The sequence below is a fragment of the Ostrea edulis genome, chromosome 10 (assembly GCF_947568905.1).
Source record: "Ostrea edulis chromosome 10, xbOstEdul1.1, whole genome shotgun sequence".
Classification (NCBI taxonomy): domain Eukaryota; kingdom Metazoa; phylum Mollusca; class Bivalvia; order Ostreida; family Ostreidae; genus Ostrea; species Ostrea edulis.
The window spans coordinates 48,377,889-48,502,181 of NC_079173.1; the positions used below are offsets into that span (position 1 = coordinate 48,377,889).

General features: G+C 35.0%; 6 protein-coding genes across 8 annotated transcripts in view; 4 read left to right on the forward strand and 2 right to left on the reverse strand.

The window, feature by feature from the left end:
• The first annotated feature begins 221 nt into the window (after positions 1-221).
• Positions 222-28,444, forward strand: LOC125666227 (probable serine/threonine-protein kinase roco6). The gene is made up of 13 exons (XM_056150972.1): positions 222-363; positions 1,812-2,010; positions 2,171-2,275; positions 4,754-4,944; positions 6,364-6,405; positions 17,457-17,510; positions 19,495-19,737; positions 19,822-19,878; positions 23,287-23,349; positions 23,799-23,927; positions 24,112-24,186; positions 27,754-27,888; positions 28,074-28,444. The coding sequence occupies exons 5-13, from the start codon at positions 6,366-6,368 to the stop codon at positions 28,442-28,444; spliced, it is 1,167 nt and encodes a 388-aa protein (XP_056006947.1). The 5' UTR covers positions 222-363; positions 1,812-2,010; positions 2,171-2,275; positions 4,754-4,944; positions 6,364-6,365.
• A 4,134-nt stretch (positions 28,445-32,578) lies between these two features.
• Positions 32,579-38,492, forward strand: LOC130050722 (uncharacterized). The gene is made up of 2 exons (XM_056150973.1): positions 32,579-33,016; positions 37,193-38,492. The coding sequence occupies exon 2, from the start codon at positions 37,392-37,394 to the stop codon at positions 38,490-38,492; it is 1,101 nt and encodes a 366-aa protein (XP_056006948.1). The 5' UTR covers positions 32,579-33,016; positions 37,193-37,391.
• Positions 38,493-39,098: 606 nt separating this feature from the next.
• Positions 39,099-59,386, forward strand: LOC130050830 (ankyrin-1-like). The gene is made up of 5 exons (XM_056151606.1): positions 39,099-39,222; positions 39,358-39,578; positions 40,353-40,452; positions 41,873-42,154; positions 57,056-59,386. The coding sequence occupies exons 1-5, from the start codon at positions 39,219-39,221 to the stop codon at positions 58,315-58,317; spliced, it is 1,869 nt and encodes a 622-aa protein (XP_056007581.1). The 5' UTR covers positions 39,099-39,218; the 3' UTR covers positions 58,318-59,386.
• Positions 59,387-63,621: 4,235 nt separating this feature from the next.
• Positions 63,622-78,680, reverse strand: LOC125666253 (secernin-1-like). 2 transcript variants are annotated; one of them, XM_056151608.1, is made up of 6 exons: positions 78,463-78,680; positions 74,512-74,655; positions 71,100-71,281; positions 67,531-67,727; positions 66,525-66,752; positions 63,622-64,584 (listed from the first exon to the last, which is right to left on the reverse strand). In XM_056151608.1, exons 2-6 carry the CDS (start codon positions 74,599-74,601, stop codon positions 64,136-64,138), a joined length of 1,146 nt encoding a protein of 381 aa, XP_056007583.1. In that variant the 5' UTR covers positions 74,602-74,655; positions 78,463-78,680; the 3' UTR covers positions 63,622-64,135. The 2 variants fall into 2 exon arrangements, with proteins under 2 accessions (XP_056007583.1, XP_056007582.1); XM_056151607.1 differs by having other exon boundaries at positions 74,501-74,655; positions 78,463-78,676.
• Positions 78,681-88,363: 9,683 nt separating this feature from the next.
• Positions 88,364-104,294, forward strand: LOC125666250 (citrate synthase, mitochondrial-like). 2 transcript variants are annotated; one of them, XM_056152496.1, is made up of 10 exons: positions 88,364-88,486; positions 88,853-88,903; positions 90,549-90,656; positions 94,037-94,252; positions 95,928-96,098; positions 97,396-97,595; positions 97,997-98,126; positions 100,423-100,524; positions 100,968-101,177; positions 101,558-101,656. In XM_056152496.1, the coding sequence occupies exons 1-10, from the start codon at positions 88,439-88,441 to the stop codon at positions 101,639-101,641; spliced, it is 1,320 nt and encodes a 439-aa protein (XP_056008471.1). In that variant the 5' UTR covers positions 88,364-88,438; the 3' UTR covers positions 101,642-101,656. The 2 variants fall into 2 exon arrangements, with proteins under 2 accessions (XP_056008471.1, XP_056008470.1); XM_056152495.1 differs by lacking the exon at positions 101,558-101,656 and adding an exon at positions 103,469-104,294 and having other exon boundaries at positions 88,365-88,486.
• A 12,365-nt stretch (positions 104,295-116,659) lies between these two features.
• The window catches only part of LOC125666260 (kinetochore protein Spc25-like), a 25,860-nt gene continuing 18,226 nt past the window's right edge, over positions 116,660-124,293 (reverse strand). Inside the window, exons 4-6 of the mRNA XM_048899465.2 lie at positions 123,724-123,828; positions 123,338-123,436; positions 116,660-116,803 (exon numbers count right to left, since the gene is read on the reverse strand). Of these exons, the coding sequence (XP_048755422.1) occupies positions 116,673-116,803; positions 123,338-123,436; positions 123,724-123,828 (335 nt within the window). The 3' untranslated portion in view covers positions 116,660-116,672. The remainder of the gene's footprint in view (positions 116,804-123,337; positions 123,437-123,723; positions 123,829-124,293) is intronic.

Genomic DNA, 124,293 nt, shown 5'->3' on the forward strand with positions numbered 1-124,293 from the left:
TAAAACTCGGTTATTCCACTTGCTGTATGACAACTCTCTACAATAATGTGACCACGATATTCTAGAAGTTACTCATTATATATATTCATAAATGATAACACATTGACACCTTTTAGGGTATAACACCTTTTCAAACTTCTAATTTTGTTGAATCATAGAGTATATCTAATCAATGGAGTGTAAATCACACACCGCTATCAATAGAATGACATTATGTGCACAAACATAACCGTTTAGAACACCGAGGGGAGTTGCTCATACACTGTACTTATCCGCAATGAAGACATGAAGCACCTGATAGATCGACTGTGCATTGTATTCATTTTTAAATTAGTCTCATTATGGATTCTTCTCCTCCACTGCGTAAGTTTGTATACTGTATTTTTTTCATTAATTAATTGTTTAACCACCACCATGCTTGAATTTATCTCCACAATATCACCATGAAGCATTGCATACATGCCCCTGTCATCAATAGCACGTGAGGGGGTAAACATGCACTGAATGGAGTGTTTTATGTTTCATTTACAAATATTGAAAATAGGGACGAGGTAAACATGAAATAGGGCTGACATGTCGGCATAACGGGGTTGAACAACACAAAATCAAATCAGCAAATGAACTATGAAATAGTTAACGTGTATTGGTTTGAACTTGATGTGTAAGTCATATATGCTGAATCTCCACATATCCCATTGCAAGGATATGCCTTATTCCTAACCAAGATAATCCTGTTGAAAATCGAAACTTCTAATTTCTGTGTTAATCGAAGTGACACTTTTTCACAGGAGACACACACATTTCTCGGAACTTCTAATTTCTGTGTTAATCGAAGTCACACTTTTTCACAGGAGACACAAACATTTCTCGGAACTTCTAATTTCTGTGTTAATCGAAGTCACACTTTTTCACAGGAGACACAAACATTTCTCGGAACTTCTAATTTCTGTGTTAATCGAAGTCACACTTTTTCACAGGAGACACAAACATTTCTCGGAACTTCTAATTTCTGTGTTAATCGAAGTCACACTTTTTCACAGGAGACACACATATTTCTCGGAACATCTGATATCTGTGTTAATCGAAGTGACACTTTTTCACAGGAGACACACATTTCTCGGAACTTCTAATTTCTGTGTTAATCGAAGTCACATTTTTTCACAGGAGACACACACATTTCTCGGAAATTCACTCTCTAAGGTGCATCGATTGACCCAAGTTAATGGTTCAAGGACCACTGTCCATAAGATATGATTTGCAATTTAAGTGTATGTAGGCAAAGATAGGGTGCCACAGTGACCTATTTTTGGGTACTAATACACTATTCCCCAAGTATGCAATATCTGACCAGATTTCATAGACCCAAGAATATAATTGTGAAAGATATGACAGACAAATAACTGCATGAACAAACTAACTCGGATAACATCGTGAAGCGAGCATATCCTAAGATCAATTCAATAGTGAAAACCCCACGATTCGCTTATGTGTATATTGATTAATCATGCATATACATTATGATTTGAGGATCAGAAACTTTCTCTCTTTGAGAAATGCAAGTTTAGCATTCTATATATGATAAATGCTGATAAACTGAGAAGGCCCATAACATTTTCATTCCGTTATCATTCTTAACATTAATATAGGAAATCCACAGAGTAAGAATCCTGCGGACATAACCAGGGTTAGGTCTAATGCTGATATATTTGGTGTTAGATAATTGACTTTCGCTTTACAAATGACATCACAACTTTCGAAAATGTTTCCATTTACACATAACCTAATCAATTGCTGTTTTATTTCTTATGCAGACATTGAGCTCCACTTTCCGAATTGTCCCCGTGGAGGTTTGCCCAGGAAACGAGACTGAAGTCATTGAAGCCTCTGAGAAACTTAATTGTTCGTTTGGTTTCCACGAGACTAAGAATGAGTATCACTGTGTCCCCTTCTCAAACTTCACACAACTTGTCGAGTTTTGTTATCCGAAAACAAGTGGATTAATAGAAAAAGGTGTGTACACTAGCAGCCGTTTCATTTTATACCTTTCAGCTGCATTTTTATCATCATTTTCTCTTGCAAATGTATATGGTAGAGAACATGGTAGAAAATATCTATATTAGCTAAAATGTTTAATTGAATATTAGTTTTAAGGATTATATCACTGTTTAAGGACGTTGTATGATCCTTGAGGGAGACACTTTGGATGATCGGGAGTGTAACCTTTTTAAGAATGGCTGTCCTGACACACATTATACTTCTGAGACAATGTACAAATGTGAGTAGGGGTCAAGTAACTGAACAATCTTATACCTGTAGATTATTTGGATCTTCTTGTTTCATTATGTTTTAAATATATATTATATAATTTGGTTCTATTTGCCACACAATGATGGAGAACGTTAACGTTATCTAACTATAACTTGTGTTTTAGTCTAATTTGATGTGTTCCCCAAGGGAAAAAGTTCAATGTGTGACCTTACTGCTAATGTTTTCTATTTCCTTTGTGTTTTTGCATCGATAAAATATGTTATTTGGTTGAATACTTTTAGTTCCTATGTGTTCGCGAATCAGTAAATAATTCAGATGCTATCTGGCTGAACCCACCTGTCCTCCTGTCAGGTAAGCTGTGTTTGTAAGTTACGTACACTCCATTCTAGGATGTTTCTCTCATGTAGGGACGTCACCAGCCTTAGGTGAAATGCCACACATGTGACGTAATGGATTTCAGAAGTGAGGTTTACAGTTTGTCAGTTTTAAAAGCGTATTCTAAAATTTTCAATTGTAATACCGAGTGTGTGATGGGAAATATACATAATTATAGAATTCAGTATGTATTATGGTGTTGATAAATTCAAGCACAGAATAACATTGTCTTCTGCGCAAAAAGTATTCAAACTAACAATAGAACAGATTAAAGGTGTGTGCTAGTATGATGTGAATCTAATTGTCTATTTACGTAAGATAAACTGAAATCAAGTGTAGCATCGTGTATATTTGGGTTTTGGTATGAACGGTGTCCATGACTGTGTTTTCATTTTTGATTGTTTAGGAAAATTCGCATAACATTTACGGTATTTCCTAATGGACTAATAAGATTCCTTATATTGTATATGTAGTCGTTGCACCCATATGGAAATGCAGTGTTCAGAGTTTTGACCCAGTGATCTTATCTTTGTCTACGAAAAATGAAGTTTAGTATGATGAAAATATATTTTTCTAGAATTCTTACTATCATGGAAAAGTTCACAGATCTCAAATATCTATCAATTCTGTTTTATCTTCGAAATTTGTGCGGTCTTCTTAAATATTCTTTTAAATCCCCCAACTTCCTCGTTTCATTGTGACAAGAACGGTATTTTCCGTGATGCCTTATTCAGTTTCTGTTCAGGAAAAGTTCGATTTCTTCCCAAATGATTTGTCTTCCTGACAATTTCCTCTGGCGGACAGTATGATTTCATTATCGTTACGTCTCGGTATCTGGAGAAACAACTTGCCAATATCAATACTTGTTTCCTGTTGTAAATGATCCTCATAAATTCATTCCAATTTCTTCCCAAGATTCGTGTAGCGGTTTTGCCATTTTTACAGTTCGATCCAGATTTTGTTTGCATACTATCTGGAGTGAGTGCCATATTTGCCCAAATCTTTATAGGATATCTATTGTTATGGGATTGATCACTGTTCATAATCTTTACCTCTACCTCTTGGTGTCTGGTGCACAATGCAACGGTTTGCTAGCCGAATTAACAGATCTATACAAGAACTTGTAAATGATTGATGAGGATAAAAAAAAACCTAGGTAGTATGTCTGTAATATATTCTTGTGAGTGAAGGAGTATTACCAGGGTCTGTTTCGGTGACAAGGATATTTAGAAAGTGGACGTTTTCGGGCAACATTGATAATGTGAACCCCCTTATTAGTGTTGCCCTCAATTTCAGTCAAGATTTGTATAATGAAAGGTGTATGGATGCCTCTTCTAATCTTTCTCACTAAAATTTAAATATTGCATCTCTTTCCATATGTTAACTTTATAATGCCTCTGATGCTGTGAATGCACCCCTCTCCTTAAAAAATGTTATACTTGACTTCTTAATAGAGATATTACAGAGGACATAACAAGTACAATACTTTTATATCCTTTTAAATACGAGGCACGAAACATAAAGTGTGGGGTTAGCTATTATATATTTTCAACTTCCAGTAAGGCAAGCACAGATACATCATTGCTTTATGTACATTTTACTACTTTAGTGACATTTCCGATTTCTTACAAAAAAGAAAAAAAATATATGCTTATTTTTACTAATGAACTGAAATTCAAGTTGTAACAAACTCCATACATCACTTGTCAACTTACTAGTTTCAGCGATTTCTACAGCGCTTGGCAGTAACATAACCTAGCGTTATATTCTGGTCGGAGAGGCTGCAATATCTATGTTTAATATCACAAAAAGATATAAAAGAGAGTAGATAGATAGATTGGTATGAAAATGAGATTGTTAAGCCGTTCTTGGCACACTGATTTTGACTGCGGATAACTCCGTTTACCTGATCAGGATATGGGGCTCACGGCGGGTGTGACCGGTCAACAGGGGATGCTTACTCCTCCTAGGCACCTGATACCACCTCTGGTGTGTCCAGGGGTCCGTGTTTGCCCAACTATCTATTTTGTATTGCTTGTAGGAGTTATGAGATTGATCACTGTTCGTTATCTTCACCTTGCATTCATTTTTTTATTCACTTCTATTACAGACAAGTTTCATCCAACAGCACTCAGAACACCACAACAGAGGAAACGATCACCGTGAATGTGAATACAGCAGCATGGGTTATAGCTATAGGAATATTAATTCCCGTCTTGGTTCTTCTGTCTCTAACAGCACTGGTTTATTACAAATTCCAAACAACACAAAAAAGAACCAAACAGAGAAGTGATGTTGAAGGTGAGATATCAATGCTAACATGCACCTGTACTTTCAAATGCGTTGCATGTAATAGGTTATTGTGTTTAACGCATTGTATATATTTTCCATTTCGAAAATACAAACAGAAGGGATGAAGGATAAAGGGGTTTAAGAGAAATAGTGCAGTTCGTAATTTTTTATATTAATGACAAAGTTACAATCCCATGTTCATAAACACTGGGGATAATTAACATGAAATCTTTATTCACATGCCCCATAGTTGACCAAGTTAACTAACATGACTAGTTACACCGATAAAAAGAAAGATAAATGTTGCAAAGGATTCAAACATCTCGTTCAGCGTTTCAAATATTATATCAGAGTTTGTCATTAGGTCAAATGCTGTTTGACGTCTCTTATACCGTTCTTTAAATTTGTATACTAATTTTGACTACGTATTATCGACTCGTTTTTATATAAAGTATATTAGAATCCATCAATTTCTCTCTATCTATCTATTCATGAAAAAGGCAAATATAGCGAACAATAAGCAATGTGATAACAAACAATGATCAGTCATAATTCCTATATAGAATACAAAATTATATACTCGTAATAAAATATTTCACAGAGTCGTCCACTAACATTTCCACGTCATACTTAGATCAATGCAGATATTAACGGCAAGCTAACAACTTTATGACAAACAGGATGATTTCAGCTTCTCCATCGTCAACTTTCCATTTTTATGCAGCAATATTTCATAATCACCTGTAAATGGTATTTACGTCTCGCAACTGATTGGGTACGCAAAAGCCTGTTCTGCGCAGTTTTTAAATCGAAGCCGGCCACTAACAAACAAATTGATGATGAAGGGGTTCCAACAGTCTCGTCTAAAGTCAACATTGCGCAAATCATATGGCTGTTATAACGATTTACTTTGACACTACAAGCTATAATTGGGTTAAATGCTGTGTGACGTGTTTCATATCGATTGATAGACCGTTATTGTCACATTGATTTTGACTACAGATAACTGCGTTTACCTCATCAACATATAGGGCCCACGGCGGGTGTGATAGGTCGACAGGGGATGCCTACTTCTCCTTGGCACCTGATCCCACCTCTGTTGTCTCTAGGGGTCCGTGTTTGCCCAACTTTCTATTTTGTATTGCTTAGGAGTTATGACATTGATCACTGTTCGTTATCTTCACCTTTCATATAGGGCAAACGGGCGCATATATATATATATATATATATATATATATATATATATATCAGAAGTGGGATCAAATGCTTCGTCGGAGTAAACATCCCCTGTCGATCGATCACATCCACTGAAAGTCAGGGAAATGGAGTAATCCGTAGTCAAAATCAGTGTACAAAGGGTCTAACAATTTGAATGATTTCGTTCTCTTGGAGACATTTAAATTAGTGTTTCTATTGTTCAATTGATAGAAATGGACAACCTTTTGGAAGGCCAATCTTTCCGGGAAATTGGTGAGTTGTGCAATATTATGGAAGACATACACTTACAGGTAACACAAAACTAAAAGTGAAAAAAAGATTAACACTTGCAAGATAGTTTCAGTTGGTTGGTAAATAATTTTACTCACCATTTGAATTTTTTCACATTCGGAGCTTTACGTTAAGTACCATACATTTTTACATGTGTGACATTTCAGGCCATAGCAGTGAAAGATACGCGGGTAGGTTAAGGATTCCCTCATGGAAAATCACAGTGCACTTTATGCCTTTACTTCTCTGAACTACCAATATATGACGTCATAATGGAAAATGACGTCAAGTCACTGCAAACTTGAGCTGTTATGACGGGGAGAGTGTCAAGAACTTTAGACCTTATTTCAAACTGCCTATAAGATGTCAGAACGCTATTGCAAAATTCACGTGTCTGAATTGTATTTTAATATCTTATATGTCCGAATATTTTAAAATAGTTTGTTTAATTACCTTTGATTCAAATTCAGCGTGTCTACACTGTTTTCCAAAAATATACTTTTGAAATGTACTGTGTTTTATACCAGTGATAAGAGGTAGAATTTATGATGTGTTTATAAAATAGTCTAGCGCAGGTAATTTATGAGGATTCATTTGAGATCTATTACGGAAATCGTAAGAGGAGTTTGTTCTCTACCCGAATCTTGCTTGGTTAAAGTGTGATGGCTTTGTTTGAATACAGATTGCCCTCAAATATGTAGGTAAGTGTGTCGGTAAGTTGAACTCTTCATGAAATACGTGTATTTTGTACGCGAGTAATACTACCATTTTTCCCAAGCACATTTCGGGTACACAAGGATGCGGTGAGTTCATTTATCAAACAAAAAGCTAAAGATAATTGTTAAATGCTCTGCGCTGAAGAGATTTATGTGAAACACTTCAAACAATTATAAATGACCGTCACGTGATCAACGAAGTCATGTGATATCATAACAGATATGCTAATATATAGCCGAGAAATCTTCTATATAAATTGTCTGTACTTAAAGTATATAAATTACAAGTGAAAACCAAAAAACGACCTCGCAATCCAATGTATGTTTTGAACGCATTTCAAACTCCGGGAAGCCTTAAGATAGCTGCGTATCCATTATGTTTTATTGTAACACAGGGCCGTCATTGTTAAGGTCATATTTAAGACAGCAGTGACTAACTGTTTTATTATATAAGACAGCAGTGACTAATTGTTTTATTATCTAAGACAGCAGTGACTAATTGTTTTATTATATAAGACAGCAGTTACTGATTGTTTTATTATATAAGACAGCAGTGACTAATTGTTTTATTATATAAGACAGCAGTTACTGATTGTTTTATTATATAAGACAGCAGTGACTAATTGTTTTATTATTTAAGACAGCAGTGACTAATTGTTTTATTATATAAGACAGCAGTTACTGATTGTTTTATTATATAAGACAGCAGTGACTAATTGTTTTATTATATAAGACAGCAGTGACTAATTGTTTTATTATATAAGACAGCAGTGACTAATTGTTTTATTATATAAGACAGCAATGACTAATTGTTTTATTATATAAGACAGCAGTGACTAATTGTTTTATTATATAAGACAGCAGTGACTAATTGTTTTATTATATAAGACAGCAATGACTAATTGTTTTATTATATAAGACAGCAGTGACTAATTGTTTTATTATATAAGACAGCAGTGACTAATTGTTTTAGTATATAAGACAGGAGTTACTGATTGTTTTATTATATAAGACAGCAGTGACTGATTGTTTTATTATATAAAACAGCAGTGACTAATTGTTTTAGTATATAAGACAGGAGTTACTGATTGTTTTATTATATAAGACAGCAGTGACTGATTGTTTTATTATATAAAACAGCAGTGACTGATTGTTTTATTATATAAGACAGCAGTGACTAATTGTTTTAGTACATAAGACAGCAGTGACTAATTGTTTTATTATATAAGACAGCAGTTACTGATTGTTTTATTATATAAGACAGCAGTGACTAATTGTTTTATTATATAAGACAGCAGTTACTGATTGTTTTATTATCTAAGACAGCAGTTACTGATTGTTTTATTATATAAGACAGCAGTGACTAATTGTTTTATTATATAAGACAGCAATGACTAATTGTTTTATTATATAAGACAGCAGTGACTGATTGTTTTATTATATAAGACAGCAGTGACTAATTCTTTTATTATATAAGACAGCAGTGACTAATTGTTTTATTATCTAAGACAGCAGTGACTTATTGTTTTATTATCTAAGACAGCAGTGACTAATTGTTTTATTATCTAAGACAGCAGTGACTAATTGTTTTATTATCTAAGACAGCAGTGACTAATTGTTTTATTATATAAGACAGCAGTTACTGATTGTTTTATTATATAAGACAGCAGTGACTAATTGTTTTATTATATAAGACAGCAGTGACTGATTGTTTTATTATATAAGACAGCAGTGACTGATTGTTTTATTATATAAGACAGCAGTGACTAATTGTTTTAGTACATAAGACAGCAGTGACTAATTGTTTTATTATATAAGACAGCAGTTACTGATTGTTTTATTATATAAGACAGCAGTGACTAATTGTTTTATTATATAAGACAGCAGTTACTGATTGTTTTATTATATAAGACAGCAGTGATTAATTGTTTTATTATATAAGACAGCAGTGACTAATTGTTTTATTATATAAGACAGCAGTGACTAATTGTTTTATTATATAAGACAGCAGTGACTGATTGTTCTATTATATAAGACAGCAGTGACTAATTGTTTTATTATATAAGACAGCAGTGACTAATTGTTTTATTATCTAAGACAGTAGTGACTAATTGTTTTATTATATAAGACAGCAGTGATTAATTGTTTTATTATATAAGACAGCAGTGACTAATTGTTTTATTATATAAGACAGCAGTGACTAATTGTTTTATTATATAAGACAGCAGTGACTGATTGTTTTATTATATAAGACAGCAGTGACTAATTCTTTTATTATATAAGACAGCAGTGACTAATTGTTTTATTATGTAAGACAGCAGTGACTAATTGTTTTATTATATAAGACAGCAGTGACTAATTGTTTTATTATATAAGACAGCAGTGATTAATTGTTTTATTATATAAGACAGCAGTGACTAATTGTTTTATTATGTAAGACAGCAGTGACTAATTGTTTTATTATATAAGACAGCAGTGATTAATTGTTTTATTATATAAGACAGCAGTGACTAATTGTTTTATTATATAAGACAGCAGTGACTAATTGTTTTATTATATAAGACAGCAGTGACTGATTGTTCTATTATATAAGACAGCAGTGACTAATTGTTTTATTATATAAGACAGCAGTGACTAATTGTTTTATTATCTAAGACAGTAGTGACTAATTGTTTTATTATATAAGACAGCAGTGATTAATTGTTTTATTATATAAGACAGCAGTGACTAATTGTTTTATTATATAAGACAGCAGTGACTAATTGTTTTATTATATAAGACAGCAGTGACTAATTGTTTTATTACATAAGACAGCAGTGACTAATTGTTTTATTATATAAGACAGCAGTTACTGATTGTTTTATTATATAAGACAGCAGTGATTAATTGTTTTATTATATAAGACAGCAGTGAGTAATTGTTTTATTATATAAGACAGCAGTGACTAATTCTTTTATTATATAAGACAACAGTGAGTAATTGTTTTAGTATATAAGACAGCAGTGACTGATTGTTTTATTATATAAGACAGCAGTGACTGATTGTTTTATTATATAAGACAGCAGTGACTAATTGTTTTATTATATAAGACAGCAGTGACTAATTGTTTTATTATATAAGACAGCAGTGACTGATTGTTTTATTACATAAGACAGCAGTGACTGATTGTTCTATTACATAAGACAGCAGTGACTAATTGTTCTATTACATTAAACAGCAGTGACTAATTCTTTTATTACATAAGACAGCAGTGACTAATTGTTTTATTATATAAGACAGCAGTGACTAATTGTTTTATTATCTAAGACAGCAGTGACTAATTGTTTTATTATCTAAGACAGCAGTGACTAATTGTTTTATTATCTAAGACAGCAGTGACTAATTGTTTTATTATATAAGACAGCAGTGACTAATTGTTCTATTACATAAGACAGCAGTGACTGATTGTTTTAGTACATAAGACAGCAGTGACTGATTGTTTTATTACATAAGACAGCAGTGATTGATTGTTCTATTACATAAGACAGCAGTGACTTATTGTTTTATTATATAAGACAGCAGTGACTAATTCTTTTATTATATAAGACAGCAGTGACTAATTGTTTTATTATCTAAGACAGCAGTGACTAATTGTTTTATTATCTAAGACAGCAGTGACTAATTGTTTTATTATCTAAGACAGCAGTGACTAATTGTTTTATTATCTAAGACAGCAGTGACTAATTGTTTTATTATATAAGACAGCAGTGACTGATTGTTTTATTATATAAGACAGCAGTGACTAATTGTTTTATTATATAAGATAGCAGTTACTGATTGTTTTATTATATAAGACAGCAGTTACTGATTGTTTTATTATATAAGACAGCAGTGACTAATTGTTTTATTATATAAGACAGCAGTGACTAATTGTTTTATTATATAAGACAGCAGTGACTGATTGTTTTATTATATAAGACAGCAGTGACTAATTCTTTTATTATATAAGACAGCAGTGACTAATTGTTTTATTATGTAAGACAGCAGTGACTAATTGTTTTATTATATAAGACAGCAGTGATTAATTGTTTTATTATATAAGACAGCAGTGACTAATTGTTTTATTATATAAGACAGCAGTGACTAATTGTTTTATTATATAAGACAGCAGTGACTGATTGTTCTATTATATAAGACAGCAGTGACTAATTGTTTTATTATATAAGACAGCAGTGACTAATTGTTTTATTATCTAAGACAGTAGTGACTAATTGTTTTATTATATAAGACAGCAGTGATTAATTGTTTTATTATATAAGACAGCAGTGACTAATTGTTTTATTATATAAGACAGCAGTGACTAATTGTTTTATTATATAAGACAGCAGTGACTAATTGTTTTATTATATAAGACAGCAGTGACTAATTGTTTTATTACATAAGACAGCAGTGACTAATTGTTTTATTATATAAGACAGCAGTTACTGATTGTTTTATTATATAAGACAGCAGTGACTAATTGTTTTATTATATAAGACAGCAGTGAGTAATTGTTTTATTATATAAGACAGCAGTGACTAATTCTTTTATTATATAAGACAACAGTGAGTAATTGTTTTAGTATATCAGACAGCAGTTACTGATTGTTTTATTATATAAGACAGCAGTGACTGATTGTTTTATTATATAAGACAGCAGTGACTAATTGTTTTATTATATAAGACAGCAGTGACTAATTGTTTTATTACATAAGACAGCAGTGACTGATTGTTCTATTACATAAGACAGCAGTGACTAATTGTTCTATTACATAAGACAGCAGTGACTAATTGTTTTATTACATAAGACAGCAGTGACTAATTGTTTTATTACATAAGACAGCAGTGACTAATTGTTTTATTACATAAGACAGCAGTGACTAATTGTTTTATTATATAAGACAGCAGTGATAAATTGTTTTATTATATAAAACAGCAGTGACTAATTGTTTTATTATATAAGACAGCAGTGACTAATTGTTTTATTATATAAGACAGCAGTGACTAATTGTTTTATTATATAAGACAGCAGTGACTAATTGTTTTATTATATAAGACAACAGTGACTAATTGTTTTATTATATAAGACAGCAGTGACTAATTGTTTTATTATATAAGACAGCAGTGACTTATTGTTTTATTATATAAGACAGCAGTGACTGATTGTTTTAGTACATAAGACAGCAGTGACTGATTGTTTTATTACATAAGACAGCAGTGATTGATTGTTCTATTACATAAGACAGCAGTGACTAATTGTTTTATTATATAAGACAGCAGTGACTGATTGTTTTAGTACATAAGACAGCAGTGACTGATTGTTTTATTACATAAGACAGCAGTGACTGATTGTTCTATTACATAAGACAGCAGTGACTAATTGTTTTATTACATAAGACAGCAGTGACTAATTGTTTTATTACATAAGACAGCAGTGACTAATTGTTTTATTATATAAGACAGCAGTGACTAATTGTTTTATTATATAAGACAGCAGTGACTAATTGTTTTATTATATAAGACAGCAGTGACTAATTGTTTTATTATATAAGACAGCAGTGATTAATTGTTTTATTATATAAGACAGCAGTGACTAATTGTTTTATTATATAAGACAGCAGTGACTAATTGTTTTATTATATAAGACAACAGTGACTAATTCTTTTATTATATAAGACAGCAGTGACTAATTGTTTTATTATATAAGACAGCCGTGACTAATTCTTTTATTATATAAGACAGCAGTGACTAATTGTTTTATTATATAAGACAGCAGTGACTGATTGTTTTATTATATAAGACAGCAGTGACTTATTGTTTTATTATATAAGACAGCAGTGACTGATTGTTTTAGTACATAAGACAGCAGTGACTGATTGTTTTATTACATAAGACAGCAGTGATTGATTGTTCTATTACATAAGACAGCAGTGACTAATTGTTTTATTATATAAGACAGCAGTGACTGATTGTTTTAGTACATAAGACAGCAGTGACTGATTGTTTTATTACATAAGACAGCAGTGACTGATTGTTCTATTACATAAGACAGCAGTGACTAATTGTTTTATTACATAAGACAGCAGTGACTAATTGTTTTATTACATAAGACAGCAGTGACTAATTGTTTTATTATATAAGACAGCAGTGACTAATTGTTTTGTTATATAAGACAGCAGTGACTAATTGTTTTATTATATAAGACAGCAGTGACTAATTGTTTTATTATATAAGACAGCAGTGATTAATTGTTTTATTATATAAGACAGCAGTGACTAATTGTTTTATTATATAAGACAGCAGTGACTAATTGTTTTATTATATAAGACAACAGTGACTAATTCTTTTATTATATAAGACAGCAGTGACTAATTGTTTTATTATATAAGACAGCCGTGACTAATTCTTTTATTATATAAGACAGCAGTGACTAATTGTTTTATTATGTAAGACAGCAGTGACTGATTGTTTTATTATATAAGACGTGATTAATTAATTTCGGGCGTTTGGTGATCAAACAACCACTACCTATGTCAAACTCTTACCTTCCACGCGTCGCCAGAGTCAAATTATTTCCTCCTGACTGCAAAAAATGTTCTTACCACTCGACTAAAACAACTGTTAACTGCAAATAATACCGATTTTCGGAAATACATTACAACAAACCATGGATGATATTAAAGAGCAATTTCCCAGATATATTATAAAGATATTTTTTGTAGAGATAGATGCATTTAATATTTCTTCCAAAGAACGTCAAAGTACATATTTGCTTACTCTCACCTCCCCTTGGTGGACTTAGTCGCATTTCTAAGCCTTCAAAATATCGTATTTTGGCTTTCCAAGACATCCAATCTAATCGCGCCATGCATACAGTTTGGTTTGAGTAATTGGGTCCACATGGCTAGCCCGTGTTGTCGCCTTAGCCATTACATTTTGTCTATAAAAAAAAAAAACAAAGATGTGCGGCTTTCGGAGAACGTTTTGAGGTTTACGATCAACTTCTAGAGATAATCATGTATGCACCTTTCCAAAGTGAAACAAAGGACAGTATGTTGTAAATTGAACAAACTTAGCAAAATTGAGTATCATCTCAACACGAAAGTGAAAACACTGCAATCGAAATGAATTGTTTTGATATGTGATTTACACCTTCAGCACAAAGGCGACATAGGCGTCCAGCAGGTATGCACACCTAAATAAAAAATCAATTTTATTGCTTTCATCTGTCAACTCCATTTTGTAAATATACACTGGTAACAAAAATTAAAATGCGTTATTTGATTAATTAGATTTTGTTTTCGTCAAGAACAATAACTCGCTTGATCAGTTAGATGACAGTTTAGTCGCAACTAAATCCGCAAAGGGGGGATGACAGTAAGCGAATCGGACACTAGGCTTGCAAAGAATGTCACAGTACTACCTACGATTATCATATATTCATTTCGTGTTTTTGACAATGTTCTCTGCAGTGGTATTTATGTGCAATTCATTCCCCACAGTTGTCTGCAACCACAACGCTGGTTGTTTAGCTCCATGTTTCAAGATAGATAGGAAGTAAATCTAGTAAAGAGATCCATGTGTTTAAAGTTTCTCTAGTTTTAATGTTTTGTTTTTCACTGAAATTGTTCATTTTATTCTCTTATCTTTTTCAAATGTCTTTCGCGCAATATCAACTTTGACGTTACTTTTTAATTGTATAATTGTATAACACTTATTGTGACGTCACAGTATTTTTGTATATATAGTTCTGCGTTGTGTTGCTATGGCAGAAAAACACGACTGAAAAAGATTGACAAAAGACTTTATATATATATATATATATATATATATATATATATATATATATATATTTATATTTATATATATATATATATAGTGTTTTGTCAATATTATATATATATATATATATATATAGAGAGAGAGAGAGAGAGAGAGAGAGAGAGAGAGAGAGGATTATCTAATCTAAACATATCCTTGTTTTTCCACATTTTACTTACTGCTGTACTGTCTGGTGTAACGTACAAAATCAACTATGTTTAGAAAAAAATTTCAAGCTGCAAAAGAGGGCAGCAACAATACTTTTAAATATTCGAGATATCCCGACCTCTTCTGGCTTTTTATTTTCTTGTTTGAACTGGATGCCAATTAAGGATTATTTTATGTTTAGCTTGTCTTTCTGTTCAAAGTTTTAAATAATCAAATGCCAAATTACCTAAACGTGTTTAAATATACAAGAAATGTGAGTTGCCGCCAAACCAGGTCGAATGCTTATATGTATAATTTATTATATTTACCAAGAGCTAAAACTGAAAATTTTAAACGTTCATACAGCTACTCTTTTGCATTCCTTTGGAACAAACTGTCTCAATGTTCGAAGCTCTCGTTCGGTTGTCATTTTTAAAGCTATGTATTTGATGGAATATTTTCATAGAAGTAGCACTTAAACATCGTGCTTTCCTCTTTTTGTTCAGGTGTGCCAAATGTAGTTGTCATATGGGACTGTGTGTGCGTGTGTCTTATGCTATTTTTTCTTCTTTCCTTTTATGTCATGTATTCATATTTAGGAAATAATTTTATCACTAATTAGGTGTGTCTTATGCTATATTTCTTCCCCTTTTCCTTTTATATCATATTCATGTTTAGATACTAATTTTAGATGTTAATTTTATGTTTGTGTATATGTTTTAATGCAGGACCACAATGGAAACTAGCTATATGCTAATTTGTGTTATCCTGGATAAATAAAGGCTATTACCATTATCCTCTTGATCGAAAATAAGTCGTTACAATTAAGAATAAAAGGCAAAAAGTTAAGCTTTAAACGTTTCATCTCTTTTTCGGAAACTTTACAAAATAATGTTACAACCTGGGCAAGCGTTAGTAAAACGGATCCAAATGAATGAAACAAAGGCTAGAAGAAAAACACCTTTTAGATACTTAACTTGTGTGGTTGTTCAGGAAGTTATAAAACTGTCTTTTGAAAACGAGCCATTTATTGTTAATCAAGTGCTTTTGAAAAGGGGAAAAGGGTATATAAAGATTAATGGGATTCCATTAATATGTCAAATCTGAATTGCTGTGTGGCATAAACAATTTAGAAATGGAATGGATACCTGTAAACAATTAAATAAACTTGAAAGGAAAATAAAAAAAGAAAGAACCTGCACTTTGGGCTGAAATCAAACTTCGATGATACATGCGTGCACACTCCTTCATTGCTCTCTTTCCCGTTTGGTTTTTTCTTAGGGGTTTAGTTTCCTCTGATTTCGTTACAAGGTTTTTATCATCTTTAACTAATTCAATTAAAACGAAAATAGTTTATAGTAACTACAGGCTTCATGAAAAAAGTATTTTCATTCAATGCAAGGTGAAGATAACGAACAGTGATCAATCGCATAACTCCTACAAGCAATACAAAATAGATAGTCGGGCAAACACGGACCCCTGGACACACCAGAGGTGGGATCAGGTGCCTAGGAGGAGTAAGCATCCCCTGTTGACCGGTCACACCCGCCATGAGCCCCATATCCTGATCAGGTAAACGGAGTTATCCGCAGTCAAAATCAGTGTGCCAAGAACGGCTTAACAATCGGTATGAAACACGCCAGACAGCATTTGACCCAATGCGAGGTTGTATTGACGAACTAGATCGTTATAACGACCATAGAATTTGCGAAATGCTGACTTCAATCGAGACTGTTGAAATCCCTGTACCATCAACTTGTTTGTCAGTAGCTTACCTCGATTTAAAAACTTACTATACCCAGAACAAGCTCTTGCATATCGAATCAGTTGAGATATATAAACACCATATGCAGGTGATAATGGAATATTCAATTTCATTAATAACCATTTACTCAAGCTTATTCCGTTAATTGGTCTATAACCTCACGACAAATCAGACTGAATCAAGTATTTTGTTTGTGTCACCTTTAGTTTTATCCATTTATATTTTATGACTAATGTTCTTTCCTGTTTTCGACATATTATTAATTTTTGACAATTGTTCAGTTAGTTGAAGATCATCGGAACTAATATAGAAATGGAGGTCATACAATAGATTTAGCTCATTTAGATACATGACTAATGACCCGCTATTGTATTGCCTATAAAACTGTGACAACTAACTGTTGAGAGGTATTCAATAGTGCGGAGTAATTGTCGTACACTGATTGTGGTTTTTATAATGTATAAATTAGCAAACGGTTACACTCTAGAACACAATCGTGTGTACATGATTTTAGGTTCCTATTGGTATTGGAATAGCAACATTTTCATCTTTCTATTCCCCATCTAGATCTTCCAATAGAAAATTCCCCATCCTTGATCACGGAAGATGAAAAAACTGAAAGTAAGATACTTTTACACACTTTTTGAAATTATTGGTAAGAGTATTCTAACTTTAGTAGTATGTTGTTAGTATCTTTTTAAGGCCAAGATTGGTTAGCTACACAGTGTACTGATTTTTTATTTCATTAACATGCTGGAAAAAGTATCTAGGTGCATTGTATATTCGGTGATTTATCTTGATATTGTGTTGAAATTGTTTGGTGTTAATTTGTGTGATTTGTTGTTTGTTTTTTTTTTCATTTGTTTTTTTTTATTATTTTTCTTTAAAGCTGTATGACCCGATGTTCAGGTATTATTTTTATACATAATTACTTTAATGCAGATTAATTACTTTATAAAGTTATTAACATTCCCTTAATTACATGCTTGAAAACATCTGCATGTAAAAGAAAACAGTGCGAATATTATTTAGAAAGTAAATATAGCGGGTACATATATAAATCATCCCATAATAGACGTCTATAAATAGACCCACGCGCGTCAGGGGAATCCCAACATGATGTATTAACTCATACGCAACTGTCCAGCTTTAAAGCTGAAAGAGCGTAAAAGAACGAAGTACTAAGAGGTATTTCATATGTTTATTTCTATTAAACTTATAGTACGGTACTGTTATAACAAAATACACAGCTTTACACAGATAAGACCACCGATGATCTGAAATTTTGAACTGGTCACGTGACTATCACTTGAAATGGCAGTGACGCGGTTATTTGTAAACATCGATTTAAAATCAAATGATTTGGGTTAAAACAGGTGAAATAATGTATGATATGTCGTACAGCCTCATAACTACATACGTGCGATGATTTAATAGAGTGTTTACGAGATGGAAAAAAAATTTGTAATTCGGATCATACAGCTTTAAGTGAAAGAATGATGTCACTTTTGACCCTAATTTGAAAACATATTATCGGTTGGTCACCTGAAGGACTGACCCTTTCAGGGAACGGGTTTGATGCAAACTTATAAAGACGCAGAGTAAATATAGTACAATTAACAAAAGGCAGGCATTATCTCCTCCTTAACTATCTTTAACAATGATATAAAGAGACGTTGTGGTCTACTGAAAAGGCGAAGATAGCGAACAGTCATCGGTCTCATAACTCCTATAACGAGGTGGGACCAGGTGCCTGTGAGTAGTAAGTAATCTCTGCCGACCGGTCACAACCGCCGTCAGACATGGACTCCCGGACACATCACAGGTGTTATCAAATACCAATGAGTAATACACGCATGTGACCGGTCAAAAGGGGACGTTTATATTATTATTGTTACATGAGTATACATTTTGTATTCCGTATAGGGTATAAGATATATAAGATTGATCACTGCTCGTTTGATTCACCTTTTTCCTCCATCTGATTTCATCTTTGGTATGTTCAGAGATCCATGAATATCCTTCTTTCAATACAATATTAACTATGGAATTGATGAGATTGATTACTGTTTGTTATTTTCACTTTCTCATTATAAAAACAAAACTTTGGATATACGATGTGGCTGAATGATAGGGATTTTAGAGAATTCATATCATAAGTCAATTTTGAAATACCTATAGTATCGTTTTATATTCACAGAGCCAATGTTTTTTTCTTTTCTTTTTAAATAAGTCTGATTGTTGGGTCATTGGCTACTGATTAATCCGTTTACTTTTTGATACATCGGGCTCACAGTGGCTGTGACCGCTTATGTTTACTCCTATGTACATATCCCCATCATTGTTGAGCCAAGGTTTCGTATTATCCTTGCTCTTCATCAAGTGTTCTTTGTTGGAATCATCATTTCTTTCGAGATTCTATTCAAGAGAAAATTCTGGTGGTAAATCTAAAGAAAAAAAAACAACAACAAAATCGATAATTAATATCCCTAACTTACGCAGAGGTTTCCTTAGAACGATGAAAGAATAGAATTTACACATTTTATTCCAAGTTTTAAAAACATTATGAAGAATTAATGATGCATTACTTGTTTGGTATTTTAAGTTGAAGACTATGCCACAGACGACGAGTTTCGAAAGCGTTTCCAGCAATACCTAGAAGAGGGATCGGTGGATGTTTGTCCAATATCACAAATTATTATTGTTGGGGAGAATGGAGTAGGGAAAACAACTCTTCTCTATCGACTTCAAGGAAGAAGTCAGGAGGAAATAGATGAAATAAAAACAACGATAGGCGTAGACTGTCACACACAAAAATTCGGATTCATCGTGACAAATGACCAACTTAGTAATGATTTTTTCTAGTATTTGTACCAATAGACAAACATTTTTTAACAGCAATAAAGATATAATTGTATTTGTTCCTTTTCAGAAATAAACCAAGAAGGGAAGAGTCATTTGGCAGTGTCACCGGAAAACGTTCTAGCAGGTATTTGCAAATTGAAAAGCATGTCACATAAAACGTGTACAAGTCGGTGCATACGCTGTTACAATAATGCGTCTAGGAATCCTGCATTTAATGCAAGGATTGTAGCGAATCTATTTGACGTGCAATGTGAATTATACTCTAAAATGAATATCATCAACTTGGATCATTGTAAAAACGTTATATAATGTTAGATAAAATGAAGATAACAAACACTGATCAATCTCATATCTCATAAATCATATTTCGCAAAAAATTATGATCGTTATAACGATCTAGTTTGTCAATACAATTTGTCATTGGGTCAAATACTGTCTGACGTGTTTCATACCGATTGATCTTTTATTGCCATATTTTCTATTTTTGCTACTGGTTACTCCGTTTACGTGATCACGATATAGGACCCACGGCGGGTATGATCGGTCGACAGGGAATATATACTCCTCCTAGGCACCGTATTCCACCTCTTGCGTATCCAGGAATCCGTGTTTTCCTAACTCGAGTTTTGCTGTCTCCTACAAAATACCGCCCGAGTGATGGTACGGGGGATTCAACAGTCTCGATTAAAGTCGGCATTTCCCAAATTCTATGGTCGTTTTAACGATCTAGTTCGTCAATACAACCTACCACTGGGTCAAATAAGTCTGATGTGTTTCATACCGATTGTTAAACCGTTCTGGGCACACTGATTTTGACTGCGGGTAACTCCGTTTACCCACGGCGGGTGTGACCGGTCAACAGGGGGATGTTTACTCCTCCTAGGCAACTGATACCACCTCTGGTGTGTCCAGGAGTTCGTGTTTGCCCAACTATATATTTTGTATTGCTTATAGGAGTTATGAGATTGATCACTGTTCGTTATCTTCACCTTTCATTTCTTACGACAAACAAGGGGTACAGAAGACCTATTCTAACGCGGATCCCAACGGGATATGGGAATTATGAGATTGATCGCTGTTTATTATCTTCATCTTTCTTGTAATTGTAGTTGTTACATAATTGAATGATCAATTTGAAAGTTAACCTTATTAAAGTCACGTGACGAATCTGACTGGAAATTATATAATAGTGACAAAAATTAAATATGCTAAACGCGAATTTGAGGAAAATGCAATAAATTAAGCCAATACAAAACCAAAAGACGTGTTGAAAACATTAAAACAATTCTTACCAGCGAAATCGGCAACAGCTACGCCAACATATTTAGAAATGGACGAAGAACCCGTTACAGATACAAAAGACATGACCAATACTTTTAACGACTTCTTTTGCGGCAATGGACACAAATATGCAGAGAAATTTGACAGTTTCTTGCCCGAAATTGAACAATTAATGCCTTGGGGGGGGGGGGTCTTTTAGCATTCCAAATATTTCTATTAATTTTGTCAGAAATGAAATAAATGCGATGTCAAATTCGAAGGTTAGTGGGTTAGATGCTATTTCTGTAAATTGTTGAAAATTAGCTCAGGTGTGATTGGTGAAATTTTAACATATCTGTTAAACATGTCTATAAAAAGTGGTGTGAATGCATCCGAATGAAAGAAAACTAGCGTTACCCCTCTTTTTAAATCTGGTGACAATTTTATGGTGAACAATTATCGACCCGCGTCAGTTTTAGCAATCGTGAGCAAGGTTATAGAAAGGCATGTTTAACTCATTTTACGAGTATTGGATAAATACAATCTTTTAACTGAAGATCAATCCGATTTTATATCAAAGCATTCTTGTGAAATAACACTTCATAACATTATTAATAAATGGTTAAGTAAAATAGATAGTTAACAGGTGTTCTTTTATTGATCTTAGTAAAGCCTTTGACACTGTAAACCACCAGGTATTGTTACACAAGCTTTTATCATTTGGTATTTGTCAAAATTCTTTTAAATGGTTTCAGTCTTATCTTAGCGGAAGATCATGATGTGTTAGATGGAAAGGTGTTTTCTCAGATGAAAAAGATGTTACAATAGGAGTGCCTCAGGGGTCCATATTGGGTCTCTTATTCTTCATTTTATTTGTTAATGATTATCCTACATACCTAAAGCACTAAAATGTCTCTATTTGTGCAGATGATACATCTCAGAATGCTTCGCACCAATCTATTGATGTTATTGAAGAAAAGTTACTTGGTGATCTCTTAAACTCTATGAAATGGATGGAAGTAATAAACTTACGATGAACTTAGCGAAAACACAATGTATGTTGATTGGCACTACACAAAAACTCTCAAATTGTAGAAAAATGTGTATCAAAGTAGGAGATATTGTTTTAGATACTGTTAAAACGACCATACTTCTTGGTGTACAAACAGATGAATGTCTAACCTGGTTTGTACACATTGATTCTTTATGCGAGAAACTTTCACAGAAAATAGGCATTTTACGTCGTCTGCAAACTTTTATGTCAACTGCAGCATTATTGAAAATAAATAACACTGTTATATTTCCTCATTTTAATTATTGTTGCACAGTTTGGTGATAAGCCAAAACAGGGTTTTTATCGACAGACTTTTTAAATTACAGAAAAGGGCTGCCATAATTGTATTGAAGGTGAAAGTAACTCATATTTTTACAGCTGATATTTTAGTGTTCTTAAATGGATGCCTGTTCATGATTATTTTGTATATAGAAAACGTGTGCTTGCTTTCAAGGTTCTTACTAACGTGACACCAGAATATATGAACGTTTTTAGTTTTGTCAGCCAAGTTAGTTCCAGAACAACACGATATAGCGATAGCGGCATTTTATATTTACCAAAAGTTCGAACTAAATAGTATAAACGGTCTTTTAAGGTATCCTCCACAATTTTATGGAATCAGTTGCCCAAGTCTGTCAGAAGCTGTGGTTCTATTACATCTTTTAAATCAGCATATTATCAAATAGGTGATGTAGATATGATGTATATGTTTATTTTCCCCAGTGATATCGTGTGTATATTTCATGTATATATCTTATATTATCTATTTTTCTATTCTCTCATTTATCTGTCTGTGAATACGTTTTATATAGGACCACAATGCTATCCTGTCTAAATAAAGAATTTATCATTAATAGATTGTTGATGTTCAGTGCAATCATTCATTCTTTCATATTTTTCTGTTTTAAAAATTACAACATTCTCAAAATTGTCCCTAATAAACTTTATTTTAAACCACGAAACACGCTGACAACATCGTTCTTGACCAGTCTATGCATTTCGCTACATTCATGAAAGGAGAACTTCTGATTCGTTGATGATTCTGAAAGTAATACTACTGAAATTATAATTCTTATTAAATTATTAGTTAGGATATTCGAATTAAAAGAAACTAAGGACCATCTTTTATGAGATTGATCAATGTTCACTAATTATGTCTTTTATTTTATCAATGATCAATGCCATTCTTTAATAACGATTATTTTCCTTTATCTGAAGAAGGAAATTCAGCACAGAATTCGAAGGAGGAGCCTATCATCAAGGAAGACGACGCGAATGATGGTAGAACTTATTTCATCTAGGAATGTATAGGTCTAGTTACAAGGATACGTTATAAAAAGCCACTGTTCGTTACTTTATGTTTGATAAGGATAAGTTAATAATGACAGTTTGCAATGTCAGGGTTTATATCGTGGGGTACTGACGTGTATCCGATTTATCATTTTTTTTTTTTGGAAGCAAATACCGTTGCTATATTTCAATAGTGTATCTAAATATAGTAGTATCATCTGTGGTTTGTCAGTTAGTATACAAATAAATGAACACGTGAATAACTAAAGAAAAATCAATAGTTTTATGTAATACACTTAGGGAAAACCTGATCTCATTTCTATTGTGTTTAGGGGTACATCTTTATCTTATTCTTGATTTTGTATGCATTATAGGATGGATGAAATTGATAACTGACCGTTATCTTCACTTTTCTCTTCTGAAAGTATAATTCATTGTAGTGAAGGAAATTGGAGATGGTGGAAATACTTCTTCGTTCAAGTCACATTATAGACATCTAATGAGTAAAGAAGATGAAGTTCCACCTGACGAGAGGAAATCCGCAAGGGAAGGACTTAACGCTTTACAAGGTACATTGTAACTCTGTCAAACAGTTGAAGTCTGTTTCAAATTGCAACTACTAAAATCAAACGGTGAAAAAATCCGCAAGAAGACATGTTTTGAGAGAAGTGATGTAAATCTAATGTGGGTTATCAAAAATTCTGAAGAACTTAATGAAAATTGGAAATCACAAAACGGTTTTTAACTCAACAGCATCACAAAAGACAGAAGAAGAAACTATCATTGATGAGGGGACGAACACAACAGAGGGAGCTAAAACTTTCAAAGGTATTACACTATAACTCTGTTGAATGCTTCAAAAATATTTAAAATCTGCATTTGGAAACCAATAAATGCAAGGTGAAGATAACGAACAGTGATCAATCTCATAACTCCTACAAGCAATACATAATAGATAGTTGGGCAAACACGGACCCCTGGACACACCAGAGGTGGGATCAGGTGCCTAGGAGGAGTAAGCATCCCCTGTTGACCGGTCACACCCGCCGTGAGCCCCAGATCCTCATCAGAAATGTAAAATGTTTCTTTATATATCTACAGATCTACTGTGCGACTAAATATGCCAAAGATGGTTTTAATCAAAATTGGATTCTAAACAATTTTAAAGAACTTTCAGTAAACTCGAAATCGTAAAACTTTTCTCAAATCAACAACATCAAAATGTATGCCTTTTCAACATTTGACACGACCATTCCTCACGATAAATTAAAGACTAGACTTGTTGGCAGCATAGATAGTTGCTCTTCAACATGGTGCGCTTGAAGCAAATCTCCACCAATTAGTACCTGATTTTCAAGTTTGGATCAAACTTAGGAATCTTGGTTGCTCTAAGAGTGGATACGATTTCGCTATTTCTGGTGTAGGATTCTCTGATACATCGTTAGGTATGTCTTCACATTCAAGTAAAGGTGGAAGGTTAAAGGTCACTATATTGTCAATAAAACGCACTTTTAGTCCTTGGACCATACATAGTTGTTTTCCCAGATCATGTGGTTAGGATAAACTTTGAAGATGCACTAGCTATATTTAAAGAGGCTAGTAATTCGGGTGACGCAAGCGTTTGATTACACTAATCATCGACTATAGCATAAGTGCGGAGCAAATTCATTGGATAGTTTTCATAGAAAATGTCCACAAAAGACGTTTTACTGCAGGATCTTCCTTGGAATGTATCACCACAGAAAGTTGCACACTTCGATATCACCGGGTTACTTGAGTACGCAATGGAATTGGAAATTCCTCCCCCGCCATGAGCGTTCGCACTTGTATGAAACGTTATTCCATTGAATCTCTGTGACGTGGTTATTACTTCCACATGTTTTGCACCAAACTTTCACTTGACAATCCTTTGCATTGTGTTTGGTAGAAACACAACATCTGGTAAATATGTGTTTACTTAAAAAAAAGTTATTTCTCTCGGTGAAAGGCATCCTACTGAAAGCCTTGCTGTCATGAATACCATGTTTTGCTTTGTGGTAAGGACAGCGAAATTTAGAAGTGTTGTTGGAATTAGTGATGTCCGATTTCTTTGCATGAACTTGTCCTTTCTTTGTCGGTTGACGATCAACAGGAAAAGAAAATTTAGGATCGTTTCTGATTTCACAGATCTCTCTCACGAAGGGAGTCGGACAACAAGTTGACTTCACAATTGTCTGAAAATACTTGACAAGCCAAAACAAAATGATATATACACACACCAATGCTATGAGTTGTTCTGTCTGGGCTGAACCTCAACTCCTAAGTTGAGTGAAGGGAGCATTCTCTATCAATACAATATACGGTTTTATTTAATCAGTTCAAGCTTACATTTCAACTACCAATCACTGGTGTATGATATGCAAAAGCGGGGGAGGGGGTGTCAGACTTTGCATGTAAAAATAACAGTAAACGTATGTTGTCAGAAAAGGGGGTGGATTGGGGTGTTACATATCTTGCAAGTTCATATATGAAATATAGAATGGTTTTCTATGTTGTTTAATTCATAATTAGATACATTTTATTGAAGGGGTTTAACGATGATGCTAGCTCATAAAAATATGCAAGTTTCTAAATATATCTAACTTTCTTTTTTATACACTTAGTCTTTTTCAACCAAAACAGTTAGAAATATTCATGAAGAACATGATAAATTAATTTCATTTCTGATCGTCTGTTCATATACACATCTATATCATTTTAGATCTATGTTCTTTTAGATGTACTTATTTATATTATTATTCGTTTTGTTTTAAACAAAACTTGATCCACCATTCTTTCAACTAAGGGAGGTAAATCTGGAATATCAACAATGAAAATACACCTTCTCAAGTTTGTGTTAACAACTATTCTGCATTAGCCTTAATTGAATACTGTTCATATTAGATAACCTTCAAAAAAGAAAATATGCAAGTTTCATGCATGCAAATCTTTATTTGAATCAGTTTTAAATCAAACAAGGGATTTTCAAAAGGTCAAGGCCAGTACAGACGATGATGTTTTTTTAAAGTTGGTGTTTCAATATGGAGATAATCATCATGACCTAAGGGCCTGAATGTACTTTGGCATTTTGAAGCCAAAAAATGAGTAAAACTACATCTTAAGCATGGGTTCTCTTGCATGATTTCATATAAGCGAATATAAGACGAGTTTATTCACCCCCCCCCCTGAAAGTTTATGCCGAAAGTATCTATAAATACGTGCAAGATATTGCCAATGAAGGAAAAGTGTAACACGGTTATCCAACTGTGCTGGTTTTTCCATTAGCTCTTCTCTTTAGGTAAATTTAATGAGATTTGGTAAATATATCAATTTATGACAACATAAACAAAACATCGTCATAGTTCAGTATCATTACACACCTCAAAATGTATGAGCCTTTGAAATTTTTGTGATTTTTGGTCTGAGGCGGACCGAAAATGAAGTCGGTTTTCATTTTAACCACCGTAGTAAGACTTAGCGCAGATACTGAAGGTGGATGAAAATTAACACAACGTTAACGCAAACTCACTTTTGGAAATCAGTTAATGGCATTATTAACTTTAACACAGAAGTTTAACACCGAGTTAACACTGTTTAAGTTAACGACCTCTCAAAAACTGGGCCCTGATGTTCAATGAAAGACGCAATTAGGTGAAAACTTGCAGTTTTCTACAAAAATTACTGATATGCAAATTTAAGAGTCTCTGACAGGTCTATACATTGGCCATGGTACTTAAGTGACCGCTAGTTCAGTTGGGGTATTGTAGTTTTCAGGCTTGCCATATTTTACCTATCCACTCATCCTAAAAAAAAAACAAGTTTATATCTTTAAATTGTCCGCAAGTGGGTCTAACTCAACCACACGTTTGCAAACATGTTCCAAATTCACTCACTGCTACCATTACAGGTAATGATAGGAACTACCTATATAGAGTATTTTCACATAACAGGGGTATATAACCATTACGTGAGTCTTCATTTCTTGCACCTGGCAATAAAGCTTCATACGATCCCGATAAAGTGATCGGTCTAAATATGCACGACAGCACTGTTTGATGGTACAGGGAACAGGAACACTCATAAGATGGCCTTAGTGAACTTGTAGTTCATTGTATGGACTCCAACTCACTTTAAGTATTCCCAACTTCTCCATTTTCCCCATTGGGCTTACTTTTACGTATATAATTTATTTAAATCCACTATAACATATCGACTTTCAAAACGCTATATGCGATCAGAATGTAAAATTCAAACCGAACGCGTAAAAAGATTATCCCACTTACAACAGACAGAGATGCAAGCTTTGTTGATAATAATGACTGAAATGTGAATTGTACGCAATGAAGATAGCATAACAATTACATCAATATGTTCTAGATAAATCAGCTGGAAATATAGAAGAAAGTTATCCCTCCGCATCAGAGAAAAATACAAATTATGAACAAACGGACGAGAATACAAATATGAACACACGAGTCAAAACTACCAAAAGTGTTTCAAGAGTTCCAGGAAGTAAGTAGATTTTAAGGCAGTGAATCATAGTGACACGACAAAATATCTTGCAAGCAATTTTATTTTCGATAAACACATCATGTAGACCTTAAGTAAACAGTATACATTATATGAATTTAGTCATTGCATTGTTTTAATGATAACACAATTTACTTTCGCACATAACTGACACCTTCCTTCCATAGAAAATTTGAAAAAGAATCTGATGTCAATCGTACAACAAAAGTTAGCAGAAAATCTGGATATCGGGATGCAACTAAGGAAGAAGAATGATGTTGTGTTGAATGTTTTAGATTTCGCCGGTCAGGGGGCATATTACGCGTCACATCAGACATACATTCGCAAAAACGCAATTTATGTAATTGTTTTCGACGTTTCAAGAGATTTAGACGAGAGAAAAGTAGTTCCTTTTGGCAGACCATGCTCGTTATTTTCATGCTGGACTCAAAAAGGCAAGTATCACATTACCTTGGAACATTTATGCACACGTTTATGCATATATAACACGGTTAAGTTAAAGACCCATCTAAAGACCGCACGGTCAGTGAAAATGTAGGCGGAGCCTAATCTAAACATATGTTATTTACCTGGACAGGCCTGTGTCTACCAATGTGTTAATTGCTATATACCTTGGCACATTGCTATATCCCATGGTACTCACAGAAACAGAATATGGTAGAAATCTATCTGTCCCTGCTTTTTTATAGTTTTGATATACACAGGACCTGTCTCAGGGACCTCTGCAGAGTATCAGTGGTCATTGTGTTTGAATAATGAGGTTGTTTTCCTAAGGATAACTGACACACATTCTACACCCACCCCCTCTTTCTCTCTCTCTCTCTCTCCATCAGCCATTGACTCAATGAACAATTTCTGCTATAAATATAGAGGTATCATAAATTTATGACATAAATTATTTCAATAAGTTACAAGTTTTAGAAACCATTGTTCTAATTATTGTTTGATTTCTCAATGTGTAATCTATAATACATGTACATATATATATATATATATATATATATAGAGGAGGATTACAGCTATATATATATTGGAATTGCATTGTTCAGGGGTCTTTTTAAAAACAATTGAATTACAAGAAAATAGCAGTTGTGGACAGGTCAATGCTATCAAAACTCAGGTATACTGGGCTTCCTCAAGATCTAAAGAATGTCTGTAGATAATGGCTGTTATTGTTATCAAAACACTTCTCTGGTATAGCTCCAGACCACAGTGTCTGTAAATGTCACTCCACCTGAGATATATTGTTAAATTACAATTTGGGAGTGTTAACTTAAAATTGGAGTCTTTAACGAAAGTTTATCAATCTCATAACATCTAACGCAATATCATTAAAGAATGCTTACTTTTCATATTTTTTTTCACCAAACGGTTTCCATACAGCATAGTTTGTTCAATCGGTAAAATTGCAACAGAAGTTTATCATAGAAGCGCAAAATGGTAATATTGGAACCCACACAAAATACATTTAGCAGTGTTCAATCTCATAAATCCTAAAAAGAATACAAAATCAGGGAAAGGGCAAGCACGGACCACTGAGCACATCAGAGATGGGACCAGGCGCCTAAGAGAAGGAAGAATCCCCTGCTGACGAGTCACATCCACTGTGAGCTCTAGATCTTGGTGTGGGGAATAGTCAAAATTAGTATGTAACGAGCGACATAACAATTGGTTTGAATTACGTCTGATAGTATTCAACCTGTTAAGAGCACAGGTATGTTAAGGCAGGTCATATTCCGTTTATGGACATATGGAAAAGTAACACACGGTCCCAGGATTTAAACATTGATCTAACTGGCGATAATGACGGTAAAACATCCATATATTATCAAACATTTTATAACAGACGATTCTATCAGTAATTGTCGTGTATATTAGTTTATGACCTTCCACATCATGTTTAAAAACTCTCTAAAAGTAGGCAGCGTAGTGTGCTACTTTTGCAGTTTTATTTCAGTGTGTGACAGAGGAAAATCGGATCGACATGCTAAATGCAATGTTTTGTCCGTTAAACTAAATTGTCAATAAATGAATTCAACGTACCTTCATAATATCAATAAATTATCAGCGTTTTACGTATACATTCCATGCATCCCTTGTCATTGATTTCTAATACACCACATTTTGTTCGATATTTGCATGACACACTTTAACAAAGTTTTATATACACATGTCAACGTCACTCGATGTATAGTCCTGACATCATCAGATTACTTTCATATTGGTCAGACACAAATTACACAACTGCATTATAACATTTAGTGCTGTTCTGGGTCTTACTAGCTGCATTGTTTATTTTATGCATAAATAAAATTTACATCAACATAAGATCGGAAGTTAATATATACTTAGTGATATAGTTATTTCAAGTATGACGTCACATTTTTTCGCGGATTTTATCCAAGTTAAGGTTTCCATAATCTGCCTTAAAAACCAGATAGGTAGTATTTGTATATACAATCTTTAAAACACATTAGACAATCATAATAACCAAATCAGTATCCCATCCCGAATAGGAATGAGGTGTTCGTTTGAAAGATCAAACAACACATGCAAATGAAAAAGAATACAAAATCAGAGAAAGGGCAAACACGGACCACTGAACACATCAGAGGTGGGACCAGGAAATAAGCACCGCCTGTTCACAAGCCACAGCGAATGTGAACTCTAGATCTTGGTGTGGTAAATGAAGTAATTCATAGTCAAAATTAGTATGTAAAGAATGACACAATGATTGGTATGAAATACGGCAAGCAGTGTTCAGATAGTATGTGACCTAATGAGAGGTTGTATTTGTACATTAAATCTTTAAAACACATTAGCTAACTATAATAATCACATAATCAGCGAAATGCTGATTTTCAACGATAGCTTTAGAATCCCTGTAATTTCAACTTCAATAGCATGTCCTGATTTAGAACGAGTCTTTCGTTTAAAAAACCAAATATACACGATGTCACGCGTGGTTCACTTTTCCATTATGACACTATATATTTAGGTCCACGTCACAAAATCAAAGCTAGTTCAAAATTGGATTTTCAACACCAGCTTATCATTTATTATCATGGCTATTGCCAATCACAGATTGTTTAAACCACCGCGGGGTATGAATGATACCCATCCGAATCATACTGCCAGTTACCTAAACCTATATTTACCAGATTCCGTCAATATAAACATATTCTTCGTTCAGTCTGGCTTTTCAGCATATTTCAAATTCAAATTTAAAACTGTATTTCTTATAAATACATTTCTGCTATTGCATCAAAACTTTTGAATTATAAACAACCTTTACAGTGCCTACATATAGGTCTTCTCATGAAAGGTAAAGATTACGAAGAGTGATCAATGTCATAAATTCCATAAGCAATATAAAATAGATTGGCAAACACGGACTCCTGGACACAACATAAATGGAATCAGATGCTTGGGAGGAGTAAGCATCCCCTGTCGACTGGTCACACCGGCCGTGAGTCCTATATCTTAATCAGGTAAATGTAGTTATCCGTAGTCAAAATCAATGTCTCAAGAACGGCATAACAATCGGTATCAAATACGTAAGACAGCATTTGACCCAGTGATAGATCATAATGGCAAACTAGATCGTTAGAACGATTATATAATTTCGAAATGATGCCTTTAAATGAGACTGTTGAAATCCTGTACCATTATCTTGTTTGTCAGTAGCCTGCCTCGATTCAAAACCTGACCATAACCTTGCGTATTGAATCAGTTGAGAGATAAAAACTCCATCTGCGGTGAAACTAGTGGAATAGTGCTACATAAATATGGGAAGTTGACAACCTGTCATTGAGTTATATACCCATAGTTAGACCATTTTGTATGCACTGATTTTGGTTATGGAGTACTCCCTTTATCTCACCAGGATATACGATTCATGGTGCATGTGGCCGCCTGGCAGGGGGTGCCTGCTTCCCCTGAGCACCTCATCGCTGGTATATTCAGGGGTCCGTGTCTGCCCAACTTTTACTTCTGTAATTCTAAAGGCGTTGTTAAATTGTTCAATGCTCGTTATCTTAACCTTTTCATGTAAAGCAAATGGCTTAGCATGGTGTGTAACACATAAAAACAGTATTCAACAAGATGTAAATCAGATCTTTATAACAAAATGGATAGTAATATCAACAATATAATAAGTGAATTGTTGATCTTAAGAAAGGCATTTCAAATCCATGTAACTTCAACTTATGTGTCAGTAGCCTGCCCCGATTTAAAATGGATCATCTGTAGTATCTGTCATTTTGTCTAATGCTGTCCAACAAGTTGCATGCCAATTGTTAGACCGTTCTTTACATGCTGATTTCGATTAATGATTGATTACGGATTACTCCGTTTACGTAATTAAGGCAGAGCGGTCATGGGAAATTTTGTTGGTCAAAAGGTGATGCTTACTCCTCCTAGTTATTTGACCAAACTTCTAATGTGTCCATGGATCCTGTTTTCCATGCTCTAAAATTTAGTTTCCTATTGGACTTATAAGCATTTCTCAAATTATATGGTTGTTATAGCGAACTGTTTACCAATACAACTTGTCGTTGGGTGAAATCCTGTCTGACATGTTTCATACCGATGGTAAGGACGTTCTTTGCACAATGATTTTGACTACGGATAACGCCGTTTACCTGATCAAAATATAAAGTTCCCAACGGGTGTGACCGGTCAATAATTGATGCTTACTCCCAGTAGGCACCTGGTTCCACCTCTGATATTTCCATGGGTCCGGTTTTGCTCATGAAGCTATGAGATTCAACACTGTTATATTTACCTTTCATAAATTATATCATTGTTTGTTATCATCACTATTCCTTTTCACAAATAAAAAAACAAATTTCATCAAATATGCATCTTGATTAATCAGTTCGTATCTGAAAGTTGTTGAATCTAAGTGATAATCACTTTCAAGGCTTTGCTACTTGTTGTATGAGACGTATTATGCTATTCACCTTATCCTAATTAAATGTTAATAACCAAATATTATATGGATTTATCTTACTTCAGATTTCATACATTACTGGTTGAATACGATTAGAGTTCACGCAGGGAAGTGTGAAAACATCTTTCTTGTAGGCACCCATGGGAACGAGAAAAGGTAATATTATCAAATATGCTATCTGTAAAAGTAAAAACCTAATTTTGATATATACCTTAGTGCTTATGATATGAGCATGGGCTCGCTCGAAATGTTGCAGTATTCTTTATCAAAAAAAAGTTTTATTCCTATCCTCCAAATTGACTGGGATGGAGTACAAGGTATTGTGTAGAAGTGATAAAAAAATCAACTCGATATTTAAATATATCGACATCGTATTGAACTCGGAATTAAAAAACAGCACCACTGAGTCTCCCCCTCTGCTTCATAGATGTTTAGAGCAAATTAAATAACTCACCTGGATATGGTATGTGTGTCTCTCAACTCATTGATAAGCAAGAGCTTATTCTGCGTGTGACCAGTTTGTTCATAATCAAAACAGGCTATTAACAGGCTTCTGACAAATACTGTAAACTAACGTTTATTCACGGCGATTTGTTTTGCGATTTCCTCGTGATGAACGTGTTCAAGACGACTGATATTTGCTACTACGATAATCTTAAACTTAAAAGAAACATTATGCGGATTTAAGTTGGTTTACAGTAAGCTGATGTTACAGAGGTTCCAACAGTCTCATTTAAAGTCAGCAGTTAGCAAATTATACGGTCGTTAACACAGATAATGAAAAGTGAAGATGACGAACAGTGATTAATCTCATAACTCCTATAAACAATACAAAATAGAGATTGGGCAAACACGGACCCCTGTATATACCATGCCTAGGACACTCTATTATCAAAATTTTCTTTGGCAACCCTACCCTAATTCTTTTCTGTATATATTTTAGTTATTTAACATGTATATACATACCTACATCCATATTACTATCACCTGTTACTACTATTACTAATTATGTAATAGTTATGATATATTTATTTCGGTATATCTTGATTTATTTGGACGAAGGACGGAGACTCGTGCGATTACTAATTATTACCTTCTATTAGAATCCAAATAAATAACAAATATTTTAAATATTTAATTTTATATTTACTTATTACATTTTTTTAAATTTTAATATACTTATTGAATAAATTAAATAAAAATTATTATCAAAATTATTATATAAATACATAGAAAAAAATATAATTTATTATAAATAAAAAAAATTTTTAATTATTTAATTTTAATTTACTTATTGCATGTATAATTTTTTTTTAATTTTAAATAAAAAAATATTTTAAATATTTAATTTTAATTTACTTAATATATTTTTTTTTAATTTGAATTCATTGAATAAATTAAATAAAAATTATTATCAAAATTCTTATATAAATAAAAAAAATATAATTTGTTTTATTAATTTTTTACTTTTTAATTAGTTTTAATAAATATAAGTTACTACTTTATTTCATTATGATTTATGACATACGACCACCACATGCATGTGTCCAGCCATCAAAAGACAGTGCCGCAGTCATCAGACGTGTTGGTACACGATGGTCCTTATTTATTTATATTTATTTATTTTTAAACCATGGGACAACCCATACGTCCCATACGAGCATATGTATGTTACTACAACACACTTCAACTTCACTATGTTGGCGCATTTGGGAGGTGTTGGAGGGTGAGGCTGGATCGCAATGAGATGGATAGTTTTATAGCAGATAATACAGTCACCAATCGGTTAACGATATATAGTTAACCAATCCTAGGAATATCAAACAAACAGGAACAGACCCATGGATATACCAGAGATGCCTAGGAGGAGTAAGCATCCCCTGTTGACTGGTCACTCCCGCTTTGAGCCCTATATCTTGATCAGGCAAAGGGAGTTATCCGTAGTCAAGAACGGCCTAACAATTGGCATGAAACACGTCAGACAGCATTTGACACAATGATAGGTTCTATTGATAAACTAGATCGTTATAACTACCATAGAATTTGCGAATTCCTGATTTTAAATGAGACTGTTGAAACCCCTGCATCATCAACTTTTTCGCTAGTAGCCTGCTTCTGCATTAATATATCAATACATCCCGGTAAATTGCTATCTGGCGTATTTCACACGAACTGAGGCCGTTCTTTCTACATTGATTTTGACTAGAGATCACTGCGGTTACACGATTAACAAATAGTACTCACAGTGAGTGTGACTGGTCGACAGAAATGCTTACTGCTCCTAGGCCCTTAATTCTATCTCCGGTATGTCCAGGGATCTGCATCATTTGTGAAGGTGAAGATAACGAACATTACACAACTTTGCAAAATCCTCTATCTTGTTCCTCTAACAACGCCATTAATTGCATTTTTGTTTGTAAAAGTGTGTGCCTTATAAATTTTGATAATAATGAATACATGATAAATTATATATGCAATAACAAATTAAGCGTTGAGCAAACATGGGTTATCTCCCTTATGCATAGCACTTATCCTTACACGAATTTCAATCCACTTTTTGGCACTCTGTTTCCCCTAAAATAGCTCTAGCAAGTTTATTGTTATTTCGGATTTTAAACATTTCGGTTATTTGTCGAAATGCGCATATAGTGCATAAAAATTGGTACCGTATAAGTTTTACATTATGATCCCTGGGTCGAGGCCTCTACTCGTGGACTATTAGTCCCCGAGGATCTCTACAGCCCAGTAGCTAAGTACTTCATTACTAGCTTGAAAATACGGATGTATATTTAATTGCTGTTATAAAATTTAGAAATTCATTTCGAAATCAAGGATTATACCCATCATGCATAGGTCTTATCCTTAGATGATATTGACTCCACTTCTTGGCACTCTGTTTGTTTTTTGTTTTGTTTTTTTGTTTTTTTTTTAGCGGATCAAGGGATCTAACTTTGATTATATTCGGAAAACTAACACTTTACATACCTTACCTGCTTATAATGTGTTTAACTATATATGTTTCATTGAAAAGTGTATTTTTGATAAAATAAACTTATATTGAACAACGTCATGTGTACACCTTTTTACTTCTAGATGCAATATCATTAAATGTAAATTAGACCTATTAGTACATGTAGTCTCTTCACAGCACCCGTCAAATGCGAAATTGAAATATTACGGCGCAAAGTTAAAGAATTGTAGCATTTTGAGGTTCGAAATTTTGCCTTAATGATTCATAATATGATATTTAAAGTAGCACTTAAAAGGATTATAGAAAAAGAAAATTTGAACTAGTTTGTATTATCAAATTGAGAAAAACTTTGGAAAATGCACTGTGTTTGCCCAACTATCTATTTTCTATTGCTTATAAGAGTTATGAGATTGATCACTGTTCGTTTTCTTCACCTTGCATTAACTTTGCAATAAACTAATTTTTATAGAAATGGATTTGTAGAATATGATTCATTTCCTTGTTCATTATTTTTGTTTCCATTTAATAAAAGAAATAAAATGAATTCGAATAAGGTAATGAGTGATATTAACTTTTATGTCAAAATACAAGACAATATGCAATATCAAACCCATGGCATGAAACCATTCAGTGGTGGATGTACAGAGAGGTGGATTACATCCCCCATTTGAATTGACCTTTTTCAAATTAAAATACACTTATCCTCTTATATTTTGTCTTGAATCAAACAGCGGAAGCTGCATCACAATTGATGGAGAACTGGTCCTTGTTATTAAAATGCCGCTCACAGATTGCTTGACACAAGTGTATTTCTTTTCAGTTTCAACGTCCAAATGTTCATAATTTAGGGTCATCTGGGAGGAGAAACATACTATGACATTGATTACTGTTCGTTATTTTCACCTTTCACTTAATCCCTATCCCGATTTCACATTGTAGTTAAAAAGGCAGCGCATTGTGCCATAAATGCAGGGCTTTTCGATATAAACGCTTTAAAAGCCTACCAGTGCAATCAAAAATTGTCTCATATTACGTCATAAATTACGGGCGATAACTCACGTCACAACACAATTATCGATCGTTCAGGTAAAATCTTGAAAGCGCCGTGTCAATCACGCTAACTGATTTTCGTTAAAGTTCCCCTGGAAATCAATCCGTAGGTTTACGACAGAGATTTTTCTGAATAAAACTCAAGTTTTGGGAATATCACCGTATTAGATATTAACATGTCAGAAGGCAATGGTACATGCTCTTCAACTAGGTCATAGAACTTGATGATGATTCTATTTTGTTTAATCCAGTTTGTTAACATTCAATCTTCAAGAAAATGGATAATATAAATTTTCTTATGCACATTTTAGGGATGACTTAAATTTGAAACAATTCTGCAAAAACTTTTATGGACTCCTGCCGGAAAACTTAGCTGAAATTACGACCGATATCTCCAGAAGTACCGAACAGGAGGAAAACGAAAAGGAAGATGAGGGACTAAAGAAATTGAAGGATTGTATTTGCAAAGCAGTTTTAAACTCAAAAAGAAAAGTCCATCCGACAAAGTGGATGAAGTATGAAAGGGCATTCGAGATTATAAAATCGGAAGAGAAAACACCTGTGATTAAAATAGATGAGCTTCTGGAAATCATTGATAACATGGAGATCGAAATGGGGGATGTAGAAATTCATGACATGCTGCGTTATTTTCACAACAATGGCAGTATTCTTTTCTTCAATATGGACAGATTGCGAGAAATTATCATTTTAGATATTCAGTGGTTTGTTGACTGTTTTAAGGACATAATTACAGATCAGGGACACGCCAAGCAAAGAAATGGGGAAATACACAAAAAATGTTTGGCACAATCGAATCTTTTTTTTGAAACAGGTTTGTTAGATTCGAGCCTTTATGAAAACCTGTTAACGGCCAATTCTGTCACTTTACCAGAGGAACATCGAGAAATATTAGGGAAATATCTAGAGAAATTAGGAATGATGATCTACTTGGGAAAGTTTAACACGAGGGGATTTCATATTCCGTACGCCAATGAGATAGATGCTTGGTACGTTCCTTGTGTAAACACCAAAGAATTTAAACCAGAGAAAGAGAAATACGAGAACACGGAGGCTTCACCTATCTTATGTTTCCGTTTCAACGAGTGTCTGCCCATGGACTTATTTGGAAGAATGATTGTTCTATGCTTGAGTTCAGGAAAATGGCAAATTGTTGGAGAACAACTTTGCAGGGAAGGTGCACACATGCGTTTTTGCGACACAGAGGAAAAAAATCTTAATCAAGTAGATGTTTACCTGTTTACAACAAGGGAACTTGTAACCGTTCAAATTATAAACAGAGCAAAACCAAAACTACACGGGAAGGGAGTCAAAGCGGAAATACAAAATATCATTGAGGAACTTCAAACAAAGTTTTATGCATGTTTACAGAATTGCGAAATTGGATTTTTGTGCAGTAAAGAGAAAGGTTACGATGAATCGTCCGTGAAACATTTCATACCAATGACTTCTGGACGTGAATATTGTGACAACTGTTCAATTGAAGCCTTGCATGTTGATGTAGAACAAGCTTGCGATTTCTGGGGTGTTTCATCTGAGGAAGTAAGTAAATCAAAAAACGACATCCAATTAAAAATCTATATCTCCAATTAGGGGCAAAATGGTGAATAATATATTCAAACGTAGAGATAAGATACTAAAAATGATAAACATGATCGGGATATAGGGCTCACGGCGGGTGTGACCGGTCAACAGGGGATGCTTACTCCTCCTAGGCACCTGATCCCACCTCTGGTGTGTCCAGGGGTCCGTGTTTGCCCATCTATCTATTTTGTATTGCTTATAGGAGTTATGAGATTGATCACTGTTCGTTATCTTCACCTTGGATGTCCCATAACGTAGTATATGCGGAATCTACTTTTTTTCCAGTCAGATGCAGTGCATTAATGAGTTTGAATTTGAGCACATCTGCTCTAAATTTTATATTTTAACAGATGGAATACTTTGAATAGTTACTTTAGCAAGCTTTCAATGTTGAGCTCTGAGTCGATATTATAATTTTAGTACCTTTCTCTAGAAATAAAACAAACGGAAATAAACAGTGGACTAATGTAATGTTTCAGGGAACTCGGGGTCATTTCTAGAATATGCAAAGAAAAGAGAAATCAAAGTTGGCAGAATATCTAAAACGTAAGAGCCATAGTTCCTTTCATAGATCAACGTGCAAAACATAAATACTTAATTTCATTTCAGGACTGTATTTCAAAACCAATAACTCGGGGAAAAGGCAAAGGTGAAAGACAATGGACTGCTGTTTCTTACCATGCCTATCTGAAAGTTCGCGAACAAATACTCCTTGACTACAATGCAGAAAAAGACATGGGTATAATATCTCCATCTACCACCCTCTTTCTGTCTCTATCTATCTATCCTTCAGTTGAACTATCTATCTCATTTCATTTCCTTTCGTTGATATTGATTAATATATTTTTTCTTAATTGTTTATATATTCTAATAGGATTTGGGCCATTCTACACTTCTATGCTAGAGAAAAGGTACTCAATGACAGCAAACGATTCGCATTCAGCTAAAGATCAAGAGGCAAAAATGGAAAAGCTTGATAGTTTTGTCGACATTGGGCAGAAGTTAAAACATATTAAGGAAAATTCCGATAAAAGTGATGGAGATGAAAAAGAAAACATTGCAGAAATCAAGGACATTTTGCACTCTTTCAAAAAGGTGACTATGACAAACGGAATAAGTTAAGTTTCTCTATCGTCAACTTCAAAAGGGCAAAACAAGAGGTTTTGTAAGCGATATGTCGAAACATGGAAAGATGGAGAAACACATACTATCAACATAACGCTATTGAGCATTATTACTAAAACTATATTAATTTTAAAGAATTGCTAATATAAGTATATTACATCGTTGTAATCAGAGAGAGAGAGAGAGAGAGAGAGAGAGAGAGAAAGAGGGTCATGTGCATTTGATATCACTGCTTGGTTGGAAGTATTGTTTTAAACGAATGTCTGATCTGGATATATAGCTTGCCGAACCTAGGAGCCTAACTTTGGCAGTAAACAACGTCATAATTGTCTTAATTATGCAAAAGAAAAAACATTTAAAGAAGAAAAATGTTCCCACATTTATGTATCAAATTTTCATTTTCGTCAAAACATAATGTTTATCTCTCAACTGACGCGATACAAGAAACCATGTTCTGCGTATAAATTTTCAAACCGAGGTAGACTACATGTACTAACAAACACATAGGTGTTACGGAATCTCGCAAGTTTTATTGATATTATATCCAAAAAGAAATTTGTCATTAGGTGGAATGCTGGTTTATTTGCGCTAAATTTTACATTACACTAATAATCTGATTCCCAAATTAAATTTATAGCAAATTATGGCTTAAAATTCTTTTTTTTTTTAAATCTAATTAAAGAAAAATGCTTTATATTAAATACCTTGTTTGCCACATCTACATGTACGGGATACTTTTTATAGATATCGTTTGCGTTTGATGACGGGGACAGAAGTTTGAGACGAAAACTGTTTTTCTTATGGACAGACATTGTAGAGGATATTCAACTTGAAGATATCCGCAGTAGGTGTTGATTTTCAAACGTTATTAAAACTGAAGAAAAACTCAGTAATCTGAGTATTTGATACACAAATGCATATTTACCTCAACTATCCATCGTCAAAGTAGAACGGAAAACAGGGATTACCTTTTCGTTTTACCAAACTTCAAAGAAAGAAAGTTTCGTTTAGAAAGTGCTAATGAGGAGCAGTTATCAATCTCATAACTTCTTTAAGGAATGCAAAATTATGAATTTGGCAAACACAGACCCATGGCCATACAAGAGGTGGGATCAGGTTCCTAAGTGGACTAGTCATCCCGTCACACCCACCGAAAGACCCATATCTTGAACAGAACGAAAACAACTTTAATGTCTACAGATCGTTAGGCTGCTCTTGGCACACTGATTTTGACTACGGTTAACTCCGTTTGCTTGATCAAGATATGCAAGGAGACGTCACCAATACCGGTGAAGGGCTATAAAATTTGGACCATGCTCAGCGCTTACGACCTTTGAGCAGGGAGGGATCGTTATCGTGCCACACCTGCTTTGAAACGGGGCCTCGGTTTTGTGATCTCATCCGAAGGATCACCCCCATTTAGTCGTCTCTTACGACAAGCAAGGGGGTACTGAGGACCTATTCTAACCCCGATCCCCACAGGACGCTCTTCATTAGGACGGTACTGCAGATTTCATATACGATCAAAATGTATTCAATTAATTGTTCCTCACTTACCTCGGGAAGGAATGCAATAGATAGGGCCTTCGATGGGTTTGACCGGTTGACGAGGGCTGATTATTCCTCCTAGATGCCCATCTCTCGTATATCTAGGGGTCTGTGTTTGCCCAACGCTCTAGTTATGAGATTGATCACTATTTGCCATCTTCATCTTTCATCATATCTCAAACAGCAATAGCGAAAATAATTTTTATGTAAGGTCCAATGACTAATATGCGTACTTTCAACAAACGTAACTCATATTGATTTCTTCTTTCTGGGTGAAAAAAAAATGATTTTATGTTGCATCCTCAATGAATATATCAAAATTTGTAGCGTTGATATGCCCACACTTTAACAATGTTAGTTAGCCCTGAGTTTAACGGTTCCCATAACACAATCGTCCCTTCGTAACCCGAAATCAAAAGAATTATAAACAAGACATTACAATTAAGTCTCCATCACTCTTGTTTTGCTGTTTGTCATTGCTTATTGGTGATCTAATTTCTTATTTTCCACCATACTGAACAGAGCTAACCAAATGTTGTTTCAACTAATTTAGACTTGAGCAGAACGTCTCAGAAAACTGCAGATTATGAGCAATGTCAGTGTAATTGAGATAAGGAAAAAGCTCCGATTATTCTTCAGAAAAGAAATACCATCGATAACAGTTTTAGAACGAGCCTAATGGAAATATATATACAGAAATATTCATTTTCATACAGAGATACCTAAGATAACTTTAACTGTTCCTAAGTTTGAGTTCAGTGATGATGTGAAGCTGGAGGCCAATGTTGATGTTGATGTCTCTCTTTTCATCTGGCTCAAGAAAAATGACGGAAAAGATAGATTCGAAATATTACGAAAATTCAGAGAGTCCAATTCGGGTCAAATGCGAAGCGATTCGTATGAGTTGAAAAAGTTCTCGAAAGATGATGAGGGTCAATACCAGCTTATAGTCGCAAGCAAGGAAACAGTTGGAAGGAAGATATTTCAGCTACATTCAGGTAAACGTTATCATTTCTTTAGGCTACCTTTCTGATATATAGAATGGAAAATGACTTGTCGATATATCAATTCAATGTAGATTCTATGTATAGTTTATGGTTTTTATAATTTTGAAAAAGAAGAGAAGGGACTCAAAAATGAATATAAATGCATTTTCTAAAAATCTCTTCGTTTACCAATTGCATGTATACTCATTTACGCTTCTTCAAGAGTATTACTTTTCACTGTATAGAAGATTTCCAAAGCAAAGATCTAATTCAGTGATTCCAGTGAGTCTTTACATTTAGACTTTATATATCAATAGACGACATGGTAAAACAAGAAGCAATGGATATGTTTTTGTTTATATACACAGCAAAACAAATTTCTCATAGGAACGTTTCATTCATCTTTTACAGAATTACATTTCCAGATCAATATACACATGTACCTATAAGCATTGAAAGTATTAAATAAACCGTATGATAAACAATTTATCTCTATATACTCTTTTTGAATTTTACACAATCTTAAGTTAGCTGATTAAGCTTTCAACGTAAAATTCAATGACCACATTTCCATCTCTTCTTTAATATTTAATGTATGGAAGACCATCAATGTATATAACCAACAAAAAGAAAGTACAGGGCTATTCTTAACTATTGAGATTCGGATATATTACATACAATGAGCTAATTGATCAATTGTGTATTTTAATGAATTAAAATATATTTTTGTAAAATAGATAAATATACTACCATATGTGCAATTTATAGATTCACTTCCGGTCGGCAAATACGGCTTATTAGCTGTTTTCGTTGTCTAGCGTTTTTCTCAGAAACAGTAAAAGATAGAGTCACCAAATTTTCAGAGTGAATAGATCTCACTTTGTAGGCGTGCAGGAGGGGGTTAAGAATGTCGGCCGTCACTTCCGGTCGTCACCGGAAGTGATTAATGAATCATAAATTTCAAACTTTTTTCTTTCAAATTGAAACCTATATCGGTTTTCTAGGTCTCGTTCTAATTCTCAAAAAATGTTGACCCCACCGGAAGTTGAATTTCCAACTTCCGGTTATATCAAAGAAAGACTATTCATTCTCTCATTTTTCAGTGCCATAAATCTCGGTCATGAAACAAGTTAATGATTTGAATTTTATATATGTTATAGATACTATAAATGTCTAGAGTATATTTAAATATTTTTGTAAAATTCATTTCCGGTCGTGAGATATGGGGTGGACATATTCAAACCTTGTCTTTTCACTTTCTCAATAATGAATATAGATAGACGCTTGAAACTTCTAGAGTTGATCAACTAACATTAGTCCAATGTACACATACATTCAATTTTTTCATCCGTCACTTCCGGTCTCTACCGGAAGTATTTGAAAAAATGTCGATTTTCCAATTTCTTCGAGTCTGGATATATTTTCTTGATATTTTCAGGAATAATGTCTGATGAAATGACCTTGCTATAATTATTTTTGTTTTTACAAAATTCACTTCCGGTCGGAAAATATGGCCGATTTTCTGTTTCTCAAAAGGAATTTTGTCCAGCATTTTACTTCGAAAAGGTAAAATATAGGTTCATCAAATATTCAGGGATGATCAATCTCCATTTGTAAGCGTGCAGTAGGGGGTTGAACATGTCAACGCTCACTTCCTGTCGTCACCGGAAGTGAGGGAAAGAATCGCAAATTTCAAACTTTTTCTTTTAAATTGAAACCTATACTAGTTTATTAACTCCCCTTCAAAGTGTCAAAAGAATATTGACTCTGTCGGTAGTCAAAACGACTACTTCCGGTTTCTTGATAAAATACCTTTTTACTTTTCGTCTCTTTGTCCCCATAAATCTCCCTTATAGTTGAAGTCTTTCATATGATTTTCATATGTCTTAATAAAAGTATCAACTTCTAAAGTTTTGATAATTTTGTTTTTCAAAATTGACTTCCGGTCGGTAGTAACCTACTACTTTTTCTTTCTTTAGTCTACTTCTTTTTGTTGAGAACTCTTTCAGTTAGAGACGTGAAATTCTCAGGGAATGTAGACAGTAAAGAGTCGCTGTCATTTATAGGAAAACGCATCTGAATAGTACTTCCGGTCGTCACCGGAAGTTACGAGAAATCAGTAAAAAATTCGATAATACATTTCTCATTCATTGTTAAGGCACATTTTCTGATATATTTAAATGGTTTTCGTAGGAACAGAAAGCTCTTTACCGGAAGTGATCTAACGGAAGACCTACTCATTACTAGTAATGAGTGTCTAGTTATTATTCTTTTTCTCCGGTACTTTTTTGTCCGGTAGTGTTCTCAGAAACTACAAAAGGGATCGATATGAAACTTTCCAGGATGATAGTATAGCGTTTGTAGATGTGCATAGTGATAGTCATTTTGTCTTCACGTGCATGCACGCGGGCGCACGTGCACTGCAATTTTGGTACAAAAAATGGAAAATCAGAATATTGAAGGAATCGATATAAAACCTAAATAGGATGATAGTATATCATTTGTACATATGAAAAATAATAGTTATTTTGTCAGCACGCGCACGCATGCGCGTGCACGCGCATTACGAAATTTGTACACTAACTTTGGAATCAGTCTAACTTTTTTGTTGTTCATTGAAATGGCTTGAAATTTATATCGTAGGTAGATATTGAGACCCTTAACTGATTTGCATGGTCAAAATTACCAATTTGCACGCGCATGCACGTGCGCTTCATTTTGATTGGATAATACTCAAACGTTTGTAACTATCTTATTTATGAAGCGAATGAGATGATATTCACAGCATACGTAGACAATATGTGTATCGACATATTGGTGTAACAAAAAAATGCCAACGCACACGCGCATGCGCGTGCAACGTTTTTTAAATGTTCAATTTTTAAAGGACGACAACGTTTTTGTTTTTCTTCAAATTCTATTGATATTAGGGGTTTTTATGTGTCTTGGTACTCCTTACAAATTGCTGTGGTTAGAATTACTGCTCATCACGTGCATGCACGTGTGCTGATTTCTGATTGGACGATTTTAAAATCACTATAACTTCCTTATATTTGTTGGAAACGTTATGAAATTCATACTGTGGGTATATGATACAAATGCCTGTTGAACGACATCAACAAAAATTCGGAATCATACACGCGTGCGCGTGTATGCACGTGCAACGCATTCTTTCATTTCTTAGTACTGAAATGACCATATTGAACGTACTACATGTAATTAAAGGCTAAAATAAAATGATTTTTTCCTATAGATTCACAAGGACATCACTTTTTAATTGGGGGAGGTTTGGGGAACATCTGTAACGGTCCCCGTTACAATTAGAACTAGTTTGAAATATGAATTGCATTATAATAGAAATTGCATTGACCATTTGATAGAAGATAAATTATTTCAGTGAGAATGAAATACTTTGAATACACAAAAAGTGCGTCACAATGCATGTTGAGTATGACGCAATATGAGGTGAAAGTGTGACATCAGCATTGATACTGATTGAGTGTAGAACATGATTTAGATATTCTTTGGGTTTTTTTTAATGAGAAACAAGTGTTCTACACTAGAGATACTTGGAATCTTATTTACCGGTGTTAACTATTAATTTACTAGATCTATCTGTCATTGGGACAGTTTGTATGAATTTGGAATGATTAAATGGACTCTAACTCTACTATTAACTAACATATCAAATTTAATTTACAGAAAAATAGGCTAATCTCTACACCACCTTTCAAGTTTCCTGTTAAATGAATTCCTTACTGACCATCCAGAATTTGTTATGTTGTCTGCAAAGTGATATTCATTCATTTCTTCCTTTAATTCTAGAGAGTTCACATCAAGGGGGGTAATAATTGTGTAAAATAGTAGGCCCTAGTGTAGAGTTTTGAGGGGTTTTACAAAAAAGGGTAAATTGTTTAACTGTTTTTATTTACTATATTGGTAGTATAAATAACTGTCTTAAAAACGGCATGTAGAATTAATGTCAGCCCTGCTGCGTTTCAGAGAAAATAGTGTCTGAAAAGAAGTCATAAATGCTCTTTTTTACCTTAATTTATGACTTATTCTTAAGAATAAGCAAGAAAATACACATTTTTTCAATCAAAAGTACAATAATCAAAGTGCTTTCTTAAATTTCCATTCACTGTACATTGCTGGGAAATTGTTTTATTAGAAATATTTGTGAAAAGATTAAAAACTCAACATCTCATGATTTAACTGTGGGTACGGTCCGTTGCCATGGAAACACGATGCATGGTTCCAGTAATTTTCACTTTTTTAACATTGATTATCACCATACACAAAAGTGTGAGAGTTTCATTCAGATTTGTGATTTTTGCACTTTCCACTTTTTTAAAGAAAATTCTCAATGGTTACTGACAGCTTCTCTTAATATGTACACGATAATTGGTGTCTTGTATATGCGAGGTAACATAGTTTTCAAAAATGAAAATTGAATTCAAAAGTAAAACCAAGAATGACCACAGTTGGAGCATTATCCGAATTTCCAAGGACAAAGCATGGAAACAGAAATACGACGAAGAACATGAATAAACTGAAAGAAAGAAAAGCCAAACAAAAAAGAAATGAGTTACTGGATTCCACCAAAACAATAGTATTGATAATATGCACTGATAGGGTAAAAGCATCGTTTACGTTTCTAGAAGTTCCTGCCGAGTTGCCATATAGGTGCATGAACTCGATTAAAGATGAACTCTGAAGATTTAAGTGAAAAAAGTGAATTGAAGAATAAAAGTAATTTTACATATAAAGTTAATTTTCATTTAAGTTTACAGTTCAATTTGAATACTTTTCAAACACATTCTTTTAATTGTTGCTAGATAAATACATATTCTCTTTTTGGCGCCATCTTGAATGTGAACAAGCACGAGCGAATTCGTGTACGGATTGGTTATCTGATTCTGCTCGTGCGCACTCCACAGTGATTCGTACTATCCCGTATCAGACTGTTCTTATTCGTTCTAACCCCCAGTTATGTCGTGATAAACCATAGTTCACCCGTAGTTTACACACCCTGATATGTGGCGTTCTGTATAAAACCGTGATATTTCCGTATTAAATCAAACCGTAACAAACCGTATCACTCATGTCTCCAGTTGACCCTCTTTCTACATTTTCCTTGGTAGATACGTCACAAACCGCAGTTTGACCGTTTCGTATCCGTATCAGGTCATCCGTAAGATTTAAAACGGCAAGGTAAACCGTGAATGTGTGACCCAGGCGGTACTAGTCTATACGAATTTCCGACTCGTAGTCAATCGCAATAATTCGTAAATTATCCATGCCTAAATCGTAACAATCCGTGTACCTTTACAGATTTGTGGAATACGTAAGGATTCCTAAGAAAAAATCCCTGAATGTGAAGGTACCATATTACGTGCATTTTGTGTTATCATTCCGGGTATAACAAGTTATAGCACATATATACACCTTTTAAGATTTTAAATTCAAGGACATTTTTATAACCCATGCAAAATGAATCCGTGATTTGTGTCATTTATTGATTTCCGTGTATCACGGAAATTACATACAAATCACGGGTGTTTCTATTTGCTAAGACGCGGAACAGAAAACGAATCAGAAGACGGAACGGAACGGAAAACGTAAAATATTGTATGCAATAATGTTATGAAGAGGTCAGCATTTTGCAAAATAAAAGGTTTATCATGAACAAGGAAAGCAGAAATTACGGAGAGAGCGGGAAGTCATTCAAAGAATCCATTGTTTCATATACTTCATACCAATGCATATGTATTCTAAAATATTTAACTTACCATGAAACATATTAACAAATCAAAATGAAAAATGAAAAAAAAGCCCCCCCCCCCCCCCTCAGGAAACAATATTGTAAATGATAAAAATAAAATCAACAATTTCCCCCAAACACAGCCTTCTTAATTATCGAACTTGCTTTTATTCATAATTTAGTTTTACACCTGGTATAATATATGGATAATATGTATCATATCAAATTCTAAAGCGAACGAGTCTGGTGTGTAAAAGGTTTGCCTCATTTGGAATGAATTTATGTGAATGTTCATACATTTACAGACATCCTGCTCTTCTGGCTCAGGAGTTCTTGAGAAGATTTTTAAAGATTGTTCCTATATATTTGTATGTGAAATTTTGATCCCCTATAGTGGCCCAATCCAAACCCCGCAGGTCATGATTTTAACAAACTTGAATCTGCACTTTGTAAGGAAGCTGTCATGTAAATTTCTCGCCCTTCTGGTCCAGTGGTGCTTGAGAAGAAGATTCTTAAATGACCCCACTCTATATTTTGCATTTTATGATTATATCCCCTTTGAAGAGGGCATGCCCCTTCATGTGAATAAATTTGAAATCCTTTTACCCAAGGGTGCTTTTGGCCAAGTTTGGTTATAATTGGCTCAGTGGTTTTGGAGAAGAAGTCGAAACTGGTAAAAGTGTACAGACGATGGACAACAGGCGATCAGAAAAGCTCACTTGAGCTTTCAGCTCAAGTGAGCTATAAATAATATATCAAACACAAGATGTTAACTTCCTGACTTAATACATGTAAGATCATGGATTGTCATTGTTATATATATAAATACCACACTCCCTGTGATAAGTATACACATACATGGTTTTATGTGTAAATTTACATGTAAATGTGTGATAATGACGTTTGCCACGGGGCATCACTGGCGGAATTAGAGGGGCGTGGGGGTGCACCCCCTCTAAAGTTTTCAAAGTTTAGGCTACAAATCATTGTGTACTATATATAGATGTAAAATCAAATCATATCTATAATAATTGATTCGAAAAGGTGAATGTCAAAATACATAAAGTCCCTAACTCCGTCACTTTCGGGAAACCCTGCGTTGTTTGTAAACGAATGTGATTGTGTCTTCATTTTTTTCCATACTGAAAATCTACAATGAAATGCCGATAAGTTATAAAGAATGTGTCGATAACAAATAACAATAAAGTTATATGAAATATACTATATCTATCATTTTTATGTGAAATTAGTAAGCACTTTCCCTTTCATGTGCTATCACATCGATTCCTGCGTCGCAACAACATTCCTATTTTTAAATCCAAGAAATACAAATAGATGGACTCAAATCACAGCTCAATGGCGAGCAGATAAGTTTGACTAGAAAGAACTTTACTGATGATAAATTTTGCCTCATTTGAGTAGTGTTGATAAAGGTGTGTTTCTGATTGTAAGAGGGGATGTAACTTCACCTATGAAGGCTAATTGTATGGTTAAATTTTACTCTTAAAATCACTAAAATTCCGGAGCTTCTGGGGGCTTCGCCCCCTGGAACCCCACCAGGTCTTTGCCCCAGACCCCCTGCCTCTGGAAAAAATGCCACGCCTCCCTCTTAACCAGAATTCTTGGATCCATCCCTGGTTATAAAGTACGTGTGTTCCTTCCATTCCCTAGCCATAGGTGTCGCTGTTCGCGAACACATCTGTTAATGCCGATATTTCAAAAATCTTGTAAAATGCTTGGTAACTTCTTATACATACTTTTGACTTCGCCTAATCAATTCATGATGCAGAATTTTAAGATAAAATTGTTTTACCGCTTGCAAACAAATTCCCAAAATTTTGATTTTAATCATAAAGTAAGAACTAAGTTCGTTTGGTATCGTATTTGGCCCCCTGAATTATCAAAAAATGAAGTACATGTTGAATCAAACTTCTACATTGCAAAATACTGACGGAGATACATTTGTCTCAAAAATGAAACGAAACTTTAAAAATGTGTCACATTTCTACTACATTGACGTAGCCAAAATACGTACGGAACACAAATTTCCGGAAAATTTCATAAAATTTAACCACTTTTAAAGATATTTGAATAGGTCCGCATAATATCACCACTTTAAAATTTTCACACATAAAACATTTATGTGTAAGCATTTCACATACAAAAAATTACGATGGTGATATTGTGCGGACCATACTAATTTCTTATTTTACGTTCATATTTTTAGCGTTTTTACAGCATTGAAATACACGTCATGTTTATGGATGTTGTTATATAGGTGTTGTTACATAAGTTTAAATGATAAAATTCCTAACATCAATCTAAAGGGGCAATGTCACGATACGATATTTACATGTCTTCCCTTGTGTTGTGTATTATATTAATCATGCCATCTTACTTCCGTCCCTGTAACTAAGCGACATGTACACTGGTTTGGAATACTTTGATATCAATTACTTTTAATCAATGGAAATTGCATTATATGAAACATTTTGCCGAATACAAAATGCTACTATTTCTTATTAATCTATATAGCTAAATGCATGGCAGAGCACGAGGCCGATTTATACATGTATTTCGGTTTATTATATACTTTCAATTTCATCTCTTCTTTTTTCTTTAAAAGTTTGCGGGCATATATCACACGATATTTGCCCGGAAACATTCCGGCCCGCAAACATTACGTCACAATCAAATTTCTACGCCGTTAAAATTCAAATTTTTCGTGTTTTTCATCTTTTACTCAGTTAAACCGATAAAGTTATTGTTAAAAATAAAATTATTGTTAGTTTCTAAATGAAATTGAAAGTATATAATAAAAAGGTTATAGACTTTGTATGGAAAATATGACGACCTCGTTTTTTGTCGCGAACGGACCTCGCAAGCTCGGTCCGTCTACGCGCCAAAAAACTCGGTCGTCATATTTTCCCATACAAAGTCTATAACCTATAAATATAGACGTCACTTCTCAAAAGTGACAGACGTCACTTAATTCTCAAAAGTGACGTCACAATGGGTTGATAGATCATTTAGACAACTTACATACTATGTTACCTCAGCCGGTAGTGTAATGGAAACGACCAATATTAAGATATTAAGTAAACAAAGATAAAAAAAAAATTTAATTTAAAGTAGAGATATTTCAATAGCATTGAACATTACAGTGCATATGCCGTCGTGCGATACGACTATATGTAGGCCTAAGTCTATATCTTCAGCATTTGTATTGTTATAATTTTCCAATTACCCCAGTATTCGTAACGTGTTACCCTTTCGTGAATGTAAGCATATTAGCTATTTTATTATAGACACGTAGGATTGTTTTTTCAAGGGGGAGCCGGAGAAGTTGACTTCACTTTGTCTAAAAATAATACTTGTAAAATTGAAACAAAAAGCCAACATGGTCTTCAAAATCCTAATTTGTGTGTGGGGGGGGGGGGGTGGATTTGGGTTGGCATACATCATATGTATTTTCATTAAATATAATATTGATTAAACTTTACGTTTTCCCTAACTTCTAGTTCTTCATTCCGGGGGGTAAGTGGGGTTGCTCCCTTCTATACATGAATTCAATTCATAATTTCTATTAGTACTACTTCGAAACTGCATTCTTACCATTCAATATTACTTTTTAAAAAGTGGCCTGGGGAAGTCACCAAATATATCTTTACTAAAAAATATATATTGTTAAGAAAGCACCCCCACCCTATTCTATATGCCTGTCATACACCGCTTTGTGTTATTCACGGATAAATATTATAAAGTTATTTTCTGTCATATACGTACATTCGTGACAAATTAATTTTGTATAAACGCACATGATTACTAATGAAATATTTTTCAAACAGCACATTCAAGTAGGCAGCATAAATGTTTACGTTTGTGAAACGGTTGATTCATCAAGACATGGATTTCAACATCGTCGGAAACCCACGGTGGAGAGAGGAACGATGCGTAATCAACCGTGGGTTTCCGACGATGGGATTTCAAGGTTTTATTTCATTCCCACAAGCATTCACTACTACCATAAAGGGGAGGGAGGGTGCAGGGTAAATCAAAATTCATGTTACAATTATGGAAACACTACCTTGTCAAAATAAAGTGGGGGCAAGTTGTGTTGCTAAATTCCTGTAATATTTTTTTGTGGAATCTAATGTGGCAATATACTGGGCACTGGGATATGTGTTCTATGTCATGGTCCTTTTGAAAGATACATAATACCACTGGTTATTTACATCATCAAAACGTGGAACAGTTGTTCAAGTAGTACGTAGAGCAAGATTTTCACGCACATGTAGACCTTTACAGTCTGCCATCCATCCACCGTTGACATGACATTTATATTGGCGTGTGCAAAAGACATCGCATATCTAAATCATGCGCGGATCTAAAGTGGGTCACCGGAACACCACCCCTGGAATATGAAGTTATTACATCCATGCGCTAAGTAATGAGGACAGAACCAGATCACAATATCATCATGAAATCATCTGTACAAAACTGGAACATTGTTTAATATCCTTCCATTTTCAATTTACGTAATTACCGGTGATTGATTTTCTTTATAGTCATTTTTTATTATATATATACTGCGTCAGTACGATGTAAAACATTAAAACAATTTATACTCTACATGTAGGATTCAAAGCATAGATTATAATTTAAACCTTTCACTTAAGTTAATGACAACAAATTGCTGGATAATACAAACCTTTGACTGACGGTATTATATATGGTAGTGAACTGTCATAAAAGAATTTACTTTTGTACAATTTAAACTGTCACTACTTCATTCATCATTAGAAACTGACCGAACAGGACTAAATCAGGCATGTAGCAAGAAGGGGGGGGGGGGGGGGCTGCCTTAAGGTACGATCCTCTACCATGCGGACTTCGGACGCGATATGAGACGATAATACTGATTTATAATTCAAACTGTTTCAATTGCGTAAATACCAATGCATTGAAAGATGTGTTGTATATAAAGAAGTATTTATGATATATATTTTTTAAATAGATACACGTGCATATGCTAAAATCTTGAATCTTAAAATCCCGCAAGATTATTTTTAGTTATATTCTTTTCATTGTGATAGTGTTGAATACGTGTGCTATACATTCTCAATCCCAATGTCATGTGTGTTTTTGTTTTTTTTAATTCCAAAACATTTTAATATTTCTTCTCACATTACTTTGAATGAATTTCATGTTCTTTTCACTGTATCCAATGTGGCATCGTTTAGTGTCTTCGCTGAGCTGAACACACCTTTAGTGTTCTTGGGGGGATTGAACATGGTGTGTGTATATACATAAGTATAGTTTCATGTACCCAATCACCATAGATACAACTGATATTCATTTAATTCATATTTAAACAATGCAATTTAATCCAAATGTAAAGACACAAACATGTGCTGAATGATAAAATTAATTGAATATGGGTTACTCTACAATTACTAAATACCGTTACACAAATCGTCATTCAAATCGTAGCACCCGTCACATTGAATCATTTACAATTCATGAAAACTTTCGGAGTGAGTCAATTAAACTTTTCAAATAATAATCACAGTACACTGATACGGTACGCTATGTAATAACGAGACGGTCCCGGAATCGGCCTAAAAAGGTACAGTCACCGCAATCGGTTGCAAAGCGTTGCACGAATGACGAGCTATGTACCAAATATTATTGTTACACTGTGCATACCTTCGCCATTTATGCCACTGTATGTAACATACCCTCTCGTTATTACATACCGTGCCGTACCAGTGCACTTTTATTTTTGCCAAAATAATAAGACATTTAGCCTTCTTGTTCATGACGTCGCATAACGTAACGTCAAAATGGCAATACGTTATCGTAAACTATACTGTATTAACGTATGTATTATATGAAAATAAAGCTTCTTAAGGACATATGATAGTCATTTTATAAAAACATATACCTTATTAAAGAACTTTGAGGGATATCTTTTAATTTGAACACGGGGCCGAATTTGGCCCCCAAACGTACCGTGTCCTTTCATCCGAATTTTGGTGTTATCTTTGCAACATCAATCATTCTAATTCTTTTAGAATTCTATTCCGGTTTGCATTCCGTTCCGTTCCGTTTTCCGTTCCGCGTTTTAGCAACACCCTACATATCACGGAGATATTTATTTTCAGTCACGGATTCACAGATACCAAAAGTTAACGGAAATTCTGTAAATTGAAGAATTTATATAAAATAAAGATAAAATACCTGTATTATGAAAGAAACATAGCCTTCCGTCTGTAAATATCGCAATGTGATCAAGCCAATATTGCATACACATTACATGTACGTACAGATTTTTGTGATGAAACAATTACAGTGACGTCACAATGCACGGAAATTTTCTGTGAGTGATAGATTCTACCATCATCTTTCCTAGGGTGTACACAAAAAATTCAAATTATATTCGAAGTCACACATCAATGAATTTTATAAAAATAAAATGCACGGAAACCTTTATCATCCGTGCAAAATAAATCCGTGTTTCGTACTTTTTTTCAATTTCCATAGTTGTCCGTGTTTTGTAAATGGCGAATTATATCTGTAATGTTTAAACCTTTCCACAACCGGCTTGGTGAATTTTAATGAAATTACGACCGCTTTGGTCAGGTTCAACATCTTTACTTGGCCTTCGTTCTTGCATCTTTATAATTCTATTAGTTTGTGTGTAGGTACTGGTATCTGTTAAATTGATGACTTTGTAATAAATCTAGACTTTTAGCAAATGATGCATGCAGTTATAAAATTTTAACATGTCAAACAGCATAATGATCAGACTATCTAGAAATGCTTCTCTTTTATTGAGTAATTTTGACTAGAATATCATGAGTTCAACTTTGTGTACAAATAATGAAGTTCTAAGACTAAGCGAATCGACTGATAAGTGCCTATAGAATACGAGTGGTGTGATAACTCTACACAATGAACGCCGTAAAGTCTTATTTACATGTCTAACTGAAGGTCAATTCATCAGGCACTGTGAAAAGTTATTTCACCATGTTATAAATGGAATTCTGTGAAAAGGCAATACAATCGTTTAAACATTTTATTTAGCAAAGGGTAACTGAAATATGTAAAATCACGCATGTGTATAGTATCAAATGCACCAACATTCACAAATGAATGGATAGTGGTTATAAAACATGTTTGACGTGAAGCTCATGCGTTTTAGAAACTGCTTTATTGATACTCTCAATTAAACAAATAAATACACGAACAAATTATTACAAGGGCTAAACAGCAATAATGTCAATACGACCCACTACACATATCATGAATGGTTGGAAAATTAACAAAATCAATAGCTGAAAACACGATATCACTTCATCGACTTGAGATGATTTCTTCTCCACGGCACATGATCCCACCTCTAGTGTGTTCAGTGCTCCGTGTTTGTCCAACTATCTATTTTGTATTGCTAAGAGTTATGAGATTGATCATTGTTCGTTACCTTTCATTCAATCAATTACTCACGGATTATTGATCTTTATAGTTTATATACTCAATATCTTAATAATATTATGCAAGACAATTGTACTACATAAATTATATTCACAAGATACCAGTACTCCGTGTAACGCCTTCCTACTCGGTAAACACACAGTGATACAGAGGGGGGCTGTAACTTAAGAAGCACCGACTTTTTCTAGGCCCATACTAAAACGTGGAATTTTTGTCCACGGGGGCCCATGTCTTTGACCTATACTGTATTATGATCGATGGTATGACATTTTCTTAAATGGTTTCTATGTGACATTTGAGTCTTTCATGGAGTTAAAAACACAGGGGATGCTTACTCCTCCTAGGCACCTGATCCCACCTCTGGTATGTCCAGGGGTCCGTGTTTGCCCAACTATCTATTCTGTATTACTTGTAGGAGTTATGAGATCGATCACTGTTCGTTATCTTCACCTTGCATCAAAACTGCACCTGAAATATTCAAGTGATTAAACATTCAAAAACACAAGGAGGACTGTGTAAAGAATGATCTGAGAGTTGGTTTGAAATACGTTAGACAGGTTGTGTTTTACAAAGTGGATCGTTAGTTTTTCTTCTTTTTTTTCCCCCTTATTTTAATTTTTTTTTTTTTTTTTTTTTTTTTTTTTTTGGTTGCTTTTTGTGGTTGTTTTCCCCTATAGGAATTCACCGTCGCTGTGGCCTAGAGGTTAGAACGTTCGCCTTACATGCGAAAGTAGTGACGGTTTTAAGGGGGCGCACCCCCCTAGCCCATAAATTTTCAATTTTAAGGTAAATCGTGGTATCTTGTTTAGAAAAATGTACTAAACGATAAAATAAGCAACAATTCCTTCCACGCCAGGATAAATAAATGACAAAATCTTTTGATTTCTTGAATTACTTTACTTGGATATTTTTTTCCCGACAAAACCCTTAAAATCCGCGTCATTTGACTAATTTCAATTCATCAAAAATGATAGAAAATAGTACAAATCACTGAATAGGAAACATATTTGAAGCCCTATAAAATTGTAAAATCCAGGCGCCTCAAGGCGGCCCCCAAACCCATGCCTCATAAATTAGCCCCCACCCCCACCCCCCCCCCCCACCCCACCCCCACCCCCCGTAACCGCAATTCCTGGATCCGTACCTGTAAAGGCCCGGGGTTCGTATTCCGGCTGCGACAGACTAAAATCGTTAAAACAGATAGTGACAGATGACCTCAAAAAAAGATGTCGCGTGTCACAGTAGGTGTGGTATGCTAAAGAATCCTCATTGCTAAATGGCCTAAATTTGAAGCCCTTCACCGGTCTTGGTGACGTCTCCGTATGAGTGAAAAAATCTCGAGAGAAACGTTAAGCATGATACAATCAATCAATCTTATAGGAATTATGAGATTGATTACTGTTCGTTATCTTCCCCTTTTAATCGTTATAACGACCAACGAATTTCCAAAATGCTGACTTTAAACGAGAAAATTTGAGAAAATGAGAAAACGATTCACAAATGGTTAGTGGTTATCTAAAATTTAAGAATTATTCAAATGCACTTTAAGTTTGTATCAAGGGGAGGTAATCCTGTCTGCGTGTGTACTTTTTAATAGAATTCTGTGAAATATCACTGTTATCCTTTGATTGTATTTTTAATAAATTCATTAGGAACGAATGCCTACACTCCACTTCATGAAGCTTGTCAAGTTGGCGATGACACCACTGTACAACAACTACTGCAAAATGGCGCCAACATCAATGTATATGACAACGAAGGATTCAATCCTCTTCTCATTGCCTGTAAAGAAGGACACGACACCACGGTACAACTTTTACTGAACAATGGAGCCGACATTAATTTATGTACAAATACAGGATCCAGTCCTCTATTTATAGCTTGTTTTTATGGACATGAGAGCACGGTACAACTTTTACTGAACAATGGCGCCGACATTAATCTATGTAAGAATCAGGGAACCAGTCCTCTATTTATAGCATGTGAACAAGGACATGACAGCGCGGTACAACTTTTACTGAACAATGGAGTCGACATTAATTTATGTACGAATGATGGAACCAGTCCTCTATATATAGCTTGTCAAAATGGACATGACAGCACGGTACAACTTTTACTGAACAATGGCGTCGATATCAATTTATGTACGAATGATGGAACCAGTCCTCTATATATAGCTTGTCAAAATGGACATGACAGCACGGTACCGCTTTTACTGAACAATGGAGCCGACATTAATTTATGTAAGAATGAGGGAGCCAGTCCTCTATTTATAGCTTGTCAACAAGGACATAACAGCGCGGTACAACTTTTACTGAACAATGGCGCCGATATCAATTTATGTAAGAATGATGGAGCCAGTCCTCTATTTATAGCTTGTCAAAATGGACATGACAGCACGGTACCGCTTTTACTGAACAATGGAGCCGACATTAATTTATGTAAGAATGAGGGAGCCAGTCCTCTATTTATAGCTTGTCAACAAGGACATGACAGCGCGGTACAACTTTTACTGAACAATGGCGCCGATATCAATTTATGTATGAATGATGGAGCCAGTCCTCTATGTATAGCATGTCAACAAGGACATGACAGCGCGGTACAACTTTTACTGAACAATGGCGCCGATATCAATTTATGTAGAAATACAGGATCCAGTCCTCTATTTATAGCTTGTTACCATGGACATGACAGCACGGTACAACTTTTACTGAACAATGGCGCCGATATCAATTTATGTATGAATGATGGAGCCAGTCCTCTATATATAGCATGTCAAAATGGACATGACAGCGCGGTACAACTTTTACTGAACAATGGCGCTGATATCAATATATGTAATAATGATGGAACCAGTCCTCTTGATATTGCGCGTCAAAATGAGCGTCACGATGTAGTAGAAATGTTGCTTTGAAAACTGCGGTGATATCTAACTTCATAGATGACTGTTCAATGATTTTTTTAGTCAATTAACTCGTTCATTCACAAAAAGGACAGGTACCTTAATAAACGAGTAAGGAATACATAATATCTATACACCGCAAGGACAGATACTTATATAATGTTAACAGGAAGTTGTGGAAAAAATAGATATAAACACAAGCTTCTGAATTGTTAAAGAAAATGAGTTAATTCATATTGTTGGTATATAGCGTGCAGTACATATATGCTTCTTGTTATACACCTGTCCTCATGCAGACGGGACATACTATATTCTGGCGTTGTCCGTGCGTCCGCCCGTGTGTCCGTCCGAGGTCTTGTTCTTCGGACTTTTTCCGTTACGTATGTACAGCATTCAAATTTAGTCAAAATTTCACACTCAAGAAACGTAAAAGTGAGAATACATTTCAAATAGATCGATGGATCGTAACCACAACAGCAGTACAACAAGTTCCCACGCTCCTTTTGTTACGGGTAAAGGCATTGCCCTGACATTCTGTTACAATCTCCCTCTCAGAGAAATACATGATTAATTCACATGTCAGCTGAATTGGTGCACCATGACCTTCCTTAATGCTTTTCTATTTATATATCTATACCCATTCAGAGTGCATATTGTGCTTAAAGGTTGAATATCACTGTCCTACGGACGTATGATGTGCCGTTTGGGGTATACTTGATACAATATTATCTAAATGTGAAATATAATTCAAATTCAAATCATAGATTCACATGTAATTTGAATGCAGAATATAGCTCAAAAGCATTCGTGAATTAAATGTACAATTAAATCAAAATATACAATGAGCTATAATGTAATTATGACATAAATTGTATGTACATGTATAATCAGGGATTTTACAACGAGATAATCAAATACAATGAATATATATATATATATAATACAATCTCCATATAATCAACGTATTTGAGATGTACAATGTGATATGAAAGTGCAATGTGATCTAGATGTACACCGTTTTCGAAAGTGATGTATATGAACTGAAATTTATTTGTTTAATAAAAGTTTATGTGCAATGAAATCCATATCTATGTCATCATGGAACCCAAACCTCTGGTCAGTGGTATCATTTCACCAGTCATCAGTGTTATTATTCATGATAAACAAGTCACACGGGGATTAAAAACATTAAATTATGCTACTTTGCATTGGTTGGTTGGTTGGTTGTATATGCATATTACAAATTGTTCACGTATATGAAGACGTTATCAATGTCAGTGAAGGGCTGTAAAATTTAGGCCTATGCTCAGTGCTTACGACTTTTAAGCAGGGGAATCTTTATCGTGCCACACCTGTTGTGATACAGGGTCTCGACTTGATCGGTCTCTTTTGAAGTGCTGCCCCATTTAGTCGCCTTTTACGACTCTTACGACAAGCAACGCTTACTTGGGAACTCATCTAACCCACATTCCTACGAGATTCATACATTCTATCAACAAGAGATGTCTACTGCTCCTAGACACCAAAATCTACCTCTGATGTTTCCAAGGTCAGTGTTTGTCTTGTTTTCCTTTAGAGGATTCACGATATCGGTCACTGTTTATTATTTTCTCTTTCCATTGTTCTATCGTAATAACCACCCCTTTTGTAATTTAAGGTCTTCTTGAATTACTTATACGTAAATGCGAATTGTTGTCTTTAAGAGTAAATCTTTTTTATCATCTACATGACATTGAGTGATTCCCGGAATACTTTTATTTTGAATAACGAATTATAAGCATTCTATTCGCTTATGTACTGAATGTCAAAATGTGTAACTAGCCGTTCTCTGATGAAGAAAAGGTAATGCTAGGAAGCAGTAATGAATCTCAGGAAAATGTGATTTTTTTTCATGAAAGGTGAAAATAACAAACAATGATCAATCTCATAACTCCTATAAGCAATATAAAATAGATAGTTGGGCAAACACGAACCCCTGGGCACACCAGATGTGGGATCAGGTGCCTAGGGGGAGTAAGCATCGCCTGTCGACCCGTCACACCCGCCGTGAGCCCTCTATCTTGATCAGGTAAACGGAGTAATCCTTAGTCAAATTCAGTGTGCCAAGAAAGGCCTAACAATCGGTATGAGACAAGTCAGACAGCATTTGACCCATTGATAGGTTGTATAAACAAGTGCTGAATCGAAAACAGGAAACACGGACCCCTGGACACATCAGAGTTGTAATCAGGTTTCTAGAAGGAGTTAGCGTCTCCTGTTGACTTGTCACACTCTCCGTGATCCATCTTTTATGATCAGTTAAATGAAGTATCCCGTAGTCCGTAGTGAAAAATTTGTAAAAGAACGGCCTAAATATTAGTATGAAACATGTCAGACAATATTCGACCTAACTACGGCTAACTATTACGTACTCATCAAATAATTCAGGTTTGCTGCGACAAGTTTATGGAACACCCTTCCTATGCAAATTGGAGATATGCGTGTTAGCACAGGTAAATCGAACACACTAATGTGAAGTGAAGCGTAGCAAAACTCGTCCCTTTCTATACAATGCGAAACCTTAAATGAAGTATTCTGTAGTCTGTAGTGAAAATCTGTGAAAGAACGGTCTATATATTAGTATGAACATGTCACACGATATTCGACCTAACTAATGCGTACTCATCACTAGACGGAATTGCTCCTGTTCATCTTCAGGACCTTATAACCGTACAGGAACAACCCTCCGCTCGGAAGGAAACGTGTGACTTTCACTACCCCGAATGTGTACTAATACCTATGGTGAAAGATTTCAGTTTTGCTGCGAGAAGTTTATGGAACGGCCTTCCTGTGCACATTGGACTTACCAGGTAAATCGAACACACTAATGTGAAATGAAGCGTAGCAAAACTCGTCCACTTATATACAATGCGAAGCCTGATACAAGCGGGGAAATATGACGGACACAGAGAATTTTATTGTATTTATTAATTCATGTCAACTTTAAGAACTATGGTGAGAGAAAAATCAGTTTTGTTGTGGCAGGTTTATGGAACGGCCTTCCTGAGTATATTCAACTCTCCAAATCCATCTCCTGTTTAAAAAAGCATTTGAACACGCTAATATAGGCTAGCTTACCTGTGATTCTGAATACAATGTTTTCGTATTTTCATTTTAATACACTTGCTAAGAAGTGCTGGCATATATTCTATAAACATCATTATGACTACATTAGTGATTTTAACACATTCCAAGTTTAAGGACAACTATAATTTTTTTTTTTTTTTTTTTTTTTGTCGATGAATAATGCATATCATGTACAGTTTCTTTTCTAAATGTTTCTGTGTGTTTAGAAAGCGCTATTTGATCATACTGTAAATAGCTATATTTATCTTTTTTGTTTCTGATTTTCTTTATGAATAATGCATATCATGTAAAGTTTCTTTTTTAAATATGTCTGTGTGTCTGTAAAGCACCTAGAGTAATATTTGATCATACTGTATAAGTGGATATTTACGCGTGAGAAAATTTACACTAATTACGTGGTCACGTGATATATATTTACCGTGATGAATTTTACACTAATTACGCGGTCACGTGTGTAGCTATTTGACATTTACACTAATTACGCGGTCACGCGTATAGCTATTTAATATATATTTTATTCAGTTAACGCGTTTTTCCCCACGAATAACGTTGGACGTAAAAAAAAAACAAAAAAAAACCGCGTACTTAACCTCCAGCGTAATAACGACATTTACTGTTGACTGCGTTATCTAAATGTTTCATTATTACATTATTATAAATAAAATCATTATAACTTTATAATAACGACATTTACTGTTGACGGCGTTATCTAAATGTTTCATTATTACATTATTATAAATAAAATCATTATAACTTCATAATAACGACATTTACTGTTGACTGTGTTATCTAAATGTTTCATTATTACATTATTATAAATAAAATCATTATAACTTCATAATAACGACATTTACTGTTGACTGCGTTATCTAAATGTTTCATTATTACATTATTATAAATAAAATCATTATAACTTCATAATAACGACATTTACTGTTGACTGCGTTATCTAAATGTTTCATTATTACATTATTATAAATAAAATCATTATAACTTCTCTAAAATTTGCGACCTCCAGACTTCAAGCAAGACTGTTGAAGCCCCTTAATTGAAAATCTCAGAAGACTGCACACGAAGAAAAACAAAACAAGTTCAGTCAAAACAATACACTTCATTCTTATGTTCAAGCGACCTACACACACTGGAGAATTAACTTACTAAATATTGGAAACTTTTTGAATGGCACACAAAAAATTCATTTTAATGAAAAATCAGGCACTTAGAAATTAGGGGGGGGGGGGGGGGGTCCCTTCACCATTTTGGCCAAGTCCAATTTCCGTTAAATCTACAAGGAAACTTACATGTAGTTATTTTCAGATGCAAAGTAAAGTATGTTGGCTGATTGGTTCATCTCACATTTTATAGCAGTATTGAATGGTAAGAATGTAAGCTTGAACGGATGAATTGAACCTATGTAGAGTAGATTGAACTTCCCCCTCCCTCCACTGCTTACGATTTAGGGCTTTGAATCAATAATTCTAGGCAATTAAGAAATCATGAAGTCAACTTCATCTCCGATGCTTATATTCCCTTGAAAAAACCACAAGGCAAATAACAATGATTTGTTTTGGCTTTTAAAAAAATATTCGCTTGGTTGAGTTTGTCATATAAATAAATTTACTACTACACTTTTTACCTTACAATTTCATAATTTTTGCAAACGCAAGTATGCTGAATAGCTCCTTATCCAGGTTATGACACTGGGGTTAAAATATTACTTTTGAAATTTAGGCGCAAAATATATACTATGTACTATCTACTAATGCATACGTAGAACAAGTTTAGGCAGTGAACATTTCATTAATATACGTGTTGTTAATTGTGTAGAAGTCACGATTAGTGACAGTGTTATTTATTGTGTAGAAGTCACGATTAGTGACAGTGTTATTTATTGTGTAGAAGTGACGATTAGTGACAGTGTTATTTATTGTGTAGAAGTGACGATTAGTGACAGTGTTATTTATTGTGTAGAAGTCACGATTAGTGACAGTGTTATTTATTGTGTAGAAGTCACGATTTCTGACAGTGTTATTGTGTAGAAGTCTCGATTAGTGACAGTGTTATTGTGTAGAAGTCACGATTAGTGACAGTGTTATTTGTTGTGTAGAAATCACGACTAGGAAAGTAGTTGAGACATTACACGTTACAGTGGTTATGAAGATTTTGACTTGATTCAACATGTGTAGCTTATAACAGTTAACAAAGCTCTTTATTCCAAAGCTTCATATAAACACACAGCAATCTCCACAATTAGTTACATGTGTATTTTGATACAGTAATGGTAAACTTTGCTATGTTAGTGGCTTTTACTTGATAGTTGATTAATTCCATTAAAAACTTGATATATTTTCCACTGAGCTAGAAGATAGCAGTTTTAAGGCATTGCTTTTCTAATTCAAGTTCGTAATTCACCTTCATCGTGTTCCTGATTTCCTGTAAACACGTAAACATCAATATCTCATCGAAGCACTCTAAGTACGTTTTTGTTTTAATCGTTTAAAACAAATAATTACATGATCGAAGCCAACGAACACAATTCATGTTGATAAACGTAAAATCAAGCATTGTTTTCAAGCTCACGACGAAAGTTTTACACTGGCTTATTCTGAGAACTTCATTTCAAATTCATAAAATTAAATAGCCAATGGACACAGCGCGAATTGAGACGTACACACTGTTATTCCATTTCTATAAAGGCCAAAGGTCAGAGGTAAAATTTGACCTCTGATTCACAGATATCCTTAAAGAGTTCTTCTACATCTGACATATTTTCTGGAGAAAATTTCTGACAAAATTCTTCCATTTCTGAGACGCATGTCCCCTCCAAGTTCCTCATCAACTGAAGTAACGCTGCGCCACTCTGAGATCCGCCCGACATCAAATCTCGTGCTTTTTCGTGATATTTGAACAGAACATGGCGTTTGTTGTCACTGGAAAGAGAGTATGTAATATCACCTATGTCAGCATTATCAGAAAATATGAAAGGTTTGAAGACGGATAAACGTGGGTCTGGTGTGCCTGTCATCCAATGGCAGTCCGGAAGTCCGACAGACGACAATACCGACACTTGACTTCCGGTTGTGATCAACTGACTATTCATGTTGATTCCTTTATTTCTCAGAATCTCAAACATGTTCATGACAGAAAACGAATCTGGAAAAGAAAGTAAGTCCTCACAATTCAATCATGTATACTGATCAAAATCATAGTGAATATATGTCACCAAACATCAACTTGTATTTAGATATTGAAAATATTTGATAGGCCAGCACGGTGCATTTTACAATTGTACTTTTGAAATGCTACACGTGAAACCGTTCACGGTAGCTCAGTGATAGAACGGTCGTTTCGCAATCAGGAGGTCGTTAGTTCGAGACCCGCTCGTGCCATGGCCACGTCAAACCTAGACGTTAAAATGGGCAGTGATTGCTCCTTCGCCAAACGCACGTCATTTAAAAGTGAAAGTCACGATTCTTTTGGATATGACCTTAAAAACGAAGGTCCCATGTTGTGACAGGCGTTGGCACGATAACGAACCCTCACTGTTACAGCCCTAAGCGCTAAGCATGCATGGCACGATAACGAACCCTCACTGTTACAGCCCTAAGCACTAAGCATGCATGACAGGATAACAAACCCTCACTGTTACAGCCCTAAGCGCTAAGCATGCATGGCACGATAACGAACCCTCACTCTTACAGCCCTAAGCACTAAGCATGCATGGCACGATAACAAACCCTCACTGTTACAGCCCTAAGCGCTAAGCATGCATGGCACGATAACGAACCCTCACTGTTACAGCCCTAAGCGCTAAGCATGCATGGCACGATAACGAACCCTCACTGTTACAGCCCTAAGCGCTAAGCATGCATGGCACGATAACGAACCCTCACTGTTACAGCCCTAAGCACTAAGAATACATGGCACGATAACGAACCCTCACTGTTACAGCCTTAAGCTCTGAGCATGCATGGCACGATAACGAACCCTCACTGTTACAGCCCTAAGCGCTAAGCATGCATGGCACGGTAACGAACCCTCACTGTTACAGCCCTGAGCACTAAGCATACATGGCACGATAACGAACCCTCACTGTTACAGCCCTGAGCACTAAGCATGCATGGCACGATAACGAACCCTCACTGTTACAGCCCTAAGCACTAAGCATGCATGGCACGATAACGAACCCTCACTGTTACAGCCCTAAGCGCTAAGCATGCATGACACGGTAACGAACCCTCACTGTTACAGTCCTAAGCGCTAAGCATGCATGGCACGGTAACGAACCCTCACTGTTACAGCCTTAAGCACTAAGCATCTATGACACGATAACGAACCCTCACTGTTACAGCCCTACGTACTAAGCATGCATGACACGATAACGAACCCTCACTGTTACAGTCCTAAGCACTAAGCATGCATTGCACGATAACGAACCCTCACTGTTACAGCCCTAAGCACTAAGCATGCATGGCACGATAACGAACCCTCACTGTTACATCCCTAAGCACTAAGCATGCATGGCACGATAACGAACCCTCACTGTTACAGCCCTAAGCACTAAGCATGCATGACAGGATAACGAACCCTCACTGTTACAGTCCTAAGCACTAAGCATGCATGGCACGATAACAAACCCTCACTGTTACAGCCCTAAGCGCTAAGCATGCATGGTACGATAACGAACCCTCACTGTTACAGCCCTAAGCACTAAGAATACATGACACGATAACGAACCCTCACTGTTACAGCCCTAAGCATGCATGGTACGATAACGAACCCTCACTGTTACAGCCCTAAGCGCTAAGCATGCATGACACGACAACGAACCCTCACTCTTACAGCCCTAACCGCTAAGTATGGGTTTAAATTTGTGGTACCTCACCTACAGTCTCAATATGAGTGAAAAATTCTCGACGGGACGTAAAAACAAACATATAATGTAAATTTAATTGAAAGAAAAGCGTTGTATATCACAACATTTACAGAATTCTATACTAGTATAATGATGACGTTGATTTGTCAGTGCACCGTTACATGTTATTGGAACAAAAGATTTTAAATCCAATCACATGATAGTGCCCTATGAAAACCTTGATCAGCGCTGTTATTCAGAAGATCACACCCGGTCCTGCGTCTTACAATGGGATCTGGAGCACTAAGACTTGACGGAAATTCGACCCCAAAAGCCACCATGAAATTTACGGGTCCCTTGTCAGCTGACCAATGTCCTGACGTCACACTGTTATCTTGTAGATCTGATGACGCCATGTCGTAATCCGTCGATATGGACAGACAACTTGAGATATTGTAGGTACCATCTGAAGAAAAAGAAAGAATTTGATTTCGCTAAATGCCATATCAATAACAAGAAGAAGGAATGTCAACTCATTAGTTAGCATGGGGTTTGCAATCTTTTCTGCTTTTGAATACATATTATAGTAAAAAAAAATATGACCGCATCAAAAAAATCTAAACTTTATCATCCGTATGATGTTCTTGGCATTAACTGATGACGTTATCATTGTTATTGGCATTAACTGATGGCGTTATCATTGTTCTTGGTATTAATTGAAGACGTAATCATTGTTCTTGGCATTAACTGATGACGTTATCATTGTTCTTGGCATTAACTGATGACGTTATCATTGTTCTTGGTATTAATTGAAGACGTAATCATTGTTCTTGGCATTAACTGATGACGTTATCATTGTTATTGGCATTAACTGATGACGTTATAATTGTTCCTAACATCAACTGATTACGTTATCATTGTTCTTGGTATTAACTGATGACGTTATCTTTGTTCTTGGCATTAACTGATTACGTTATCATTGTTCTTGGCATTAACTGATGATGTTATCATTGTTGTCGTGGCTAGCGTTTGCATTAATGTTTGGTAAACCATGAAATCAAATGTCCAAGTGCTTTAAGGGGAAAGACAATGGAAATTCAACGTGGATTACGCACGAAATTGAAAGTGTTGGTGAAACCACAACATTTGACGAAAATCATGAAGACTCCGGTGGAATGTAGTTTTTCACGTAAAGAAGGGAACAACTTTATCCTCTCTTTGTGTGAAATTTGCTGATTCATTACCTTTTATTTGTTTTGCGACCCAGAACATTCCTGCACATTCCACTACCCACGCCTCAAATTTATCTGCGATCAGGAAAGACCCACAGTGATTCACTGACACGTCTGTTTCAAATTTTCCTCCCTGGCCATACTGGTCAATCAATGACGTCGTGATCTCTACACCGTTCTTTGCCGATTCTGATCTCTCTAAAATCAGTCTGCAATACATGATTTATATGTTTATTCTTTTCTATAAAACATAGATCACCAATATAACCCGCATAATGACAAAAAGACGCACATGTTACACCCCAAATCGTCGCCCCATCCCAAATCGTCATTTCACCCCAAATCACCGCACTGCATCCCAAATCGTCGCCACGGCGACGATTTGGGACAAGATTTCACTATCTAAGGGGTAAGGATTTGGGATGTACTTTAGTACACACCAATTCGTCGCCCGACCTAAATCGTCGCCCGCCAATATTCTATTGACGTTTATAGGATAGATTACACAGAAGTTATTCCATTGCACCCCCTTTATATGGGGGTACATAGGTTTCACGTGATCTGTTTGTCTGTCTGCCACTCATATCTCTGGTGTTTTTCGATCTATTGGGTTGGAATTTTGTATGTAGATTACAAGTGACCCTCTGATTTGTCTTCTCAAAAATGAGAATTCTGGCATGAGAGCTTTAAGCGCCGCGTATCATGTACAATTTTCAGCAGCTCTGTAATATTACTGGTGTATGTGAACCTTATATGTGGGTTACATGTGTTCCTGGCATGCGCTTCCCGTAACATGAAATCTCTTGATCACGAGCTCAAAGCGCCGCGAGCTGTAATCATAGCGAACGTTGGTGTTTGTGAACCGACGGAGCTGAAATTTTATATGTAGGTTATATGGGACTCAGCACACATATTTCATTTATTTGTTTGTTTGTTTGTTCATTTACTTATTTAAAAAGAGTGAGAGAGAAAGAGAGCAACGACTTAAACAAACAAAAATATTGAAAAATAAAGAGGACGGGTGGGTGTTTCTCGAGGCTTTCAAGAGCATCCAAACGATGGCTAACAATCGTAATCTAGTATAATCTGTGGTCACAAGACGTAACAACCCAATGATCAGCAGAACGGCCCTACAACAAAAGGCAAAATGATTTATTTTCGGACACCTTTACAAACTACGCTACTTTCGATTCCAATTTAAATGGCTACCGGAAGACAAACATTTATATTTAGATCCCGATTTGTAAAACAACCAAATAAATAAAGTAATAATTAATAAGATTAAATAGCTGCCAGTGGTAAAACGTTCTTCATTTTCCATGTTATTTAATTATCTTTTGAATATTATATTCTAATTCGCACCTAATTGACCGACGCTAAACAAACAAGTCGCATTGGGACACTGTGAACTCTGTGCTATTATTTCGGTTCACTAGAGCGTAACATTTTACCTATATTTTTTCCTACTACGAGTTTTAATTGATACACAATATCAGGACTTCTATAAAAATTATGATTTTTACTCGGAGTCCGTGACTATCACTGATGCGTCAGCGGGACTCGCCATATCAGACAAACTTCACAAATGAATTTTCTGCATCTAGGACGCAGATTCTTGGGTTAGTGACAACCCTGACCTGTAACGAACACTACTACCAACCAAAACAACAATAACAAATACAGCTCTTTCAATAGTAATAATACCACTACCAACCAAAACAACAAAAACAAGGACTGTGATCATAATAAATCTTTTTTTTTAAAAATGTACAACAGAACAAGTAAAAGACGAAGTAGAAGATTAAAATGTCTTGCTTAGTTGGTCCAAAAAAACCTTTATCAAACAGGACCGGTTTGTATGCAAAGGATGTTTCCAAATAGTTGCATCAAGGGGGAAGACAATTTAGGGTGTGAGGTTATGCCCAAATCGTCGCCGGCAATTTGGGGTGTTACATAAGAAACCCCATATCGTCGTCCATCCCAAATCGTCGCCGGTGACGTTTTGGGGTGTAACACGCACAGGCCTTATCGGTCACCTTAGATTTAGTTAAAAACACCAATAACTGCAAAGGCCATGAAATCTATAATAATTTTCCTGTTCAGCATATCTAAGGTAAATTTCTAATATTTAACAGCAATATACACAAGATTTGTTCGTAAAACAAATTCCTCTGAATGTTTTCCTTATCATACCAGACTTTACATGATACAGAATGTGTTCATTATCATACCAGACTTTACATGATACAGAATGTGCTCATTATCATACCAGATTTTACATGATACAGAATGTGCTCATTATCATACCAGATTTTACATGATACAGAATGTGTTATATCAACACTATTTGACCAATTTGGAACCGCCCTAAAGACATTGTTCTGGGCTAACGAAATTTATAAATTTGGTTTATCCCTTTCTGCTTTTCATAGAGTATCACCAAAATAAAAGTAGTCTTTCAAATCGTAAAGACAAGAATCACTATGATAATTTTGACCTAACCCTGGAACCAAAACCCCTACCCCCTGGGATCCTGATATTTACAATTTTAGTAAAATGCTATCCTTGCTCCTTCTAACTGTCTATTTGGTTGCAATTTAGTATCAGTAGCATTCAAGCATATATTATTCAAATGTTTTACACATAAACATTATATACAAACGTACCAAGTTTACCCTGTACTCAGAACCTTTACTCCATGGATCATAAACTTTACAACTGCGGTCTTGCTAGACATCACCAGCAATAAGTTTATCAGCTTCGGGGGTTCTAGCAATTAATGTGCACTTAGGTGACGCTGCTGTTCGTTTCAAATAAGTTAGTTGACTGTTAAACCAACTTAGGCATCAGTCCAATTATTCAGCCAAGCCGAATCTCGGTCGAGATTACGTTTACGTCTTTGTGTATTTGGAAAAAGTCCCATCACATTCATGTTATTTCCTTGTTGACGAGTCAAATTTCCTACATTGTAACTATACATTATCGTTGCATCCATATGGAAATGCAGTACATAGAGTATTTGTCCAGTGATCTTCTTGTCTACGAAAAGGGGTACTTAATGGTGGATTGTTTGTATGATGGTATTTTGTTCTAGAATCCTGATGCTCATGAACAAGATGAGGTGGTCAGGGGAATTAAGATGTTCCTAAAGAAGGTGGTTACCACAAATACTAGTATTCATTTAAGATATGTATCCTGATATTCTTTTATTGAGTGAACTCATAGTTTCTCCGACATATATTAAACTACAGAGGTTACACTCAATAGCGTAGACAACGGTAGAAGACTTACAGGTCAAATTCTCAAAGGTTGCGGAACACAGAAACTACGTCCAAAGAGATTACTAGTATATGAACGAATGATAAGTATATCACAAGTTTTACACTCTTTTTACAGATCTCTTAATGGTACATGGTAATCTTTAATATAGGTATACGAATTTCCAATCCGACTGTACATACAACAAATGCTTGATATATCGAAGGATAATCCGTGGGACGCCAACCATTCTGTTAGAGTCTGTGCCTCATATAGACTCCACAGAGTGAAACCTTTTTATGCTACTCACACATCCGGTTTACCTGGTAAGGTCGGCCGGGGTTGGCGCATTGTTTCCTGTGGCTGAAACTTTTGTACAGACGGTTGTGTAGCCTGCGCAGACTCCCTGGTCATTTGCGCCCATCTCCGCGCCCCAAGATCCGCCCGACTGACTTAGAATGACGGCATGGGTGTGTGGAGCCTGGTCTATCTCTACGTTGGTTGTCTGAAAAACGAAAAGATTCGTATTACAGTACTTTTATGCCATTTCAGGGCTTCCGTATAAAATGCAATGTCCACACTTCACTAGATTTTGTGCCTGTATGTATGAATTTATATAGAAAAATAAACTACATTATAGCGCACCATGTTGACGCCAGGTTTATTTTTCCAATATGAAATGCAAATAAAGCAACATTAATGTTAACATTGCGTATTTATGACAATAGATGATATAAGCCTCATCCGCAGCCCAGGAAAAAACCATAAATACAGAACAAAATTTTGTAAATCCTATGGAAATCTGTGTATCCGCGGCAATATTTGTTTTCAATCTCAAAATGTTGTTTCATCCAAATCAGTTTCCTCTGTTGTGTTGTTTATACACCGTGTAGCTGGTGGTCTTAGTAACAAGCGGTTACCATGGCATGCAATCTTACACATTCTCAGTCTACTCTTCTAGTATGTGCTGTGTCAAACTTTTTTCAAAATGATGAAAATGAAAACTGAATTTATGTTTTAAAATGAATATAATTTTCCGTATGGAATGTACTTTTATTTTCATGATTTACCAATAAAGTCCGAAGCAGGGGGAATTATAGAGTGTGGTAATATATTTCAACTTTTGAACATCATAGAAAAATTACAAGTCCCTTATTGTTTAGGAATTTTATATTTGTAGTTATTGTAATTACACGAAGCCAACAAATAGTTATCAAGTGTCTATCAACTCATTCATCCAATTATTGTTTGTATCAATTGCCTTTAAATCCGACATATCTCGTAAAATTATTGTTTGTAAAAATGATCAATAAATCCGACATCTGTCATAAAATAAATGAACGTTTGTCCTGCGTTTTGCATGGAATCTAGTTGGAAATATCATTGGACAAAGCGATATATAATTTCTCTCTTCACATTTTACGTTGTTCCTAAATCAAACCCCGATCTCATTTCCTAGATCTAAGCTTTATTTCTGTTAAATCCTAAAATATTTTGGACTTTGGTAACTTTTGCATAATATTTTAACTTTTAGATTCCATGATACTTTTACATATATGTTTTATTTTTGTATATATTTTGTTAGATACTTACATGTATCTGTTTTACATAGTAGTTGATGTTTTTACTTAATTCGTTATTTATTTAACAATAAATGACCATTCAATCCCAACCTTGTGTTTTTCTTGGTGTTGGTGTCAAACAGAGCACTGCTTCATCGGGTACCCATAAAGGAACTTTTGATCTCAGTCTCACCTTTATATATTGAGATCAAGAGTGAGCTCCTATAAGTTTATACAAGTAAGAGATAGTGAGAGGGAGATATTGAGATCAACAGTGAGCTCCTATAAGTTTATACAAGTAACAGATAATGAGAGGGTGATATTGAGATCAACAGTGAGCTCCTATAAGTTTATACAAGTAACAGATAATGAGAGGGAGATATTGAGATCAACAGTGAGCTCCTATAAGTTTATACAAGTAAGAGATAGTGAGAGGGTGTTATTGAGATCAACAGTGAGATCCTATAAGTTTATACAAGTAACAGATAATGAGAGGGTGATATTGAGATCAACAGTGAGCTCCTATAAGTTTATACAAGTAAGAGATAGTGAGAGGGTGTTATTGAGATCAACAGTGAGATCCTATAAGTTTATACAAGTAACAGATAGTGAGAGGGTGATATTGAGATCAACAGTGAGCTCCTATAAGTTGTGTGCCCCCGGAATCTGGTTGTACCGCTAACAACCAAGCTATATTTTTATCAAATACCAGAGAAAATCGAAATCCGTGGCCTACCCCCCCCCCCCAGAATCTAATATTTGTTTTGGTCAAATCCTAGAGGACAGTTTTCCACCCCTGGTTCCATCCAGGTTTCTAGGTCACGCTAATATGCTATTTGTTATGCTGATGTGTTATTTGTAGTTATATGTCATTGTCCGTCGTCAGCCGCCTGCATAGTGTGTGCAGTGAACATAGTCAACTTCTGAGATGGAGGGTTCCAAACTTTAATTAAAACTTCTCAGCTGGAGGGTTCAAAACTTTAAGACTATGCAGTTGTTAGCTTTCTTTACTCGGGAGTTTAAAGAAGTCAATAAATAAAAACGAGTAATATTATTCCGTGAGTAATGCGTCTCACTAAATAACGCAATGATAAATCAGTTTTTTATGCATAAAAACTTTCAACAGATTTTAATCTCGAAAGTCAAATACATCTACGTTAGAAATTTATACATGCATAAGGCTTCAATATAATATTATAGCTTTATATTGCTGGTCCCATTTTGATATAATTGCAGGTGTGGACCTTCTCTCAGAAAATATCCAGATCCGCATTAATCTTAACATATAGAACCATGTTCAGCAAAACACAAGAGTATGTTGTGAGATTCCACAGAGAGAATCCACAGAAAGAATCCACAGAGATAATCCACTAGGAATTTGGGGAAATGAAATCTCTTACAAAATGAAAAGGTGTTCCTAGATATCATGTAACACTTTTGAAATAACCCCACTGGTGTTTTTTCAACTGAATTGGTCAGTTTAAATATAAAAGTAGAAATTTAAAATGATTATAAATCCTCATTAAGAGTGTAGAAATTCAAACCTAATGCATATCAAAAGTATAAACTGTATGAAGATGATGTAATATAATGAAACCTATCTTATTCAACATGCGCCAGAAGACAGTCAGAATAAATAGTGTAAAAACAACTAAAATATCAAATTGAGGATAAGAATAAAGTTTGAAATGTCCAGTGCAAAGGATTGCACGACTGTCGTATTAGGCAGTTTTCACTGTATATACATTTCAAAGAAATTTCTTTCGGTTTTCCTGCTCGTAAAATATTGGAATTTCGAAATATGTTCATGTGGAGATAATGCTGATAATTGTGGTAAGAGTGGTATTGGTTTCGATGATGATGATGATGACGATGATAATGATAAAATATGTGGAAATAGCGAACTATCAGCAATCTCAAAAATCCTAAAGAGAATAAAATCTGAGAGCAGGGCAGGAATGGTGACCCGTCACACCCGATGATGATGATGATGACGGCGATGATGATGATGATGATGGTGGTGATGATGATGATGATGATGGTGGTGATGATGATGATGATGATGGAGGTGGTAGTGATGGTGTTGTTGATTTTGATGGAGGTAACAATGATGGTGACGATGATTTAGGTGATGAAAAACACTTATAATTCTAAAATAAAACCTTGACTTTACTTCCGGGTGTATGGTCGGCAGCTGCGCAGTAGATGACTTGTTGTACATGATCTGGCGGCAGGTTGGCGTTTTTACCGAAAATGACCGCATTCTTGGTGGCGGGAGGTAAGGCAACAAACAAATCAGACATCTTAATCTGTAATACTATAACATCAAATATATTCATAACAGATCAGACATCTTAATCTGTAATACTATAACATCAAATATATTCATAACAAATCAGACATCTTAATCTGTAATACTATAACATCAAATATATTCATAACAGATCACACATCTTAATCTGTAATACTATAACATCAAATATATTCATAACAAATCAGACATCTTAATCTGTAATACTATAACATCAAATATATTCATAACAGATCAGACATCTTAATCTGTAATTCTATAACATCAAATATATTCATAAAGGGTAGGAGAAAAACTACGGAAGCCCATTTAGGACCTATAAGAATATTTTTGAATTTGAAATAACGAATTCCAGAATTCGTTATTACAGATTTAAAATTTGTTATTTCAAACTTTTGAATCTGTTATAACAGATTAGAATTTGTTATAACGAATTTTTTTGAATTTGTTATGTCAAATTTCAAAATTTGTTTTAACGATCTGAATTTGAAAACACGAATTTTAGAAATGGCTGTATCAATTGTCAAATTCGATATACATCTGTAACGATTTGAGTTATGAAACCATTGATATCAAATTAATATATAATTCGTGAAAACGATTTGCAGAATTAGTTAGAATAAATCAAATGATTTGAATTATGAATTTTCAATAATTAACTTGGATTTGATTTGTTAAAAGGAATTCTAATACAATTTGTTAAAACGAGTAATTAATAAAATGTAGTTGAAGGAAGATGTCACAAGAACAGGCACCTGATCTTACCTCTGCTATATTCAGGGGTTTGTGTTTGCCCAACTCTTAATTTTGTATTCCTTATATTAGTTATGAGATCGATCACTGTTCGTTGTTTTCATTTTTTCATCAGTACATTTGTTTTAAATTGTTGTAAAGAATTAGGCAAATTTGATATCACGAATTTCAGAATTTATCATTTTAAATTTGATTCGTTCTTTCAAATTTTAAAACCTATTATTACGAAGTTTATCAAATTTTTATAACGAATTTAATCCTTTATAACAAATTTTAAATTTTGAAATAACGAATTAAAATCGAAATAACGAAATCTGAAATTCGTTATTTCAAATTAAAATATTTTTGATATGTCCTAAATGGGCTTCCGTAAAAAACAAACAGCCCGTAGTTCTAAATCTGACGATGAATTTGGGGTGACAGTCTTACCCCCACCTCCTTATGACCTGAACTTGTCGTAATCTAACAGTATCAAATCTAGCTAAATGTTGCAGTATTAAAGGTAGAGAAATCTCACAGTATTAAATCTAGCAATATCTAACAATATTAAATGTAGAGAAATCTCACAGTATTAAATCTAACCAAATAGAACAGCATTAAATGCTGTCTGACGTGTTTCATACCGATTGTTAAGCCGTTCTTGGCACACTGATTTTGACTGCGGATAACTCCGTTTACCTGATCAGGATATGGGGCTCACAGCAGGTGTGACCGGTCAACAGGGGATGCTTACTCCTCCTAGGCACCTGATCCCACCTCTGGTGTGTCCAGGGGTCCGTGTTTGCCCAACTATCTATTTTGTATTGCTTGTAGGAATTATGAGATTGATCACTGTTCGTTATCTTCACCTTGCATGTAGAGAAATCTCACAGTATTAAATCTAGCGAAATTCTTTTGATTCGAGCTCCCTGCTCATAGTATAATAATTCAAAACTCTATTCCACTCATTTTTTTATTTTCTAATAATGTAATCGTTTTCATTTTGTTTTATTATTGTTTTTTCTTTATTTTTCTTTATCAAATTATTTTATTCCATTCATTTCCAACAATTTCTACATGTTTAGGTTAATGTTAATTGTTTTGTTGTTTTTTTTTCTTCTTTATATAATTTTATATCCCTAATTTATCCATTTTTTTTCCCTGTAATTTTTCTATTTTATGTAAACTATTCATTTATTTTGCTCTTTAAATTTTGCTTGGTATATTTAAGTGTGAGGGAGTAAAAACGTTTTATATGACCGTATATATGAGAGTGATGGAGTAGAAACCTTCTGCATGACGGTATATATGAGAGTGAGGGAGTAAAAACGTTCTGTATTATTCCTCTCCTTCGTAAATCCCTTGATCCGTCACTGGTAAGATCTCTCTCTCTCTCTCTCTCTCTCTCTCTCTCTTTCTCTGTCTCTCGCTCATTATTAGAAAGTGTATACATGTACTAGTATTTGTTTTATCTGTATACATATCTGTGTTCAACTAAAGATTCAGAAAATATTTAAAAAGGTTAATGTTGTTTTTCAATGATAGTTTTCTTCATTCTACATATATCCTATATTGAAGGGTTGACCTCCTAGTTGGCACAAAATTTGCCTATATAATTGCAAAAAATGTTCCCCACCAGAGCAGACGAAGACCTGTAATCCCCAACATCTGTCGCTGAAATTTATCTGAGTGGTGATCACACCGAGAATTAAATAAGATCCGCCACACATGTTAATCTGAGTGGTGATCACACCGAGAATTAAATAAGATCCGCCACACATGTTAATCTGAGTGGTGATCACACCGAGAATTAAATAAGATCCGCCACACATGTTTATCTGAGTGGTGATCACACCGAGAATTAATAAGATCCGCCACACATGTTTATCTGAGTGGTGATCACACCGAGAATTAAATAAGATCCGCCACACATGTTTATCTGAGTGGTGATCACACCGAGAATTAAATAAGATCCGCCACACATGTTTATCTGAGTGGTGATCACATCGAGAATTAAATAAGATCCGCCACACATGTTTATCTGAGTGGTGATCACACCGAGAATTAATAAGATCCGCCACACATGTTTATCTGAGTGGTGATCACACCGAGAATTAATAAGATCCGCCACACATGTTAATCTGAGTGGTGATCACACCGAGGATTAATAAGATCCGCCACACATGTTTATCTGAGTGGTGATCACACCGAGAATTAATAAGATCCGCCACACATGTTTATCTGAGTGGTGATCACACCGAGAATTAAATAAGATCCGCCACACATGTTTATCTGAGTGGTGATCACACCGAGAATTAATAAGATCCGCCACACATGTTTATCTGAGTGGTGATCACACCGAGAATTAATAAGATCCGCCACACATGAAAACATGATAGGTGCGACCCTAACCTGGTGTTAAATAGATTACAGAGAGAGAGAGAGAGAGAGAGAGAGAGAGAGAGAGAGAGAGAGAGAGAGAGAGAGAGTCTCAGAGAGAGAGAGAGAGAGAGAGAGAGAGAGAGAGAGAGAGAGAGAGAGAGAGAGATCCTCCTGAGTATCGATCAGGTCTGATTACGTGGTTGAGGTGTGAGATTCATGCGGCAATCAATATGTTTCCTGATTTCCATTAGGTGAATGTGTAGAATTTTAACACACACACACCCCCCCCCCCCCCTAGTCTCTCCAATGCTTTAGCGGGATGGGGGATAAAGGGTTGGGGCTGACCTATTGATTTTGGTTATGTAATCCTAAATAAATTTGTGGGTTTTTTTTATCTATTTTGTTGTTGTTTTTGGTTTTTTTGTTCAATGACTCACTGTCAGAAAATGACAAATATCACCACTTTATTCCTTTTTTCCCGTGACCAGATAGTAAAATCGATGTCTGCTGGTTTATGTTAATGGTGAATCATTACATATGTAATGCAGCTTATCGTCTGAAGCAGACTGTACTCACCTGTTGTCAGGTTTACACGTGACATACAGAACATGAACGATGAACATACGAATGATATGCACGGTTTATGATTTTTAAAATGACATGTATATTTATGTAGGTATAAAATAGATCTATACTCACGTTATGTAATCTTCACGACCGAAGGAATGTTAATGTCTCGAGCTGCCGCAGACTTCACAGAACGCATGCGCTCGCTGTTTATCGATCGGACGTGCATGTCTGCCTTCACGTGGTGCATGTTTTTGTTTCATATACACCAGTTCGCTAATAAAATGGAACTTCAGTTTTCTTTATCAGCTAACACTGAACAACGTCCACACTTCGTCATTTGTTTTAAAATCGGACAATGACGACAAATTCTTCTGCCTCTAATTAGGGTGTATTGGAACTGCACGGGGTAGAATATGGTCTTATTCAAAACTTGTTAAACTATGATTTTTCGTTCATCCTTTTTTTTTTTTATTTGATAAGATGAACGCTATGCGACCTGCATGTTTTGTTTCATATACTGCAGTTCGCTCATATCCATTCCTGATAAAAATGGAACTTCAGATGTGTGTTGTTATTTTGTTTTGCTTTTTAATTTCTTTATTAGCTAAATAACTGCTAAAAATATATATTAAACAATTTTCATAGTTAGTTTAATGGTTTTAAAAAGGTGGGCAACATTTACACCTGTACCCGAAGTACGTGTTGACACTGCGCGGGGTAGTAGGGTCTTTCAATTCAAAACTCGTTAAACTATCATTTTTCGTTCATACATTTATTTATTTGTTAAGATGAAAGTTATACGAGCTGCTCATAATTTTATTACTTCAGAATTATTTCTTGTTGAAGACGTATTTTTATAACTCCGTGAAAAACCTGACGATTTCAATGTGTATATTATTAATATAACTCCGTGAAAAACCTGACGATTTCAATGTGTATATTATTAATACAACTCCGTGAAAAACCTGACGATTTCAATGTGTATATTATTAATACAACTCCGTGAAAAACCTGACGATTTCAATGTGTATATTATTAATATAACTCCGTGAAAAACCTGACGATTTCAATGTGTATATTATTAATACAACTCCGTGAAAAACCTGACGATTTCAATGTGTATATTATTAAGGTAGGTAAATACTATTAGAAATTTCTGTCAATCAATTTTTTTTTCCATTTAAATAACTTTAACAATTCATAAACTAACTAAAAAAACCATATTAGACATACCTTTGCGGGTTTATTTTTATACTATGTGCTACAGAGCACATATACCCCCAAATGCAAAAGCCAAATTTTAACATAAGAATGCATGATCTCTTGTTTTATTAAAAATATGCACCAAAGCACATTATATTAAGCTATAATATATAAAGACCAATAGCTATTCATTTACTGACAGAATTTTTAAAGATATTCAATTGAAAACATACACAATTGCTGTTTAATCTGCGCACATCCTTCAGAAAAAAATCACAGAATATCGCAATTTTGAAAACTTCTCAAAATCTAAATTGTTTACATGCCAGTTTTTCTTTAAAAATATTTAGAATTATATCTAAGGTTAACAATAAAACATATTTTACCATAGTTGACCAGAGATATTTTGCAAAATGGTTTCTTGAATACGTAAACCCCCATTTTTAAATTTAAGTTTTACAATTATTCTTTGCACATTTTGAAAATAGTAAATTGTAACAGCAAATACAGTCTTAAAATCAAGATTAACAGAATATGACAATATATATATATGTGTGTAAAACATACTGAAAATTTTGTCCTACCAGACAATTAGAACACAAGGAGTGGGGGACCCCACCCTTTCCTTTTTCTCACAATTTTTTTGGTGTGTGTGTTATTCTTTTTTTGTTTGGCTATCAATCATATCATACATAAAAATACCTACATGCTATCTCATACTTATAGAAAAAATAAATATAGTGTAACATATATGTAGATTCTAGCAACTACAGCTCATGTACAAATAATTTTGTTTCTTGAAAATACTTGTGAAGAAGAGTTCCAATATTCAACAACTTTACTGATAATGTTCTGAGGATTTATAATTCTTGGTTTCTTTGAACCAAACACAAACTCACTAAAAACAGTTTGAATTCCACTGTGAGGGTCACGCCTATGTATGCTTTTTAACTTGTTCAGGCTAAGATTGCAAGCTATGAGCCTTTTAGAGATCAGTGTAGATATTACTTTGCTTTGTACCATTGGAGCTAGTGAGGACTTGACACTATAATAAATCATGGTAAATATATTTAAGATTCACATTTGAATGCTAAATTTGACTCGTACAGTTCTCGTAAACTACAAACATCAGACAAAGAAGTTATAACTGGAACTTTCTAGTCAGTGTTTAAAATTTAAAACCGGATACATGTACGTAAAAGCACGGACTTTCCTTAATATAACTCCGTGAAAAACCTGACGATTTCAATGTGTATATTATTAATACAACTCCGTGAAAAACCTGACGATTTCAATACATATATTGTTTATTGACCAAACATAGGTACATATTGTACATTACAGACAAATGGCAGACAATTTAGAAATATTACAATACGTAACTACTATATAATCATCGGGGGGGGGGGGGGGGGGGCAGAAATAAATCTAAAATAACAAAAAATGAAAAATCATTAATGACAGTTAACAAATAATGCTTCTCTTTGTTTTGTAGCTTTCACTAAATACTGACAAATCTATATGGATATGAATAGTTCTAAAGTTACATACACTAGAAGGTTCTACAAGTTTGAAAAAGGAAGAGTTTTTATAGTAATAAGATTTGATATATTTTTCATGTAGATCAAAAAATGCTGGACATATCAAAACAAAATGAAACTCGCATTTTACAAAATGAGCATTTGTATAGACGCCCTATTTGTTCTTAACTTTTGTAGTTTAGTTTTAGAGCTAAGTCAGTTTTAGTGTTAGTTTAGTTTTAGTGCTAATTTAGTTTTAGTGTTAGTTTAGTTTTAGTGCTAATTTAGTTTTAGTGTTAGTTTAGTTTTAGTGTTAGTTTAGTTTTAGTGCTAATCTAGTTTTAGTGTTAGTTTAGTTTTAGTGTTAATTTAGTTTTAGTGCTAATCTAGTTTTAGTGTTAGTTTAGTTTTAGTGTTAGTTTAGTTTTAGTGCTAGTTTAGTTTTAGTGTTAGTTTAGTTTTAGTGCTAGTTTAGTTTTAGTGTTAGTTTAGTTTTAGGGTTAGTTTAGTTTTAGTGTTAATTTAGTTTTTGTGTTAGTTTAATTTTAGGGTTAGTTTAGTTTTAGTGTTAGTTTAGTTTTAGTGTTAGTTTAGTTTTAGTGTTAGTTTAGTTTAGTGTTAGTTTAGTTTTAGGGTTAGTTTAGTTTTAGTGTTAGTTTAGTTTTAGTGTTAGTTTAGTTTTAGTGCTAGTTTAGTTTTAGTGCTAATTTAGTTTTAGTGCTAGTTTGTCTTTGCTTTATTCCATCATCGTAAAGTAGGGACGGGTCATCCCGAATATTGGGAATTCTATAATGTTCGTGTCGTTCATCACTTATATGCTCTCTCTCTCTCTCTCTCTCTCTCTCTCTCTCTCTCTCTCTCTCTCTCTCTCTCTCTCTCTCTCTCTCTCTCTCTCTCTCTCTATCTATCTATCTCTCCCTCTCTCTCTGAAAGAAATCAATTACAAAGATGATGCTCATGAATAAATGCCAAACATCCCGAGAAATCGAGAGAGATGCTTTGAAAGGGAAATTTCTTCATTTTTTCAGCATGTATGTAATAATTTCTTACAGAAATCCGTAAATTGATTTATTGAATTCAAAATGTAAAATGAGAGTTGATTAAAAAGCGAAATTGGACTATGCCCGAGAAACGAATTTTTAAAAATTCTTTTTATTCCTTTTTTTTTTCGTACCTACCGATTTGACATGGGAAAGATAAACCAATTTTTTATGCATGGTTTGAATTTTTTTTAATCGATCGACTTGCTGGATCACATTAGGATTTTTCTTCTGAATATAGACAATTTAAATGAATAACGCTAGGTTAAAACTACAATCCGAAGTACCAAGATTTGTCCTTCAATTATTTTACACAGGAGCAGAAGCTCAGTATTCTCACGGGGCTTTAATGAGCGAAACTACCTTTAATGAGACCGACACTACCTTTAATGAGACCGACATTACCTTTAATGAGACCGACACTACCTTTAATGAGACCGACATTACCTTTAATGAGACCGACACTACCTTTAATGAGACCGACACTACCTTTAATGAGACCGACACTACCTTTATTGAGACCGACACTACCTTTAATGAGACCGACACTACCTTTAATGAGACCGACACTACCTTTAATGAGACCGACACTACCTTTATTGAGACCGACACTACCTTTAATGAGACCGACACTACCTTTATTGAGACCGACACTACCTTTAATGAGACCGACATTACCTTTAATGAGACCGCGACACTCACGATTTTTGATAAAAATATTTTTCCTTTTTGATGTTAAACATTAGAAATACAGCTCATTTAATGTTAAACATTAGAAATATAGCTCATTTAATGTTGAGAGCCAAAATTTTGACCTTCTGAATGCAAGAATAAAAGTAATATTTTAGCCTTAAATATTTGTTATGTAAACAAAGACTGGAGTCTTTTTATGTAAACAAACAAACAAGTGAAATATTAATTTTGCAATATAATGCATCTTAATTTTGCATAGTAACAAATTTTAACTTTTAGATGACACATTTCACCCCCAAAATGCTTGAAATGTGAAAGATTTAATAATACTTAGATCGATATCCATTTCTTTTGAAAATTTCGTAAACAATAGCAGACCGCAATCTTTGTTTACAAAACAAATAATAAACTCTCTAAAATGAGCTTCTGTGATGATGTATAACCTTAATTTTCATGTGAAATCTTTCAAACACATTAGACAGTAGATTTTGATCATTTAAAGTGAAAAACAAAATTTTGGGTAAAATCGTGAATCAGTCCCTTTAAGGAGACAGATACTATCTTTAAGGAGACCGACACTACGTCTTGTCGTTGACCACTCTCTAGCTGCATCTTGTCGTTGACCACTCTCTAGCTGCATCTTGTCGTTGACCACTCTCTAGCTGCATCTTGTCGTTGACCACTCTCCAGCTGCATCTTGTCGTTGACCAGTCTCCAGCTGCATCTTGTCGTTGACCACTCTCCAGCTGCATCTTGTCGTTGACCAGTCTCCAGAAAAGTTACTGCAGATTGAGAAACTTTGAGTGGAGGGTAGAGGAAGCAGCAGTTTACTTTCTAGATCAGCAGACGTGCGTTCTATAATCTGACAATGACACGACCATTACACAGTGACCAGATTTATCAGTCAATAGTAATCTGACAATGACACGACCATTACACAGTGAACAGATTTATCAGTCAATAGTAATCTGACAATGACACGACCATTACACAGTGACCAGATTTATCAGTCAATAGTAATCTGACAATGAGACGACCATTACACAGTGAACATATCTATCAGTCAATAGTAATCTGACAATGACACGATCATTACACAGTGACCAGATTTATCAGTCAATAGTAATCTGACAATGACAGACCATTAAACAGTGAACAGATTTATCAGTCAATGGTAATCTGACAATGACACGATCATTACACAGTGACCAGATTTATCAGTCAATAGTAATCTGACAATGACAGACCATTACACAGTGAACAGATTTATCAGTCAATAGTAATCTGACAATGACAGACCATTAAACAGTGAACAGATTTATCAGTCAATATCAGCCATTAAACAGTGAACAGATTTATCAGTCAATAGTAATCTGACAATGAGACGACCATTACACCGTGAACAGATTTATCAGTCAATGGTAATCTGACAATGAGACGACCATTACACAGTGACCAGATTTATCAGTCAATGGTAATCTGACAATGACACGATCATTACACAGTGAACAGATTTATTAGTCAATAGTAATCTGACAATGACACCACCATTACACAGTGAACAGATTTATCAGTCAATGGTAATCTGACAATGAGACGACCATTACACAGTGAACAGATTTATCAGTCAATGGTAATCTGACAATGAGACGACCATTACACAGTGACCAGATTTATCAGTCAATAGTAGCCATTAAACAGTTAACAGATTTATCAGTCAATGGTAATCTGAACCACTCCTGATTATGATGTGAAAGGTACATAATCAATGGTGTGTTCAAAATAATCAATGGTGTGTTCAATATAATCAATGGTGTGTTCAATATAATCAATAGTGTGTACAATATAATCAATGATGTGTTCAAAATAATCAATGGTGTGTTCAATATAATCAATGGTGTGTTCAAAATAATCAATGGTGTGTTCAAAATAATCAATGGTGTGTTCAATATAATCAATAGTGTGTACAATATAATCAATGGTGTGTTCAAAATAATCAATGGTGTGTTCAATATAATCAATGGTGTGTTCAAAATAATCAATGGTGTGTTCAATATAATCAATGGTGTGTACAATATAATCAATGGTGTGTTCAAAATAATCAATGGTGTGTTCAATATAATCAATGGTGTGTTCAAAATAATCAATGGTGTGTTCAAAATAATCAATGGTGTGTTCAATATAATCAATGGTGTGTTCAAAATAATCAATGGTGTGTTCAAAATAATCAATGGTGTGTTCAATATAATCAATGGTGTGTTCAAAATAATCAATGGTGTGTTCAATATAATCAATGGTGTGTTCAAAATAATCAATGGTGTGTTCAAAATAATCAATGGTGTGTTCAATATAATCAATGGTGTGTACAATATAATCAATGGCGTGTTCAAAATAATCAATGGTGTGTTCAATATAATCAATGGTGTGTTCAAAATAATCAATGGTGTGTTCAAAATAATCAATGGTGTGTTCAATATAATCAATGGTGTGTTCAATATAATAAAGGGTTGGTTCACTACATGTAATTATTTTTCATCAAAATCCAATGTCGGAGACAGTAAATCTAAATCACCTGAGTTGTCTACTCTTTGTAAAATATTAAATTAGTCAAATACTTATCACAGAGCAAGTCATTGTAGGTATAATAAATTATAGTCAGATACTTATCACAGAGCAAGTCATTGTAGATATAATAAATTAATCAGATACTTATCACAGAGCAAGTCATTGTAGATATAATAAATTATAATCAGATACTTATCACAGAGCAAGTCATTGTAGGTATAATAAATTAGTCAGACACTTATCACAGAGCAAGTCATTGTAGATATAATAAATTACAGTCAGATAATTATCACAGAGCAAGTCATTGTAGATATAATAAATTATAGTCAAATACTTATCACAGAGCAAGTCATTGTAGATATAATAAATTATAGTCAGATACTTATCACAGAGCACGACATTGTAGATATATTAAATCATAATCAGATACTTATCACAGAGCAAGTCATTGTAGATATAATAAATTATAATCAGATACTTATCACAGAGCAAGTCATTGTAGATATAATAAATTAGTCAAATACTTATCACAGAGCAAGTCATTGTAGATATAATAAATTATAATCAGATACTTATCACAGAGCAAGTCATTGTAGATATAATAAATTAATCAGATACTTATCACAGAGCAAGTCATTGTAGATATAATAAATTAGTCAGATACTTATCACAGAGCAAGTCATTGTAGATATAATAAATTAATCAGATACTTATCACAGAGCAAGTCATTGTAGATATGATAAATTAGTCAGATACTTATCACAGAGCACGACATTGTAGATATATTAAATTAATCAGATACTTATCACAGAGCAAGTCATTGTAGATATATTAGATTAATCAGATACTTATCACAGAGCAAGTCTTTGTAGATATGATAAATTAGTCAGATACTTATCACAGAGCACGACATTGTAGATATATTAAATTAATCAGATACTTATCACAAAGCAAGTCGTTGTAGATGTAATAAATTAATCAGCAAGTCGTTGTAGATATAATAAATTAGTCAGATACTTATCACAGAGCAAGTCGTTGTAGATATGATAAATTAGTCAGATACTTATCACAGAGCAAGTCGTTGTAGATATAATAAATTAGTCAGATACTTATCACAGAGCAAGTCGTTGTAGATATAATAAATTAGTCAGATACTTATCACAGAGCAAGTCATTGTAGATATGATAAATTAGTCAGATACTTATCACAGAGCACGACATTGTAGATATATTAAATTAATCAGATACTTATCACAGAGCAAGTCATTGTAGATATATTAGATTAATCAGATACTTATCACAGAGCAAGTCATTGTAGATATAATAAATTAGTCAGATACTTATCACAGAGCAAGTCATTGTAGATATGATAAATTAGTCAGATACTTATCACAGAGCACGACATTGTAGATATATTAAATTAATCAGATACTTATCACAGAGCAAGTCATTGTAGATATATTAGATTAATCAGATACTTATCACAGAGCAAGTCTTTGTAGATATGATAAATTAGTCAGATACTTATCACAGAGCACGACATTGTAGATATATTAAATTAATCAGATACTTATCACAGAGCAAGTCATTGTAGATATATTAGATAACACGACTAACAATAAAGTATAAAGTGGACTAGAATTTGATTCCAAACTATTTTAAAGATATTTTCCTGACAAAACTACACGTACACCACAACACAAGAAATACACCATTTCAATGTACCTAAATGTAAACTACGAATCTATAAAACTTCATTTGTACTAACTGTTATTTATAAAACTTCATTTGTACTAACTTTAATCTATAAAACTTCATTTGTACTAACTGTTATCTATAAAACTTCATTTGTACTAACTGTTATCTATAAAACTTCATTTGTACTAACTGTTATCTATAAAACTTCATTTGTACTAACTGTTATTTATAAAACTTCATTTGTACTAACTGTTATCTATAAAACTTCATTTGTACTAACTGTTATCTATAAAACTTCATTTGTACTAACTGTTATCTATAACTGTTATAGATGAGTGGAATTACCTACCTGTTGAAATCAAACGGCGTGAATATCTGGGGAAATTTATGAATAAATAATTTTAAAAAAAATAAATAAAAATCACATCCTCTTTACTTGGCATGTGACAACGGTCATTTAAATATTATTCACACAAGGCTTAGGCACAATGTATGTCAAACAAAGATTTGTTCCGTTGTAGCCTAATATCATTAGGGGAGAGTGTTGATATTTCGGACGAGTGTGATATTTCGGACGGTGTGAAATTTTCGGACGATTTCGGACGGGTGTGATCTTTCGAACAGTCAATAAAAAAGCATGATATCTTACATTTCAATCATTATATATTCCATTGTAATACCATTAATGATAGTCCGTTAAGTGTACTTATGGAAAAGTTGAAGATGAATATCATTAATTTGTTTTGAAATTTTTTTCTTTCGTTATCATATTTTTCACATGCTATTAAAAATATATTTTATTTTCAATGTTATTAGATTTGCATTTTGTACATAATCGGTCCTCTCTCTAGGAATGTTGATAAACCTACCCATTTCGATTTTTACCTCTGAGAAGAAATTTTTAACTTGCTCAATGACTTTCTGTGATCCAAATTTCTACCTACAGTTAGATAATTTTCATAACCCTGGTTTTGTTTGAGCTTCACATATGTGCTTAATTTGCCCTCATTATAGTTCTGTAAATTTGAATACCAGTCTTTCACATAATAATCCAATATTGTTTTATTACAGATCAATCTAAATTTGTTTCCCATCATTACTTTCTTTTTTCTTTTTCTTTTTTAATTATTTACGTGTCCTAGGTACAAAGAAGCCAGAAATATTCTTTTTAATGGCATATTTGGAATTATGAACTTGTATATTGTCAATGCTCAGATTCTTATTTGGGATGACAATAAGATATGTTCAAAGCAAACCATTTTGACTGTGCACCATGCACTGTACATAATGAAAATTACGCTCGGGATCGGAGAAAGCCACGTATCACGTGACGATGACGTCAGTGTAGTTAGAATCGACCTTGGTTCAGATCCGTGAAAAAGAAACGATGTCGATGTTTCGGACAGTGTCGTCTCGTCTCCTTCGTCAGCACAAGGTAAAATTACACGAGATAAAAGTAGACGTTTTCTTCTCTCGGTTACTTGTTCTTACGCGTTGTCCAACACAGCGTTGTAAACTCGTTAGTGCTTGTTTTACGAGGCACATTTTCTAGGTGTATGTTCATGTCAGAATTTTTTTCTTCGGGGAAATTGCCTGCAAATTTTAAATTGTGGTCAATTAAACACATTGTGTTAGATATAAGCAATGCTTATTGATTTATCTTAGTTCCATGCTTGTATTATACAAGAAAAAAAATATGTCGATTTGGCTCGAATTTCCTCGAAGGCCGGTAAGTGCATTGTGACTTCGCGGTATTCGGGTATATCATAGATATTTATTATATTTTTTGTTATGCTTTCAGTGCGTGCATCCATCTTGCTTTTATGGAACACAGACTTCATCAACGACCACTGTGAGTTACTTTTGTTTGGTGTAATATATTTTGACATTACTACGATTGCAACATCAGCTAAGTGGCGATCAGCTGGCGCTAACACAGGATAAGGTGTTGAGGTTTTAGCTGTCTAGACTGCTAGCTGAACACAATGACATAATATAAGGATAGTGAGGTATACTTGTAACATGAGTTGTAGACAGGGTTTGACACTAAGGCACGTCCGACCGACCGAGTCTACTATATGATGGGTCTGGTCGGGTAAAATGTTGATTTACTAGTCCGACTGGTCGTGTTAAAAAAATAAACAAGGAACTCTACTTTAAACCGTAAGATATTTCATTTTTAACTGTAAAGAGTTTGCAAGCAATCTTGAACCGTGTGATGGGATAATCTCTATTTTTAGTTCTAACAAATAAGTCGCGGTCGGAAGTGATGTTTTACGACATCTACTCGATGTTAATTTTAAACAGTTTATTTGAATTGACTATAATAAAGTGTTTATCAAGTTAATAAACTACGTCGTAAACAGCTATTTATCGGTGTTGACATATGTGCGGGAATGTCTCTATATTTAAATACGACTTCTCGTCCTCAAGGAAAGACGTTCCAGGAGAAAAAAAGAAAAGGTTAGGAAGAAACAAAGCAGGGCTTATGAAATATAAATTAAATAAAAAGCCGGTTGAGGTCATTTTATACTAAATAGACTAAAGAATATCTGACAACTTACAAGTCCCTCTCCTAAAATATTACAATATGTCATGCAAGGTAATAATTAACAGGTAAAATGTACAATGATTAAACAAATCTACAAGTTTCTTCTATAAATTTATGAACAACTGAAAAAATAGTTATATTAGTTTGCAGAGGTAAATTGACATCACCGCATAATAACAATTTTGTATCAATATTAACCAAGTCAAGCATGAAAAGGCGATTAAAAAGATCATTTCTAGCCCTGGAGTAATTTTTACAAGCAAAAAAGAGATGGTATGCATCTTCATTAATATGTCCACATTTTTTTTCTGGAAAGTTGGTCAGGGCTAGTGGATATAAAGTCAGGTCTAGTAAAAATCATTTGAATTAGCCCGACTGGTCTAGTGCTCAAAAATGTAAATGTCAAACCATGGTAGAATGGTAAGAATTTAGCTGTTGTGGTGATTTTCTTTAAACTGAACACCAGAAAAATGCTTCTAAACATGTATATATTAACTGACAAGCTGGACAACTTACAAAGATGAAGCATACACAATAACCACAGTGCTGTGCTTAAAGAAACACGTCCGCTCGCCTTGAGAGATCACAGGTAAAAAAACACTGAGCAACACATGCAATATCAGAGGCTCGGAGTCCGATCAGAAATCCTAAAAATTCACACCCCTCAAAACCACTATACTGTCAAGTGTGTGGAGATTTCATTGACAGATAATTTTCCATGCCGCTGTCCAGTCCATATTTGAATGTATATGTTTTTGATACCAATTTTATGTACTGATGTACACTGTGATGTTTTTACTTTAATGATGTATGTTACTAGTATGTACATGTAACAGTCATTGTAAACAAAAACATGCATGTCAGCTGTATATCAGCTGTTGTAAAAAAAAAAAAAAGTGAATGTGTGCATCTGACTTAATCCACTAAATTGAGTGAATATTTACAGAATCTTAAGGAGGTGCTGTCAGTTAAAATCCCGGAGAAACAACAGGAAGTGATTGCTCTCCGTAAGGAACATGGAAAAACCAAGGTCGGAGAGGTCACAGTAGACATGGTAAGTATAAAACACTGTAACCGTGGCAACAGTTGTACTACGTGTAACACAGTGAGAATTATGGGTTAGTTATGTCATGTGATTTTCAATGTCAGTTCAGTCTGTTGGGGGCTATTTTTAGGGCTGAAATGAGGAGCCCTTTTCACAATACGATATGAAATACTTATGTCATGATTCAATACAATACTTATGTCACGATTCAATACAATACTTATGTCATGATTCAATACAATACTTATGTCACGATTCAATGCAATACTTATGTCATGATACAATACAATACTTATGTCATGATTCAATACAATACTTATGTCACGATTCAGTACAATACAATACTTATGTCATGATTCAATACAATACTTATGTCATGATTCAATACAATACTTATGTCACGATTCAATACAATACTTATGTCACGATTCAATACAATACTTATGTCATGATTCAATACAATACTTATGTCCAGTGCTCGAGCTGGGCTTCGCCATTTTCGCCAATGGCGAATTTTTTTCAAAAATGGCGAAAAAAAATTGAAAGTGGCGAAAATCCCTTTTTGCAATAAATTGTATTTTTAATCCTTTGTCAGTGACACATTATCGCTTGTTTGTTTATGCAGTCAAAATCTGTTTATTCAGTCAACGCGTGCGACCGGAAATCTCGCGTCGCTCCAGTGCACACAGAGCTGGTCACAGCCTCAGGTAATTTATGGCTGCAAAAAAGTCGGTGATTATGTAATAAAGTACATCGGACAGCTGTTTACCCTGCTGTGGTCAATTGTTTAACATTTAAAGTCGTATTCATTATCGTGTTATCATCTCCACATTAATGTCAATTCTTAACCAGAGAACCGACCGGTAATTAAATTGGCCGTATTATGGTGTATATGAATACATCAATTGTTTGTTTTTGCGGCCAAATTTGTTGATTACAAGATTTTGATGTGTTTGATTTTAGTTCGAATATTTCATAAACAATGCGGTCGGTCACCATTGATATGGACATAGCAATTTTAATAAATAATTTTCTTTGAAGTTTGGTGCGCAACAGTATAAAAATGCTAATCTCATAAGACTATGCACCCCATTCTATTTTGACACTAAACTTGTAGCTTCTGACCCTAGTCAGTCTAAAATTAAAAAATATCTATGTTTGGCTTTACAGTTAACCCCACCTGCTCAAACATCTGATTCTCTCCAAATTGCAAAATCTTCCATACAAAAACGGAAATTTAATAGGGAATGGTTGAGATACAACTCTAAATTGGGCTTGATGTTTTGTGACATCTGCATTTCGGCCAATGTACACAATGTTTTCACTGAGGGGTGTAGCATCATGAAGTTTATATTTATATGATTTATTATCTGAATTTTTATTTCCATAATAGAATTTATCAAACAAATCAACTTCTTATTATTTCAGAAAGAAATGTTTAAGTATGGTAGCTGGATATGATTAAGTAATGTAACTGATTCAAAATGCTAAAATAAGTGTAATGAATAAAATAATATATAATATGATGGAAATAATTGTAAAGCATGTGATTATTTGTGCCGTGCCACTCCCCGAAAAAGTGGCGAAAGGGAATTCTGGTCCAGTGGGAGCACTGCTTATGTCATGATTCAATACAATACTTATGTCATGATTCAATACAATACTTATGTCATGATTCAATACAATACTTATGTCATGATACAATACAATACTTATGTCACGATTCAATACAATACTTATGTCACGATTCAATACAATACTTATGTCACGATTCAATACAATACTTATGTCACGATTCAATACAATACTTATGTCACGATTCAATACAATACAATACTTATGTCATGATTCAATACAATACTTATGTCATGATTCAATACAATACAATACTTATGTCACGATTCAATACAATACTTATGTCATGATTCTATACAATACTTATGTCATGATTCAATACAATACTTATGTCATGATTCGATACAATACAATACTTATGTCATGATTCAATACAATACTTATGTCATGATTCAATACAATACTTATGTCATGATTCAATACAATACAATACTTATGTCATGATTCAATACAATACTTATGTCATGATTCAATACAATACAATACTTATGTCACGATTCAATACAATACAATACTTATGTCATGATTCAATACAATACTTATGTCATGATTCAATACAATACAATACTTATGTCATGATTCAATACAATACTTATGTCACAATTCAATACAATACAATACTTATGTCACGATTCAATACAATACAATACTTATGTCATGATTCAATACAATACTTATGTCATGATTCAATACAATACTTATGTCATGATTCAATACAATACTTATGTCATGATTCAATACAATACTTATGTTATGATTCAATACAATACTTATGTCATGATTCAATACAATACAATACTTATGTCATGATTCAATACAATACAATACTTATGTCATGATTCAATACAATACTTATGTCATGATTCAATACAATACTTATGTCACGATTCAATACAATACTTATGTCACGATTCAATACAATACTTATGTCATGATACAATACAATACTTATGTCACGATTCAATACAATACTTATGTCACGATTCAATACAATACTTATGTCATGATTCAATACAATACTTATGTCACGATTCAGTACAATACTTATGCCACGATTCAATACAATACTTATGTCATGATTCAATACAATACTTAAATGCCACGATTCAATACAATACTTATGTCATGATTCAATACAATACAATACTTATGTCACGATACAATACAATACTTATGTCATGATTCAATACAATACTTATGTCATGATTCAATACTTTTAATACGTTACATTTTACAGAAGAAACTAATAATAACTCTGAAGATAGATTTAATTACTAAGATTCACAGTCTCAATTTTGAAAGCAAACTGTTTCCAAACCGCTGAACAGTAAGATGCTTGTCAGTAGTTTAAACTGATTAAGTTCCTTATTGTTTTTGTCAGATTCAAGGCTAACAACAGTCTGACTGTTATTGGACGCCATTTTGTACCTCATGCATGTCAAAACAATAAGCACAGGATAAGCCCAATGTATTTCACCGAGCCGATTTTAAAAAATGTATCGAACAGACGATCAAAGCAATGAATCGCACATTGATCGATTGTTTATTTTGAACAGTATCGATATTTCAGTGAATCATTTCAGTCCTACTACTTTTAGATATGGTCATTTTAAATCTGTGAAATCTAATTATAGATGTACGGAGGAATGAGGGGAATAAGAGGTCTTGTTTTAAATCTGAAATCTAACTATAGATGTACGGAGGAATGAGGGGAATAAGAGGTCTTGTTTTAAATCTGTGAAATCTAATTATAGATGTACGGAGGAATGAGGGGAATAAGAGGTCTTGTCACAGAAACATCGGTCCTTGACCCAGATGAAGGAATCCGTTTCCGTGGCTACAGTATCCCAGAATGCCAGAAGTTGCTCCCAAAGGCTAAAGGAGGAGAGCAGCCATTACCTGAAGGATTGTTCTGGCTACTGGTGACGGGCGACATTCCAACAGAGCAACAAGTGGAGGCGATAACTAGGGTAAGTACAGGGCGACATAACAAAGACACAGGGCGACATTCCAACAGAGCTACAGGTGGGAGAACAGCGATTTTTTTCTACCCACTGGTACCGGTACCCATTCAATTGGGAAAAATAGCGTCAAAATCGAACAAATTGGGAATTTTCTACCAATGTATCGGCAAATGATTTTAGCTAAAAGAAAAGAAAAAAGAGAACAAATCAAGAAGTAATCATCTCTTTACAAACTTTTTAACTTTAATATTTGCTCTTGTGAGACATAAGGAATCATCAAAGGCTCGTTTTAGAATTGTCGTAGTTCTACAAAACACGCGCTCTGCCATGATCTGTACTTTCGCTTTAATACCGGAAGTGGACATTTTAGTTAACTTGTACAACGTTTCAGACTAAGTAAATTATGATGTCAGTGGTCTATTTTCAGCAAGTAAATTGGGAAAAATCAATGGTTTTTGGCATTGGGAATGGTACCGTTTATCGGTACCAGTTATATAAGGGAAAAAATCGCTGGAGAAGGCTTGTGTAGGCTTTGCCTAATTCTGTTATGTTATACATAATAAAGAATGTTCAAATTATATTATAAGTGGAGGTCATAATCAGGGTAGGTACAGGGCAACATAGCAAGCAAAGAGTTCAAGACACAGGGCAACATAGCAAGCAAAGAGTTTGGTTTGAGACACAGAGCAACATAGCAAGCAAAGAGTTCAAAACACAGGGCAACATAGCAAGCATAGAGTTCAAGACACAGGGCAACATAGCAAGCAAAGAGTTCAAGACACAGGGCAACATAGCAAGCAAAGAGTTAGAGACACAGGGCAACATAGCAAGCAAAGAGTTTGGTTTGAGACACAGGGCAACATAGCAAGCAAAGAGTTCAAGACACAGGGCAACATAGCAAGCAAAGAGTTCAAGACACAGGGCAACATAGCGAACAAAGAGTTCGAGACACAGGGCAACATAGCAAGCAAAGAGTTAGAGACACAGGGCAACATAGCAAGCAAAGAGTTAGAGACACAGGGCAACATAGCAAACAAAGAGTTCGAGACACAGGGCAACATAGCAAGCAAAGAGTTTGGTTTGAGACACAGGGCAACATAGCAAGCAAAGAGTTTGGTTTGAGACACAGGGCAACATAGCAAGCAAAGAGTTCGAGACACAGGGCAACATAGCAAGCAAAGAGTTTGAGACACAGGGCAACATAGCAAGCAAAGAATTTGAGATACAGGGCGATATGATCATGGAAGACTTGGGACAAGTTCTGCACACTGAGTTATTACGGGACGATATGATCATTGAAGACTTGGGACAGTTCTGTATACAGATTTATTACAGGGCGATATGATCATGGAAGACTTGGGACAAGTTCTGCACACTGAATTTGCTCGATGTAAAATTTGCCCAGAGACAGTTGTGTTGAAAGAGAGAGAATGAAGGAAATGGTTTCGCCCAGTCTTAAATTCACCGACTGACACCAAGAGTTAGAGGGGTGAAAATAAAACAGTGAATATTCCCTTGTTTACAGTATTACGCCTCTAAATATTCCCTTGTTTACAGTATTACAATTCTAAATATTCCCTTGTTTACAGTATTACAATTCAAATCTTGGCACTGCCACAGAACAGTAAGATATCTAACTATGTGATGATTCTAGATAATGTCAACCTTTTCTGTGTTTCAGGAATGGAACGAGCGATCTCCCCTGCCTAACCACGTCATCACAATGTTGAACAACTTCCCACACAATCTCCACCCTATGACCCAGTTCAGTGCTGCCATCACCGTGCTGAACAGCGAGAGTAAATTTGCAAAGGCGTACTCCGAAGGCGTGAACAAACTCAAGTACTGGGAGGTTTGTAGACCAGGGCATGAAACTAATTTTTTATGTTGCCAGTCCAGCCGGACTGATGGGGTATAATTTCAACAAGTACGCAGAGAAATTTACAAGTCCAACACTTTCGTTAATGTTATTGAAATGAAATTTAACTAGATATGCCTCAGACAATATTGTAACACTTAATTGTGGGATTTATATTTACAAATCAGAATGGTCTGATATCTACAGGTCGAAGCATGCCAAATGTGTAAAAATTCCATATTAAGTATATTTTCCAAAATGATGCTTTAGAAAATTAACCAGTCCCATCGGACTGACTATATCAAATGTCAGTCAGTCCGCCAGACTTTTAGCCAGTCACAGACTGACGGGCATATGTTAATTTCGGGACCTGTAGACTGTTTATTCTTTCATTTGTTTAACATTAGGGGAGGGTTTGAGTTTGTAGGCAAATTCTTTTTATTCAAGAATGAGGGTGACATTGTAAAACTTTGAAAAATATCAGCACCTTCGTTATCCTTAATAAAATGTCTTTATACATTCTTTTATAAAATGCCTCCAAACTAAAATCCTTATAGCTCATAGGAAAGTTCTTCAAATATTTGTGGGCATTGTATTTTTGAATATACATCAATTCTTTATATTAAAGTGTTGAGCTGAAACGATTACGGTGGTTTCATTTTTGTTCGATATTTTTACCGATTTTTGTTCAGTTTCATACAGTTATGTTACTTTGACAAGAAGTACTCTGAATAATTGGATAAGATATCTTTATTGCCCATGTCCACATACAGTGATGAAGATTGATAACAAAACTAAACACAGATTAATGCATCATACTAACAGAAAGTATGCAAAATCCAAAAATACTGCAGTGATATATTTACAGTGTGTGTTCATTGTAGATTTATACTGCAGTGATATATTTACAGTGTGTGTTCATTGTAGATTTATACTGCAGTGATATATTTACATTGTAGATTTATACTGCAGTGATATATTTACAGTGTGTGTTCATTGTAGATTTTATTTTCTTATATCAAAGCATGTTTTCAAGAAAGAACAACAGGCTAAAAAAAAAAATCATGGATCAACTCTAGTTCAAATTTACATACCTTATAGTTGCAATGTTAAGGGGCAGAACTACATTGAAGGCATCCAGTAATTTGCATGATGTAACCCATACTGTATACAACATGATGCACAGTATGTCAAATTATCACATTTTTATTCTTCTCTATATCAAATTGTACAAACTAGACATTTTATCCCTCGTATATCATATCTAAAAGAACCATCTGATATCTTGTAGTTTGTGTACGAGGACGCCATGGACCTGATTGCCAGACTGCCCACCATCGCAGCCATCATTTACAGAAACCTGTATCGCGCTGGAACATCCGTAGGAGTCGTAGATACCAACAAGGACTGGAGCTACAACTTCACTAGCATGCTGGGATACGAAGATCCCGATTTCACTGAGCTCATGCGACTTTATCTCACCATCCACAGGTAGCTGCATGCATATTAAACATTTCAATGATCATGAAAGGGTGCATATATTACATGATTATAAAACATTTCAGTGACCATGAAACGGTGCATACATTATTACATGAATATACCATGAAAGGGTGCATGTATTATTACATGAATATAAAACATTTCAGTGACCATGAAAGGGTGCATATATTATTACATGAATATAAAACATTTCAGTGACCATAAAAGAGTACATATATTACTAGCATATTAAGCATGTCAGTGACTATGAAAGGGTACATATATTGCAAATATATTAAACATTTCAATGACCATGAAGGAGGTTAAACTTAAAATTACATGCATGTTAAACATTTCAATGACCATGAAGGAGGTTAAACTTAAAATTACATGGATGTTAAACATTTCAGTGACCATGAAGGGGGAAATGTCAGTGCTCACACTACTCACCTGATAGGAAGTGCTCTGTCTGACCCCTACATCAGCTTCGCAGGGGGAATGAATGGACTAGCAGGTCCACTGCACGGACTGGCCAATCAGGTAAGGAATGACCACAAAATGGACTGACTGATCAGGTAAGGAATGACCGCAAAATGGACTGACCAATTAGTTAAGGAATGACCATTAAATGGACTGACTGATCAGGTAAGGAATGACCGCAAAATGGACTGACTGATCAGGTAAGGAATGACCGCAAAATGGACTGACCAATTAGTTAAGGAATGACCATTAAATGGACTGACCAATTAGTTAAGGAATGACCATTAAATGGACTGACCAATTAGTTATGGACTGACCATTAAATGGACTGACCAATTAGTTATGGACTGACCATTAAATGGACTGACCACTGGGGATAAGAGCAGATCAATGTACAAGCTGGTCGATCAGTAAAGACTACACAAACTGGCAAATCGGTGAAAATCTGACAATTCAAGGAAATGATAAACGTACACAGGCTGACCTTCAGGTGTAATACATTAGGTGTAATACATTCAGGTGTAAGACATTCAGGTGTAAGACATTCAGGTGTAATACATTCAGGTATGGAGTGAGCACTACTTGACTTGTCTGTAAGACATTCAGGTGTGGAGTGAGCACTACTTGACTTGTCTGTAATACATTCAGGTGTGGAGTGAGCACTACTTGTCTGTAAGACATTCAGGTATGGAGTGAGCACTACTTGACTTGTCTGTAATACATTCAGGTATGGAGTGAGCACCACTTGACTTGTCTGTAATACATTCAGGTGTAAGACATTCAGGTGTAATACATTCAGGTGTGGAGTGAGCATCACTTGACTTGTCTGTAAGACATTCAGGTGTGGAGTGAGCACCACTTGACTTGTCTGTAATACATTCAGGTGTGGAGTGAGCATCACTTGACTTGTCTGTAATACATTCAGGTATGAAGTGAGCACTACTTGACTTGTCTGTAATACATTCAGGTGTGGAGTGAGCACTACTTGACTTGTCTGTAATACATTCAGGTGTGGAGTGAGCATCACTTGACTTGTCTGTAAGACATTCAGGTATGGAGTGAGCACTACTTGACTTGTCTGTAATACATTCAGGTATGGAGTGAGCACTACTTAACTTGTCTGTAATTCGGAAGCTGGTTGTTATGTTGGACTAGACAGGTATGGATTCTTATGTTAGACTAGACAGGTATGGATTGTTATGTTAGACTAGACAGGTATGGATTATTATGTTAGACTAGACAGGTATGGATTCTTATGTTAGACTAGACAGGTATGGATTGTTATGTTAGACTAGACAGGTATGGATTGTTATGTTAGACTAGACGGGTATGGATTGTTATGTTAGACTAGACAGGTATGGATTGTTATGTTAGACTAGACAGGTATGGATTCTTATGTTAGACTAGACAGGTATGGATTGTTATGTTAGACTAGACAGGTATGGATTCTTATGTTAGACTAGACAGGTATGGATTGTTATGTTAGACTAGACAGGTATGGATTCTTATGTTAGACTAGACAAGTATGGATTGTTATGTTAGACTAGACAGGTATGGATTGTTATGTTAGACTAGACAAGTATGGACGGATTGTTATGTTAGACTAGACAGGTATGGATTGTTGTGTTAGACTAGACAAGTATGGATTGTTATGTTAGACTAGACAGGTATGGACGGATTGTTATGTTAGACTAGACAGGTATGGATTGTTATGTTAGACTAGACAAGTATGGATTGTTATGTTAGACTAGACAGGTATGGACGGATTGTTATGTTAGACTAGACAGGTATGGATTGTTATGTTAGACTAGACAAGTATGAATTGTTATGTTAGACTAGACAGGTATGAATTGTTATGTTGGAATAGACAAGTATGGATTGTTATGTTAGACTAGACAGGTATGGATTGTTATGTTAGACTAGACAGGTATGAATGGATTGTTATGTTAGACTAGACAGGTATGGATTGTTATGTTAGACTAGACAGGTATGAATGGATTGTTATGTTAGACTAGACAGGTATGGATTGTTATGTTAGACTAGACAGGTATGGATTGTTATGTTAGACTAGACAGGTATGGATTGTTACGTTAGACTAGACAGGTATGGATTGTTATGTTAGACTAGAGAGGTATGGACGGATTGTTATGCTAGACTAGACAGGTATGGGTGGATTGTTATGTTAGACTAGAAGGGTACTGATGGTATACCTGACCATCAGATTGAGTGACCAACAATCTCTTAGTTTCATTCTGACAGGAAGTGCTAGTTTGTTTTGTGGACTAACCATTTCCACTTTCATTTTGACAGGAAGTGCTAGTTTGTGGACTAACCATTTGTACTTTCATTTTCACAGGAAGTGCTGGTGTGGCTGACTCAGGTCCAGCAGGAATTAGGTGACTCCGTTTCCGACGAGAAACTCCGAGACTTTGTGTGGAATACGCTACAGTCAGGAAAGGTAACTCAGGAATACTACATCACAGAATTAAATCACTTTCAATACTTTTCAAGACTTCTGAACATTTTAATTTATTGCTTTATTTAATTTTTGTATTTAATAGTATTTTAAACAAGTATGTTATGTAATACACCAGTGCAAAAAAAAATTACAAAAGCGATACTTATAACTAATACTCAGGTGACTGATAAGCCTGTGGATTTATGATCAAGGCCACTGCTCAAAGTTCAAGGTTACTGGTCATTGTTGAAGGCCACTGGTCAATGTTCCAGACCATTGGAAGGAAAATTCCACAGATTTCTTATAAACTCAATTTATGTTACTGGGAATTTTTTCATCCAAATTTTGTTTGAGTTGGGTGAATGGTTGATAGAAGACTTCTACGTCTTTAAGATAAATGTAAACAGCAATGTACACTGTTAAGGTGGCTTCTCTATTTCCAGGTGGTGCCGGGGTACGGGCATGCGGTTCTGAGGAAGACAGACCCCCGCTACACGTGTCAGAGAGAATTTGCCCTCGAGAAACTTCCTAACGATTCCATGTTTAAACTGGTGTCTCAGCTGTACAAGATCGTCCCAGATGTTTTGTTAGAGCAAGGAAAGGCCAAAAACCCATGGCCCAATGTCGACGCCCACAGTGGTGTTTTGCTTCAGGTAAATATAGAAGTGATCTTCTTCAGGTAAATGTAGAAGTGATCTTCTTCAGGTAAATGTAGAAGTGATCTTATACAGGTAAATATAGAAGTGATCTTCTACAGGTAAATATAAAAGTGATCTTCTACAGGTAAATATAGAAGTGATCTTCTACAGGTAAATATAGAAATGATCTTCTTCAAGTGAATATAGAAGTGAGGTATTAATACCAAGTAGATATACCGCATTAAGTTTATAATGAATCAACATTGTTCATCCCCATCACTGTCATCGTGTTGTACTGTATTTGGAAGGAAATCCTTAATTTTGTTTTATACTTGTAAGAAAATCCTTAATTTTTTCTCTTTATAGATATTTATTATTATATATTATACTTGCAGCACTACACGATGACAGATTATTATGTATCCCCTCTACCTGGGGGAGACTTTTTTGTATTCTCTGTCTGTCACAGAATCGTATGAACGCTTCTCCTATATATATGGTTTATCGGATAGACTTGAAACTTTATGCAATGCTTCATTGCCATTTGTAGATGTGCATATTGTTGGGATTGAGCGGTCCATTTATTTTCCTAAAAGTTGTAGTGGATCTAAGAGGGGTGGAGGATGTTAAAATAGCTTGTGAACACTTCTCCTCCATATGACTTATTGAAGTTCATAATGTCTGTGTTCCTGCCCATGCTTTCCCCTCCATAACATGCAGTACATTAAGAAGAAGAGGTTTCATTTGGGGAGCTGTGGAGACATTTATTTTTCACAAAAACAGTCTCTAGTTACTATTATATATTATACTTATAACACTACGCGATATCGTATTATTATATATTATACTTATAGCACTATGTGATGACGTATTATTATATATATTATACTTATAACACTACACGATGACGTATTATTATATATTATACTTCTAGCACTATGTGATGACGTATTATATATATTATACTTATAACACTACGCGATGTCGTATTATTGAATATTATACTTATAAGACTACGTGATGTCGTATTATTATATATCATACTTATAGCACTACGCGATGACATATTATTATATCTACGCGATGTCGTATTATTATATATTATACTTATAACACTATGTGATGACGTATTATTATATATTATACTTATAGCACTACACGATGTCATATTATTATATATTATACTTATAACACTACGCGGTGTCGTATTATTATATATTATATTTATAACACTATGCAATGACAGATTATTATATATTACACTTATAACACTACATGATGACATATTATTATATATTATACTTATAACACTATGCAATGACAAATTATTATACATTTATTGCATGATAGTGAGGGAGATATGAAGATTTATTCACCCAAGAAAAATCATATTCCCCGAGGGGAATATGGTTTTTCTTGGGTGAATAAATCTTCATATCTCCCTCACTATCATGCAATAAATTGTTTATTATACCGAAACAAAGCAAGACCACAAAATTGCATTTGAGATTGTAGTCCGCTCATCTATACATTGTACATGTATGTAGCTGAGATTGCCCTAACGGTAACACCGCGCCTCAACGAATTAGAAGGTACAAACAGCGAAATACAGTGATATGATAACCAGTTTTTGTTTTACCATTCTCCTTGAATGCTGATTTACTTGTTTTTGTATCAACCAAAACCAGGTGATTTAACTGTGTATCAGAGACCCGCATATTTTGTGCCTTACGAATTATGGAAGTAGAATGGCTCGGACTTATTGTGACGTAACAGTACATTTCGTCGTCTTTGACGTTAAATTTATGGAAAATGCATGAGGCTGCCCAAGCGGTAAATATGATAGGGAGATATGATGTTTGAGAGGGAGATATGAAGTTTTGTCTTCCCTGGCATGTGACCATCTAGACCAATCAGATTACGCGTTGCATAGAATTCTCATACTGAGGTATAATAATATGTATTATACCTATAACACTACGCGATGTCGTATTATTATACTTATAACACTATGTGATGACGTATTATTATATATTATACTTATAGCACTATGTGATGTCGTATTATTATGTATTATACTTATAACACTACGCGATGACGTATTATTATATATTATACTTATAGCGCTACACGATAACATATTATTTTATATTATACTTATAACACTATGCGATGACATATTATATATTATAATTATAACACTATGCAATGACAGATTATTATATATTATACTTGCAGCACTACACGATGTCTTATTTTTATAGTACTACGTGATGTCGTATAATTATTATATATTATACTTGCAGCACTACACGATGACAGAGATGAACTATTACACAGTCCTGTTCGGAGTCTCGCGAGCTCTCGGCTGCATGGCCTCCCTAATCTGGGACCGGGCTCTCGGACTTCCAATTGAGCGGCCCAAATCCTTTGACACACCAGCTTTGAAAAAACTAGCCAGTCAGGCAAAGTGATAGGGACTTAATTAACAAATTAGTTAATTTGGGGGGTTTGTGTGTATAGACTTGTTATTACGTTCTTAGTGATACCGAGCGAGAGAGAAGTATGGGGGAATAGAGAATTCATTGTGAACCTATCTCCTGTACTGAGATGTAAAATTTCTTCTATTGAATGTGTCTTTGTGTAAGATGTATTGAAATAATGTCACACACCAAACTAATGCATATTTATTGTGTAGTAATTGGCATATAATGACCCTCCGACTGTGTGAATGGTCAAAGTAGTGATTTGTTTGTTAATGTCCATTTGTTGATTAAGGATGAGGATAAAAGTGAATATTGACATCTGTTATTTTAGTTGATTTTTTGGTTCAGAGATAAATTCATGCAAAGTTATTCAACATATCATGGATATTTACATGTATATCTCAGGAAGAGGGGGAAAAATCCTTGTAAAAGTGAAATATTCATGGTATGTTAATGTGCCATCACCAATCCTAATTTTGTGCCATGTGTAATCTTGTAGCAGAAATAACACACACCAATTATGTAGAAAAGGCTTCAATTTACTCATGAATATGCAGTTTCCATTATGAATATGCAGTTTCCAGTATGAATATGCAGTGACTCCCTCTGGTAGCTGTATTTATCAAGATATAAAAGTCTCAATGATCACATTTGTTTTGTTGTATGGCAACAGGAGGGTAAATATGCCTTTACATCGACATGGGTCACATGACGTAAATTGGCGAGTTTTATGGATAAGATCTGCCCGATTGTTGGACTTTGCAGAGAATACATGTCTGTCTTTTACATGTTTTTCTCTGCACCATTTTATAATGTGATACTGTTGTTGACAAAGCTCCAAACAATGGGGTGAATCTACAGTAAAGAACTGCAATAGTACCCCCCCCCCCCCAACACTGTTATAGTACCCCGGCCAGTCGATTTCATTTTATCTGAAGAATCTTATCTCTACACTGTTATAGTAGTGTCCATACTTCAGGTGCCTGTAATTTCATATACCAAAGCAAAATCTGAAGAATTGGGTACACAACAGGTCATTTTAGTGTTGGATTTTACTGCTGTCATAAAACGTAGAGAACTATTTTGAAAAGACATACCGGTATTCCTTGTGTGTCCAGCAGACTTGCATTGGTTGTATCGCCAACAAAAACGGAATTTTTAGCTCACCTGAGCTAAAAGCTCAAGTGAGCCTTTCTGATCACCCGTATTCCGGCGTCCGTCCGTCTGTAAACTTTTAACATTTTTGACTTCTCAAAAACCACTAGGCCAATTTCAACCAAAGTTGCTCAAAGCATCCTTAGGTAAAGGGAATTCTAAATTGTTAAAATAAAGGGCCAGGCCACCTTCCAAGGGGAGATAATCAAGAAAAGGTAAAAATAGAGTAGGATCATTAAAAAATCTTCTTCTCAAGAACCACTAGGCCAGAAAAGATGAAATTTATAGATAAGCTTTATTAGGTAGTGCAGATTCTAAATTGTTAAAATCCTGGCCCCTGGGGGTCAGATGGGGCCACAATAGGGGATCAAAGTTTTACATACAAATATATGGGAAAAATCTTCTCAAGAACCACTGAGCCAGAAAAGCTGATATTTATATGAAAGCTTCCCGATATAGTGCAGATTCTAAATTGTTAAAATCCTGGCCCCCGGGGGTCAGATGGGGCCACAATAGGGGATCAAAGTTTTACATACAAATATATAGGGAAAATCTTTTAAAAATCTTCTCAAGAAACACTGAGCCAGAAAAGCTGATATTTACATGAAAGCTTTCTGACATAGTGCAGATTCAAGTTTGTTCAAATCATGGCCCCTGGGAGTAGGATGGGGCCACAAGGGGGGATCAAAGTTTTACATACAAATATATAGGAAAAATCTTTAAAAATCTTCTCAAGAACCATTGGGTCAAAGAAGTTCACATTTACATGAAAGCTCTCTGACATAGTGTAGATTCAAGTTTGCAAAAACCATGGCCTCCAGGGGTAGGTTGGGGCCATAATAGGGACTACGGTTTTACATGCAAATATATATGGAAAGTCTTCTGATATGGACCAAGGTGACTCAGGCGAGCGATGTGACCCATGGGCCTCTTGTTAGTCTGGTGATTAGTATAATGCTCATTTCTTTGAATGGAAGGTGAAGATAACAAACGGTGATCAATCTCATAACTCCACATATAAGCAATTCAAAATAGACAGTTGGGCAAACACGCGGACCCCTGAATATACCAGAGGTGGGATCAGGTACCTAGAAGGAGTAAGCATCTCCTGTCAACTGGTCACACCTACCGTGATCCCTACATCTTCATCAGGTAAACAGAGTTATCCGTAGTCAAAATCAGTTTGCCAAGAACGGTCTAACATTCAGTATGAAACACATCAGACAGCATTTGACCCAATGATAGATTGCATTGGCAAACTGGATCGTTATAACGACCATAGAGTCTGCGAAATGCTGACTATAAACGGGATTGTTGAAACCCCTGTACTATCAACTTGTTTTTCAGTAGCTTCCCTCGATTTAAAAACTGAATAGTTTACGAATTTCCGGAACAATCACAGTGATTCTGTCCTGATTATGCTTAGATCATGTGTTTGAACAATAAACACTATGTCCTGATTGTACCTAGATCGTGTGATTTAACAATATTTACATTCAGTGAATCTTTTCTATTTCTTTGACATTGCTTTTATTATGCAATAAATTTTGTTACAAACTATTTTGATCCGATTTTCTAGTACCACCTGTCTGCAAAATCATAACCAAATATGGAGTGACATCAAGGTCAAAGGGTGCATTGGCTGTTCCATTTAAGATAACAAATGGGTTAACCATATGATATCTTAGATCTTAATTTTAATTTATATTTTTAATAATACATAAAATTATATATAAAATAAGATTGCTACGCATAGCTGTATGTCCCCCGCCGCCGCCGCCGCCGCAAAAAAAAAAAATAATAAATAAATAAATTTGAAGCATAAAAGTTCCTTAACTCCTGTAGAATTTGTAAAATCTAAATTGTGGTGGAATATTATCAACTACATATTGTGGCTAATAATCTTGTAAAATTTCACACATCGACGAAGTGTTCTTATAATGTAGCATGTACAAATTCAACGAAGTCCCATAACTCCTGTAAAAATTGTCAAATCAAAATACCGGCAAAATATGATCAACTACATATGGTGAATAACAATCCTACAAAATATGAACAAAATCCATTGAGCGGTTTCTGAGGAGTTGCATCCACAAAGTGTCCGTACAAATTCAACAAAGTCCCATAACTCTTATAAAAATTATCGAATGAAAATGTCGGTGTTGTAGAATGAGCCTGGCTCTAGAGTGAGCATTCCCCCTGGGGGAAGGCTCACTCTAGAGCAGGAGAACCCCGGGGAAGTCTCACTCTAGAGCCAGACTTGGGAAGACTTACTCTATCACTAGTTGTAGAGTCAGACCCCCCCTCCCCCACCCATAGCAAGACTTCCCCCTTCATTTATTCCTGGTAAACTACTATCTCCTTATTGTTTAGATACCAATACTTTTTCAGCAGGGCATTAAATGATTTTGCTTAAGGGAGTACTGTACATCGTCACAATGGCTGGGTTCCTTTTAAAACATGGATGAAAATATAAATATCAGCAATATTTGTCTAATCATTTAAAGAATTATCACCTAGCTGAGTAGCTCAGCAGGTGAGCACGTCGACTGCAATAAAAAGAGAGAGAAAAAGCACGTCGACTGCTGAACTGTCGATCGTGTGTTCGAGTTCAGCATGGGTTTTAAATTTTTCTCGGATTGCTTTCTACTAATGTGGTAGTGTGAGTGATATGGCTCCTACTAGCTCTGACTAGTGGGTTAACCCTTTAGCTCGATTGGTAGAGTGCTGGACTTGAGTGCCAGAAACCGGGGTTAAAATCCCATCAGAGGCATAAAAATGTCTCTGTTACATTTGGCGCCCACGTTGGGACCTGGGTTATCTCTGGCGGGTGAGAGAGATTGTCTTCAGTACTTCGTCCCACAGGTGTTGGCACTCAGGAAGAGTCAGGGACGATTCTTAAAAAGGAGGGGGATAATGTGGTAGTGTGAGTGATATAGCATTCCTTTCAATGCATGTTTGAAGCAAATTCTCTAGTCTCATTCCATAATCTGCGACAGATTCTCCTTCTTGCTGTTTTGCTTCATAGAACTGTTCGAGAAGCTTTTCGCTTGGGTAAATATTTCCATATGTTTATCCGAGTGAAAAGCTTCTCGAACAGTTGTATGAAGCAAAACAGCAAGAGATGCAACTGCATTTTTTGACTAAATAAAGTAAATTTTAAAGTTTACAATTTCAAAATATTGATATACATATCCCCCACTTTTGATCCATATCAAATTTCTCTGGTGTAGCATACCTCCTTAAGTCGTTCTTTACACTCAAGAGAAGAAAACGGTGAATAAAACACATTGGAATTGATAAGTCATTTTGTTAGACCCATAGACCTTGAACTTTGACCCACACAATACCTATACCTTGGTTAGTTTTAGAAGTTTGAAAAATAAAATGAGGAAATTTCGAATTTATGTTTCTTCTGATCTGCGTACAAATATCGGTTATGCTTTTAAACTTGTAACAACTTCAGGTAGGTAGATATGTAGGTAGGTAGAGAGGTTAGGTAGGTAGGTAATTCCCTTTCCGATAAACTAAAATCTATTTCATAGTTTGCGCAGGAGGGGATGAAAGCGGGGGTGTCCCTCTAGAGCGAGACTTAAAGAGGGTGTTACGGCTCTAGAGTGAGTCTTCCCTCTGAGGGTAAGGTTTATTCTAGAGCAATTCTGCTGGGGGGGGGGGGGGGTCACTCTAGAGCGAGACTACCGGGGGGGAAGACTCACTCTAGAGTCAGACTTCTGGGGGGAAGGCTCACTCTAGAGCCAAACTTCCGGGGGGAAGGCTCACTCCAGAGCCATACTTCCGCAGGAGGAAGGCTCACTCTAGAGCCAGACTCCAGGGGGGGGGGGGGGGGGGGGAGTCTCACTATAGGGGGGAGGGGGGTCTGGCTTTATAACACCGGCATAATATGATCAACTACACGTGGTGACTAACAATCCCCAAAAATATGAACAAAATCCGTTGAGCGGTTTCTGAGGAGTTGTGTCCACAGAGTGAAGTAGTACGGACGGACGCACGGACGGAATCACGGACACCGGTATTTCTATGTCGCCGGACTCCGGTATTTCTATGTCGCCGGACGCAGGTATTTCTATGTCCCCTTCAGCGTTGCAGCGGGGAACAAAAATGTCTAACCCTAACCCTAACCTCATCGGGTGACAAAGGTAGCAATCATTGCAGAAAAACGGATATTTTTTTTTTCTGCAATGCTAGCTACCTTCATTACCCGATGAAACAACAAAAAAGCATTAACACTGTGCTGATTGTTCCTTGATCATGTGATTTATCAAGAGGCTCATGGGCCACATCCCTCACCTAAGCATCAATTCCTAGCATTAAATAAGCTTGAACAAAACTATCATTATACAAGCAGATTGGTTCAGAAAAACTTTTCAAATGTCACGACTAAAAATTTATTAATTTTCAAACTGAATTATTAAACTTGACTACAAATTCATTATTGAATTATCTGCCCTTGTAGATGGGTGTGGCCTTTCACATGAACAGATGCTTTGTGACAGGTTTAGTTCCCTATACATTTGCATGTAAAACTTTGATCCCCTATTGTGGCCTCACCCTAACCCAAGGGGTCATGGATTTTACAAAGTTGAATCTCCATTTTGTCAGGAAGATCTCCATTTTGTCAGGAAGCTTTCACGTGAAGAAACAGTTAGTTTCTACAGTTATCTGGCCCAGGAGATGGATGATTTCAGTAGGAGTCCCCAACTCTGGCATTCAAATAAGGAATATATAAGCAAACCCAAACTAAATAAGGAATATATAAGCAAACCCAAACTAAATAAGGAATATATAAGCAAACTCAAACTAATTTGATCCAAAATTGCTTTGTGGTATACAACAGGAGCATGAAGTTAGCATATAATTGCAAAAATGCCAAAATCAATGAAACAATTCATAAATTTTGGTGGGTTTCCTTTTAGAAAACATACAGCCCATGTGTCGAGCAAATTCATATTCAAATGCATTTTTTATCTTCTACTAATTTAATACACTATACATTATGTTTTAATTCGTCACACTCAACCGAACATAAAAAAAAATATACCATAGATAAACCAAGTGTTTAAAACATTTTTGTTACGCAATGCTTTGTCTTTTTTAGGCTTTTATATAAAAGAAAGTCCACTTGTAGTGAAAAGGTTACCTGTAGGTGTCCAATAAGTCAACAATTGCTGTCCATTATTTTTAAGAATGGACAGATACTGTCCGTTCTTAAAAATAATGGACAGTAATAGTCAACTTATTGGACAGAGCCAGGTAAACCCAATAACTTACTAGACGTCGCCAGGTAAACCCAATAACTTATTAGGCGTCGACAGGTAAACCCAATAACTTATTAGACGTCGACAGGTAAACCCAATAACTTATTAGACGTCGCCAGGTAAACCCAATAACTTACTAGACGTCGACAGGTAAACCCAATAACTTATTAGACGTCGACAGGTAGGCTGAAAATAAGAAAAAGACAATACGTTTGTCAAAGAGATACAAATTTAATTTTAAATTCCCTACAAGTAAGAATCAACACAGATATCGGAAAAATCACTGAAACACTTGAAACGATATTTCCCCATAGTAGAGTTCCCTGCTTAACTTTGAGATTCACAATTCCATTAGCCATTATTATATCGCATCAAAACTTGGAAGACATATTTCCGTACCGTATTTGAATTTCGTTGGATTCCGAGGCACATTCCGAAACCTAATCACAAAGGTTTTTTTTTTTTTAATGTTTTCTTTATTAGCATATCCTAATTCTGAATTATTGTTTTCTCTTTCATGAATAATTTCATATCATTTCACGAGATGGGCGTATTGGGTTCTTTGGGCTGGCGTTAATTATTTCCTCATCCAAATATTAGAAAAGCAATGCTTTTCAGATCAAAATTTGGCTCTATAACTTTCTCACTCTCCATATCCAGAATATAACACTCATTAAGGTAATATTTGCATTACTTTAATTAAAATCCTTACATTTTGATTGTGCAATGAAAATGCTCTCCCCATCAGAGGACAACATGTTGATATGGCCCAGTACTATAGAGTGAGTGAATATAAAATCTACAGTACAAGACTACTTACCTGACACTGTCCAATAAGTGAACAAAAGAAACAGACTTCTACGAAAGACTGGTTTTAGTGTCAGACTATCAAAAAATAGCTATACAATATTCATAATTATCATTGTCAATGGGTTTAGCTGACACTGTCCATTCTTAACAAAACCTAACTATCCATTCTTAAAACAAAACCTAACTGTCCATTCTTAAAACAAAACCTAACTGTCCATTCTTAAAACAAAACCTAACTGTCCATTCTTAAAACAAAACCTAACTGTCCATTCTTAAAACAAAACCTAACTGTCCATTCTTAAAACAAAGCCCAACTGTCCATTCTTAAAACAAAACCTAACTGTCCATTCTTAAAACAAAGCCTCAAACTGTCCATTCTTAAAACAAAACCTAACTGTCCATTCTTAAAACAAGGCCTCAAACTGTCCATTCTTAAAACAAAACCCAACTGTCCATTCTTAAAACAAAACCTAACTGCCCATTCTTAAAACAAAGCCTAACTGTCCATTCTTAAAACAAAACCTAACTGTCCATTCTTAAAACAAAACCTAACTGTCCATTCTTAAAACAAAACCTAACTGTCCATTCTTAAAACAAAACATAACTGTCCATTCTTAAAACAAAACCTAACTGTCCATTCTTAAAACAAAACCTAACTGCCCATTCTTAAAACAAAGCCTAACTGTCCATTCTTAAAAGAAAGCCTAACTGTCCATTCTTAAAACAAAGCCTAACTGTCCATTCTTAAAACAAAACCTAACTGTCCATTCTTAAAACAAAGCCTAACTGTCCATTCTTAAAACAAAACCTAACTGCCCATTCTTAAAACAAAGCCTAACTGTCCATTCTTAAAACAAAACCTAACTGTCCATTCTTAAAACAAAACCTAACTGTCCATTCTTAAAACAAAACCTAACTGTCCATTCTTAAAACAAAGCCTAACTGTCCATTCTTAAAACAAAACCAAACTGTCCATTCTTAAAAGAAAGCCTAACTGTCCATTCTTAAAACAAGGCCTCAAACTGTCCATTCTTAAAACAAAGCCTAAAACTGTCCATTCTTAAAACAAAACCTAACTGTCCATTCTTAAAACAAAACCTAACTGTCCATTCTTAAAACAAAACCTAACTGTCCATTCTTAAAACAAAACCTAACTGTCCATTCTTAAAACAAAGCCTCAAACTGTCCATTCCTAAAACAAAGGCTCAAACTGTCCATTCTTAAAACAAAGCCTCAAACTGTCCATTAAGATGTAATGTTTTAAGTAGGATATAAGCCTCAAACTGTCCATTCTTAAAACAAAGCCTCAAACTGTCCATTCCTAAAACAAAGCCTCAAACTGTCCACTCTGTGAGAGAAAGAACTGACCTCGGCCAGTATGTCCATTCTGTGAGAGAAAGAACTGGCTCCGGGGCCATAAAACTTGGAAAGTGAGCTAGCTAAGTTTTATGGCCCCGGAGCCTGACCTCAGCTCTACAGCCTCGATCAGTTCTCTCATAGAATGGACAGTCTGAGGCTTATATCCTTTACGTGGGTATAGAAGCACTCCCAAGAGTGAAGTTTATTGACATCTACATTGTATATATATATATATATAAACATCTTTGAAAAAATACATCTTCTGTTCTCTACAATGAGAAAATAAGATCAGTAATAAAACTATTCATGCTTTGTGGGTGGGTGCCATGTCAAAACGCACAGGAAGAGAACCTTCAAATGGGACTTATTCATTACTCATAAAATCACGAGAAGCCGTGCTTCTCTAATTTAAATACCTGTATAACAGGTAACAAAAATTTAAATAGAAACCAATGAAATCTGGTTTCCGGTAAAACTATAACCCTAACACACGTTCGATAAACACGCACATGTCACTATAACTTCAATAAACACGCACACGTCACTATAACTTCAATAAACACGCACATGTCACTATAACTTCAATAAACACGCACATTGTCACTATAACTTCAATAAACACGCACATGTCACTATAACTTCAATAAACACGCATATGTCACTATAACTTCAATAAACACGCACATGTCACTATAACTTCAATAAATTGCTCGACGGATGGGCACACCTTTTCCTAAGCAAAATTTGGATGAAATTTAACGGTTATCAAGTTGGGTTTGTTTTTAAAGGCAGGGGAAATGCTTTTAAATAAGCAATAACTTTGATAAAGTTGATATACATGTGGTATACTTAATTGGCATGTATTTAGCTTTCTTAAAACACAGGTCAAGCTGAATTCAAGACACATTTAATTTAAAACAGACAAATTCTTTGGGCATTTCTATGGACACAATCATGCCTTGTTCTTTCAGCTTTTCTGGTCCATTGGTTTTTGATAAGATTTTTAAATGACCCACTCTATTTTTGCGTTTTTGTGATTATCTTCCCTCTGACAGGGATATGATCCTTCATTTGAACAAACTTGAATTTCCTTCACCCAAGGATGATTTGTTTCAAGTTGGAATGCACTTGGCATAGTGGTTTTCCTATATATCTGCTTGCAAAATTTTGATACCCTATTGTAACACACAAGGATGATTATAAGTGACTGTGAGGACACACATGGGTTATTATTAGAGTGATTGTTGACACACATGGATGTTTATTAGGGTGACTGTGGGGACACACAGAGATGTTTATTAGGGTGACTGTGGGGACACACAGAGATGTTTATTAGGGTGACTGTGGGGACACACATGGATGATTATTAGGGTGACTGTGGGGACACACAGAGATGTTTATTAGGGTGAATGTGGGGACACACAGAGATGTTTATTAGGGTGACTGTGGGGACACACAGAGATGTTTATTAGGGTGACTGTGGGGACACACAGAGATGTTTATTAGGGTGACTGTGGGGACACACAGAGATGTTTATTAGGGTGACTGTGGGGACACACATGGATGATTATTAGGGTGACTGTGGGGACACACAGAGATGTTTATTAGGGTGACTGTGGGGACACACATGAGTTATTATTAGAGTGATTGTTGTCACACACATGGATGATTATTAGGGTGACTGTGGGGACACACATGGATGATTATTAGTGATTGTTGTCACGCATGGATTATTATTAGTGACTGCGAGGACACACATGGATGATTATTAGAGTGACTGTGAGGACACACATGGGTTATTATTAGAGTGATTGTTGTCACACATGGATGATTATTAGAGTGATTGTTGTCACACATGGGTGATTATTAGTGATTGTTGTCACACATGGATTATTATTAGTGACTGTGAGGACACACATGAGTTATTATTAGAGTGATTGTTGTCACACACATGGATGATTATTAGAGTGATTGTGAGGACACACATGGATGATTATTAGTGATTGTGAGGACACACATGGATGATTATTAGTGATTGTGAGGACACACATGGGTGATTATTAGTGACTGTGAGGACACACATGGGTGATTATTAGTGACCGTGAGGACACACAAAGATGTTTATTAGAGTGATTGTTGTCATACATGGATGATTATTAAGGTGACTGTGAGGACACACATGGATGATTATTGGGGTGACCAACATGGACGATTGTGAAGACACACATAGACGGTTATTAGGGTGACTGTGGGGATACACATGGATGTTTATTAGAGCGATTGTCACACATGGATGATTATTAGAGTGACTGTAAGGACACACATGGATGATTATTAGAGTGATTGTGAGGACACACATGGATGATTATTAGGGTGATTGTGAGGACACACATGGATGTCTATTAGGGTGACTGTGGGGACACACAGAGATGTTTATTAGGGTGACTGTGGGGACACACAGAGATGTTTATTAGGGTGACTGTGGGGACACACAGAGATGTTTATTAGGGTGACTGTGGGGACACACATGGATGATTATTAGGGTGACTGTGGGGACACACAGAGATGTTTATTAGGGTGCCTGTGGGAACACACATGAGTTATTATTAGAGTGATTGTTGTCACACACATGGATGATTATTAGGGTGACTGTGGGGACACACATGGATGATTATTAGTGATTGTTGTCACACATGGATTATTATTAGTGACTGTGAGGACACACATGGATGATTATTAGAGTGACTGTGAGGACACACATGGGTTATTATTAGAGTGATTGTTGTCACACATGGGTGATTATTAGTGATTGTTGTCACACATGGATTATTATTAGTGACTGTGAGGACACACATGAGTTATTATTAGAGTGATTGTTGTCACACACATGGATGATTATTAGTGATTGTGAGGACACACATGGATGATTATTAGTGATTGTGAGGACACACATGGGTGATTATTAGTGACTGTGAGGACACACATGGGTGATTATTAGTGACTGTGAGGACACACAAAGATGTTTATTAGAGTGATTGTTGTCATACATGGATGATTATTAAGGTGACTGTGAGGACACACATGGATGATTATTGGGGTGACCAACATGGACGATTGTGAAGACACACATAGACGGTTATTAGGGTGACTGTGGGGATACACATGGATGTTTATTAGAGCGATTGTCACACATGGATGATTATTAGAGTGACTGTAAGGACACACATGGATGATTATTAGAGTGATTGTGAGGACACACATGAATGATTATTAGAGTGACTGAGGACACACATGAATGATTATTAGGGTGATTGTTGACACAGATGGATGACTATTAAAGTGACTGTGAAACACATGGATGATTATTAGAGTGATTGTCACACATGGATGATTATTAGAGTGACTGTGGGGACACACATGAATGATTATTAGAGTGACTGTGGGGACACACATGGGTGATTATTAGGGTGACTGTGGGGACACACATGGGTGATTATTAGTGATTGTGAGGACACACATGGATGATTATTGAGGTGACTGTGGGGACACACATGGGTGATTATTAGAGTGATTGTTGTCACGCATGGATTATTATTAGTGATTGTGAGGACAGACATCGATGATTATTAGGGTGACTGTGAGGACACACGTGGATGATTATTAAGTGACTGTGAGGAGACACATCGACATGATTATTAGAGTGATTGTTGTCACACACATCGACATGATTATTAGAGTGATTGTTGTCACACACATGGATGATTATTAGAGCGATTGTTGTCACACACATGGATGATTATTAGGGTGATTGTTGTCACACACATGGATGATTATTAGGGTGACTGTGAGGACACACATGGGTGATTATTAGTGATTGTTGTCATGCATGGATTATTATTAGTGACTGTGAGGACACACATGAGTTATTATTAGAGTGATTGTTGTCACACACATGGATGATTAATAGAGTGATTGTTGACACACATCGATGATTATTAGGGTGACTGTGGGGACACACAGAGATGTTTATTAGGGTGACTGTGGGGACACACAGAGATGTTTATTAGAGTGACTGTGGGGACACACATGGATGATTATTAGGGTGATTGTTGTCACACGTGGATGATTATTAAAGTGACTGTGAGGAGACACATCGACATGATTATTAGAGTGATTGTTGTCACACACATGGGTGATTATTAGAGTGACTGTGGGGACACACATGGATGATTATTGGGGTGACTGTGAGGACACACATGAATTATTATTGATGGGAAGTCTGTGTGATACTGAAATGAAAATGTTGGTGAATGTGGTGTTACATTTCAAAGTTATTAAAGTTAAAGTGCAAAGCTTTTTTGGGAAGTGGAATTTCATGCGATAGGACGAATACATTCAACAGAACAACTGATATTTCATCACTTTTATTTGGGAGAGTTCAGAGCTTTGATAAATTTTTTCCGGATGGCCACCATGAATGACCGCAGGTTGTTGGTCATGTTGAGTTTAGTCTCCAGTTCCTCCATGTTGTCCAGAGGCGGGGAAAACTCGGACACTGAAATAGAGACGAGAAAGGTCCATAGAATGTTTGTAACCAATAAATAGAGACAAGAAGGGTCTGTAGAATGTTTGTAAACAGTAAATAGAGAGAAAGGTCTGTAGAATGTTTGTAAACAGTAGAGAGAGAGAAAGGTCTGTAGAATGTTTGTAAACAGTAATAGAGAGAAAGGTCTGTAGAATGTTTGTAAACAGTAAATAGAGAGAAAGGTCAGTAGAATGTTTGTAAACAGTAAATAGAGAGAAAGGTCTGTAGAATGTTTGTAAACAGTAGAGAGAAAGGTCAGTAGAATGTTTGTAAACAGTAGAGAGAGAGAAAGGTCAGTAGAATGTTTGTAAACAGTAAATAGAGAGAAAGGTCTGTAGAATGTTTGTAAACAGTAGAGAGAAAGGTCAGTAGAATGTTTGTAAACAGTAAATAGAGAGAAAGGTCTGTAGAATGTTTGTAAACAGTAAATAGAGAGAAAGGTCAGTAGAATGTTTGTAAACAGTAAAGAGAGAGAAAGGTCAGTAGAATGTTTGTAAACAGTAAATAGAGAGAAAGGTCTGTAGAATGTTTGTAAACAGTAAATAGAGAGAAAGGTCAGTAGAATGTTTGTAAACAGTAAATAGAGAGAAAGGTCTGCAGAATGTTTGTAAACAGTAAAGAGAGAGAAAGGTCAGTAGAATGTTTGTAAACAGTAAATAGAGAGAAAGGTCAGTAGAATGTTTGTAAACAGTAAATAGAGAGAAAGGTCAGTAGAATGTTTGTAAACAGTAAATAGAAAGGAAGGTCAGTAGAATGTTTGTAAACAGTAGAGAGAAAGGTCAGTAGAATGTTTGTAAACAGTAGAGAGAAAGGTCAGTAGAATGTTTGTAAACAGTAAATAGAGAGAAAGGTCTGTAGAATGTTTGTAAACAGTAAAGAGAGAGAAAGGTCAGTAGAATGTTTGTAAACAGTAACTGCAGATTTTTGACATACCACTATGTAGAATCAATTAGATTTGTTTAGGATTGACAATCTGATTAATATTGGGCACATTTTCAAAAGAATTTACTACCAACTTTGTGTACAGCAATTTTCCCTTTTTGTTACAAAACCATTCACTCCAATGCAAAATAGTAAAAATAAAAAATAATAAAGAGAATTAAGACTCTGAAGAGTTTTAATTAAAGCTGTATGAGCCGATGTTCATGTATTACTTTTGTACATAATTACTTTACAGCAGATTAATTAGTTTATAAAGTTATTAACTTTTCCTTAATTACATGCTTGAAAACATTTGCATGTAAAAGAAAACTGTTGGAATATTATTTAGAAAGTGAATATAGTGTGGTACATATCATCCGTAAAACCTTGGGCCTTTCAACCAAAACATGATGTTTTTGGTGAAAGGCCTGAGGTGTTCCGGATAACGTATAAATTTTACACAATCGTAACTACTCGGCCTTTTCTGTAAGCAAATGAACTTCGTATGTGGATCGATGCCATCAGATTTGGTTGCTACGTATACCCAAACATAACTATGATGTCAGTCGTAGGTTACAATACGAAACATGATCTTTCAAATGCATCTAAGACATCATACATATCTAAGGTATTCTACCACTATCAATTTCCACTTATATGGTTATGTATTAGAATGAATAAGACGTTAATGGTACCAAAACTGAATTTGTGGTGAAAATCTAAATAACACATTATACAGGGATTCACTTCTGGCCATTTAACCTCATCCATGGGCATTTTAATCAGATTGGTAGGATTGACATCTTCAAATGTAAATGTGTCGGTTTGACATATATACGTAAATCAGCTGCAGAACTGAAGCTCTCTGATAAAAGGAGGCGGACTGGGTGAGAGGAAGGGGGGGTGGGGGGGGACAGGGTGAGAGGGAGGGGTAGACAGGGGGAGGGGGAGGAAGAGGTTTGAGGTTTAGTGGGGAGGTTCTACAAATCAGAGAGCTACAGATCCACCTCTTATAAAAACTTTCACCTTAACAGCACAGGAAAAAAAACCTCGTGGTTGAGCCCCCATATGGTATTATTGTATTGCCGTCTCATAGATTTAATATAACAAAAGGTACTGTGAGCAGTGCTCACTAAGAATACCCCCAGCTTACCCCAATCTCCCAAAGGGTGTTGTTAATAGGCATAAATTACCTCTTTCCTGAGTGTAAAAATATGGTATGCCTTTATAGAAGAAAATGGAAGATATAGTCCGAACACAAATCCATGGCATAAACCTATAATTTTGACCTTGAGATCAAAGGTCAAGGTCATAAAGAGGTCATGAATGTACACGACACATAGTCTCATGGTGATACACCCATGTCTTATGGTATGACTATGTCAAAACCCTATAATCAATTTTGACCTTGAGGTCAAAGTTCAAGATCATATAGAGGTCATGAAGGAACTCGACACATCGTCTCATGGTGATACACTCATGTGTCAAATATGATATGCCTATGTCAAAGAACAAAGAAGTCATGGCTCTGACACGAATCCATTGTAAAAACCTTTAAATTTGACCTTGAGGTCAAGGTCATATGGAGGTCATGAAGGTACATGACACATCGTCTCATGGTGATAAACTCATGTGTCAAATATGGTATGCCTATGTCAAAGAACAAAGAAGTTATGGCCTGGACACGAATCCATTGTAAAAAACCTTTAATTTTGACCTTGAGGTCAAGGTCATATAGAGGTCATGAAGGTACTTGACACATCGTCTCATGGTGATCCACCTGTGTGCCAAATATGGTATGCCTAAGTCAAAGAACAAAGAAGTTATGGCCTGGACACGAATCTGCACAGACAGACAGACGGACAGACAAACGGAGTGATTCCTATATACCCCCCTGAACTTCGTTCGGGGGGTATAAAAAAAAATTTCAAACAGATTTTCCTACTATACTTGTGTCCAAACATACCTGAAGATATTCATTAAAGCCCTCAGAAAGCCAGTTTAATATCTCTGCGTTTAAGTGTGATATACCTGTGTATAAGTTTGTGTATAAATTTGACATCCTTGTGTATAAATTTGACATACCTGTGTATAAGTTTGCCATACCTGTGTATAAGTTTGTGTGTAAATTTGACATACCTGTGTATAAATTTGACATACCTGTGTATAAGTTTGTGTATAAATTTGATATACCTGTGTATAAATTTGACATACCTGTGTATAAGTTTGTGTATAAATTTGATATACCTGTGTATAATTTTGACATACAGTGTATAAGTTTCAGTATAAGTCTGACATACCTGTGTATAAGTTTGTGTGTAAGTTTGACATACCTATGCATAAGTTTGACATACCTGTGTATAAATTTGTGTAGAAGTTTGATATACCTGTGTATAAGTTTGTGTGTAAGTTTGACATACCTACGTATAAGTTTGACATACCTATGTATAAGTTTGACATACCTGTGTATAAGTTTGTGTAGAAGTTTGATATACCTGTGTATAAGTTTGTGTGTAAGTTTGACATACCTACGTATAAGTTTGACATACCTATGTATAAGTTTGACATACCTGTGTATAAGTTTGTGTATAAATTTGATATACCTGTGTATAAGTTTCAGTATAAGTTTGATATACCTGTGTATAAGTTTGACATACATTGTATAAGTTTCAGTATAAGTTTGACATACCTACGTATAAGTTTGATATACCTGTGTATAAGTTTGTGTGTAAGTTTGACATACCTACGTATAAGTTTGACATACCTATGTATAAGTTTGACATACCTGAGTATAAGTTTTTGTATAAGTTTGATATAACTGTGTATATTCATTGATTGAATATTGTTTTACGTCCCTCTTGAGAATATTTCACTCATATGGAGATTGGCGGTAAAGGGCTGCAAAATTTAGGCGTATGCTCTGCGCTTATGGCCATTGAGCAAGGAGGGATCTTTATCGTGCCACACCTGCTGTAACACGGGACCTCAGTTTTTGTGGTCTCATCCGAAGGACCTACCCATATAGTCGCCTCTTACAACAAGCAAGGGGGTACTGTGGACCTATTCTAACCCGGATCCCCACGGGACTTATAAGTTTGTGTATAAGTTTAATATACCTGTCAGTGAGTACAAGTTAGTGTAGAAGTTTGATATTAATAGGTTATAGACTTTGTATGGGAAAATATGACGACCGAGTTTTTTGGCGCGTAGACGGACCGAGCTTGCGAGGTCCGTTCGCGACAAAAAATGAGGTCGTCATATTTCCTATACAAAGTCTATAACCTTTTTATTATATACTTTCAATTTCATTTAGAAACTAACAATAATTTTATTTTTAACAATAACTTTATCGGTTTAACTGAGTAAAAGATGAAAAACACGAAAAATTAGAAAATTAACGGCGTAGAAATTTGATTGTGACGTAATGTTTGTGGGCCGGAATGTTTCCGGGCATATATCGTGTGATATATGCCCGCAAACTTTTAAAGTAAAAAGAAGAGATGAAATTGAAAGTATATAATAAGGGCTGTTCCATTACAACATATGAGGTACCCGGGGAAGGCACTTTAAAATTTGGGTAACCACCCATAGAAAAATGTAATGAGGGACCCCTCACAGAAGCAATTTTAGATAGTGCGGCACCACCCATAGAAGTGAAATAAATGTGAAATACACTTTTTCTTTAAATTCAATATGTATGAATGACTATTTATACCCCTGAATAGAGGTCTATTTTCAGATGTTCCCAAGCATGATAGTAAAGAGAAGAGTATATCTTGGGTGTCATCACCATTCAAATAACTGGCCATCAATGAAGCTTGATCATAGAACCATCAATTTATTTTATCAAGACTGTCTTTCTTAAACATGATGAACTAAATTAATTTTATAAGTCTACCTGTTCATAAAAAGTCCAGTATTGTAAATGTTCAAAAACAACTATTAAAAGTTTTAAAATTGACTAGTATTTTGAGTATTAAAAAACAAAAAAATGTGTCTCTTTACGTAAATAAAATGATATTCTATGTTTCTTAGTCAATATATAAATTTACAACCTGCAACTTAAGATTTGTGAGGCTCTATTCTTCCGTTTTCAACAATTTCGATAAATTCCAATTTCTCGATTCATATTTGTGCGCCATGTTTGGTGTACTGAAGTTTCAACTTCCGATTGTCAAGTCATTTGCATATGTCATATAAAGTAGTATTTACATCAATGGACAAGTATGGAGGCGAAAGCTATTTCGTCGGTATTGAAAAGGTTTGAATTTAATATCAAGTTAAAAACCAAACAGCAGAGTGTAAATTCTCAAGTAAACTACATTTTCGCGCAGATTGTCAATGTTTAGCTTTTTCATTAGATCCACCTACGAGATTTCGCGATAACAAGCATGGCGGAGCAGACGAAGAATTTTGCATGCTGTACATTATATTTAATGAAAAACACCTTTATTAGACATGCCCGAGCACAAAGTTGGTACTCCTTTTGGTGTAATTTGTAAACAACATTTGGGACTATATGTCACTAATACACAGTGCAGAGTTTATTATCGGTTATTCATAAAATTATTTTGCACCATTACGGAGATCCTATGGAATTGTAGCCTCATCCCGAAAACGTCAGAATAAAAAAAATTGGACAGGGCTACATTATTGCAGCTAGAAAAAAATCAAAAACCGTTTCAATGGACCACGAGCAAGTTTCGTTTTCCATTTTGGACAAGGGAGATAATCCTAATTTCCGGTCGCTATAATTTTAGAGTCAAACTGGAAACAATAACCGGATCGCGGAAACTCATCGACCGAGATAAAATGAAGACAGAAAACGGCGTTTGTTTCACATTCTACTTTCAACCCTTCCCTTCTCTTGTTACATTCCTCTCAGTTTCGGTAAAAAATAAAGATTTTATCAAAACAACCACCCACAGATGCAGTTTTCTGGCAGTAGGTACCCACCATATATGCAATTTTCTACCAATGACAAGCACCCATAGATTTTTTTTTAATTGCCGTCCCCGGGTACCTCATATGTTTTAATAGAACAGCCCTAAGACTGTGTATAAGTTTCAAATACCTGTGTTTACATTTGTGTATAAGTTTGACATACCTGTGTATAAGTTTGACATACCTGTGTATAAGTTTGCCATACCTGTGTATAAGTTTGTGTATAAATTTGACATACCTGAGTATAAGTTTGTGTATAAGTTTGCCATACCTGTGTTTAAGTTTGACATACCTGTGTATAAGTTTGTCATACCTGTGTACAAGTTTGTGCATAAGTTTGACATACCTGAGTATAAGTTTGTGTATAAGTTTGCCATACCTGTGTATAAGTTTGCCATACCTGTGTACAAGTTTGCCATACCTGTGTATAAGTTTGACATACCTGTGTATAAGTTTGCCATACCTGTGTACAAGTTTGTGCATAAGTTTGACATACCTGAGTATAAGTTTGTGTATAAGTTTGACATACCTGTGTACAAGTTTGCCATACCTCTGTATAAGTTTGACATACCTGTGTATAAGTTTGCCATACCTCTGTATAAGTTTGCCATGCCATACCTGTGTATAAGTTTGAAATACCTGCATAAGTACGGTCATCATTAATTTTCAGACAGAAGTAACAGCAAGTTTCAGGATTCTCTCTGTCCAAAGACGAAAAACAGTACTGAAGTCGTCCCCCTGTAATAAAAATGAAAAACATTTCTGAAGTCGTCCCCCCTTGTTACAAAGATGAAAAACAGTACTGAAGCCCCCCCCCCCCCCCCCCCACCAAACCAAGATGAAAAACAGTACTGAAGTCGTCCCCCTGTAACAAATATGAAAACAGTAATGTTGAGTTGAGAGTTTGTTGAAGTATGAGTCCAAACTCGCTACTACGTGATATTTTAGTGGTGTTGAGTTGAGAGTTTGTAAAAGTTTGTGTTCAGTAGTAACTAAAGGCTATGTGATATTTCAGTGGTACTTACCCGAGATTTTCTGGAAGCGAAGACCCAGCCTGTCTCTGTAGAAGCTCGCAGCCAGTTCAAGCTCTTTTAGAGATTGTTCTGTGTCATGGGAATTCCCCTTCAGGGCTACAAACACCACATGGAAGTTAAAGCTCTGATTAGTTGGCACATTTCAGAAGGAACAGTGTTCGAAATTGGTTTTAAACTTGGTACAGATCAGGGGTCTATGTCAAAAGGAAATGAAATAGACCTCATCGAATTGGCATAGACCGCAACATTGAAAAGAAATATCACAAATAAAAACATTTTTATTTACTTCTAATGTACTAAGAAAGCATATTTTATTTCCATTTCCAATATCCTCCTTTCCTCACACCATTTATCAGACATCGATTGACCATGTAAGGTCCTTTGGGATAACTTTATTGCTTTAAATCTGGAAAATCGGCATACACAATTTCGTCTATCTCGATTACAATTGGCATATACCAGTGTCATTTGACATAGACTCGGTCTATCAGTCTATGGTTAACACAGACCAGTGTCATTTGACATAGACTCGGTCTATGGTTAATTTCGAACACTGAAGCA

What these genes read in the sequence shown, in the direction of transcription:
- LOC125666227 (XM_056150972.1), top strand. Translation starts at nt 6,366, where the DNA reads ATGGACAACCTTTTGGAAGGCCAATCTTTCCGGGAAATTG. An exon ending in CCAATCTTTCCGGGAAATTG is followed by an intron (nt 6,406 to 17,456) that starts GTGAGTTGTGCA and finishes TTCCCCATCTAG; the next exon opens with ATCTTCCAATAGAAAATTCC. An exon ending in AGGACTTAACGCTTTACAAG is followed by an intron (nt 23,928 to 24,111) that starts GTACATTGTAAC and finishes TTAACTCAACAG; the next exon opens with CATCACAAAAGACAGAAGAA.
- LOC130050722 (XM_056150973.1), top strand. Translation starts at nt 37,392, where the DNA reads ATGAAGTATGAAAGGGCATTCGAGATTATAAAATCGGAAGAGAAAACA.
- LOC130050830 (XM_056151606.1), top strand. An exon ending in TTTTGCACTCTTTCAAAAAG is followed by an intron (nt 39,579 to 40,352) that starts GTGACTATGACA and finishes TACTTTTTATAG; the next exon opens with ATATCGTTTGCGTTTGATGA. An exon ending in GATATTTCAGCTACATTCAG is followed by an intron (nt 42,155 to 57,055) that starts GTAAACGTTATC and finishes TAAATTCATTAG; the next exon opens with GAACGAATGCCTACACTCCA.
- LOC125666253 (XM_056151607.1), bottom strand. Translation starts at nt 74,641, where the DNA reads ATGTCTGATTTGTTTGTTGCCTTACCTCCCGCCACCAAGAATGCGGTC. An exon ending in GGTCGCAAAACAAATAAAAG is followed by an intron (nt 66,753 to 67,530) that starts GTAATGAATCAG and finishes CTTTTTCTTCAG; the next exon opens with ATGGTACCTACAATATCTCA. An exon ending in GAATAACAGCGCTGATCAAG is followed by an intron (nt 64,585 to 66,524) that starts GTTTTCATAGGG and finishes TTTCTTTTCCAG; the next exon opens with ATTCGTTTTCTGTCATGAAC.
- LOC125666250 (XM_056152495.1), top strand. Translation starts at nt 88,439, where the DNA reads ATGTCGATGTTTCGGACAGTGTCGTCTCGTCTCCTTCGTCAGCACAAG. An exon ending in AAGTGGAGGCGATAACTAGG is followed by an intron (nt 94,253 to 95,927) that starts GTAAGTACAGGG and finishes TCTGTGTTTCAG; the next exon opens with GAATGGAACGAGCGATCTCC. An exon ending in CTTTATCTCACCATCCACAG is followed by an intron (nt 97,596 to 97,996) that starts GTAGCTGCATGC and finishes TAAACATTTCAG; the next exon opens with TGACCATGAAGGGGGAAATG.